At 46.4% G+C, this 125,100-nt stretch overlaps 2 protein-coding genes across 2 annotated transcripts; one reads left to right on the plus strand and one right to left on the minus strand.

Annotated features, from left to right (window-relative positions):
* The first annotated feature begins 1,547 nt into the window (after positions 1 to 1,547).
* On the plus strand, positions 1,548 to 79,570 carry ahi1 (Abelson helper integration site 1). The gene is made up of 28 exons (XM_084310486.1): positions 1,548 to 1,987; positions 3,725 to 3,852; positions 4,589 to 4,975; positions 5,414 to 5,563; positions 6,892 to 7,049; positions 10,704 to 10,789; positions 15,763 to 15,952; positions 24,371 to 24,566; positions 26,573 to 26,668; positions 27,632 to 27,835; positions 32,237 to 32,389; positions 32,938 to 33,070; positions 39,480 to 39,603; positions 40,145 to 40,374; positions 43,125 to 43,231; positions 45,288 to 45,406; positions 50,385 to 50,515; positions 56,963 to 57,103; positions 58,965 to 59,131; positions 59,388 to 59,433; positions 60,895 to 60,947; positions 61,741 to 61,858; positions 62,214 to 62,272; positions 66,979 to 67,038; positions 72,501 to 72,663; positions 73,404 to 73,495; positions 76,065 to 76,144; positions 78,874 to 79,570. Exons 1-28 carry the CDS (start codon positions 1,975 to 1,977, stop codon positions 79,028 to 79,030), a joined length of 3,741 nt encoding a protein of 1,246 aa, XP_084166612.1. The 5' UTR covers positions 1,548 to 1,974; the 3' UTR covers positions 79,031 to 79,570.
* A 6,818-nt stretch (positions 79,571 to 86,388) lies between these two features.
* slc18b1 (solute carrier family 18 member B1) lies at positions 86,389 to 109,026 on the minus strand. The gene is made up of 14 exons (XM_084309536.1): positions 108,886 to 109,026; positions 107,687 to 107,817; positions 105,179 to 105,274; positions 102,093 to 102,166; positions 100,325 to 100,472; positions 99,921 to 100,077; positions 98,491 to 98,627; positions 96,910 to 97,011; positions 96,482 to 96,573; positions 92,339 to 92,434; positions 92,159 to 92,233; positions 89,902 to 89,995; positions 87,188 to 87,237; positions 86,389 to 86,764 (listed from the first exon to the last, which is right to left on the minus strand). The coding sequence occupies exons 1-14, from the start codon at positions 108,908 to 108,910 to the stop codon at positions 86,686 to 86,688; spliced, it is 1,356 nt and encodes a 451-aa protein (XP_084165662.1). The 5' UTR covers positions 108,911 to 109,026; the 3' UTR covers positions 86,389 to 86,685.
* Between the last annotated feature and the right edge of the window lie 16,074 nt (positions 109,027 to 125,100).

Genomic DNA, 125,100 nt, shown 5'->3' on the forward strand with positions numbered 1-125,100 from the left:
ACATTCTAGACCATTTGTGATGTCACAGTATGATGTTATAATCAAACATTCTAGAACACTTGTGTATTCAACAATTCTCTCAGAAGATCTCATTGTGCATCTTGAGACAGGACTGAACAGATAGACTAAACAACATATAGATTGAAGCCTGCATTTCTCAACCAAGGTGACAATATTGTCACAAGGAAAGAAGAAATTACCTACCTGGGTTCCATCCTAGAGGCTAATCTTTCCTGTGACAAAATGGCATCCAATGTAATAAAAAAAGTCAACCAACGAACTCGATTCTTGTACCGGATCTCCTCTCTGGTAAACAAGAATACCCTGAAGACTCTAGCAGGAGCACTCATTCAAGGGTACTACGACTATGCTTGCACCTCATGGTACCAACGCACCTCAAAGGCGCTAAAAACAAAATTACAAACATCTCAAAACAAACTGGTCAGACTACTGCTTGACCTTACTCCTAGAACCCACCTCACCCCTGCCCACTTTGACAACCTAGGATGGCTTAGAGTAGACGACAGAGTACAGCAACTTGCAATGGGCCTGGTCTACGAGATACACTACACGACCAAGGTACCCATGTACATGTCAAAATACTTCCCAAAGGTCAGTGAATACCATGATCACAACACCAGAGGGAGCTCCACAAATCATGTTAAACCCAGATTGGGCTCAAACAAGGGACTAAACACGTTTCGCAATTATGCCACATCAATGTGGAACGCCCTACCCAAAGCTGTAAAGGAATGTGAATCACTACCCACTTTCAAAAACACTCTCAAAGAACACCTACGGGAGGCTGCAATTCGAAACTGGCCCCTGTAAATGTCCTAACACAACCCCTTCCAATGTACAGTAAATTACCAAGTATGGTTTTGTCAATATTCCAATGTACAGTTTTGCTTGTACAGTTGTACAGTGCCCCCCCCCCACCCAACCTCCCCCCCACCTACCCAACCTCCTCCAATGTACAGTTTCTAGTCAAATGTATATACTCTCTTTTATGGACTCTTTTCGTATCACAAACTACTCTATTTGCAAATCTGGTCATAAATGTATAGATGTAGCAGTACTGTCTATCTGTATGTCAAGTATGTCATGATGAATTGAAAATGGGGGACCCTGATGGAAACAAGACAAACGTCTTTCTCTGGTCTGCATCCCCTTAACAATTGTATGTATTGAGCTGTACTGTACCCATTTTGCAATCTGTTAATAAAGTTTTCAATCAATCAATCAAGGTGCCTTGCCGACCGTTTTGCTGTGGAAAGAGACAATACAGAGACAATACAGACCCTAATTTCCCCGCGCGTAATTGTCTCGTTTTTTATTATTATTTATTTTCAATTTATGTTCGAAATAAATAAACGCATTCATTCAACATATCATGGCCTCGCGCGGATCTCACAGCTGTGCCCGCACAGTGCAATACTCCAATTCAGCCACTGGGTGGGTGGCGCTGCTGAGCGGCCCTGAGAGAGAGCGCCGCTGGCTCTGCGGCTCTGCAGCTGCATGCTGGTGGACGCTGCAGTGGACTATCCCTTTAATCACTGCGAGCTATACAGCTCTATTCAGCTTCCCCACGGTATCAGGCTGGTGCTACACCTTTAGTTTTAGTTGTCGAGACCGTTCGTTAACCCGTCGGATCGACCAACACGTTACCGCACGCAAACGTAGCGCACTGTTGGACAAACAAACGAACCTAGCCCGGTTGCTAACAGGAGCTAGCTAAAGGAGCTAACGGTAGCTTAGCGTCGCAGCTAAAGGTTGTTTACCTCACGGTGTGGTTCCACTGCGGTGGTCCCCCCCCCTTGCTGATGACCTAACCCTAACCCTAACTAGCTCTATGGACTGATGGGTTATTATTTCCCATAACAATAACATCAAGCCGGCTAAGTGTGAGGCGTGTTTGTGTTTCCACGTCGGTGTCCCTTGTTACTGTACACACTGTACACACAATGACCGAGGATGAGGCCAGCAGGTGAGAGCAGCTCGTTATCTACACTATTGATTGATTGATTGATTGATTGATTGATTGATTGAAAAGTTTATTAACAGATTGAAGAATGGGTACAGTACAGTACAGCTCAATACACACAATTGTTAAGGGGATGCAGACCAGAGAAAGACTTTCGTCTAGTTTACATCAGCGTCCCCCATTTTACATTCATCATAACATACACGACATACATATAGACAATACTGCTACATCTATACATTCATGACATACCAGATTTGCAAATACAGTAGCAGTACTGTTTGTGATACTAAAAAAATCCAGAAAGAGTGTATATACATTTGACATAGAAACTGTACATTGGAGGAGGTTGGGTAGGTGGGGTGGGGCGGGGCTGTACATTGGAGGTGGGTGGGGCTGTACATTGGAATACTAACAAGGCCATACTTGGTCTTTACTGTACAACTGGGTTAGGACATTTGTAGGGGCCAGTTTCGAATTGCAGTCTCCCGTAGGTGTTCTTTGAGAGTGTTTTTGAAAGTGGGTAGTGATTCACATTCCTTTACAGCTTTGGGTAGGGCGTTCCACATTAATGTGGCATAATTGCGAAACGTGTTTAGTCCCTTGTTTGAGCCGAATCTGGGTTTTACATGATTTGTGGAGCTCCCTCTGGTGTTGTGATCGTGGTATTCACTGACCTTTGGGAAGTATTTTGACATGTACATGGGTACATTGGTTGTGTAGTGTATCTTGTAGACCAGGCCCATTGCAAGTTGCTGTACTCTGTCGTCTACTCTAACATTTGACAGTGTCGGAGGCCTTTTGTAGGTCCAGCATGACCATGCCGCAGTATTTGCCCGCGTCCACCTCTTGCTTGATGTGGTCGTTCAAATAGAGGAGGCATGTGTCAGTGGAGTGGGATGTTCTGAAACCAGATTGGAATTCGTAGATTAGACTTTTTTCCGCGAGGTACTTTTCGACCTGTTCGTATACTATTTTTTCCATGACTTTCGAGATGGATGTACTGGATGTACTACTACTAACCCTAACCCTTTCACTACCACACTACAGAAGGTTAACCCTTTCACTACCACACTGCAGAAGGTTAACTCTTTCACTACCACACTGCAGAAGGTTAACCTAAACTAGACTAAACACGTTTCGCAATTATGCCACATCAATGTGGAACGCTCTACCCAAAGCTGTAAAGGAATGCGAATCACTACCCACTTTCAAAAAACACTCTGAAAGAACACCTACGGGTGACTGCAATTCAAAACTGGCCCCTACAAATGTCCTAACCCAGTTGTACAATAAATGACCAAGTATGGCTTTGTCAGTATTCCAATGTACAGTGTACAGAAGGTTAACCCTTTCACTACCACACTACAGAAGGTTAACCTTTCACTACCACACTACAGAAGGTTAACCTTTCACTACCACACTACAGAAGGTTAACCCTTTCACTACCACACTACAGAAACCGTAGAAGGGCCGTTCAAGGGGGGATCTCCCTTAGATGTCGGTGATTGTAGTGTTGCTATAAAACAGGCGAGACAGTTGATAAGTATGTACATGTAATAAAACACAAATATGTACATGCAGTAGCAACTGGGGTACATAAGAACATACACATATTCAATACTCGCAAATACAATTATTATGACTGCAGAACGTCCTTTTGGATATAACTTGATGACGTCATTAACCCTGTCAGCCCACCTGCTGCTTATTGTGAGCTGATTGTGTGTCATTTCTCAGGTGAGAGTGAAGCCCGGGCGAAGACCAGGGACAAGTTCAACGCAGCCATCAAGAAACTCACGGACCCTCCGGCAGAGAAGAAGAAGCTGCGGAAGAAGAGGACCTCCGAGCCTCCAGAGAGCATTGTGGTGTGTTTAAAAAGAGAGAAGAAGAGAACCTCTGAGCCTCCAGAGAGCATTGTGGTGTGTTTAAAAAGAGAGAAGAAGAGAACCTCTGAGCCTCCAGAGAGCATTGTGGTGTGTTTAAAAAGAGAGAAGAAGAGAACCTCCGAGCCTCCAGAGAGCATTGTGGTGTGTTTAAAAAGAGAGAAGAAGAGAACCTCTGAGCCTCCAGAGAGCATTGTGGTGTGTTTAAAAAGAGAGAAGAAGAGAACCTCTGAGCCTCCAGAGAGCATTGTGGTGTGTTTAAAAAGAGAGAAGAAGAGAACCTCCGAGCCTCCAGAGAGCATTGTGGTGTGTTTAAAAAGAGAGAAGAAGAGGACCTCTGCTATCATACAGAGTTATATGGGTTATATGCAGGTATATAAATAGATCTATAAAAGGGATCATAATGCAGGTGTATGGTCAGGGATTCTTATCGGCCAAATGACCCGTCAGGAATGTAGATGTGAATGGCCTTCCTATCAAATCAGGTTCTACAGTCTTAACAACAGTATTCTGCATATTGATTGTTATTCAATAGTATCTACAGATATTTATGGTAATAGGAATCCTGTACCTAAACTGTACATTCTCTTCCAATCATGGCCATGTTGTGCCGTTGACAACAAACACCCCCCCCCCCCTCCAGGGATAATTATTTATGATTTTTTTTTTTTTTTTCTTATGTTTCCATCTCCCATGTTTTCCATGTCGCACCGATCAGCTTCAGACCCTCAACAAGGACCTGGAGAAAGACACTGAGGAGGATGAGACCGTCCTCCAGAACACGTACCACCCAGAGCGGGGGGGCAGCCCCGTCCTCCAGAACACGTACCACCCAGAGCGGGGCGGCAGCCCCGTCCTCCAGAACACGTACCACCCAGAGCGGGGGGGCAGCCCGCGCTTCACCAAGAACAAGCGGAGGGAGAGGGAAGTAACCCAGAAGGTCAACAACACCAGCAGCGATGGCGCCCCGGCGGAGAGACGGCCGCACCGAGGCAAGAGGGCGCTTCCCGCGCCGCCCCCCGTCGCCGGGGACGACACGAGCTCCGCCCACACCGACGACGCGGAGGACGCCAAGGTGTGCCATCAGGACGCTCGACGACACGATGTAACAACCCATCATCATCACATCATCATCATCATCATCACACTCGCTGCACACACATCCACATGTACACACTCACTTTAACAAACACTCACTTTACTCACTTTAGACACTTTAACACACTTTATATTGATCTATTATTAAAGAGATTTGCACCACATTCAGACCTCATTTGCACCCTACCCTTAGTTTTGTACCTCATCTCATTTCTGCATTGTACCTCACTGTTACTCATTTTACTCTGTATTGTATTGTATATTATGTATATTGACTTTACTTACCGGTACTTTTACTTGCTTCTTACTTACTTTTTTATTTTTACTTACTTTTTTTTACTGTATGTAGCACACTCTCAGGGGCTCTTTCAGAAATAAGCATTTCATCATAAAGTATTCTGTATTTTGTTGTTGTGACAAATAATAAACCAGCTTGACCTTGAAGGCCCTCGGGTCACAGGTCTCCGTGGAGCCGGACGAGGGGCCGGGGGCCGGACAGGCGAGGGGCCGGAGGAGGAGCAGGAAGGCGGAGGCCCGGGCGGTGGACACCGAGGACCAGCTGCTGAGAGAGTACCAGAGGGCTACCGTGGACAGGGTGAGCAGCTTCAAGTACCTGGGGGTCCACATCTCAGAGGACCTGACATGGTCAACACACATAGACTCAGTCGTAAAGAAGGCGAAGCAGCGCCTCTACCACCTGAGACAGTTAAGGAAGTTCAGCCGAGCGTACTACGGGTATTGCACTACCACCCCTGCAGGTCCTATATAACAAGAGGTGCAAATCCAGAGCCTGCAGAATCATGAAAGACCCTCACCACCCCAATAACAGCCTGTTCATGCTGCTGAGGTCAGGCAAACGCCTGCGAACCCCAGCTACTAGGACAGAGAGGCTTCGGCTCAGCTTCTTCCCCCAGGCCATCAGAGCCTTGAACACTGAACTCTCCACACACAAGCACACATGAGCACACACACTGTATACGCTCACACACTAGCAGCCACTTTAGCATGAACACACACAACACACACACTACACGCTCACACACTAACAGTCACTTTAGCATGAACACACACAACACACACTCACACACTAGCAGTCACTTTAGCATGAACACACACACACACATGCTGCACACGCTCACACTCAACGGTCACTTTACACAATGAAAAGGTCACTTTAAAAAAAGAACAGGAGTGGTTCTTGTATAGTAAATAGATGGATATAGCGAGATAGCATAAGGATATATAGTATAACTTAGGGCTGGACGGTATGGTCTAAAATGTATATCACGGTATAATTTGAAGCATAGACGGTAACGGTATATATCGCGGTATATTAATTTATCTTAAAATGGCTAACGTTAGCCCGTTGCTGCGCTAAAGCAAGTCTCCTCTTAGCCAAATTGAAATGCCCAAACTATATGACAAGGTCCGTGAGCAAGTGTATAAAAACTTGGTACAATTAAACACTATGCAACGACCACTGCAACCGTTGAGTGAATCGTCAAGTAACGTTAACGTCATTGCTACTGCTGTGACTAGCTGCTCTAGTCTACCGGTCACAAGGTATGAAGGTATAATCAAAATCCATACCGTAGCGCAAATTCATACCGTTTATACCGTATACCGTTTATACCGCCCACCCCTAGTATAACTGTATATCGTATAGCATTGTATAGTAGTGTACATAAGACCCAGTGCCTCATCCGTAGCTAACATGGTATTGCACTATCGCAGGACCTTAGCATGTCTTTACCATGCTTTTTGTAAAATGTATGTACATTATACCTGTTATGTCTCATTCTATGTCTTATTCTTATTTTTATTACTTGTATTATTGCACAATCGCTGCGGGCATGACCACCCGCATTTCACTGTATGTTTGTATGCCGTGACAAATAAAACTCTTGACTTGACTTGAGGCAGATCGCCCAGGAGGAGGAGGGAGGGGCCGCTCCGGAAGAGGAGGGCCGGGCCGCGCAGAAGAAGAACGCCGCCGCCTCTCAGGAAGTCGCGTTGAATAACGACGTCGGGAAGAAGAAGAAGAAGAAGCTGAAGTCGTTGGACACGGAGGCGGACGTGAGGTTCGTCGACCTTGTTCACGTTGTATTAGTTAGTTTGTTTAAGGACTCTGGAGTTGCATTGCATGTATTATATTATTATTATAGCTGACGCTTTTATCCAAAGCGACTTACAAGTTCTGTACGACAAGTCATCAGGAAGGGCACATCTCTATCAGCTGAGTAACAATGTTCATCAAAGTGTTGAGTGTTACAGTGTAGGTTAGTTTATTAGGACAAGTGCATGACAGTAAGGTTAGTCAGGGTTAGATTTTTTTTGTCTTTTTTCTTTTTAATTCAGATAATGGTTGAAGAAGTGCGTCTTTAGTCGACGGCGAAAGATTGGACGGGTTTCGGCTGTCCTAACTGGGGTGGGTAGTTCATTCCACCATTGTGGGGAAAGGACTGAGAATAGGCGACTTCTCTTTGATGACCCTCCGGGAGCTTGGATAGGAGTGGGTCTGAGGCGGCCAGAAGATGCAGAGCGTAGGGGTCTTGAGGGTGTGTAGTTAGAGACCATTGACCGGAGGTAGGCGGGAGCGGTTCCCTTTGCCGCACGGTATGCCAGGTCGAGGGAGGAGGATCTGACGGTAGACTGTGTCGAAGGCTGCAGATAGATCTAGGAGAATCGGGACAGATGAGAGGCCTTTCGCTTTTGCTAAGTGAAGTGCCTCTGTGACCGCAATGACAGGGCTGTACAGTGCAACCATATTGCTCGCATTTGCCCCTAGAAATATGTGTGTGCGAACCGGAAAAATCAATTACTCGCACGGTGTGCGAGTGAAGATTACAGCCTCAGTCGTGCTTTTTTCTCTCCGCTGATAATCATTCAAAAACTACAAGTCCCACATTGCACTCAAGCCAACGGTCCAATCACAGTAGAGTGACGGGACTGTTTTCAAAAAAAGAAAAAAAGGAAATGACCAATCGGAAGCTCTCATTTGCTTTTTTACTTCCTGAAAGTCCGCCATTGCGATATGCGAGAGTTTTCCGAGACAGTAACTTATTCTAGTCTTACCTTACCAATAGCAATAGATTTTAGAACACCTAGATTTATCGATAGCAATAGTAATATAACGTTAATACAACAAAACGAATGCCTTGTTTTGTTAATCATAACGTTGATGCAGTAGCGTATGTCGTTGTGTTGGCTGTAATGGACATGAGAATAGCATAACACTGTGTACACATTAAAATTGCGATAATCGATTCTAACATTTTCAAATCGATGCAGTTGAATTTTCCCCTTAGGATCGATGCATTGTTACACCCCTACACCAAAGTCACTGGCCCACTGTGCGTGTGTGTATGTGTCATAATGTGTGTGTGCTAACTTGGCTAGCGGTGTGACGTAATTGGCAGAATCGACTGTCAGTCAATGGTCTACCTGACACGCAAACTCATAAACAATGTTTCTGTACTGGAGGTGTACAGTATTTCAATAGGCAACCCTGAAAGGATTATTTTTCTAGAAGAGCAACACTAGCCAAAACATAGGCATTGTATGCATAAAAGGGGCAAAAGCTAAAGTTAAGTGACTGTTACTTTTGTAGCAGTAGTTTGATTTGATAGTTTATTAGTTTAGTACAAAATACAAAATGTAAACATGCAGGGTTGTAGCAAGAGCTAATTTACACCAGGAGACAGCAAAACTCTTTCAATAAATAAATAGCCTGCTTAGGGTAGAAGAATGGTGACAATCAATGATAAAAACAACAATAAAAACAAGAAACAAGTTACATAAACTAAATCAGATTAAAAATGATCACAGTTCTGGTTTGCCTTAAGATGCAGTTTAAGATGGGTCTTGAACATGGAGTATGTGGGGCACTCTCTAATCACAACTGGTAGGCTATTCCAGTAATTACCACCTTTAACAGAACAGTTTTAGCAAAGGTAGTATACCGAAAAGGCACCTTACAGTCCCCTCTACTGATGGCCCTGGTGGTAATGCCAGTGTCTCCTTTTTGTTCAATGTCACTGCCTTTTTTATTAGGCCTAGTTGTTGGCTACAACTTTGCCACAGTAGGCATTAATCACTTAATAGTTCAAATGTCTGTGTCCCATTCCCGTTTGCACACGCAGATACACACACACACACACACGCACACACACGCACACAGTGGGCCAGTGACTTTGGTGGTATGTGCTATTGCACAGATGTGTGTCCCGTTCCCGTTTGCACATGCACGCACAGTACAAATATACATTTATCTTTGAAAAAAAAACTTGAAATATTTTCACTGTGCTCCTAAATATTTTTGGGTGCTCCTAAATTTCTTTGTGTGCTCCTAAATTATTTCATTTAGGAGCACATGTGCTCCTTGGGGAAAAGGTTAGCGTAGAGCCCTTAATGAGGGCCGTTTCTGTGGAGTGGCCAGTCCGGAAGCCAGACTGATTGGGGTCTAGGAGGTCATTCTGTAAGAGATAAGCAGTAAGTTGGTTGGATACAGCACGTTCAAGTGTTTTAGAAAGGAAGGAGAGAAGAGAGACAGGACGGTAGTTTCCTATGACTGTAGGGTTCAGGTTTTTTTTTATGAGGGGCGTGACTCTGGCTTGTTTTAGGGAGGTGGGGACCACCCCCGAGTTGAGTGAGGAGTTGATGGTTGCAGTTAGGAATGGGAGGATGTCTGGTGCTATGGTCTGGAGGAGTGGGGAGGGTAGCCGGTCCAGCTGGCATGTACGTTTTATATGTGTTGTTCATGCATTATAATCACTTTAGAAAATGACATGCATTATAATCAGGGGTGCGTTGGTCATGGGATGGGGTGGCACGCCGAGCAGCCGGCCCTGTGATCACAAACACGCACGGATGTGCACACAGGAATGCGCTGCACTCGGCTGATGCGCCAACTGGCCAAGTACCCACCTGGCTACTTTGCATAACAATAGCTCAGGTCGTCAGGTGTGTTCAAATACGTCCTCGGATACATTCACACAAAACTTGTGAATGAAATGTGTTACATTCCATTCCTAGAGGCAATTGGGCATCGTCTTTAGTCTGTGCGCACGGGAGGGCACATTTATGCGCATGCGCGTGGCGTCATTAAAACACAGTGCAACCAGGTATGAAATCACCAACGCACCACTGATTATAATGCATATTGGTACATTGTGGTAATACATCTGGTATCATAAGACAGATCTCATGAGAAAATGTAAATAAAGTTAATTGACCACAGGAAAAAGGGTACATAATGTGTGGTTGATATGTACTTTATTTACATATTTTAAGCGAGGCTAGGTATTACCATGTTATGAGAGATAGTTATTACTTGTCTATACTGAACATTGTGACCTCATTTTCTACTTCTAATTTACATGCTATACTATGTTATTTGATACTATCTTGTCTAGCACAGTCTCTGGAGCGTAACAGTAAGAAGCATTTTGTATAAAAGTATTCTGTACTTCTGTATGACAACTATTAAAGAAACTTGAACTTGAAACTTATACAGCGGCCCCAGGCAGTATTCAACTCCTCTTCTACAGTTTTTGCACATTGTGTGTATTTTAACATTATGTTTGTTTTATAGGAGTTTATGATGCTCTCTTGGTGCCTCGTAACGCTGATCACTCTTTACTATTGTGTCGTGCTCTTCAGCGTGTAGAGGTCGTGTAGAGGTCGTGTAGAGGTCGTGCCCAATATGAATATGAATGACTTGTCTCCGTCGGCAGGGAGCCAGATGAACCCACAGGGCCGGACGTGGAGACGGAGGACAAACCCCAGTCCAAAGGAAGAAAGAAGAAGAGAAAGAAACAAGGTGATTGATCACAACATTTATTTTTACAGTAATCGTCACAAAAATATTCAACCTGGGTTAATAAAAGAATAAGGCTATGTTCACACTGCAAGCCTTAGTGCTCCATTCTGATTTATTGCTCAGATCAGATATCTTTGTTTTGCTGTTCACATTATTATATATATATATATACCGTAATTCCTCTAATAGTAACCCCGGCTTGTATTTGTTTCAACTGTAGCGGGTACCAGGCTTGTATTAGGAGGAGGCCTGTATAAGAGGGAGGCCTATATTTCAAATTTTCAAACGGATCATAATGAATAAATCAACATTTTGTGTCAGTTTGAACCCAGTAAAATGTACTGGGTTCATTTATTGAAACCAAGTACTGTATGAAATAGTAAACAGTGCAATTACAGGTGGTCACTGGTCATTTCAACGTTTTCAAAGTGAAATCAAGTAACTAGCTCAGTATGCAGCTCAGTATATTAGTAACCCGGCTTGTATCAGGAGGTCGGCTTATAATTGCTTAGCTCAAGAGCGCACCCGGCCATTAATAGAGACCCGGCTTGTATTTGAGACCCGGTTACTATTAGAGGAATTACGGTATACTGGTCACTGCTCCTGAACTGACCCACATGATCAAATGAACAATAAAGAAGATGGATGTAAACATGGAGGACACTGACGTCACAGTTTATGGTTTAGTTGCTGTGGAGGCCAGATGATTTGTGAGCAGATGATAATGGGGGCGAGGAGGAGGAGGTGAAAGAGCCATTTACATTTACATTTAGTCATTTAGTCATTTAGCTGACGCTTTCATCCAAAGCGACTTACAAGTTTTGTACGACAAGTCAATTTCTTCTTTCAATTATGCTTTCAAACACAGGCCGGTTATGAGACATCCCCTCAACTTTAGCTTGTACAGAAGTATCGCTCCGAATACTAACACCTCACTGTCCCTCCACTGACCGCCTGCATCACAGCTGTTTGTTCACAGAGTGACTCTCGCCAGCACAGGATTGTGATGAATGTCAGTCTAGAGCAGGGGTCAGGGGTCGGCAACCTGCGGCTCCGGAGCCGCATGCAGCTCTTTAGCCAATCAGCTGCGGCTCCCTGGCAAAAATAAAAAAATAAAATCTTTTTTATTATTTTTTAACTTTTTTTTTAATTTTTTTAATTTGTTCTCTTATTTTGGAGATCGATGTCATACTGTGACACTGAAATGAAAAAATATTTCATCAACAAAAATATTTCATCAACTAAAATATACAGTACGTCACACCCCGCGCCTCTCCCTGCCGTCTGCAAGTGGCTATTCTTGAGTTTCCGACCCCCCAGTAAGATAACCATGGATACATCCAAAAAAAGGAAAGTCTGAGGAAAATAGAGGGTTGCTTTCACGACTAACGATGCAGGCTTGCTTACCTGTATGCCTGATATGTGGTGCGAAATTTGCGAACAACGAAAAATTTACTTTTTATTTTATATATTTTCCACAAATAATGGAAGGACTCAAATAGAGCTGCATAGTTCAGGGTTTTATTTCAGTCGGTCTACAGACACCAGTGTTTTTTGTCTCCTCTTCTGTGTTTTATTTAAAAGTAGGTCTACACAGCCAGTCTTTTGTCTCCTCTTCATAAGAGTTTGAGGTTTCCCTTTGTTATAACAGGTAAACACAGCAATAAAAAGTCAACATTTTTATTTTTGTTGCTTTATAATTCCATTAATGCAACAAACTGTGTGCTATAAGTATAAAGTATAATAAATCGCAAATTACTTTGGGTATGCAATTGTCAGGCGTTTTATGCTAAATGTGGGGTATGCTTGGGGATATATAAAACGTTATATACTGTGTTATCTTAATTTTAAGGGTAAATAGGTTGTGCGGCTCCCCAAGCATTTTATTTTGTGGGAGGGGGGAAAAGTGGCTCTTTTGATAGTAAAGGTTGCTGACCCCTGGTCTAGAGTGATGTAAAAGTCCCAATATTTCTGACATGGAAGTGGCCCAAATCAGAATGGAAAAGAACAGATTCTATGTAATTTGTCCGCTCTCGCCTGCAGTGTGAACGTAGCCAAAGTTTGCTGTTACTCTGGACTTTTAATCTAATTTCTTGTCTCTTTTATATTGCAACTTGCTCTTGTTTTCTTAATTGTACAATACCCTTTTCTGTAATTTTAGTGTATTTTTACTTATTGCTGTGCATTGTATGTGAACTTTTTATCATGTACCTGTGAATCCAGGCATTAAAGCGTTCCGTCTCCAGACGGATTTCCGTCAATTTGATTCGGAGTCTGACGGAAGTGGCTACCTGGTATAATATGATTTGTAGATGCATACAGATTGAAACTAAATTGAGCCAATCAGAGGCGCCAAATATCATGAAAAAGGGCTTTTGGCGAGCTGCGGAGCAATAATGGCAGGACTCAGCGACTCGAGACACAGGATTACGCTGCTCGCTCCGCGGTTGCAGCTGGAGGCTATTGGGCGAGTGACATTTGCGAGGTCTGAGAGGTCTGTCCGCCACATAGGTAACAAAATAGTAATGTAAAATAATTTAAACTGCGGTGTGTTTTGGTTTTGGGTAGGCGGGGCGGGGGGTAATTGTACATTGGATTATCGACAACCTTACTTGGTCCCAAGAAGAGGGTCTCGTGTATTAAATAAAGTTTTTATTCACTCTGGATCTGGTAAATCCAGTAGCAATACACACGATTGTTAAGGGGATGCAGACCAGAGAAAGGCATTTGTCTTGTTTACATCATCAGGGTCCCCCATTTTCAATTCATAGTGACATTTATGACATACACAACATACATGACATTATGACATTTATGACATAGGGACATACATGACTTACAGGTATATAGTACTGTTACATTTGTCACATATACGATATGCAAATAATACAGTACTTGTAACTGAGGGGTACAATTCCCTGACTGTATTAATCAAGTATTGGTATCATTAAACCACTACCGTGTGTGTACATTACTGGCCTTACTGTACACAAGTATATGATGAGAACTTCTCCACAATGAAACGGTTTCCACACAAATACTCGTTTAGAATATTTATTACATCAAAGGTGGGATATTACATTACTTGAATGCGCTTATAAGGCAAATAGAATGTGCATAGGCAAGTCAATAATGAATGTTAGGAATTATCTATGGTACTCAGAGTTACTACCGGTTGTAAGCCAGCAGGGGGAGGCAATGCTCTATGCAAGTCAATGGCTCCACGGAGGCGATATCACCCCTGTGTCAGCGGGGAAAGCAGCAGCTGTAATCCTAGGGTGCGCGCCGCAGATGAAGCCGTGGAGTCTCTGCTCCGACAGAGACGGGCTCGAGTGATGTCCTCACGGGCATGGGTAGATCTCACAGCAGTGGGGTAGACGGTTCTCTGCTCCAGCAGCTTGGTGAAGAATGAAGAATAATAATCCTGCCTGGTGGCTCTGCAATCACCGGTGTAGGTATCCTCCGTGGTGCGCGGTAGTTCACAGTTGAACTTGACGTTACTATCCTTATTAGCACGCGGCAATAAGTGCTCTATGTAGACGCACAATTACTCACTTCACGTGGTCTTTGACTCGTAATGAAGGCTTACTCGTAGATAACGAACGATACGTTTAACAAACGTAGTAGGATAAACACGACTCTATTTGAGGCAATACGAGCCCTACTCTGCCCACGTTGCGTAGTGGGGAGAGACGTCACTTGGATAACTGGAACTGAACGAGACTGAACGGGACAAGGGACTAAGAGGAATTCTACATTTCTTGCGCCCTATTTATATGCACGGTGAACAAATAGTACCATTCGTATTTCGGTAGCCGTATTCCTACGCGGAACCGGGGCTAGTTGGGACATGTTCGTCGGCACTATTGAACTTGACTCAAGGGGCCTGTCTGCTGGCGCCAGGTTCTTGTCCAATGAGAGAATGAACTATTATGGGCTGTAGGCTAAAGGGATATTCCGTGCATATGTACAAAGAATATACAAGGGATATCAAACGACATACAAATACTATTCAATATATATCCATAAATAAATATATATATTCGGTTTAATCTGACCCTTTGTAACAGTACTGTTACCCAGAGATCCTAACAGTAAATATATACAGGACTCCCTGGAAGAAGAGATCTTGTATCTCAATGGGACATTCCTGGATAAATAAAGGATAAATAAAATATACATATGATGAGGAGGAGACTACATTAGGAGGGGGTGGGTGGGCGGTAAAAAAATATATACAAACGGTGGGGAGGAGACTGTCCATTGTTGTTGTGGCATAATTGCGAAACGTGTTTAGTCCCTTGTTTGTATGATAACAAGCCGTTTAGTTCATGGTTCAAAGTAATGGGAAAAGGGTGCTAGCTCGCCATCAATCAGAAGCTAGCCACAAGACTTGCATTCACGCTCTCCAGCACACAGCCTCCCTGCCTGGCACAACAACCACAACAGTAGGGTCTATAGTCACAGTCAGGACAGTAGGCGCTACAAGTAGGCTCCCTTAAAACGCTAACGCTATTAAAAAAAAAATACAGTGGAGGTTCAAATAAGAATATGACTTGGCCTGAAAAAAAGTTCAGTCAGGAGAATTTCTTTTTGCTTTAATGAAGCACTTTGGTTTGGTTTTAGTGATTTCTAAATGTGCTATAAAAATAAAGTTGCCTTGCCTTTAAAAGGCTACCCTCTCCTAGCTGATTAAACGATTCATCGGTTAGTTTTGATCTCAGTCAACCAAGACTTTAGGTTAGTCGATTAGCCAATTTTGATGTGTCCCATACTGAATGAGAAAAATTAAAAATGATAAGCAGCACGTCTCTGATACGTACAGGATTTAAAGAGGTACTTTTGGGAATCTCAGCTTTTTACAGATGTATCAACTAAATCATTTAATCGATTACTCAGTTAAGTCCTTGGGGGCGACTAAGAATCTCTTCAGTCGAGGTCAGCCCTAAAAGATATTGTTTCCCTGGTTCTAGTGGTCCAGGATGACAGTGAGACGGAGATGGATGTGCCTCATAATGGACCGGTCTTCGACGACAGCCTGGTGCTGGGGGTCTACATCCACCGGACGGACCGCCTGAAGACCGACCTGCTGGTCTCACACCCCATGGTGAAGGTCCACGTCATCGATGAGGTCTCTGGGCAGTACGTGAAGAAGGAGGACAGGTGAGAAGAACGGAGGGGCAGGATAGATGAGGCCTCTGGGCAGTACGTGAAGAAGGAGGACAGGTGAGAAGAACGGAGGGGCAGGATAGATGAGGTCTCTGGGCAGTACGTGAAGAAGGAGGACAGGTGAGAAGAACGGAGGGGCAGGATAGATGAGGTCTCTGGGCAGTACGTGAAGAAGGAGGAGGACAGGTGAGAACGGAGGAGCAGATAGATGAGGTCTCTGGGCAGTACGTGAAGAAGGAGGACAGGTGAGAAGAACGGAGGGGCAGGATAGATGAGGTCTCTGGGCAGTATGTGAAGAAGGAGGACAGGTGAGAACGGAGGAGCAGGATAGATGAGGTCTCTGGGCAGTATGTGAAGAAGGAGGACAGGTGAGAACGGAGGAGCAGATAGATGAGGTCTCTGGGCAGTACGTGAAGAAGGAGGAGGACAGGTGAGAAGAACGGAGGGGCAGGATAGATGAGGTCTCTGGGCAGTACGTGAAGAAGGAGGAGGACAGGTGAGAACGGAGCAGCAGGATAGATGAGGTCTCTGGGCAGTACGTGAAGAAGGAGGAGGACAGGTGAGAACGGAGGAGCAGATAGATGAGGTCTCTGGGCAGTACGTGAAGAAGGAGGACGGGTGAGAACGGAGGAGCAGGATAGATGAGGCCTCTGGGCAGTACGTGAAGAAGGAGGAGGACAGGTGAGAACGGAGGAGCAGATAGATGAGGTCTCTGGGCAGTACGTGAAGAAGGAGGAGGACAGGTGAGAACGGAGGAGCAGATAGATGAGGCCTCTGGGCAGTACGTGAAGAAGGAGGAGGACAGGTGAGAACGGAGGAGCAGATAGATGAGGCCTCTGGGCAGTACGTGAAGAAGGAGGAGGACAGGTGAGAACGGAGGAGCAGGATAGATGAGGCCTCTGGGCAGTACGTGAAGAAGGAGGAGGACAGGTGAGAACGGAGGAGCAGATAGATGAGGTCTCTGGGCAGTACGTGAAGAAGGAGGAGGAGGGGTGAGAAGAACGGAGGAGCAGATAGATGAGGCCTCTGGGCAGTACGTGAAGAAGGAGGACAGGTGAGAACGGAGGAGCAGATAGATGAGGCCTCTGGGCAGTACGTGAAGAAGGAGGACAGGTGAGAACGGAGGAGCAGATAGATGAGGCCTCTGGGCAGTACGTGAAGAAGGAGGAGGACAGGTGAGAACGGAGGAGCAGGATAGATGAGGCCTCTGGGCAGTACGTGAAGAAGGAGGAGGACAGGTGAGAACGGAGGAGCAGATAGATGAGGCCTCTGGGCAGTACGTGAAGAAGGAGGACAGGTGAGAACGGAGGAGCAGATAGATGAGGTCTCTGGGCAGTATGTGAAGAAGGAGGAGGACGGGTGAGAACGGAGCAGCAGGATAGATGAGGTCTCTGGGCAGTACGTGAAGAAGGAGGACAGGGGAGAACGGAGGAGCAGGATAGATGAGGTCTCTGGGCAGTACGTGAAGAAGGAGGACGGGTGAGAACGGAGGAGCAGATAGATGAGGTCTCTGGGCAGTACGTGAAGAAGGAGGACAGGTGAGAAGAACGGAGGAGCAGATAGATGAGGCCTCTGGGCAGTACGTGAAGAAGGAGGACAGGTGAGAACGGAGGAGCAGATAGATGAGGCCTCTGGGCAGTACGTGAAGAAGGAGGACAGGTGAGAACGGAGGAGCAGATAGATGAGGCCTCTGGGCAGTACGTGAAGAAGGAGGAGGACAGGTGAGAACGGAGGAGCAGGATAGATGAGGCCTCTGGGCAGTACGTGAAGAAGGAGGAGGACAGGTGAGAACGGAGGAGCAGATAGATGAGGTCTCTGGGCAGTACGTGAAGAAGGAGGAGGACGGGTGAGAACGGAGGAGCAGATAGATGAGGTCTCTGGGCAGTACGTGAAGAAGGAGGAGGACGGGTGAGAACGGAGGAGCAGATAGATGAGGTCTCTGGGCAGTACGTGAAGAAGGAGGACAGGTGAGAACGGAGGAGCAGGATAGATGAGGTCTCTGGGCAGTACGTGAAGAAGGAGGACGGGTGAGAACGGAGGAGCAGATAGATGAGGCCTCTGGGCAGTACGTGAAGAAGGAGGACAGGTGAGAAGAACGGAGCAGCAGGATAGATGAGGTCTCTGGGCAGTACGTGAAGAAGGAGGACAGGTGAGAACGGAGGAGCAGATAGATGAGGCCTCTGGGCAGTACGTGAAGAAGGAGGACGGGTGAGAACGGAGGAGCAGATAGATGAGGTCTCTGGGCAGTACGTGAAGAAGGAGGACAGGTGAGAAGAATGGAGCAGCAGGATAGATGAGGCCTCTGGGCAGTACGTGAAGAAGGAGGACAGGTGAGAACGGAGGAGCAGATAGATGAGGTCTCTGGGCAGTATGTGAAGAAGGAGGAGGACGGGTGAGAACGGAGCAGCAGGATAGATGAGGTCTCTGGGCAGTACGTGAAGAAGGAGGACAGGGGAGAACGGAGGAGCAGATAGATGAGGCCTCTGGGCAGTACGTGAAGAAGGAGGAGGACAGGTGAGAACGGAGGAGCAGGATAGATGAGGTCTCTGGGCAGTACGTGAAGGAGGACAGGTGAGAACGGAGGAGCAGGATAGATGAGGTCTCTGGGCAGTACGTGAAGAAGGAGGACAGGGGAGAACGGAGGAGCAGGATAGATGAGGTCTCTGGGCAGTACGTGAAGAAGGAGGAGGACAGGTGAGAAGAACGGAGCAGCAGGATAGATGAGGTCTCTGGGCAGTACGTGAAGAAGGAGGAGGACGGGTGAGAAGAACGGAGGAGCAGAGACTTTAGTTTTAGTTTTAGTTCGTTCTTTTTTTTTCTTTTTTTTTGTGCGTTCGTTTTTTTTTGCGTTCGTTTTCGTTTCATCGTTTTTGTTTTAGTTCGTTAGTTTTTTTTTTTTTTTGCATTCGTTTTTTTTGCGTTCATTTTTGTTTTCGTTCATTTTCGTTTTAGTTCGTTTTCGTTTTAGTTCGTTCTTTTTTTTTTGTGCGTTCGTTTTTTTTGCGTTCGTTTTCGTTTCATCGTTTGTTTTTGTTTTATTTTGTTATTTTTTTTTATTTTGTTTGCATTCGTTTTTTTTGCGTTCATTTTTGTTTTCGTTCATTTTAGTTTTAGTTCGTTCTTTTTTGAATTTTTTTTTGTGCGTTCGTTTTTTTGCGTTCATTTCATCGTTTTCGTTTTCGTTTTCGTTCGTTTGCGTTCGTTTTCGTTTTAGTTCGTTCTTTTTTTTTGTGCGTTCGTTTTCGTTTCATCGTTTTCGTTTTCGTTTTAGTTCGTTCTTTTTTTTTGTGCGTTCGATTTTTTTGCGTTCGTTTAATCGTTTTCGTTTTAGTTCGTTTTAGTTTTAGTTCGTTCGTTTTTTTTTTTTTTCGTTTTTCGTTCGTTTTCGTTCGTTTTCGTTTTTGTTTTTTTTTTTTTTTTTTTTCGTTCGTTTTTTTTTTTTTGTTTTTGTTCGGTTGCGTTCGTTTTCGTTTTAGTTCGTTCTTTTTTTTTGTGCGTTTGTTTTTTTTGCATGTTTTCGTTTTTGTTTCATCGTTTTCATTTTAGTTCGTTTTCGTTTTAGTTCGTTAGTTTTTTTTCTTTTTGTTGCGTTCGTTTTTTTTGCGTTCGTTTTTGTTTTCGTTGAGTTTCGTTTTCGTTTTCACTGCCACGCGACAGAAGGTTAACCCTTTACTATCACACAACCGACGGCGTCGGTTGTGTGATAGTAAAGGGCTAACCTTCTGTATTGTCACCGGCTGTCGTATGGCAGTGAAAGGGTTAAACAGAGAGTGTCCAGGAGGGTGACACCAGGAGAGACGGTAGTACGTGAAGAAGGAGGACAGGGGAGAACGGAGGAGCAGGATAGATGAGGTCTCTGGGCAGTACGTGAAGAAGGAGGAGGACGGGTGAGAACGGAGGAGCAGGATAGATGAGGTCTCTGGGCAGTACGTGAAGAAGGAGGACGGGTGAGAACGGAGCAGCAGGATAGATGAGGTCTCTGGGCAGTACGTGAAGAAGGAGGACAGGTGAGAACGGAGGAGCAGGATAGATGAGGCCTCTGGGCAGTACGTGAAGAAGGAGGAGGACGGGTGAGAAGAACGGAGGAGCAGAGACTTTAGTTTTAGTTTTAGTTCGTTCTTTTTTTTCTTATTTTTTTGTGCGTTCGTTTTTTTTGCGTTCGTTTTCGTTTCATCGTTTTTGTTTTTGTTTTAGTTCGTTAGTTTTTTTTTTTTTTTGCATTCGTTTTTTTTGCGTTCATTTTTGTTTTCGTTCATTTTCGTTTTAGTTCGTTTTCGTTTTAGTTCGTTCTTTTTTTTTTGTGCGTTCGTTTTTTTTGCGTTCGTTTTCGTTTCATCGTTTGTTTTTGTTTTAGTTCGTTATTTATTTTTTATTTTTTTTGCATTCGTTTTTTGCGTTCATTTTTGTTTTCGTTCATTTTAGTTTTAGTTCGCTCTTTTTAAAAAAAATTTGTGCGTTCGTTTTTTTGCGTTCATTTCATCGTTTTCGTTTTCATTTTAGTTCGTTTGCGTTCGTTTTCGTTTTAGTTCGTTCTTTTTTTTGTGCGTTCGTTTTCGTTTCATCGTTTTCGTTTTCGTTCGTTTTCGTTTTAGTTCGTTCTTTTTTTTTTGTGCGTTCGATTTTTTTGCGTTCGTTTAATCGTTTTCGTTTTAGTTCGTTTTCGTTTTAGTTCGTTCGTTTTTTTTTGTGTTCGTTTTTCGTTCGTTGTCGTTCGTTTTCGTTTTCGTTTTTTTTTTTTTTGCGTTCGTTTTTATTTTTTGTTTTTGTTCGGTTGCGTTCGTTTTCGTTTTAGTTCGTTCTTTTTTTTTCTTTTTTTTGTGCGTTTGTTTTTTTTGCATGTTTTCGTTTTTGTTTCATCGTTTTCATTTTAGTTCGTTTTCGTTTTAGTTCGTTAGTTTTTTTTCTTTTTGTTGCGTTCGTTTTTTTTGCGTTCGTTTTTGTTTTCGTTGAGTTTCGTTTTCGTTTTCACTGCCACGCGACAGAAGGTTAACCCTTTACTATCACACAACCGACGGCGTCGGTTGTGTGATAGTAAAGGGCTAACCTTCTGTATTGTCACCGGCTGTCGTATGGCAGTGAAAGGGTTAAACAGAGAGTGTCCAGGAGGGTGACACCAGGAGAGACGGTAGTACGTGAAGAAGGAGGACAGGGGAGAACGGAGGAGCAGGATAGATGAGGTCTCTGGGCAGTACGTGAAGAAGGAGGACAGGTGAGAACGGAGGAGCAGGATAGATGAGGTCTCTGGGCAGTACGTGAAGAAGGAGGACAGGTGAGAACGGAGGAGCAGATAGATGAGGCCTCTGGGCAGTACGTGAAGAAGGAGGACAGGTGAGAACGGAGGAGCAGGATAGATGAGGTCTCTGGGCAGTACGTGAAGAAGGAGGAGGACAGGTGAGAAGAACGGAGCAGCAGGATAGATGAGGTCTCTGGGCAGTACGTGAAGAAGGAGGACAGGGGAGAACGGAGGAGCAGATAGATGAGGTCTCTGGGCAGTACGTGAAGAAGGAGGAGGGGTGAGAAGAACGGAGGAGCAGGATAGATGAGGCCTCTGGGCAGTACGTGAAGAAGGAGGACCGGTGAGAACGGAGGAGCAGGATAGATGAGGCCTCTGGGCAGTACGTGAAGGAGGAGGACGGGTGAGAACGGAGCAGGGCTCGGAATGAATGATTTTTTAGAATTTTTTTTATTATGTTTTTGGTAGGTTTTTATTGGTTTTTGCTACCGGGCAGTACGGTAGAGAGAGAGAGAGGGAGGAAGAATGGGAGATAGACGGGGGAAGACATTCGGCAAAGGTCGCCGGTTCCGGGAGTCGAACCCACGGGACGGCCGTGTTTTGCGACGCAGCGCAGTACGTGGTGCGCCACTCGGGAGCCCAGAATTAAAGATGTTCAATCACAAGATTTTCTTTCAGGGTTTCGCACAAGGTCCTTGAAGTGCTTAAAAACAAACAAAAAGAAAACTCAAGGCCTGGAATTCCTTGAAAACAGCACATTTTTTAACAATGTGCTTAAAAAGTCCTTGGAATTCAAATCAACCATTCGCATTGAATGTTTTGTTCATCCATGATCAAATTGTTCTGAATCGAGAAATCTTTTTTTTTCTGTTTTTTTTATAAAATCGCTGTCTCGCACACGCCAACTGCTTTTCCTCATTTCTTCTTCGCTCGTGATGCTCTACGCTCACTCTAGCTGGCAGGCAGGCCAAGAAGATGCTTTAAAAAAACTGCATTTAAAAGTGAATTGTATCCTTCGAGTGAAAATGAAAAATAGTGCTTGGAAAAGTACTTAAAAGTCCTTGAATTTCATTTTGCAATGTCTGTGGGAACCCTGTTCTTTGTTTAAACTTTGCTCCAAAACACATCTTGACGTGGGCACGCTGGGTCTACTGTGAGAGTGGGCACGCTGGGTCTGCTGTGAGAGTGGGCACGCTGGGTCTGCTGTGAGAGTGGGCACGCTGGGTCTGCTGTGAGAGTGGGCACGCTGGGTCTGCTGTGAGAGTGGGCACGCTGGGTCTACTGTGAGAGTGGGCACGCTGGGTCTGCTGTGAGAGTGGGCACGCTGGGTCTGCTGTGAGAGTGGGCACGCTGGGTCTACTGTGAGAGTGGGCACGCTGGGTCTACTGTGAGAGTGGGCACGCTGGGTCTACTGTGAGAGTGGGCACGCTGGGTCTACTGTGAGAGTGGGCACGCTGGGTCTGCTGTGAGAGTGGGCACGCTGGGTCTACTGTGAGAGTGGGCACGCTGGGTCTGCTGTGAGAGTGGGCACGCTGGGTCTACTGTGAGAGTGGGCACGCTGGGTCTACTGTGAGAGTGGGCACGCTGGGTCTGCTGTGAGAGTGGGCACGCTGGGTCTACTGTGAGAGTGGGCACGCTGGGTCTACTGTGAGAGTGGGCACGCTGGGTCTACTGTGAGAGTGGGCACGCTGGGTCTGCTGTGAGAGTGGGCACGCTGGGTCTGCTGTGAGAGTGGGCACGCTGGGTCTACTGTGAGAGTGGGCACGCTGGGTCTGCTGTGAGCGTGTGAGTGAGTTTCGTTGACCAGTGTAGCGGCAGCAGGGCAGAGATATTCCACCCTAAAGTTTCACAGCGGTCGGAGATCCTACTTTTAAATGCAGCAAGAGAAGGAAGAACCTTCAGCTTCAGTCGGAGGGCGTTCCAGGTGTTGGAACCATCGAAGGAAAAAGCAGTTCTTCCTAGTTCAGAGCAAAGTGGAGGAACCCTGAGAACCAGCCGGTCATTTGAACGTGTCGAAGACTATAGGTTCCAAGATCCCATTCCAACAGTGTTGTGTTTATCTTTAGAAGAATGGAGCGTGGCATGTAAAGAGGCACAGAGTCAGACAGTCAGTAGCAACCTAAAACTTATACAATATAAATGGCTGATGCGTACATATATAACTCCTGTTAAATTGCATAAGTTTAATGATAATATTCCAGATACTTGTATTAAGTGTAGTGAGGAAAGGGGGACACTGTTCCACTGCATATGGGAATGTGTGAAAGTGAAAACCTTCTGGCAAGATGTTATTGATCTGATCGATCAAATCTTATCAAAGAAGTTGCCATTGAATCCCAAGCTTTTTATTCTTGGTTTATATCCTACCACCCCACATCTACAACGCAAAGAGTTTAGATTTATAGATATGTGCATATTACAAGCAAAACGTGTAATAGCTCTTAATTGGAAAAATGTTGATGGACCAAGAATTGGTATGTGGATTAAAGAAATGGCTTCAAATATGTCAATGGAAAAGATGGTGTATATTGTTAGACGTAAACAAAACATTTTTGATAATGCCTGGGGACCATTTGTGTACTTCTTAAAGCATAATACGAATGTTGGGAACTTGCTTCAACAAGAACGGGATTAGGGGGAGTACTGTGGGACAACTCTTATCATTGTGTAAAAACGACAAGAAACACCCTTTACTTAATGTGTAAAACATTTTGGTTGTATTATTATTTATTTATGTTTATTTTTTATTTAAATCTGTATCCTTCCTATGTGAACCTGTTTTTGAAGTTAATTATTATTTTGTGGGGTGGGGTTAGGGGAGGGAGAACGGGGTGAAAATGTTTGCTGAATACTGCTCTGCTGATATACATGTTGTAATTTGCAAACTAAAACCCAATAAATATATTGTTAAAAAAAAAAAAAAAACAGTGTTGTGTTTGTAAGGGGGAAGTTTACCAATTGGTTGGGTAAACTTTGGCTACTTTGATGTATCTACAGCCACATTTTCAGAATTTGAGACAGTTCTTCAGTTCAGGACAAAGAAACCTGTGAGCGATATGGGACGGTTGTGGAAACCGATCTGGAAACATCACCATGCTTTGTTAGGGTCGTATGAGATGCCTGTAACCCCCGTTGGCAGATAAAAAAATGTGCGCTCTTGTCATCCTCCCGTCTCTCAGCCATCGACCGGTCTCCTCGTTCTACGAGCAGCACAGTGTGGACCACGTCCTGCCCATCATGACGCAGCCCTTCGACTTCAGGAAGAACAAGTCCACCGTCCCCGACTGGGACGAGCAGATCATCTTCAACGAGCGCTTCGGCTACTTCCTGCAGGACCACGAGGAGGAGGGGCCCCGGGTCATCCTGTTCTTCGAGGTTTAACCCGTTCACTACCACACTACAGACGGTTAACCTTTCACTACCACATTACAGACGGTTAACCTTTCACTACCACACTACAGACGGTTAACCCGTTCACTACTGCACTACAGACGGTTAACCCGTTCACTACCACACTACAGAAGGTTAACCTTTCACTACCACACTACAGCAGGTTAACCTTTCACTACCACACTACAGACGGTTAACCTTTCACTACCACACTACAGATGGTTAACCCGTTCACTACCACACTACAGACGGTTAACCTTTCACTACCACACTACAGACGGTTAACACTTTCACTACCACACTACAGACGGTTAACCTTTCACTACCACACTACAGAAGGTTAACCTTTCACTACCACACTACAGACGGTTAACCCTTTCACTACCACACTACAGACAGTTAACCTTTCACTACCACACTACAGAAGGTTAACCCTTTCACTACCACACTACAGACGGTTAACCTTTCACTACCACACTACAGACGGTTAACCCTTTCACTACCACACTACAGACGGTTAACCTTTCACTATCACACTACAGACGGTTAACCTTTCACTACCACACTACAGACTGTTAACCCTTTCACTACCACACTACAGACGGTTAACCTTTCACTACCACACTACAGAAGGTTAACCCTTTCACTACCACACTACAGACGGTTAACCTTTCACTACCACACTACAGACGGTTAACCCTTTCACTACCACACTACAGACGGTTAACCTTTCACTACCACACTACAGACGGTTAACCTTTCACTACCACACTACAAAAGGTTAACCTTTCACTACCACACTACAGACGGTTAACCCTTTCACTACCACACTACAGAAGGTTAACCCTTTCACTACCACACTACAGACGGTTAACCTTTCACTACCACACTACAGACGGTTAACCCTTTCACTACCACACTACAGACGGTTAACCTTTCACTACCACACTACAGAAGGTTAACCCTTTCACTACCACACTACAGAAGGTTAACCCTTTCACTACCACACTACAGACGGTTCCCTTTCACTACCACACTACAGACGGTTAACCTTTCACTACCACACTACAGAAGGTTAACCTTTCACTACCACACTACAGCAGGTTAACCTTTCACTACCACACTACAGACGGGTAACCTTTCACTACCACACTACAGAAAGTTAACATTTCACTACCACACTATAGAAGGTTAACCCTTTCACTACCACACTATAGAAGGTTAACCCTTTCACTACCACACTACAGAAGGTTAACCTTTCACTACCACACTACAGCCGGTTAAAGTGAAAGGGTTAACCTGGTGTGGCGTGGTCGTGAAAGGGTTAAGTGTCAAATAAGGCATTATGAAATTATGTTTTTCTAGGCGGCTGGGTGGCGCAGCGGACTAAGCGCTCGTCACCAACGCGAGAGACACTGGTATCGAATCCGGCTGTCAGCGTTGCCTCCGGCTTGGGCCGGCCGTCATACTGACTCAATTGGCAGAGTCAGCGGGAGGGAAGCCGGTGGGTGGTAATCTGGTCGTTTGTAAACAGCGACTCCTACAGGTCGGTCAGGGCGCCTGCACAGCAAGGAAGGGAGATGGTGAGGGTAGTGTGAGCCTCCCACACGTTACACCTCGCCAATGAGAGTCCGCTCTGGCAGGTGAAAAGAAGTGGCTGGCTGTCTCCTATGTCTCGGAGGAAGCATCTGATAGACTTCAGGGCTCCCTAGACCGACCAGTGGGGGGGCACATGCGAGCAACGACCAGGAAGGGGAGGAGGGAATTGGCATAACGACTAAATTGGGATGGGAGAAAAACACAGAAAAACAGGAGGAGAAAAAGTGAATAATAAAAAAAAATAAATAAAAAGAAAATTCTTTATGAACAGCTTTAGCTTTAACCCTGACCCCTGGTCTGACCTGAGCTGTGTTCCAGGTGCTGGAGGAGGCCCGCGCCCCCCCACCCTAACCCTGACCCTGACCCCTGGTCTGACCTGAGCTGTGTTCCAGGTGCTGGACTTCCTGACCATGGAGGAGGCCCGCGCCCACGTTCACGTTGACAAAGCGGAGCGAGGATTCAGAAAGATCGCCTGGGCGTTCCTTAAGGTAAACAGCACAGGTGCAGGATAAGATAAGATAAGATATTCCTTTATTGATCCCCTTGGGGGAAATGCGGGCCTCATAGCAGCATGGGGGAGGGGGGAGGGCAGGTACAGGTATTGGCAAGGTAATAGTCATAAATATAGGCAATTACAGCTCAATGAAATGATGTAGATGAAGAAATAACAATACCTTATACTACCATATCATTTTATTGATCTGTAATGAACACAACACAAGGATTCAATGTCTCCAATGACATCACTGGCGGTCATATTCAAACTCATTTACTCTCAATAACTGCAAAACTGGATGAATGTGTGCAAAACTGTTTAGAGTTTTTGGATGTGTGTGAGATCATGTGGTGAAGTGCTCCTTTAGTGTATGGAGATTTGCACTGTATGTACAAACACCCACTGTATTATTTCTATCATTATTTTCATTATTTTGCGCTATATTTATATTATCATGAATTACCTGTATTATTAATATTAGGGATGTCCGATATTATCGGCCGATATCGGCATTAAAATGTGATATCGGAAAATATCGGTATCGGTTTTAAAATATATATATATATTTTCTTTTTACATTTCTTTAACCTTTATTTACACAGGCAAGCAAGTAAGAACAAATTCTGATTTTATTTATTGTCAAAAGTATGCATAATGTTGTGTTAATTCCACAACAAGAGATATGTAATGTTAATTACCTGAAATTATTCAATTTTTTGGGGGGGGGACCCTGCATATATCGGTATCGGTTGATATCGGTATCGGAAATTAAGAGTTGGACAATATCGGTATATCGGTATCGGTAAAAAAGCCAATATCGAGCATCCCTAATTAATATTGTTGTTGTTGGAAGCGCATTGAGGTTCCTTTTGTACAAATACAATAAATTGGACAATGGAGACCCAGACTAAATGGACTCTCGTCATGCCCCCCCACCCCCCCGCTCCTCCTCCAGCCCGTCGGTGCCAACGGGGTGCTGAACATGGACAGCAAGCTCCGCCTGCAGCTGTACTGCCCCCCCCCGCGCGCCAAGCGGGCGCAGCAGAAGCAGCAGCAGCCCAGAGCCGTGGAGGTGGTGGACTGGTGGAGGAACCACCCGCGCCACAGATACGCATCCACCCTCTACGTCACCGTGAAGGGCATCAAGCTCCCCGACCATGTAGGTCTGCTGCTGCCGGACGCGTCTGCTTCTACTGTTGTTATTACTGCTGCTGACCTGACGGGGGCGTCTGCTTCTACTGTTGTTATTACTGCTGCTGACGGGGGCGTCTGCTTCTACTGTTGTTATTACTGCTGCTGACGGGGCGTCTGCTTCTACTGTTGTTATTACTGCTGCTGACGGGGGCGTCTGCTTCTACTGTTGTTATTACTGCTGCTGACGGGGGCGTCTGCTTCTACTGTTGTTATTACTGCTGCTGACGGGGGCGTCTGCTTCTACTGTTGTTATTACTGCTGCTGACGGGGGCGTCTGCTTCTACTGTTGTTATTACTGCTGCTGACGGGGCGTCTGCTTCTACTGTTGTTATTACTGCTGCTGACGGGGGCGTCTGCTTCTACTGTTGTTATTACTGCTGCTGACGGGGGCGTCTGCTTCTACTGTTGTTATTACTGCTGCTGCCGGACACGTCTGCTTCTACTGTTGTTATTACTGCTGCTGACGGGGCGTCTGCTTCTACTGTTGTTATTACTGCTGCTGACGGGGGCGTCTGCTTCTACTGTTGTTATTACTGCTGCTGACGGGGCGTCACAGGAGGTCGAGCGGTCGTCTGGTCATCTGAAGGTTCCCCTGGGTTCGATGTCCCGCTCCTCCCGGGCAGCGTGTCGAAGTGTCCTTGAGCAAAACACGGCAGCTGGCGACTCCACATGTATAGTCTACACCCTCCCCAGACTGACAGTAGGGCAGCATGTGGTAGTCTACACCCTCCCCAGACCGACAGTAGGGCAGCATGTGGTAGTCTACACCCTCCCCAGACTGACAGTAGGGCAGCATGTGGTAGTCTACACCCTCCCCAGACTGACAGTAGGGCAGCATGTGGTAGTCTACACCCTCCCCAGACTGACAGTAGGGCAGCATGTGGTAGTCTACACCCTCCCCAGACCGACAGTAGGGCAGCATGTGGTAGTCTACACCCTAACCCAGACTGACAGTAGGGCAGCATGTGGTAGTCTACACCCTCCCCAGACCGACAGTATGGCAGCATGTGGTAGTCTACACCCTCCCCAGACTGACAGTAGGGTAGCATGTGGTAGTCTACACCCTCCCCAGACCTACAGCAGGGCAGCATGTGGTAGTCTACACCCTCCCCAGACCTACAGTAGGGCAGCATGTGGTAGTCTACACCCTCCCCAGACCGACAGTAAGGCAGCATGTGGTAGTCTACACCCTCCCCAGACCGACAGTAGGGCAGCATGTGGTAGTCTACACCCTCCCCAGACTGACAGTAGGGCAGCATGTGGTAGTCTACACCCTCCCCAGACCGACAGTAGAGCAGCATGTGGTAGTCTACACCCTCCCCAGACCGACAGTAGGGCAGCATGTGGTAGTTCTACACCCTCCCCAGACTGACAGTAGGGCAGCATGTGGTAGTCTACACCCTCCCCAGACCGACAGTAGGGCAGCATGTGGTAGTCTACACCCTCCCCAGACCGACAGTAGGGCAGCATGTGGTTAGTCTACACCCTCCCCAGACCGACAGCAGGGCAGCATGTGGTAGTCTACACCCTCCCCAGACTGACAGTAGGGCAGCATGTGGTAGTCTACACCCTCCCCAGACTGACAGTAGGGCAGCATGTGGTAGTCTACACCCTCCCCAGACTGACAGTAGGGCAGCATGTGGTAGTCTACACCCTCCCCAGACCGACAGTAGGGCAGCATGTGGTAGTCTACACCCTAACCCAGACTGACAGTAGGGCAGCATGTGGTAGTCTACACCCTCCCCAGACCGACAGTATGGCAGCATGTGGTAGTCTACACCCTCCCCAGACTGACAGTAGGGCAGCATGTGGTAGTCTACACCCTCCCCAGACCTACAGCAGGGCAGCATGTGGTAGTCTACACCCTCCCCAGACCGACAGTAGGGCAGCATGTGGTAGTCTACACCCTCCCCAGACTGACAGTAGGGCAGCATGTGGTAGTCTACACCCTCCCCAGACTGACAGTAGGGCAGCATGTGGTAGTCTACACCCTCCCCAGACTGACAATAGGGCAGCATGTGGTAGTCTACACCCTCCCCAGACTGACAGTAGGGCAGCATGTGGTAGTCTACACCCTCCCCAGACTGACAGTAGGGCAGCATGTGGTAGTCTACACCCTCCCCAGACTGACAGTAGGGCAGCATGTGGTAGTCTACACCCTCCCCAGACCGACAGTAGGGCAGCATGTGGTAGTCTACACCCTCCCCAGACCGACAGTAGGGCAGCATGTGGTAGTCTACACCGTCCTCAGACTGACAGTAGGGCAGCATGTGGTAGTCTACACCCTCCCCAGACCGACAGTAGGGCAGCATGTGGTAGTCTACACCCTCCCCAGACCGACAGTAGGGCAGCATGTGGTAGTCTACACCCTCCCCAGACTGACAGTAGGGCAGCATGTGGTAGTCTACACCCTCCCCAGACCGACAGTAGAGCAGCATGTGGTAGTCTACACCCTCCCCAGACCGACAGTAGGGCAGCATGTGGTAGTTCTACACCCTCCCCAGACTGACAGTAGGGCAGCATGTGGTAGTCTACACCCTCCCCAGACCGACAGTAGGGCAGCATGTGGTAGTCTACACCCTCCCCAGACCGACAGTAGGGCAGCATGTGGTTAGTCTACACCCTCCCCAGACCGACAGCAGGGCAGCATGTGGTAGTCTACACCCTCCCCAGACTGACAGTAGGGCAGCATGTGGTAGTCTACACCCTCCCCAGACCGACAGTAGGGCAGCATGTGGTAGTCTACACCCTAACCAGACCAACAGTAGGGCAGCATGTGGTAGTCTACACCCTCCCCAGACCGACAGTAGGGCAGCATGTGGTTAGTTGACCTGGGGGCTTGTGTTCTGCAGGTGTACTAGTTGACCTGGGGGCTTGTGTTCTGCAGGTGTACTAGTTGACCTGGGGGCTTGTGTTCTGCAGGTGTACTAGTTGACCTGGGGGGCTTGTGTTCTGCAGGTGTACTAGTTGACCTGGGGGGCTTGTGTTCTGCAGGTGTACTAGTTGACCTGGGGGCTTGTGTTCTGCAGGTGTACTAGTTGACCTGGGGGGCTTGTGTTCTGCAGGTGTACTAGTTGACCTGGGGGGCTTGTGTTCTGCAGGTGTACTAGTTGACCTGGGGGGCTTGTGTTCTGCAGGTGTACTAGTTGACCTGGGGGCTTGTGTACTGCAGGTGTACTAGTTGACCTGGGGGCTTGTGTTCTGCAGGTGTACTAGTTGACCTGGGGGCTTGTGTTCTGCAGGTGTACTAGTTGACCGGGGGGCTTGTGTTCTGCAGGTGTACTAGTTGACCTGGGGGGCTTGTGTTCTGCAGGTGTACTAGTTGACCTGGGGGCTTGTGTTCTGCAGGTGTACTAGTTGACCCGGGGGCTTGTGTTCTGCAGGTGTACTAGTTGACCCGGGGCTTGTGTTCTGCAGGTGTATTAGTTGACCTGGGGGGCTTGTGTTCTGCAGGTGTACTAGTTGACCTGGGGGCTTGTGTTCTGCAGGTGTACTAGTTGACCTGGGGGGCTTGTGTTCTGCAGGTGTACTAGTTGACCTGGGGGGCTTGTGTTCTCCAGGTGTACTAGTTGACCTGGGGGGCTTGTGTTCTGCAGGTGTACTAGTTGACCTGGGGGGCTTGTGTTCTGCAGGTGTACTAGTTGACCTGGGGGGCTTGTGTTCTGCAGGTGTACTAGTTGACCTGGGGGGCTTGTGTTCTGCAGGTGTACTAGTTGACCTGGGGGGCTTGTGTTCTGCAGGTGTACTAGTTGACCTGGGGGGCTTGTGTTCTGCAGGTGTACTAGTTGACCTGGGGGGGGGGGCTTGTGTTCTGCAGGTGTACTAGTTGACCTGGGGGGCTTGTGTTCTGCAGGTGTACTAGTTGACCTGGGGGCTTGTGTTCTGCAGGTGTACTAGTTGACCCGGGGCTTGTGTTCTGCAGGTGTACTAGTTGACCTGGGGGCTTGTGTTCTGCAGGTGTACTAGTTGACCTGGGGGGCTTGTGTTCTGCAGGTGTACTAGTTGACCTGGGGGCTTGTGTTCTGCAGGTGTACTAGTTGACCTGGGGGCTTGTGTTCTGCAGGTGTACTAGTTGACCCGGGGGGGGGGGGGCTTGTGTTCTGTAGGTGTACTAGTTGACCCGGGGCTTGTGTTCTGCAGGTGTACTAGTTGACCCGGGGGGGGGGCTTGTGTTCTGCAGGTGTACTAGTTGACCTGGGGGGCTTGTGTTCTGCAGGTGTACTAGTTGACCTGGGGGGCTTGTGTTCTGCAGGTGTACTAGTTGACCTGAGGGGGGGCTTGTGTTCTGCAGGTGTACTAGTTGACCTGGGGGCTTGTGTTCTGCAGGTGTACTAGTTGACCCGGGGGGGGGGCTTGTGTTCTGCAGGTGGACCCGGGGGTCCGCTCCATGATGGCGCTGCAGGAGGAGCGGGGCAGCACGTCCTACAGCGAGCTGCAGAGCGAGGTCACCCGGAGGACCCTGGCGCTGCCCGCGGCCGACACGCCCCCCGTCCTCAGGTGGAGCAGGATACCTGGGCAGGTTGGTACAACGGAGAGGGCATCAAACCAGTAGATCCTTTAGACCCGGAGTTCTCAGAGGTTTGATGACCGAGGGGCCGATGTATAGGGGCCCAGCGTTGTGTTGTTTATCTTTATTTAAATCTTGAACCTTAATTTAACCAGGCAGGACGATTAAGAACACGTTCTCATTTACAGCGACGGCCTGACGAGAGGACAGAAGGGTTAGGGTTAGAGGACAGGAGGACCCCTAGAAGGGTAACGGGGAAAAGGGACACAAAATAAATAGAAATAGAAAAGCCTGCAATTACATAATCGATACATTTTACAAAGTACAAAGAAGAGAAAGAAATACAAATTAATAGCACTGTACTAATAAATAGAAAAACAGAATCCTTTAAAACACTGAAACACAATTGAACAACTATTTTTCAGTTGTCCTGCCTATACTCTACTATACTCGTATAAATATCCTTATGAACTAACGATAACAAGGAATGTTTTTTTTTTTTTATTTTTACCAGAAAACGCCTTTACTTCGGAAATCTTAACCGGACTTTTATTTTGAAGGTCTGTCGGATCCCCAACAAGTCCGTGCTGTCGTTCCGCGGCGGTCAGATGGGCTGCTTCACGGTGCGCTTCTCCCACGCCGGGACCATGCTGGCGGCTGCCTGCGCAGACAGAGACGCCTTCCCCGTCGTAGGTAAGAGCCAGCACCTCGTCAGAGACACCTTCCCCGTCGTAGGTAAGAGCCAGCACCTCGTCAGAGACACCTTCCCCGTCGTAGGTAAGAACCAGCACCTCGTCAGAGACGCTGCCTTCCCTGTCGTACGTAAGAACCAGCACCTCGTCAGAGACGCTGCCTTCCCTGTCGTACGTAAGAGCCAGCACCTCGTTAGAGACACCTTCCCTGTCGTACGTAAAAGCCAGCACCTCGTCAGAGACACCTTCCCTGTCGTACGTAAGAGCCAGCACCTCGTTAGAGACACCGTCCCTGTCGTACGTAAGAGCCAGCACCTCGTTAGAGACACCTTCCCTGTCGTACGTAAGAGCCAGCACCTCGTTAGAGACACCTTCCCTGTCGTACGTAAGAACCAGCACCTCGTCAGAGACACCTTCCCTGTCGTACGTAAGAGCCAGCACCTCGTTAGAGACACCTTCCCTGTCGTACGTAAGAGCCAGCACCTCGTTAGAGACGCTGCCTTCCCTGTCGTACGTAAGAGCCAGCACCTCGTTAGAGACACCTTCCCTGTCGTACGTAAGAGCCAGCACCTCGTTAGAGACACCTTCCCTGTCGTACGTAAGAGCCAGCACCTCGTTAGAGACACCTTCCCTGTCGTACGTAAGAGCCAGCACCTCGTCAGAGACACCTTCCCTGTCGTACGTAAGAGCCAGCACCTCGTTAGAGACACCTTCCCTGTCGTACGTAAGAGCCAGCACCTCGTTAGAGACACCTTCCCTGTCGTACGTAAGAGCCAGCACCTCGTTAGAGACACCTTCCCTGTCGTACGTAAGAGCCAGCACCTCGTTAGAGACACCTTCCCTGTCGTACGTAAGAGCCAGCACCTCGTTAGAGACACCTTCCCTGTCGTACGTAAGAGCCAGCACCTCGTTAGGACACACAGGCTCACTGTTACTCCCGCTAACGATCACACACCTGATCTACCTCTTTATATCACATCATTATTGCAATGGGTCCTGGGGGCGTGAATATTTTAGGCAACCAACTTGTGTTTAGCGTTTCTCTGATTGGCCACTACGCCCATGTGACCGCGGCAGCGCGAGAGAGCTGCAGCGCGGAAATAGGCTGTCTATTGCCATTCTCTAAGACAAACTCTAACCTTAACCAGCTCCTTAACAGCGCCTAAACTTAACCCTTCTAACCTTAACCAACTCCGAAACAATGCCTAACCTTAACCTTAACCTTAACCAACTCCGAAACAATGCCTAACCTTAACCTTAACCTTAACCAACTCCGAAACAATGCCTAACCTTAACCTTAACCTTAACCAACTCCGGGCGGCTAGGTGGTGTAGTGGGCAAGGCACTCGCCACCAATGTGGAGACGCTGGGTTCGCGTGTTCGAATCCAGCTCTCCACATTGTTTTCAGTTTGGCTGGTCGTCCGTACTAATACAATTGGCAGTATTAGAGGGTGGGAAACTGATGGGTGGGGATCGGGCGTTGTGGACAGCGACTCCTACAGGTCGGTTGGTGCGCCTGCGCAGTAGAATCAGGAAGTGTCGGGGGCAGCGTGAGCCTCCCACGCGTTACTCCTCACCACTCAGAGATCGAGCTGCGCAGGTGAAAAGATGCGACTGCTGTTACCTCAAGTACCGGAGGGGACTTGTGCTATGTATGACTTAGTCCACATTGCAGCCGGCTTGTGGGAGGCAAGAAACAGCGTCCGTGACAGGGGAGGGTTGAATTGGATGACAGGAAATTGGGATGGGAGAAAATATAGAAAATGGGAGAAAAAGTGGATAAAAAAAAAAACCTTAACCAACTCCGAAAGAATATTGCCATTCTCTAAGACAAACTCTAACCTTAACCAGCTCCTTAACAGCGCTTAAACTTAACCCTTCTAACCTTAACCAACTCCGAAACAATGCCTAACCTTAACCTTAACCAACTCCGAAACAATGCTTAAAGTTAACATGCCTAAACATAACCGGCGAAAGAATGCATGTTAAAAAAAAAAAAAAAAAAACAACGGACCGCAGGATCCACAGCAAGGCGGCGCTACCAGTTGAGCTAGTTGTCGATGTTAAAAGAGGGGGGATTACTGCTACATAATGCTGCCGCGACAGAGCTCCGCGGCAGAGCTCTGCTCTGCTGCTGCCGCGTCGCCGCGGGGCGTGGCTAGACGCAAGTTGGGCGTGGCTAGACACAAGTTGGTTGCCTTTAATATTTAGGCGTCCTGGGGGACCCAGAGTTGCTCGGAACAGGGTACCTTGTGTATACTGCACCTTGAGTATACTGCACCTTGTGTATACTGCACCTTGAGTTTACTGCACCTTGAGTTTACTGCACCTTGAGTATACTGCACCTTGAGTTTACTGCACCTTGAGTATACTGCACCTTGTGTGTACTGCACCTTGAGTTTACTGCACCTTGAGTATACTGCACCTTGTGTATACTGCACCTTGAGTATACTGCACCTTGTGTATACTGCACCTTGAGTTTACTGCACCTTGAGTATACTGCACCTTGAGTTTACTGCACCTTGAGTATACTGCACCTTGTGTGTACTGCACCTTGAGTTTACTGCACCTTGAGTATACTGCACCTTGTGTATACTGCACCTTGAGTTTACTGCACCTTGAGTATACTGCACCTTGAGTTTACTGCACCTTGAGTATACTGCACCTTGTGTATACTGCACCTTGAGTATACTGCACCTTGTGTATACTGCACCTTGAGTTTACTGCACCTTGAGTATACTGCACCTTGAGTTTACTGCACCTTGAGTATACTGCACCTTGTGTGTACTGCACCTTGTGTGTACTGCACCTTGTGTGTACTGCACCTTGAGTATACTGCACCTTGAGTATACTGCACCTTGTGTATACTGCACCTTGAGTATACTGCACCTTGAGTATACTGCACCTTGAGTATACTGCACCTTGAGTATACTGCACCTTGAGTATACTGCACCTTGTGTATACTGCACCTTGAGTATACTGCACCTTGAGTGTACTGCACCTTGAGTATACTGCACCTTGAGTATACTGCACCTTGTGTATACTGCACCTTGAGTATACTGCACCTTGTGTATACTGCACCTTGAGTTTACTGCACCTTGAGTATACTGCACCTTGAGTTTACTGCACCTTGAGTATACTGCACCTTGTGTGTACTGCACCTTGTGTGTACTGCACCTTGTGTGTACTGCACCTTGAGTATACTGCACCTTGAGTATACTGCACCTTGTGTATACTGCACCTTGAGTATACTGCACCTTGAGTATACTGCACCTTGAGTATACTGCACCTTGAGTTTACTGCACCTTGAGTTTACTGCACCTTGTGTATACTGCACCTTGAGTTTACTGCACCTTGTGTATACTGCACCTTGTGTATACTGCACCTTGTGTATACTGCACCTTGTGTGTACTGCACCTTGAGTATACTGCACCTTGAGTATACTGCACCTTGAGTTTACTGCACCTTGAGTATACTGCACCTTGAGTTTACTGCACCTTGAGTATACTGCACCTTGAGTATACTGCACCTTGAGTTTACTGCACCTTGAGTATACTGCACCTTGTGTATACTGCACCTTGAGTTTACTGCACCTTGAGTTTACTGCACCTTGAGTGTACTGCACCTTGAGTATACTGCACCTTGAGTATACTGCACCTTGAGTTTACTGCACCTTGAGTTTACTGCACCTTGAGTATACTGCACCTTGTGTGTACTGCACCTTGAGTTTACTGCACCTTGAGTTTACTGCACCTTGTGTGTACTGCACCTTGTGTGTACTGCACCTTGAGTTTACTGCACCTTGAGTTTACTGCACCTTGTGTATACTGCACCTTGAGTTTACTGCACCTTGAGTTTACTGCACCTTGAGTTTACTGCACCTTGTGTGTACTGCACCTTGAGTTTACTGCACCTTGAGTTTACTGCACCTTGTGTATACTGCACCTTGAGTTTACTGCACCTTGTGTGTACTGCACCTTGAGTATACTGCACCTTGAGTTTACTGCACCTTGAGTTTACTGCACCTTGAGTATACTGCACCTTGAGTATACTGCACCTTGTGTATACTGCACCTTGTGTGTACTGCACCTTGAGTTTACTGCACCTTGAGTTTACTGCACCTTGTGTATACTGCACCTTGAGTTTACTGCACCTTGAGTTTACTGCACCTTGAGTTTACTGCACCTTGAGTTTACTGCACCTTGAGTATACTGCACCTTGAGTTTACTGCACCTTGAGTATACTGCACCTTGTGTTTACTGCACCTTGTGTATACTGCACCTTGTGTGTACTGCACCTTGTGTGTACTGCACCTTGTGTATACTGCACCTTGAGTATACTGCACCTTGAGTATACTGCACCTTGTGTGTACTGCACCTTGAGTATACTGCACCTTGAGTTTACTGCACCTTGTGTGTACTGCACCTTGTGTATACTGCACCTTGAGTGTACTGCACCTTGTGTATACTGCACCTTGTGTGTACTGCACCTTGAGTATACTGCACCTTGAGTGTACTGCACCTTGTGTATACTGCACCTTGTGTGTACTGCACCTTGAGTATACTGCACCTTGAGTTTACTGCACCTTGTGTATACTGCACCTTGAGTATACTGCACCTTGTGTGTACTGCACCTTGAGTTTACTGCACCTTGAGTTTACTGCACCTTGTGTGTACTGCACCTTGAGTTTACTGCACCTTGTGTGTACTGCACCTTGTGTATACTGCACCTTGTGTATACTGCACCTTGTGTATACTGCACCTTGAGTATACTGCACCTTGAGTATACTGCACCTTGAGTATACTGCACCTTGAGTATACTGCACCTTGAGTATACTGCACCTTGTGTGTACTGCACCTTGAGTATACTGCACCTTGAGTATACTGCACCTTGTGTGTACTGCACCTTGTGTATACTGCACCTTGAGTATACTGCACCTTGAGTATACTGCACCTTGTGTATACTGCACCTTGTGTATACTGCACCTTGTGTGTACTGCACCTTGAGTATACTGCACCTTGTGTATACTGCACCTTGAGTATACTGCACCTTGAGTATACTGCACCTTGTGTATACTGCACCTTGTGTGTACTGCACCTTGTGTATACTGCACCTTGTGTTTACTGTACCTTGTGTATACTGCACCTAGTGTATACTGTACCTTGTGTATACTGCACCTTGTGTTTACTGCACCTTGTGTGTACTGCACCTTGAGTATACTGCACCTTGTGTATACTGCACCTTGTGTTTACTGCACCTTGTGTGTACTGCACCTTGAGTATACTGCACCTTGAGTATACTGCACCTTGTGTATACTGCACCTTGTGTGTACTGCACCTTGTGTATACTGCACCTTGTGTATACTGCACCTTGTGTGTACTGCACCTTGAGTATACTGCACCTTGTGTATACTGCACCTTGTGTTTACTGCACCTTGTGTGTACTGCACCTTGAGTATACTGCACCTTGAGTATACTGCACCTTGTGTATACTGCACCTTGTGTGTACTGCACCTTGTGTATACTGCACCTTGAGTTTACTGCACCTTGTGTGTACTGCACCTTGAGTATACTTATATTGCCTATATTTATTGTGACATATAACATAACCGATAGGGTGTACAGACCCTCATCTGCACCTTTGTTTACATATTCCTTTATTGATCCCTTGGGGAAATTCGGGCATCATAGTAGCAGGGGGGGGGGGGGGGGTACAGGTATGGGCAGGGTAATAGTAGAAAGACATAAATATAGGCAATAAAATTGTATCTGAATATAAAAATATGAAGAAATATACAGTGTAAATAATATAATTAACTGAATATAAAAATATGTGTTTCTGTGACAAGACTATAATAAACATTAATAAATAAATGTAACATAAATTCTTACATTTAGTAATTTAGCTGATGCTTTTATCCAAACGTTGTCTTTCTTTAAAGGTCACAATCAGGCAGGTGGGGGGGGCTAGCCTCGCTCTCAGGTGATCAATACATCGAACTCCAAATTCTCTCAATTGGTTTTCCTTTTCTGAGGCTTTCACGAGATGTTTTCATATGATCTTCCTCTTCCTCTTCCTCAGTGTACCAGATCCCCTCCGGTAACGTTCTGAGATGTATGTTTGTTATATGATCTTCCTCTTCCTCTTCCTCTTCCTCAGTGTACCAGATCCCCTCCGGTAACGTTCTGAGATGTATGTTTGTTATATGATCTTCCTCTTCCTCTTCCTCTTCCTCAGTGTACCAGATCCCCTCCGGTAACGTTCTGAGATGTATGTTTTCATATGATCTTCCTCTTCCTCTTCCTCTTCCTCAGTGTACCAGATCCCCTCCGGTAACGTTCTGAGATGTATGTTTGTTATATGATCTTCCTCTTCCTCTTCCTCTTCCTCTTCCTCTTCCTCTCCTCAGTGTACCAGATCCCCTCCGGTCACGCCCTGGCCGCCTTTAACGGACACCTCAGCATCGTGTACGACCTCTGCTGGTCCCCAGACGACCGCAGCCTGCTGTCTGCCTCCTCCGACGGCACCGTCAGGTAAACAGTGGTGCACGATATATATCGGCCCATATGGTCATTTCTTTACACATCGGTATCGTTCCGATGTCAAAATATAATATCGGCCGACGATATAATACCAATACGTTTGGCTTTGGCCATTTAAGGCCTATAGCTACTACTGTACTTTAACGTGTTGAACTGTTGTACAATGTTCACAGAATACAGTGGCTTGGTCTCAAGTGAGTTAGATGTCTATTGAGACTCAGGGTTGGCTTATCCATAGTGTCAATTCAGGACTTGTATCCTTTATAAAAATGTATTTTTAATTTAAATATTTATTTTAATTTAACATGTTTTGGTCTTTTGTTTCAAAATATCGGTCATTTCTGAAAATAAATTACAAAAGTAAAAAAAAAAAAATGCGTTTTGGAAAATAGCTCTTTATTTGATTATCATAAAAAAGTGTTTTCTATACAGAGATATCGACATCGGTAAATATCTCTCTCCCCCCTCCCCCCCCTCTCCCCCCACCCCCTCTCTCTCTCTCTCCCCCCCCCCCCACTCTCTCCCCCCCCAGACTGTGGAACGTGGAGCAGCTCCAGCCCGTGGCCCTCAAGGTGCTCCCCCACCCCTCGTTTGTGTACTGCTCCCGGTTCCACCCCGCGGCCCCCGGCCTGGTGGTGACGGGGGGCTTCGACTCGCTGCTGCGCGTCTGGAAGGTGGACGTGAGCGACGTCAACGGCCAGCTGCTGCAGGAGCTCGAGGGACACCGGAGCTTCATCAACACCGCCTGCTTCGACTCGGAAGGTAACCCTAACACACCCCCCCTAACACACCCCCCCCCCCCCCCCAACCCTAACCAGCTGCTGCAGGAGCTCGAGGGCCACCGGAGCTTCATCAACACCGCCTGCTTCGACTCGGAAGGTAACCCTAACACACCCCCCCTAACCCTAACACACCCCCTAACCCTAACACACCCCCCCTAACCCTAACCCTAACACACCCCCCCTAACCCTAACACACCCCCTAACCCTAACACACCCACCCTAACCCTAACACACCCCCCCTAACCCTAACACACCCCCTAACCCTAACACACCCCCCCTAACCCTAACACACCCCCCCTAACCCTAACCCTAACAAACATACATATAATACACATACATAAAAAAAATCAATAATTAAACATAAATACAGATGTGACAGAAAAAACGACACAAAAAGAAATGAACACTTTGGTCGCCAAAAACGCCTAAACTCGTCATTCCCCGCCATGCTCATTCTGCCAAAGACGCCGTACCACGTCATTGAGATCAATATTTCAAAAATATGTGATCGCAATCATATTTCTCCCCCGGAGACTTGAGATCTACCATCTCAACTCTCCAACGGTTCAAGAGCGCCATCTGGTGGCCGATCGGCGGATTGCCCAAACCGGAAACGGAAGCTGGTGCTCATTCCAATTCGGTCCGATCACTCGGTAATAGTCCCAGGACTCGAGCTAGACACAATGGATAGCAATCCGTTACCAATAACTCGATAAACAACATGATTTGGACGTATATACTATTATACAACCTGGAGATGGATCGCATAATTCAACATCCCATAATAGGAATATTTTTGCTCATCGCCCAACGCTACGAGGAAGCTACGGTGAGTTTCAGCGTTTTTTTTTACCGTGTTCGATATAAACTGCTCTAATGATCATATCACCCACACTAGATGAATCATCTAACGTTGGCCATAAACGACCCCCCCCCCCCCCATCCGGTCAACATCAGATGATAAGTAGTAACTTCTAGAAGCACGTCCATTTGAAATTTTTTATCTCGCGCAGATTGCTATCAAACTGTATTTGATCATCAATATAATGCATTTGGGGCTATAAATCAAGTTCTGGAGAAAGCTGCAGAAAACGATAAAAACATACTTATACTTTAGACCGTATTTTAGTATGAATATGTGAATGAAAAAGTATAACGTTGCTACACCCTGAACAATAGATACTTGATGTTGAATGGGCCATAGTAATGTCAATTTAGCAATACAATTTAAAAAGTTATAGCCCTGCAAAGAAGGGGAATTTCTCCATGTTAAATAGAGCTGGCGTGGGATTGTAAATTATGGATTTAAGCCTGGCGAAGAAAGTGTTAAGTAAAATTAAAAGAAATAATAAGAAAAGAAAAAAAACAGTAATATATAATATATGTAATACTCTCCATTCTGGTAGCATTTTTTCCAGATAGTTATAAAAAAAAAGGTAAATGTAACCCCCTCAGGTTCCCAAAGTCGGGGTCGCGACCCAAAGGTGGGCCGCGAGCAGCCACGGATGGGCCGCGAGATGATAATTTTTTTTTTTTTTTTTTTTTTTTTTTTTTGTCAGGCCACTGAACTTAGAAGCAGGCCAGGACAGTGTTTCTAGTTGTATTCTAAAATTCTATTCTATTGTATTCTAAAATGTGACTATATGGTTTTATATTAACTTAATAAATAAACAAAAACGAAAAATCTACTTATTTCAACGAACATTTCAAACTAAATAACAGATTATGCACATAAAACGCTGAAAACAACCGAAGCAACAATAGTATTTTAATGAGGCTATTATTATTATCATTATTATTTTGCAACAAGTTAGCCCTCTCATAAATAGCACATATAAATGAATAACTAACTTGAACTAACTTAATAGGATTGAAGTGATATTTGGCTTAAAAAATCGGTCGCCTGGCAAAAAAAAAAAAAAGACGATGTGCATTGGGCCGCGGCTCTCTGACGCCTTATTTTCTGGGCCCCGGCCTGAAAAGTTTGGGAACCCCCACCACAGTGCCATCTCCCAGCCACACCTGGTCCAGCCGTGTCCGACAGGTAGCTGGGGGGAGGAGGGGGGTCATGGGGTCCGAAGTTTGGACGGAGGAGGGACTTGGGTCATATGGGTTTTGAAGTGAAGTAGGAAGGGCTGCCATGTTTTGTGGAAAGTATCTGTGTGGCCTTGTGTTGTGAATCTGATTTATATATTTAACCGTCATTTAACCTTCCTTTAACCGGGTGGGTTTTCTTATTTACGATGCCGGCCTGGCGACGGAGCAGGACGCTGGTCATCAGGTAGCATGAAGAGGGAGACACAAGTAGATCCTCTGGACCAGGACTTCTGGTTTGATGACCGAGGGCCCATGTAGGGACCCAACGTTGGATTGTTTATTTTCATCTTTATTTATTTAACCAGACGGGTCAATTAAGAACAACAAGGACACTTATTCAATGTAGGTAACATATGCTTGGTGATTGAATAGTTCAGCTTAAAGAAAAATAAATTGCCTACATCACAGCTTAATAGTTTTAATAAAGAATAATTACAAAAAAGGATCTGATCCGGCTTCATATACCTAATACCGATCAATACCGATCAATTAAAATACACCGTTGTCGGCTCCGATTCCTATCTGTCCGACCCGATCAGGACGTCCCTATTGTTCATTGTTACATAAAAATGACACAGTGCATGATGTTCTGATCTCAGATCTGTATAGAGATGTGATTGTTATCTCCTTCAGGAAAGAGGATGTTTACCGCAGACAACGCTGGTCTGATCCTCGTGTGGAGAACCACTCTGAGCGAACGCAAGCAGCAGCAACTGTGTCATCACTGGTGCATCGAGAAGGTATGACCCCTGACCCATCGAGAAGGTATGACCCTAACCCTTAGAGAAGGTATGACCCCTAACCCTTAGAGAAGGTATGAGAGAACTGTGTCGTCACTCTTGTCCCTCTCTCTCTCTCTCTCTCTCTCTCTCTCTCTCTCTCTCTCTCTCTCTCTCTCTCTCTCTCTCTCTCTCTCTCTCTCTCTCTCTCTCTCTCTCTCTCTCTCTCTCTCTCTCTCTCTCTCTCTCTCTCTCTCTCTCTCTCTCCATCTCTCTCTCTCCATCTCTCTCTCTCCCTCTCTCTCTCGCTCGCTCGTTCTCTGCCTTCACGCAGGGATGGGGCTTCTCCCTGGGAGCACTCGCATATCGCTGTCAAAATATCTTTGACTCCCACGCGCGCGCCCGTATTCCGATCTGTGCAATAATATTCACAGGGGTATATATTGTCATTTGAAACAAGTTACCAATGCATTGCCCCGTGGGATTATGCCCCCCGCGGCAAAATGAATTATTATCCCCCTCAATCTCTCTATATCTCTCTCTCTCTCTGCCAGTGCAGACTGTGGGTGACTGTCACTCAAAGCGCGTATGGGCGGAGCCCAGCCCAAAACAGCTTGAAATCTTGAAGTGGAAAAATTTTGCTTTTGAGTTCTTGATTAGAAATACAAAACAATGATTTTTTTGTTTCATAGACTCACAGGAATTGTGTAAAGTTGCCCAAATAGGGTTTCCCATTAATTACCTAGACTGTGGCGGCCCGCGGTCTAATTAGTCCAGCCACAGTTGTATAATGAACCAAAAAATAAATGTAAAACAAAATTAAATTTTTTTTTTATTTTTATTTTTATTTTTTACTATTTTTTTATATATAAAGTTTGCCAATAGGGATGTATCAGTAGTATTGGCAGTGGTAGTAGTCGTAATACTAATCCACTATATTTTTTTATTTTCTAAAAAATAAACCAGTTCAACACAGGTAACCGCTTTTCATTTCTTTGATGGCTCAAATGTCTGCTCTAGTCCAGTAGTTCCCAAACCTCTCCTCGAGACACCCCAGCCGGTCCATCATGTATTTGTTCAATTCCACCACCAGCACACCTGATTCAACTAATAAAGGGCTAACGGAACGTAGGCCAAGTGCGTCCACATTTTTATAGGATTCTATCACATTTTCATAACACCCTGCGCCGTTTTCATTGAGGTTTCTTACAAATTAACGATGCTTTATCTTGTCCTTTATATGCCGATTATCATTAGAATCTTAAATTGTACCATATGTCCCCCTTTAGACAACATATGTAATGCTACCAGCGCACTTTTGTTAAGATAATTAGTTGGCCATTCGCGGTCGCTATACCGAAGTTGCAGTAATAGTTTAACGCTGTTCAGATCACGTCGGAGAATATAGACCCATCCCAGTGACCTGCGACCTGTGCTAACGCTCTTGGGAAATGCAGTGTTGTAGTTCTCAACATTTTCAGCATTTAATTTTAAACCAATGCTGCCATCTACTGACAACAAAAAAGTGTTGTCTAATAGTCACCTTGAGAGCTACTTCCGTATACAGCGCCGCCCCAAACCCATTCTAGAGATTCCCACTTTTTGCTGGGAGTGGGGCGTGGCCGTATTTGGTCCCAGACAATAAGAGTGGCTGCAATTGGTCACCGTGACGTTAGTTAAGTTGAATCAGGTGTGCTGGTGGTGGAATTTAACAAATACATTGAACGGCTGGGGTGCTTCGAGGAGAGGATTGGGAAGCACTAGTCTAGTCGATTTTGTGTTTTGAGCACAAAGTTCATCATAGATCTAGCCTCTTTATTTTGCTCTCAAAGTGCACCAGATTGATGCATTTAACTTTAAAATGTACAACAACAAAAAAAGTTTCGGGGGGGCATGCCCCCGGACCCCCCTAGAGGGTCAGAGGTTCACCCCCCATAGTCTCTGAAAATCCTGTGGGAAACACTGAAAGGAATAGCAAGACATGTCCCCTTTAAGTTCTACATGATATCTCTAAGTTCTACATGATATCTCAAACCTCTACATGATATCTCTAACCTCTACATGATATCTCTTGCAGAGGATAGATGAGAGTGACCTGGCTGGCGTCCCCATCAACATGTTGGAGGTCCACCCAAACGGGCGTCGCCTGCTCATCCACGCCAAGGACAGCCTGCTGAGGGTGATGGACCTGAGGATGTAAATACCTTCTGCCTTTTCTCTCTCTACTACAATTCTCTGATTTTGTTCTGACTTAGACTCTAATCTTTTATTGAAAGAAACATGGGGTACATTCATTCACATATATTCTTAAAGAGATTGTTTTGTAGGTAAGAAAAATAAGATTGTTGGAACTTAACCCTCATATAAACCAAAATATACTTGGAGGGATTTACCCATTCACTCACACATTCACACACCGACGGCGGAGGCGACCATGCAAGGTGCCAACCTGCTCATCGGGAGCAATTAGGGGGTTAAGTGTCTTGCTCAAGGACACATCGACACGCTGCCCGGGAGGAGCGGGAATCAAACCGAGAACCTCCGGATTGCCAGACGACTGCCCTGAAGAAGTCCACTATTATCCCTGTACCCAAAAAATCCAAGCCTGCTTGCCTCAACGACTACCGCCCTGTAGCTCTCACCTCCATAGCCATGAAGTGCTTTGAGAAGCTAGTAAAGGGCTACATCTGCTCCTCCCTCCCCATCAACATGGACCCCCTGCAATTTGCATACCGCCCCAACAGGTCCACGGAGGACGCCATATCCCATGTGCTGCACACAGCAGCATCACACCTGGACAAGAGGCAGGGGAACTATGTGAGAATGCTATTCATCGACTACAGCTCGGCATTCAATACCATAGTCCCCTCCATACTCATAGCCAAGCTCAGGGACCTGGGCTTGGGCTATGACCTCTGCCAGTGGGTCTTGGACTTCCTGACTGGCAGACCCCAGGTGGTGAGAGCAGGCAACTGCACCTCCTCATCCATCACCCTCAACATAGGGGCCCCCCAGGGCTGTGTTCTGAGTCCCCTCCTCTACTCCCTGTACACACACGACTGTGTGGCTCAGCGGAGTAGCAATACAATCGTCAAATTTGCTGACGACACAGTGGTGGTGGGCCTGATCTCTGCCAACGACGAGAGGGCCTACCTGGAAGAGGTCAAGGTCCTGGCGGGATGGTGCCAGGAAAACAGCCTCTCCCTGAACGTCAGCAAAACAAAGGAGATGATTGTGGACTTCAGGAGGTCGGGGGTCAAGGACTACAGCCCCCTCAGCATCGACGGGGCACCGGTTGAGAGAGTCAACAGCTTCAAGTACCTCGGAGCCCACATATCCGAGGACTTGAAATGGACCATACACATTAACAGTGTGGTGAAGAAGGCACGACAACGCCTCTACTTCCTCAGGCGCCTAAGGAAGTTCCAAGTCAGCCAGAAGATCCTTAAGAACTTCTACTCATGTACAATAGAGAGCATCTTGACCGGCAACATCACCTCCTGGTTTGGGAATAGCACTGCAAAAGACCAAAGCAGACTACAAAGAGTGACACGTTCAGCCGAACGCACAATCGGAGGGGGGCTCCCCACCCTCCAGAACATTTACTACAAGCGTTGCAAGGGGAAGGCTAAGAGAATTATTAAGGACTCGAGCCACCCGAACAACTGCCTCTTTGAACTGCTGCCGTCAGGCAAGCGATACAGGAGTCTCAAGGCGAGCACAGAAAGACTCAGAAGTAGCTTCTATCCCCAGGCCATCAGGCTGCTAAACGAACAATGAATGAACACTACACAACAACAACCACCAAACACACATAGCACACACATCCACACGCACACACTCACTTTAAACAAACACACTGTAGCACCCACTACACACACTTTATAGCACACACCCACTTTAAACAAACACACTGTAGCACCCACTCCCCACACTTTATATTTATGGATGAAGGATTGCACTACAACTCGTACACCTTACTGTAAATTGTACCTAAAATTGTACCTCATCCCATTTCTGCTTTGCACTAGATAGTACTGTACATTAGTACACTGCATAGTTGTGTATTGTATATTATATGGTAACTCAGAACATTGTACATATGTCTATACCGAACAACTGTGACCTCATTTTCTTCTTCTAAATTCATGCTATATTATGTTATTATGTTATTTGATACTATCTTGTCTAGCACAGTCTCTGGAGCGTAACAGTAAGAAGCATTTTGTATGAAAGTATTCTGTACTTCTGTATGACAACTATTAAAGAACTTGAACTTGAACTCTACCTCCTGAGCCACTGTCGCCCCGCATTAAATATGTCATACCAGCAAACAAGTTAAATGTAGACAATAAGGGTCTTAACACATTGTCCGCCGTGCATTGTACCCATCATTGGGTCCAGTCTGCCACCACTGTAACCCTATGGAGATGTTTACCTTCTTTGCAGGGCTATAACTTTTTAAATATTATAGCTATATCGATATTACTATGGCCCATTCAACATCGGGTATCTATCGTTCAGGATGTGGGAACGTTATATTTTTTCATTCATACATTGTCGTGTTAATACCGTTGTGAATATAAGTATGTTTTTAAGGTTTTCTGCAGTAATTCCTAAAACGCGAGTTATAGGCCCTGACGCATATGATAGATTATCTGTTGTGAAGGATCAGATTAAACCGAATATATATATTTATTTATGGATATATATTTAATAGTATTTGTATATCGTTTGATATCCCCTGTATATTCCTTGTACAATATACACTGAATATCCCTTTAGTCTACTAACAGCCCATAATAGTTTCATTCTACCATTGGACGAGAACCTGGCGCCAGCAGCCAAGCCCCTTGGTTCAAGTTCAATCGTGCCGACGAACATGTCGTTACAAGCCCGGTTCCGCGTAGGAATACGTCTGGCGAAATACGAATGGTACTATTTGTTCACAGCGCATATATATATGGCGCAAGTAAAGTAGAACTTTCTTTTAGTCCATTAGTCCTTTACCCTCCAACCTAGTAACAGACGTGAAGCCTCACCCACGACGCACGTGTGGTGCAGTATGGCCTACTTGGCCTCAGAATAGGCATTGAGACATCGTGTGGATTAATAGTTGAATTGTCATAGTTTGGCACCATACCGTCGAGTGGGACGTATTTCTATTAAGTTAATAATAGTCTATTATGTATGGTGCATCGTTCGGTTAGAGTTATAAAGTGAGCAGTACCCCCATCGTTCCTGACGTTATCTGGAGTCTTAACCAGGCTGGGCAGACCACGTGTGGTGCTTGCATCCGAGGAGCTCCGGGCCAGGACGAGTGGACCTGTACATTGGATTACTTTACCCGGACGACGGCGAGCCTTCCACGGCTTGGATTATCTACGTGCTTTGGGTGCTTTGATTATTCCATGGATAACGGCCAACACTGCTGAGTGTTGGAACTACCCCCCGAGAGGAGTCCAGGTGAGACGGCGCTCTACCCCGAGTGAGGTCGCCTCACGTCTCTTCGTTGTGGACCGGCAGCGACCGTCTACCAGAGGGCCCAGCTGTATTCATCTGTGGACCGAGGTTCTGTGGGCACCGTGTTCAGCACTCTGAATTCTCCCAAGAAATCGTCGGCCAGATGGGATACCGCCAGCGGCTCTCCTAACCCCCCCCCTACTGTCTTACAACCAGCGGGACCCCCCTTTAGTGTATCCAGCTATAATCATTTAAGTACCATTGCTATAGTTCCCTAAAGAACCAGGTTGTATACTTGCTCCCTGCGTAACCAGAGATTGGACATTCAATGTTGATTTACCTACGAATACTCATTTGCCTTACAAGTGCATTTCAAATCATAAATGTCATTAAGTGAACGTTGTATATACCCTTTGCTATATAAAATATTCGATTTATACATTTGTGTGGACTTCGTTTCATCAGGTGGGAAAGTGTTCATCATATCTATATCATGTACTGGATGGCCAGAAGTTAAAGTACAAGCGGTAGTGGTTTAATGATACCATACTTATCAATACAGTCAGGGAATTGTACCCCTCAGTTACATTATCGATTGGCGTTTCTTTCCTAATCCTATACACGCTATATTAAAAAATTCAAATGTATATGATCGGTATACATTATGCTTCATCATGCGTGAAGGAAGGGGGGGGGGGTCGTTTATAATTCCTTGATCGTCAGTAATGTCTTTTTTTTTTTTTTTTTACTATGGGTTGATACGTTGATCAGATGGATTGCCGTGAAATAAATAAACAATCAGGCTGAAAATAACGTTAGATTCCTCTTACCGTTCACGGTTGAGACGTGAGGAAAAATATTCCAATTATTTGATGTCGATCTGCTAGATCCATTTCCTGTTTGTATGACGCAATAAACGCCGAAATCATATTGATTATTGCGTTTCGAAAGCGATCCCAATGCACTCAAGTGTGTATCTAGATCCACGCTACAAGATATTACTGCCGGAGGATTCTCCCAGATGCACCGAGCGCCACTTCCGGTTTGGCTTGGAGTGTAACTCGCCCGAAATCCACCAGGGGCCGGAATTGAGGCGTTGCAATATCAGACCAGGGTCCAGCTGCGTCCCCGGAGGTAGGCTGGGTGAATTATGAATGCCATGGCGAAAAAAATGAAATATTGCTCTCAAAAACGAGTTAACTCGTTTCTGGCGCACAACGCATGGCGGGCAATAGCGAGTATACTCGTTTTTGGCGCACAATGTGTTAATGTTGATTTAATAGCATGTTATTGTATCGATTAATATATTCAATGTATTAGTATTGTCAGATAATTGTCAGATAAATTATACATGACCTAGGATGCAGATAAAGCTGTCTTTTCTTGCCATTGACGGTGGGCCGGTTAGCCTTTTGGACAATAGGCAGCCTAGACATTGTCCAACTAACACCTCTCCTGAAGGCTAACCGGCACTGTCCGCTTCCATTCATTGTGCTAAGCTAGGCTAACGTGCAGCCAGATAGCTTTCTACTGAACACACAGAGAGGAAACTGGTATCCATCTTCTTGTCTCTCTCTGGAGAAGACGGTAAGCTAATCTCCCAAAATGTTGGCGTGTTCCTTTAAGGGGCAGGTTAACATCGGTAGAAAACCAAACCGACGCCGTGTTGGGATCACAGTGATTGACGTGTGTAACTCTTCCTGTCTGGCAGCCTGGCGGTGAAGAAGTTCACTGGAGTCACTAACTACAGAGAGCGGATCCACAGCACCTTCTCGCCCTGCGGCAGCTTCCTGTTCTCCGGCAGCGAGGACGGCCTGGCCTACGTGTGGAACGCAGAGACCGGTGCGTACCCTAACCCTAACCCTAACGCAGAGACCGGTGCGTACCCTAACCCTAACCCTAACGCAGAGACCGGTGCGTACCCTAACCCTAACCCTAACCCAGAGACCGGTGCGTACCCTAACCCTAACCCTAACCCAGAGACCGGTGCGTACCCTAACCCTAACCCTAACCCAGAGACCGGTGCGTACCCTAACCCTAACCCTAACGCAGAGACCGGTGCGTACCCTAACCCTAACCCTAACCCAGAGACCGGTGCGTACCCTAACCCTAACCCAGAGACCGGTGCGTACCCTAACCCTAACCCAGAGACCGGTGCGTACCCTAACCCTAACCCTAACGCAGAGACCGGTGCGTACCCTAACCCTAACCCTAACGCAGAGACCGGTGCGTACCCTAACCCTAACCCTAACGCAGAGACCGGTGCGTACCCTAACCCTAACCCTAACCCAGAGACCGGTGCGTACCCTAACCCTAACCCTAACCCAGAGACCGGTGCGTACCCTAACCCTAACCCTAACCCAGAGACCGGTGCGTACCCTAACCCTAACCCTAACGCAGAGACCGGTGCGTACCCTAACCCTAACCCTAACCCAGAGACCGGTGCGTACCCTAACCCTAACCCAGAGACCGGTGCGTACCCTAACCCTAACCCAGAGACCGGTGCGTACCCTAACCCTAACCCTAACGCAGAGACCGGTGCGTACCCTAACCCTAACCCTAACGCAGAGACCGGTGCGTACCCTAACCCTAACCCTAACCCAGAGACCGGTGCGTACCCTAACCCTAACCCTAACCCAGAGACCGGTGCGTACCCTAACCCTAACCCTAACCCAGAGACCGGTGCGTACCCTAACCCTAACCCTAACGCAGAGACCGGTGCGTACCCTAACCCTAACCCTAACCCAGAGACCGGTGCGTACCCTAACCCTAACCCAGAGACCGGTGCGTACCCTAACCCTAACCCAGAGACCGGTGCGTACCCTAACCCTAACCCTAACGCAGAGACCGGTGCGTACCCTAACCCTAACCCTAACGCAGAGACCGGTGCGTACCCTAACCCTAACCCTAACCCAGAGACCGGTGCGTACCGTCCAGCAGGGTTCATTATTTTTTTTATTTTTTTTACCTTTATTTGACCAGGTAGTCACTTGAGATCAAAGATCTCTTTTTCGAGCAAGACCAGGCAAAAATGGCAGCAAAAACAAAAACAAACATACAATACACAGACACAGACACAGACAGAGACATAAAAGGCAAAGTGGGGCAAGGGGATACATTTGAGCTGCAGCAAATTAGATTGAATGGGATTGGGGGAATAATAATGAATTTTATTTAAAGGCGCCTTTCTGAGCACCCAAGGTCGCCGTACAGGGTTAAAAACAAATACAATTACACGCAGTAAAAACACAGTGTTACATAGTTACATAGGGAGCAGTTATAATAAACTTAAAATTAAAGTGAATATGCCAGAATGAACAGTTGTAGTATTAATATGTACAGTGATACAGGTATAAAGACACTATGGTAGTAAGTCATACTGGCCAGCAGTGTAACTAGTAAGAGTAGGTAAGGGATATGTACAGATATAGATAAAGTATCTACAGATATGTAAAAAGGATTATATGCAGATATGTACAGACATAATATATACTGTTAATTATTAATCATATATAAAAATTTGAGCTATTTAGTATGAATACATTTTCACGCATATAAAATCGGAGTCCTATTGAACCTGAAAGTGTGTGTGGGTATCGCGGGTGTGTACCCCTAATACAGTAGATTAGAAAGGTCCTTTCCTATAGTTTCTCATGGTGGAGTCCCTCGGTTCACCACAAGGTGGCGCCTTCAGTGCAGACCCCGCAGACAGTTGGAATGTTGAATGAATGAATGAATGAATGAATGAATGAATGAATGAATGAATGAATGAATGAATGAAAACTTTATTTAACAGATTACAGAATGGGTACAATACAGTACGGCTCAATACACACAATTGTTAAGGGGATGCAGACCAGAGAAAGACGTTTGTCTTGTTTCCATCAGGGTCCCCCATTTTCAATTCATATCGACATTTATGACATACACAACATACATGACATTTATGGCATAGTGACATACAGGTATTTAGTACTGATACATTTGTGACATAAACGGTATTCAAATATACAGCACTGTTACCCATAGATCCTGACAGAGTATATACATATGATGGGGAGGGGACTGTACATTAGGAGGGGGTGGGTGGGTGGGAGAGAAATATACATATGGCGGGGAGGGAATATATACATGCGGTGGGGAGGAGACTGTCTATTAGGAGGTGGTGGGGGTTTTGGGCATTTACGGTGGCCAGTTTCGAATTGCAGCCTCCCGTAGGTGGTCTTTTAGAGCGGTTTTGAATGTGGGGAGGGATTCACATTCCTTTACAGCTTTGGGTAGGGCGTTCCACATTGATGTGGCATAATTGCGAAACGTGTTTAGTCCCTTGTTTGAGCCAAATCTGGGTTTAACATGATTTGTTGAGCTTCCTCTGGTGTTGTGATTGTGGTATTCACTGACCTTTGGGAAGTATTTTGACATGTACATGGGTACCTTAGTCGTATAGTGTATCTTGTAGACCAGGCCCATTGCAAGTTGCTGTACTCTGTCGTCTACTCTAAGCCATCCTAGGTTGTCAAAGTGGGCAGGGGTGAGGTGGGTTCTAGGAGTCAGGTCAAGCAGTAGTCTGACCAGTTTGTTTTGTGATGTTTGTAATCTTGTTTTTAGTGCCTTTGAGGTGCTTTGGTACCATGAGGTGCAAGCATAGTCGTAGTACCCTTGAATGGGTGCTCCTGCCAGAGTCTTCAGGGTATTCTTGTTTACCAGAGAGGAGATCCGGTACAAGAATCGAGTTCGTTGGTTGACTTTTTTTATTACATTGGATGCCATTTTGTCACAGGAAAGATTTGCCTCCAAATGATTCCTTTGCCATGGCAACACAAGCCTCATGGCCTGCCCTAACCCAACACTGGTCTCCATGACAACATTATCCAAAGTTGTGCGTCAGCTATCTCAAGGTTTGTCCAAAAATACCCACACGCTGGTTTCTCCTTTTGTGTGATTCAGTCTTAGTTCATTCGTTAACCCTTTCACTACCACACTACCAAACGGTTAACCCTTTCACTGTGACAATACAGAAGGTTAACCCTTTCACTGCCACACGACAAATGGTTAACCCTTTCACTGCCACACTACAGAAGGTTAACTGTCTGTAGTGTGGTAGTGAAAGGGTTAACCTTCTGTAGCGTGGTAGTGAAAGGGTTAACGCTGTGAACACAAAAAAAGGATTATATGCAGGTATATACAGATGGATGTGGATACATATATATATACAGTAAATATAAATATATATTATTGTACATGCTATCACACAGAGTTATATGGGTTATATGCAGGTATATGAATAGATATATAACAGGGTTCGCACAAGGTCCTTGAAATGCTTAAAGTGCTTGATTTTTTACCAAAAAAAGTCAAGGCCTGGAATTCCTTGAAAACAGCCAATTTATTAACAAGGTGAAAAAAGTCCTTGAAATTCTAAATCAATTTCTATAAAAAACTGCATTTAAAAGGGAACTGTATCATTTTAAATGCCCTTTTAACATGTCAAATAGTGTTTAGGAAAGTAGTTGAAAGTCCTTGAATTTCATTTTGCAATGTCTTGTGGGAACCCTTATATAAACCGGATTATATGCAGGTATTTATGGTCAGGCATTCTTGCCAAATGACCCCTCAGGAATGTAGATGGGAATGGCCTTCCTATCAAATCAGGTTCTGCTGTTTTAACAACAGTATTCTGCATATTGATTGTTACCCTTCATGTCTCCACCAGGGGGCTGTGTACTCAGAGCTGTATTACCCCTCATGTCTCCACCAGGGGGCTGTGTACTCAGAGCTGTGTTACCCCTCATGTCTCCACCAGGTGGCTGTGTACTCAGAGCTGTGTTACCCCTCATGTCTCCACCAGGTGGCTGTGTACTCAGAGCTGTGTTACCCCTCATGTCTCCACCAGGTGGCTGTGTACTCAGAGCTGTGTTACCCCTCATGTCTCCACCAGGTGGCTGTGTACTCAGAGCTGTGTTACCCCTCATGTCTCCACCAGGTGGCTGTGTACTCAGCTGTGTTACCCCTCATGTCTCCACCAGGTGGCTGTGTACTCAGAGCTGTGTTACCCCTCATGTCTCCACCAGGTGGCTGTGTACTCAGAGCTGTGTTACCCCTCATGTCTCCACCAGGTGGCTGTGTACTCAGCTGTGTTACCCCTCATGTCTCCACCAGGTGGCTGTGTACTCAGAGCTGTGTTACCCCTCATGTCTCCACCAGGGGGCTGTGTACTCAGAGCTGTGTTACCCCTCATGTCTCCACCAGGTGGCTCTGTTACCCCTCATGTCTCCCAGGCGGCTGTGTACTCAGCTGTGTTACCCCTCATGTCTCCACCAGGGGGCTGTGTACTCAGAGCTGTGTTACCCCTCATGTCTCCACCAGGTGGCTGTGTACTCAGCTGTGTTACCCCTCATGTCTCCACCAGGTGGCTGTGTACTCAGAGCTGTGTTACCCCTCATGTCTCCACCAGGGGGCTGTGTACTCAGCTGTGTTACCCCTCATGTCTCCACCAGGTGGCTGTGTACTCAGAGCTGTGTTACCCCTCATGTCTCCACCAGGTGGCTGTGTACTCAGAGCTGTGTTACCCCTCATGTCTCCACCAGGTGGCTGTGTACTCAGAGCTGTGTTACCCCTCATGTCTCCACCAGGTGGCTGTGTACTCAGAGCTGTGTTACCCCTCATGTCTCCACCAGGTGGCTGTGTACTCAGAGCTGTGTTACCCCTCATGTCTCCACCAGGTGGCTGTGTACTCAGCTGTGTTACCCCTCATGTCTCCACCAGGTGGCTCTGTTACCCCTCATGTCTCCACCAGGTGGCTGTGTACTCAGAGCTGTGTTACCCCTCATGTCTCCACCAGGTGGCTGTGTACTCAGCTGTGTTACCCCTCATGTCTCCACCAGGTGGCTGTGTACTCAGCTGTGTTACCCCTCATGTCTCCACCAGGTGGCTGTGTACTCAGAGCTGTGTTACCCCTCATGTCTCCACCAGGTGGCTGTGTACTCAGAGCTGTGTTACCCCTCATGTCTCCACCAGGTGGCTGTGTACTCAGAGCTGTGTTACCCCTCATGTCTCCACCAGGTGGCTCTGTTACCCCTCATGTCTCCACCAGGTGGCTGTGTACTCAGAGCTGTGTTACCCCTCATGTCTCCACCAGGTGGCTGTGTACTCAGAGCTGTGTTACCCCTCATGTCTCCACCAGGTGGCTGTGTACTCAGAGCTGTGTTACCCCTCATGTCTCCACCAGGGGGCTGTGTACTCAGCTGTGTTACCCCTCATGTCTCCACCAGGTGGCTGTGTACTCAGCTGTGTTACCCCTCATGTCTCCACCAGGTGGCTGTGTACTCAGCTGTGTTACCCCTCATGTCTCCACCAGGTGGCTGTGTACTCAGAGCTCTGTTACCCCTCATGTCTCCACCAGGTGGCTGTGTACTCAGAGCTGTGTTACCCCTCATGTCTCCACCAGGTGGCTGTGTACTCAGCTGTGTTACCCCTCATGTCTCCACCAGGTGGCTGTGTACTCAGAGCTGTGTTACACCTCATGTCTCCACCAGGTGGCTGTGTACTCAGCTGTGTTACCCCTCATGTCTCCACCAGGTGGCTGTGTACTCAGCTGTGTTCCCCCTCATGTCTCCACCAGGTGGCTGTGTACTCAGCTGTGTTACATTTACATTTAGTCATTTAGCTGACGCTTTTATCCAAAGCGACTTACAAGTTCTGTGCGACAAGACAGCAAGAAGGGTATAACTCTATCAGCTGAGTAACAATGTTCATCAAAGTGTTGTGTGTTACAGTGTAGGTTAGTTTATTAGGACAAGTGCATGACAGTAAGGTTAGTCGGGGTTAGATTTTTTTTTTTTTTTTTTTATCATTTCAGATAATGGTTGAAGAAGTGAGTCTTTAGTCGACGGCGAAAGATTGGACGGGATTCGGCTGTCCTAACTGGGATGGGTAGTTCATTCCACCATTGTGGGGCAAGGACTGAGAATAGGCGGCTTCTCTTTGATGACCCTCCGGGAGCTTGGATAGGAGTAGATCTGAGGCGGCCAGAAGATGCAGAGCGTATGGGGTCTTGAGGGTGTGTAGTTAGAGACCATTGACCGGAGGTAGGCGGGAGCGGTTCCCTTTGCCGCACGGTATGCTAGGTTGAGGGCCTTGAAGCGGATACGTGCAGCAATGGGGAGCCAGTGCAGGTCCGTGTTACCCCTCATGTCTCCACCAGGTGGCTGTGTACTCAGCTGTGTTACCCCTCATGTCTCCACCAGGGGGCTGTGTACTCAGAGCTGTGTTACCCCTCATGTCTCTTAGGCGACCAGGTGGCTGTCTACTCGGAGCTCTGTTACCCTGCGGCGCTCCGCGGCGTCTCCTTCCACCCCCACGAGAACATGGTGGCGTTCTGTGCCTTCGGTCAGAGCCAGCCGGTCCACGTCTACCTGTACGACCGCAAAGGTGAGCCGCTCTTTTTGTTTTTATTTGTTGATTCTTTCATATTTTCGTGTCATGCAGACAAAGTGCCCGACCCTCATGGGTTCATAAGACACCAGAAATACTGTTGCAGTGTTCCATTACACATTACATAAATTCAGATTATAACTCATTTATCAACAATTCTTAGAAAGTGTTCTATTTTCGTACTTAAGCACAGAATTTAGAATGTGTGTACGCACAGAAATATCGGGATTTATCAACCGTGCGTACACGGGTCCTACGCACACTCCGTATTGATAAATACCATTCGTTCTTACCGTCAATGCTCGTGCATGATTATCCATTTATGGTAATGAAACACCCCCCATGGGATGTGAAATAATGGACTGACCCGAGCAAACTCTGAGAAACTCCACGAGCAAGATTATTCACGGAGGCTGTCGAACCAAGAAGACACAACCCGTGTTATGGTGGGATAAATAAAAGGCTGGCGGACTTGTACACGGTGATGTCAGATATCAACGACTCCCTAAGACCATTGCTGCAATTCTGCCTGGACAGCTCAAAATACTAATAAAGACCGTTAACCACTGTTTGGCGTTGGTGTGTCATTATAACCATGCTGGAATATGAATGCCTTTATTAGTTTTGTTCGATTGGCTACCGGGTATAATATGATTTGTAGAGGCATACAATCTATTTTGTTGTCGGTATTAGGTAGCCTATATGAATTACATATAATAGCAGCCATAGCCTACATTATGCAACAGTAACTTGCGCATATATAATATATCATATCATATTCCTATATGTCTCCCAGGAATCGTGGGGCTCTGGGGAATAAAGGTTGGGAACCCCTGGCCCATATCCTTTATAATGTTATAGGCTATTTTATTTACAGTTTACTCTATCAGCCTACCCAGCATGTAATACGTTCTTTGTTAGAACTCAACTCGTTATTATTTTGCGCATAGATTGCAGAAGTGCGGGTACGTTTTGATTTATGTTTGGAAGGCTTTGACATTGTGGGACGGGGTGGGTGGAGTTTTGAAGTTATGTAAGCAGAATACAAGTCATATCACCCACACTATATATGCTACCTGTATCCAGAGCATGTATGGTTTTCATTCATTTAAGACACATTTATTGCAAGGGTTTTGTAATACACATAAACTCAAATAACCTCTGTTCTCGTTGCAATGCGTTTTTAATTCTTTCTTATACAGTAGGAAGGGGGAAGAACGCTATATTGTGCGTGTTCGTGTGACTTGTATTCTGCTTACACCTTCGGGGTTCCACTTGTTTCGTTTGGCAGTGGCAAAGCCTTTTGAATGTGGTCGGGGCGTTCCCGTGTTTCTGCGGTCTGTGCGCAAAATAATAACGAGTTGAGTTAAGCGGAGCACAGTCAGTACACACCGTATATTCCGATAACGCTATATATAAACCATGCTGCATTCATTCAGAAGGAAAGACCTATTATTCCAAATGCTATTTATAGGGTTTTGACCATAATTACACTACTGTTGCTATTTTACAATGAACTATAATGAATTACGGGGGTCATACAGAACACGTCAGTCAAACTAATGAACGAAAGCTTATTTCCGCGTTGAAACTAATGCATGAAACTGATGAGAGCATATGCTGTCCGTCTGCAGTATCCATATTCTACCGCCGGGCGCCAGGTACGCATGCCCTGAGCTGTGCGTAAATATATGCACAAAGTCAAGCACACGTTCAAATTGATAAGTCACACACTTTTCTTAGAAATGATCGTACGCACGGTTACGCACATATCTGTGCGTACGCAACGTTGATAAATGAGGGCCCAGGGTTCTAACAGGGGTCTTGACCGGGGACCATGTGTCCGTGTTGTGTTCAGTGGCCCAGATGGAGGTGCAGAGCATGGCGGGAGCGAGCAGGTCGGCCTCCGCGGACCCGAGGTGCCTCCAGGACGCGGGGGCCTCCTCGGCCATGGACCAGTTCGCCCAGACGGCCCGGCTGACGGTGAAGATGCAGCGCGTCAAGGACAAGCTGGACTCGGTGCTCGTGAGTCGGCTCCGTTCTGCTCTCGCTGTTGAGGAACGCTTTCAAATCGTTATTTTCCATTATGTGCCGTCGAAAACCGACTTACAGGTTCAGGTTCTGTTAACTTGTCACAGGTACATTTTAGTGAAATGCTTGGTTCCGTATGACCCTCCTTAAACCGTGCTTCATACAGTAAAAAGTAAAAGAATAAAGACCAAAAACTATCCAAAATGTACAATATACAAAACTAAAATGTACACTTTTCTACCGTTTCTAGGAGCCACACCGGAGTTCCTCCACTCCGGGATACATGTACGAACAAGGTGGGTACTTTATCTACTCAGCGGGCGTTATGATGCAGTAAAGTAGTGTGTCAGTTCAAAACAGTAAAGTAGTGTGTCAGTTCAAAGCAGTAAAGTAGTGTGTCAGTTCAAAACAGTAAAGTAGTGTGTCAGTTCAAAGCAGTAAAGTAGTGTGTCAGTTCAAAGCAGTAAAGTAGTGTCAGTTCAAAACAGTAAAGTAGTGTGTCAGTTCAAAGCAGTAAAGTAGTGTCAGTTCAAAGCAGTAAAGTAGTGTCGGTTCAAAGCAGTAAAGTAGTATGTCAGTTCAAAGCAGTAAAGTAGTGTCAGTACAAAGCAGTAAAGTAGTGTGTCAGTTCAAAGCAGTAAAGTAGTGTGTCAGTTCAAAGCAGTAAAGTAGTGTCAGTACAAAGCAGTAAAGTAGTGTGTCAGTTCAAAGCAGTAAAGTAGTGTGTCAGTTCAAAGCAGTAAAGTAGTGTCAGTACAAAGCAGTAAAGTAGTGTGTCAGTTCAAAGCAGTAAAGTAGTGTGTCAGTTCAAAGCAGTAAAGTAGTGTGTCAGTTCAAAGCAGTAAAGTAGTGTGTCAGTTCAAAGCAGTAAAGTAGTGTCAGTTCAAAGCAGTAAAGTAGTCTGTCAGTTCAAAGCAGTAAAGTAGTGTGTCAGTTCAAAGCAGTAAAGTAGTATGTCAGTTCAAAGCAGTAAAGTAGTGTGTCAGTTCAAAGCAGTAAAGTAGTGTGTCAGTTCAAAGCAGTAAAGTAGTATGTCAGTTCAAAGCAGTAAAGTAGTGTGTCAGTTCAAAGCAGTAAAGTAGTGTGTCAGTTCAAAGCAGTAAAGTAGTGTGTCAGTTCAAAGCAGTAAAGTAGTGTCAGTTCAAAGCAGTAAAGTAGTGTGTCAGTTCAAAGCAGTAAAGTAGTGTCAGTTCAAAGCAGTAAAGTAGTGTGTCAGTTCAAAGCAGTAAAGTAGTGTGTCAGTTCAAAGCAGTAAAGTAGTGTCAGTTCAAAGCAGTAAAGTAGTGTGTCAGTTCAAAGCAGTAAAGTAGTGTGTCAGTTCAAAGCAGTATAAAATAGCACACAAGTTAGGGTACCTTGTGTACACTGCACTTTGTGTATACTGTTTACTTTTACTCAAATACTTTATTGCCTATATTTATTGTAACCTATAATATGACCGATAAGGCACACAGACCCTCATCTGCACCTTTGTTTACACTGTTTATTTTTCTCATATTTTCTATATTCTTTCTATATCTTTACTATAGTTTTATTGCCTATATTTATGTCTTCTACTATACCCTGCCTTTTCTCATATTTTTATATTCAGATCTAACTTTATTGCCTATATGTCTTTCTACTATTACCCTGCCCATACCTGTACCTCCCCTCCCCCATGCTGCTATGACCCCTAAGGGATCAATAAAGGAATATCTTCTTATGTCCTCCTTCCTTATAATCATACAAACGCACGTCTTGTTGTTTCTGGTCTGTAGACAAAGTGGGTGTGAGTCCGATGGGGAGGAGACCAACGCTGGACCCCGGCATGGTGAGTGGTGTCATGCTGACCTCTGCACACTGGTCAGTGGTCACTGGTCAGACTGTCTTAGTGGTCACTGGTCAGACTGTCTTAGTGGTCACTGGTCAGACTGTCTTAGTGGTCACTGGTCAGACTGTCTTAGTGGTCACTGGTCAGACTGTCTTAGTGGTCACTGGTCAGACTGTCTTAGTGGTCACTGGTCAGACTGTCTTAGTGGTCACTGGTCAGACTGTCTTAGTGGTCACTGGTCAGACTGTCTTAGTGGTCACTGGTCAGACTGTCTTAGTGGTCACTGGTCAGACTGTCTTAGTGGTCACTGGTCAGACTGTCTTAGTGGTCACTGGTCAGACTGTCTTAGTGGTCACTTAGTGGTATATAATGTAACACCCCTGCTCTCCAGATGGCCCTGGGCCCCTCGCTGCCCCCCCCCTCGCTGCTCTCTCTCTGTGTATATAATGTAACACCCCTGCTCTCCAGATGGCCCTGGGCCCCTCGCTGCCCCCCCCCCCTCGCTGCTCTCTCTCTGTGTATATAATGTAACATCCCTGCTCTCCAGATGGCCCTGGGCCCCTCGCTGCCCCCCCCCTCGCTGCCCCCCCCCTCGCTGCTCTCTCTCTGTGTATATAATGTAACATCCCTGCTCTCCAGATGGCCCTGGGCCCCTCGCTGCCCCCCCCCTCGCTGCTCTCTCTCTGTGTATATAATGTAACATCCCTGCTCTCCAGATGGCCCTGGGCCCCTCGCTGCCCCCCCCCTCGCTGCTCTCTCTCTGTGTATATAATGTAACATCCCTGCTCTCCAGATGGCCCTGGGCCCCTCGCTGCCCCCCCCCTCGCTGCTCTCTCCTCACTCCAAGCTGCAGCTGTCTGGCTCCCTGCTGGAGCAGCTCATCCCCCAGGCCGCCCTCAGCTCCCTGAACCGTGAGTGACTCTCTCCCCTTAATCACTCCTGAATTAATCCACTCTGTAATGAGGGAAGCGAGGCCAAGAATGCCTTTAAAGTCTCGACGAATGAGCTTAGGACCGGCCCCCCCCCCCGGGTGACATCACACTCCGGGGGAACTCGGTGACAACAGAGCGCCGCTGGGGTTTAACCGGACCGTCTCGTTGTGGATCTCAGGAAGCATGTACACTGTTCACAGGGAGGAGGACGGACCTCTGGTCATCTTTACTTGTGTCCGTAGGTGATGACAAACCAGCCTCAAACACGGCTTTTAGTTATACTCTTGACTTTCCTCTTCCTAATACTGTATATCTTCTTCTTCTGTGGTTTCAGGCGGCTTCAGCCCGGTGGGGCAGCGTGTGCGAGGCACGCCCTCTCTCCGCCTGCAGACGGTAAGTCTGTCGCCGTGTCGTTAGAGGAGATTAGAAAAGTTTTAACACTTTGAGTGCCAGCAGGGGGCGCCAGAAATAGCGCTCGAGTGCCAGCGCTGTAGTCAATGGGAGGGCGAGCACATTTGCGAGCGCATAAACTATATCTTAAATGATGGCTATGTGTCTAATACGCCCGTCGCTTATCAATGACTTGTTTGCAGTCAACATTGTCCAAACGGATTGTTTTTTAATCGGTATATTTCCGTTTTATACCATTTTGAAAAACGCTCGTTTTTTTTAAACGTCCAGAAAAAAAGGTGATTCTGCAGGACAAAACACGTTGTAATTTTTCGGCCTATTTATGAATTGTTTTCAAATAAACGCTAGATTATCTACAGTATATGTGTACTTATGCACGCTAGAGAAGCGGGGTGAAAAATCGATTATCTTATTTCCTGATCAGCACACACACAACAGCCACATACACATATAGGGGACACGTTGAGATATAGGTGAAAAAAACTCAGATTACCCCAAGACTGGTAAAATAGATTCCTTACCTCAGATCCGATGTTCTCCAAAAAGATTATTCCAATTCCTGATCGCCATTCCAAATATCGATCGCGTTTATTGATCCAACGCTGGGTACTGGAAACACATATTCCACGCTGTTCTGCGGCTCGGCAATGAATGGGGTCGTCTCCGGTTACTTGCCTGACAAGTAAAATGTGGATTCCGGACTCTTTTTTTCCCCCATCCATTTCATTCAGTCCAATCCAATGGGTGCAATACCATTCGGAGAGACGATAGGGGGCGGTATTTTCCCTGTTCGAGCTCAGATAGATCCCCACTGGTAACGTGAGGCTAGATTGATGAAAAATGAATGGAAATCGATAATTAAAAAAATAACGATTAAATAACGAGATTTCTCGTTCTTGGCACTCAACGCATGGCATGAACTAACGAGATTTCTCGTGGCTGGCACTCAAAGTGTTAAAGTACAGACAGGGAGGACTCCGGCACACTGTGTTCTCACTTCCGTAGACCTTCAGTTTTACTCTTACTCATATAGTATACATTCAGATTCTAATTCTTTATTGCCCTATTTATTGTAACGTAAGTTTATTTTTCCCCTCATTAATTAATTCATTATTTTGTTTACACTGTTTATTTGTCTCATATTTTTATATTGAACTCTAATCTAATCTATCTAGTCTTTATACTGTTACCATACCTGTACCCCCCCCCCCCTCCCCCATGCTGCTATGACACCTGAATGTCCCCAAGGGGATGAATAAAGGAATATCTTATCTTATCTTATGAAGGTCTAAGGATCAAAACTCTGTCTGTGGTCGTCAAAATCCTTTATTTCAAAGCAGTAAAGTAGTATGCCAGTTCAAAGCAGTATAAAATAGCACGCTAGTTAGGGTATCTATCTTGTGTATACTGTTTACTTTTACTCTTACTCATAGTATATTCAGATTCTAATTCTTTATTGCCTATATGTATTGTAGCGTATAATATAAAGGGTAAGGCACACAGACCCTCATCTGCAACTTTGATTACACTATTTATTTTTCTCGTATTCTTATATACAAAGTAAATTATATTGTTTACACTGTTTATCTTTTACTATAGTTTTATTGCCTATATTTATGTCTTCTACTATTACCCTGCCCATACCTGTACCTCCACCCCCCTTACCCTGCCCATACCTGTACCCCCCCTTACCCTGCCCATACCTGTACCCCCCCTTACCCTGCCCATACCTGTACCTCCCCTTACCCTGCCCATACCTGTACCCCCCCTTACCCTGCCCATACCTGTACCTCCCCTTACCCTGCCCATACCTGTACCCCCCCTTACCCTGCCCATACCTGTACCTCCCCGCCCCTTACCCTGCCCATACCTGTACCTCCCCCCCCCTTACCCTGCCTATACCTGTACCTCCCCACCCCTTACCCTGCCCATACCTGTACCTCCCCCCCCTTACCCTGCCCATACCTGTACCTCCCCTCCCCCCTGCTGCTATTACCCTGCCCATACCTGTACCTCCCCGCCCCTTACCCTGCCCATACCTGTACCTCCCCGCCCCTTACCCTGCCCATACCTGTACCTCCCCCCCCCTTACCCTGCCCATACCTGTACCTCCCCCCCCCCTTACCCTGCCCATACCTGTACCTCCCCTCCCCTTACCCTGCCCATACCTGTACCTCCCCACCCCTTACCCTGCCCATACCTGTACCTCCCCACCCCTTACCCTGCCCATACCTGTACCTCCCCTCCCCTTACCCTGCCCATACCTGTACCTCCCCTCCCCTTACCCTGCCCATACCTGTACCTCCCCACCCCTAACCCTGCCCATACCTGTACCTCCCCTCCCCTTACCCTGCCCATACCTGTACCTCCCCACCCCTTACCCTGCCCATACCTGTACCTCCCCTCCCCTTACCCTGCCCATACCTGTACCCCCCCCCCCTTACCCTGCCCATACCTGTACCTCCCCTCCCCTTACCCTGCCCATACCTGTACCTCCCCTCCCCTTACCCTGCCCATACCTGTACCTCCCCTCCCTTACCCTGCCCATACCTGTACCTCCCCGCCCCTTACCCTGCCCATACCTGTACCTCCCCTTACCCTGCCCATACCTGTACCTCCCCTCCCCTTACCCTGCCCATACCTGTACCTCCCCTTACCCTGCCCATACCTGTACCTCCCCTTACCCTGCCCATACCTGTACCTCCCCCCCTCCCCCTACCCTGCCCATACCTGTACCTCCCCTTACCCTGCCCATACCTGTACCTCCCCTTACCCTGCCCATACCTGTACCTCCCCTCCCCTTACCCTGCCCATACCTGTACCCCCCCCCCTTACCCTGCCCATACCTGTACCTCCCCTCCCTTACCCTGCCCATACCTGTACCTCCCCTCCCCTTACCCTGCCCATACCTGTACCTCCCCGCCCCTTACCCTGCCCATACCTGTACCTCCCCTTACCCTGCCCATACCTGTACCTCCCCTCCCCTTACCCTGCCCATACCTGTACCTCCCCTTACCCTGCCCATACCTGTACCTCCCCTTACCCTGCCCATACCTGTACCTCCCCTTACCCTGCCCATACCTGTACCTCCCCTTACCCTGCCCATACCTGTACCTCCCCCCCCCTTACCCTGCCCATACCTGTACCTCCCCCCCCCTTACCCTGCCCATACCTGTACCTCCCCCCCCCTTACCCTGCCCATACCTGTACCCCCCCCCCCTTACCCTGCCCATACCTGTACCTCCCCCCCCCTTACCCTGCCCATACCTGTACCTCCCCTTACCCTGCCCATACCTGTACCTCCCCGCCCCTTACCCTGCCCATACCTGTACCTCCCCCCCCTTACCCTGCCCATACCTGTACCTCCCCCCCCCTTACCCTGCCCATACCTGTACCTCCCCTTACCCTGCCCATACCTGTACCCCCCCCCCTTACCCTGCCCATACCTGTACCTCCCCTTACCCTGCCCATACCTGTACCTCCCCTCCCCTTACCCTGCCCATACCTGTACCTCCTCACCCCTTACCCTGCCCATACCTGTACCTCCCCCCCCTTACCCTGCCCATACCTGTACCTCCCCCCCCTTACCCTGCCCATACCTGTACCCCCCCCCCCTTACCCTGCCCATACCTGTACCTCCCCCCCTTACCCTGCCCATACCTGTACCTCCCCGCCCCTTACCCTGCCCATACCTGTACCCCCCCCCCCCTTACCCTGCCCATACCTGTACCTCCCCCCCCCTTACCCTGCCCATACCTGTACCTCCCCGCCCCTTACCCTGCCCATACCTGTACCCCCCCCCCTTACCCTGCCCATACCTGTACCTCCCCCCCCCTTACCCTGCCCATACCTGTACCTCCCCTTACCCTGCCCATACCTGTACCTCCTCACCCCTTACCCTGCCCATACCTGTACCCCCCCCCCTTACCCTGCCCATACCTGTACCTCCCCCCCCCTTACCCTGCCCATACCTGTACCTCCCCTTACCCTGCCCATACCTGTACCTCCCCCCCCCTTACCCTGCCCATACCTGTACCTCCCCTTACCCTGCCCATACCTGTACCTCCCCGCCCCTTACCCTGCCCATACCTGTACCTCCCCCTCCCCTTACCCTGCCCATACCTGTACCTCCCCACCCCTTACCCTGCCCATACCTGTACCTCCCCACCCCTTACCCTGCCCATACCTGTACCTCCCCTTACCCTGCCCATACCTGTACCTCCCCTTACCCTGCCCATACCTGTACCTCCCCTTACCCTGCCCATACCTGTACCTCCCCGCCCCTTACCCTGCCCATACCTGTACCTCCCCTCCCTTACCCTGCCCATACCTGTACCTCCCCTCCCTTACCCTGCCCATACCTGTACCTCCCCTCCCCTTACCCTGCCCATACCTGTACCTCCCCGCCCCTTACCCTGCCCATACCTGTACCTCCACCCCCCTTACCCTGCCCATACCTGTACCTCCCCGCCCCTTACCCTGCCCATACCTGTACCTCCCCGCCCCTTACCCTGCCCATACCTGTACCTCCCCGCCCCTTACCCTGCCCATACCTGTACCTCCCCTTACCCTGCCCATACCTGTACCTCCCCGCCCCTTACCCTGCCCATACCTGTACCTCCTTCGGTCACGTAAACACCTTCTCGTTGAGGAGATACGTTTATAAAATGTTCCTCGTCTCCCATCAGAGCCTCCCTGACCGCGATCCCAGCCGTGTAGACGCAGACTCCCCCCCGGGCCAGCACACCGTAAGTACCCCCCCCCCCCCCGGGCCAGCACACCGTAAGTACCCATGAGCTAGACAGCGCCCCCTAGGCTCCCCCCCGGGCCAGCACACCGTAAGTACCCATGAGCTAGACAGCGCCCCCTAGACTCCCCCCCGGGCCAGCACACCGTAAGTACCCATGAGCTAGACAGCGCCCCCTAGACCCCCCCCCCCCCGGGCCAGCACACCGTAAGTACCCATGAGCTAGACAGCGCCCCCTAGACTCCCCCCCGGGCCAGCACACCGTAAGTACCATGAGCTAGACAGCGCCCCCTAGGCTTCCCCCCGGGCCAGCACACCGTAAGTACCATGAGCTAGACAGCGCCCCCTAGGCTTCCCCCCGGGCCAGCACACCGTAAGTACCATGAGCTAGACAGCGCCCCCTAGGCTCCCCCCCGGGCCAGCACACCGTAAGTACCATGAGCTAGACAGTAAACCCAGTGCACCACAGAAGAAGAGCGAGCCAAGAGAAGCCAACGACGCCAAACAAGCCGCTCGGCGCTCGCTCCTGTTTTATACGACTTACACGAGTTAAAAAGCCGAAACTTCCCGCTCCTGGCGTGCGCAGGATTATACTGAGGATCGGACCGGATTACTCCGGCTCTCTGGCTGCCGCCCACCGTGTGTGTGTGTGTGTGTGTGTGTGTGTGTGTGTGTGTGTGTGTGTGTGTGTGTGTGTGTGTGTGTGTGTGTGTGTGTGTGTGTGTGTGTGTGTGTGTGTGTGTGTGTGTGTGTGTGTGTGTGTGTGTGTGTGTGTGTGTGTGTGTGTGTGTGTGTGTGTGTGTGTGTGTGTGTGTGTGTTGTGTGTGTGTGTGTGCCCTGTGTGTGTGTGTGTGTGTGTGTGTGTGTGTTGTGTGTGTGTGTGTGCCCTGTGTGTGTGTGTGTGTGTGTGTGTTGTGTGTGTGTGTGTGCCCTGTGTGTGTGTGTGTGTGTGTGTGTGTGTGTTGTGTGTGTGTGTGTGCCCTGTGTGTGTGTGTGTGTGTGACTGCCTAATGTTTGTCATTCACTACCTTCCTGTGACGACATGGTCTATATGTTTATTCTTCTGCATTACCAGTAAGCAGCTAATCAACGGGAGATGATGAATATTGAGCAGAAGTCAGTTCAGGTTGTCGTTGGTTCTGCCTCCAGCGTGGTCAGCGTGGGTCAGCCCGGTCAGCGTGGGTCAGCGTGGGTCAGCGTGGGTCAGCGTGGGTCAGCCCGGTCAGCGTGGGTCAGCGTGGGTCAGCCCGGTCAGCGTGGGTCAGCGTGGGTCAGCGTGGGTCAGCGTGTGGGTCAGCGTGGGTCAGCCCGGTCAGCGTGGGTCAGCGTGGGTCAGCGTGGGTCAGCGTGGTCAGCGTGGGTCAGCGTGGGTCAGCGTGGTCAGCGTGGGTCAGCGTGGTCAGCGTGGGTCAGTGTGGGTCAGCGTGGGTCAGCGTGGGTCAGCGTGGGTCAGCGTGGGTCAGCGTGGGTCAGCGTGGGTCAGCCCGGTCAGCGTGGGTCAGCGTGGGTCAGCGTGGGTCAGCGTGGGTCAGCGTGGTCAGCGTGGGTCAGCGTGGTCAGCGTGGGTCAGCGTGGTCAGCGTGGGTCAGCGTGGTCAGCGTGGTCAGCGTGGGTCAGCGTGGTCAGCCCGGTCAGTGTGGGTCAGTGTGGGTCAGCGTGGGTCAGCCCGGTCAGCGTGGGTCAGCCCGGTCAGCGTGGGTCAGCGTGGGTCAGCGCGGGTCAGCGTGGGTCAGCGTGGGTCAGCCCGGTCAGCGTGGGTCAGCGTGGGTCAGCGCGGGTCAGCGTGGGTCAGCGTGGGTCAGCGTGGGTCAGCGCGGGTCAGCGTGGGTCAGCTGGGTCAGCGTGGGTCAGCGTGGGTCAGCGTGAGTCAGCAGGGGTCAGCGTGGGTCAGCGTGGGTCAGCGCGGTCAGCGTGGGTCAGCGTGGGTCAGCGCGGTCAGCGTGGGTCAGCCCGGTCAGCGTGGGTCAGCGTGGGTCAGCGCGGTCAGCGTGGGTCAGCCCGGTCAGCGTGGTCAGCGTGGGTCAGCGTGGTCAGCGTGGGTCAGCGTGTGGGTCAGCCCAGTCAGCGTGGGTCAGCGCGGTCAGCGTGGGTCAGCGTGGGTCAGCGTGGGTCAGCCCGGTCAGCGTGGGTCAGCGTGGGTCAGCGTGGGTCAGCGTGGGTCAGCGTGGGTCAGCCCGGTCAGCGTGGGTCAGTGTGGGTCAGCGCGGTCAGCGTGGGTCAGCGTGGGTCAGCGTGGGTCAGCGTGTGGGTCAGCGCGGTCAGCGTGGGTCAGCGTGGGTCAGCGTGGGTCAGCGTGGGTCAGCCCGGTCAGCGTGGGTCAGTGTGGGTCAGCGCGGTCAGCGTGGGTCAGCGTGGGTCAGCGTGTGGGTCAGCGCGGTCAGCGTGGGTCAGCGTGGGTCAGCGTGGGTCAGCGTGGGTCAGCGTGTGGGTCAGCCCGGTCAGCGTGGGTCAGCGTGGGTCAGCCCGGTCAGCATGGGTCAGCAGGGGTCAGCGTGGGTCAGCAGGGGTCAGCGCGGGTCAGCGTGGGTCAGCGCGGGTCAGCGTGTGGGTCAGCCCGGTCAGCGTGGTCAGTGTGGGTCAGCCCGGTCAGCAGGGGTCAGCGTGGCCCCTCCCCCACCGCTGGTCTATATACTTCTATTGTTTCTCACATGTAAATAAAAGACAAATGAACGATCTGCTGCGGAGCGCCGACCTCTGGATCCATTCATCTGTTAATCATTTAGTTATTTTTTTCAAGCAATGAGAGACCATGTCGATCACCATACTGGAATCACAACGTTGTAATATCACGACAATGTGATATATTACCATTTATTACCCTTTTTTCAACTGCAAACGATGTCCCCAACAGAAGATTTCGCTCTATTTCACTTCAAACCTGTATTTAACCTCGAAAAGGCAACTGAGGTTTCCCTCATTTACAGTCACATCGAGTACAAACTGAAATGAACAATAGAGCATATAGAATCACACAGCATATAGAATCACACAGCATATAGAATCACACAGCATATAGAATCACACAGCATATAGAATCACACAGCATATAGAATCACACAGCATATAGAATCACACAGCATATAGAATCACACAGCATATAGAATCACACAGCATATAGAATCACAACAATACGACGAGGCAAAAAGCAAGGATAGCAAATAAATTAAAACACGTACAACTTGATTGACAAAGGTTGGAGATCAAGGTTTTAATCTCTGCCACAGAGAGGGGAGAATCTCAAGCTTTAAGGACCGTTGGAGTTCATTCTATGAGATAGAGGGGCATCATAGCAACATGTAGATGTACCCTGTTCAGAGCAAACTGGAATAATGATGTAGTATAAGGAGGTAGCTTACCAATAATGATGTAGTATAAGGAGGTAGATTACCAATAAGGATGTAGTATAAGGAGGTAGCTTACCAATAATGATGTAGTATAAGGAGGTAGCTTACCAATAATGATGTAGTATAAGGAGGTAGATTACCAATAAGGATGTAGTATAAGGAGGTAGCTTACCAATAATGATGTAGTATAAGGAGGTAGCTTACCAATGAGATTAAAAATGATTAAAATGAACAAATACGGGCGGCACTCGCCGACCACCACAGAGACTGGGTACGGATCCAGCTGTCAGCGGTACCTCCGGCTTGGTCAGTCATCCCTACAGTGTTTTGCGGGTCGGAAGCCGGTGGGGGATGTGTCCTGGTCGTTGCAAACAGCGACTCCTACTGGTCGGTCGGGAGATAGCGTGAACCTCTGCACACGTTACGTTCTCCCAGTGAAACTCCTCGCTGTCGGGTGAAAAGAAGCGGCTGGCGACTCCACATGTATCGGAGGAGGCGTGTGGTAGTTCTACACCCTCCTCAGGCCGACAGTAGGGCAACGACCAGGAAGGGAATTGGCATAACGACTAAATTGGAGGATGGGAGAAAAAGGTAGAAAGGCAAGAACAAATACCAGTGTTTGCTGCGCTTCTCTGTCAGAGACGGCCAACCAACCTTCTCATAAAGGACACGTGAGTGATGAGGAGTGTTGTATCTGTCATTAGTGGTTCTATGTAGGGATGCCCGATATTGGCATTAAAATGTAATATCGGGTGCGCCCTCGTGGCGCATACCATAGTGCCTCGCGCACCTACGCAGCCAACCCGGGTTCGATCCCAGCACCCGACGTTATTTGTCGCATGTCCTCCCCACCTCTCCTCCCGTTCGCCCTCTCCTCTGTCGGTCCTGCGTGACCAAGAAAAGCTGTAAAAAAGCTAAAAGAATTATTAAAAAAAATGTAATATCGGAAATTATCTGTATCTGTTTAAAAAAATTAAATGTTTACATTTATTTAACCTTTATTTACCCAGGCAAGCAAGTAAGAACACATTCTTATTTTATTTATTGTCAAAAGTATGCATAATGTTGTGTTAATTCCACGACAAGAGATATGTATGAGTTGGACAATATCGGTATATCGAACATCCCTAGTTCTATGTTTCTTTTGTTTCTTTGTTTTTTCTTTCTGCCTACTGTCAGCGACTTCGGGTTACTGACTAGCGCTCTATAAAATAAATGAATTATTATTATTATTATGTAAGGGATAATGTATAGCTACGAGGTCATTGTCGCAAAATAATTGACCGACACAGAGTTTAAAATACCGAGCCGCCTCGGCGAGGTGTTTTAAACGTCAGTGAAGGTCAATTATTTTGCGACAATGATCGAGTAAAGCTATACATTATCCCGCTTATTACATGGCTAACTTACTAACAATATACCTAATTCATTTTACATCGACTCGCAACACTGGTTCTGGCTGCGTTCTGGCTCCGCTCGTCGCTCCGCCCCCTGTCATCGCCGGCAGCAGAACACCGGCAGTGTCTAATTGCACTGAAACAGTGTGTGTCAGTGGGCTTGATTGCGAACAGCTGCGCACAGCGGTCATTATTGTCCCACAGCGGTCATTATTGTCTGATAATGACCGCTGTCGGGGGGCTATTGACCAATCACAAGCAAGCATTTCGGCGAATGTGAAAACGCCATGTAATAATAGTGATTAATCTGAGGGCAGAGTGATAGACAGAGTCCAAGGATTTAAGGGTTGAGGCCCGCAGCCTATAAATGACATCACCATGACTCCAGTGTCCTGTCTGTCTGTCTGTCTGTCTGTCTGTCTCTCTGTCTGTCTGTCTGTCTGTCTGTCTGTCTGTCTGTCTGTCTGTCTGTCTGTCTGTCTGTCTGTCTGTCTGTCTGTCTGTCTGTCTGTCTGTCTGTCTGTCTGTCTGTCTGTCTGTCTGTCTGTCTGTCTGTCTGTCTGTCTGTCTGTCTGTCTGTCTCTCTGTCTCTCTGTCTCTCTGTCTGTCTCTCTGTCTCTCTGTCTCTCTGTCTCTCTGTCTCTCTGTCTCTCTGTCTCTCTGTCTCTCTGTCTGTCTCTGTCTGTCTGCCTGTCTGTCTCTCTGTCTGTCCCTCCTCCCAGGTGGTCTCGCTCTACGACTACAGCGCCGAGCGGTCCGACGAGCTGACTGTGCAGCGCGGCGACGTCATCCACGTGTTGTATAAAGACAACGATAACTGGTGGTTCGGGCGCCTCGCCGACGGCCGGCAGGGATACTTCAAGGCTAACTACGTGGCGGAGGAGGGTACGTGTTAACCCTGTCACTACCACACTACAGAAGGTTAACCTTTCACTACCACACTACAGAAGGTTAACCCTTTCACTACCACACTACAGAAGGTTAACCTTTCACTGCCACACTACAGAAGGTTAACCCTTTCACTACCACACTACAGAAGGTTAACCCTTCACTACCACACTACAGAAGGTTAACCTTTCACTACCACACTACAGAAGGTTAACCTTTCACTACCACACTACAGAAGGTTAACCCTTTACTACCACACTACAGAAGGTTAACCTTTCACTACCACACTACAGAAGGTTAACCCTTTACTACCACACTACAGAAGGTTAACCCTTTCACTACCACACTACAGAAGGTTAACCCTTTCACTACCACACTACAGTGTACTTCCTCTCGTTGCAGGAGACCTCAGTGAGGAGGAGGTTAACCCTTTCACTACCACACTACAGTGTACTTCCTCTCGTTGCAGGAGACCTCAGTGAGGAGGAGGTTAACCCTTTCACTACCACACTACAGTGTACTTCCTCTCGTTGCAGGAGACCTCAGTGAGGAGGAGGCTAACCCTTTCACTACCACACTACAGTGTACTTCCTCTCGTTGCAGGAGACCTCAGTGAGGAGGAGGCTAACCCTTTCACTACCACACTACAGTGTACTTCCTCTCGTTGCAGGAGACCTCAGTGAGGAGGAGGTTAACCCTTTCACTACCACACTACAGTGTACTTCCTCTCGTTGCAGGAGACCTCAGTGAGGAGGAGGCCTCTCGCTCCCCAGAGACGCAGGCGGCCGTGTCTGAGACCGCGCTGGACACCAGCTCCACACCAACCAAGGTGAGACGGGGAGCGAGAGTTTTTATAAACATTTTTATGTTTACTTTATTTGTTCAAGGGGGACAGCGTACATTAACACATCCTGCGCCAAGAACGAGTTACGCTGTTTTTGGGATCAATATTAAATTTTTTCGCCATGGCATTCATAATTCATCCAGCCTCCCTCCGGACTCCAGCGGGACCCTGTATGAGATTGCAACGCCTCAATACCGCCGCCTGGTGGATGGTCGGGCGAGTTACACTCTCGCCAAAACCGGAAGTGCCGATCGGTGCGTCGAGGAAATCCCTCCGGCAGTGATGTCTTGTTACGTGGCTCCAGACAAACACTATCGTGGATTTGGATTGCTTTCTAAACTTAATAATCTATATGATTTCGGCGTTTATTGCGCCATACAAACCGGAAATGGATGTAGGAGATCGGCGTCAAATAATTGGGATCTTTTTCCTCCAGTCTCATCGGCGAACGGTAAGAGGACAGTAACGTTATTTTCAGCCCGATTGTTTATTCATTTCACTGCAAACCATCTGATCAATATATCAACCCATACTAAATAAAGCCGTTACTGACGATCAAGGAATTATAAACGACCCCCCCCCCCCCTTTCCTTCACACATGATGAAGCATAATGTATACCGATCATATACATTTGAATTGTTTAATATAGCATGTATAGGAAAGAAACGCCAATCGATCATCTATCATATGCGTCAGGGCCTAAAACTCCTTTTTGGAATTACTGCTATACTGTCTAAAAACATACTTATATTCTAGACGGTATTAACACAACAATGTATGAATGAAAAAATATAACGTTCCCACATCCGGAACGATAGATAATCGATGTTGAATGGGCCATAGTAATGTCAATATAGCTATAATATTTAAAAAGTTATAGCCCTGCAAAGAAGGTAAACATCTCCATAGGCTTTCAACGGTGGCAGAGAGGGTATATTGATGGATATAACTAGGGATGCTCGATATTGGCTTTTTTACATATACCGATATTGTCCAACTCTTAATTTCCGATACCGATATCACATTTTAATGCCGATATCGGCCGATAATATCGGACATCCCTAGATATAACCCATAGCGCCCAATGTGTTAATAAAACATTTAAAAAAAACGTAAATGCACCCAATTTTAGCCAAAAGGCTCATTTCCATTGGCAGTCCCCTGCCAGAAGGTACAGGCTAAAATCCTGTGTAAAAAAGGGTTAGCAATACAAACAGAATAAAATCAAGATAAATAACATTAGAATAAAAACACAAACAAAAGCACATAGAACATATGATAGGGAAACAGGGATACAGGGCACAATACAGTGACTTCCTGTCCAAATATGTTTTTATTTTTATTTATTTTTAATATTTTTGTATTCAAGTCATCGTTTTTTTTGGCGGGGCTACCGGGAGCTTGGTGTGTCTGGTGAGACCTTGTATGGAACACGCAAGAATTTAAATCTGTGCGCAAGTGTAGCTTAGTCCAGTTCAGTGTCACTATGCGTTGTTTTTTTGCTAGTATGGTTGTGAAATTGGTATACAATGTTGCTCTAAGTGGTATTAACACTTTCAGTGCCCAGCAGGGGGCGCACATTTAGTGCTTGAATGCCCACCATCCACTTCAATGTTAGCATTAATATCGCCTAATCTATGTTTTAAATTATGGCTATGTGTCTAATCTGCCCGTCGCTTATCAATGACTCATTGTCGAAGCGGATTGTTTTTTTATCGGTTAATTTCCGTTTTATAGCATTTTGAAAAGCCCTCGTTTTCAAGGGGGAAAAAAGAATCCGTGATAAAGGCCCTGTACTGTAATATTCTAGAACGTTGTAATTTTTTGGCCTATTTATGAATCTTTTTCAAATAAACGCTAGATTATCGATAGTATATGTGTACTTATGCACGCTGGTGCCGCGAGCTGAAAATCGATTCTCCTAGTTCCTGATCGCTCGCACAGTCAAACAGCCTGGGGGACACATAGGGGAAAAGCTTATATCTCCGTGAAAACAGGTCTGATTATCCTAAGACTGGTAACATAGATTCCTTACCTGAGATCAGATGGTATCCAAATGGATTATTCCAAATCGATCCTTTTATTGATCCAACGCGTATACTGTAAACACATATTACACGCTGTGGTGAGGGTCCACAATTAATCTGATCGGCTCCGGTTACATGCGTGAGAAGTAAAATGTGGATTCCGGAGTTTTTTTTTCTCATCCATTTTCATTGAGTCCAATCCAAAAGGGTGCATTACCATCTGGGAGACGATAGGGGGCGCTTTTTTCACATCTGAGCGCCTGGTGGAGCTGTTTTACCAACGGTAGACTCGGTTGATGAAATATGAATTCAGATCGCTAATAAAAAAAAATCACGAGAATTCTCGTGATGGGCATTCAGGGGGCGGGCTGATAACCCGAGATATCTCGTGATGGGCATTCAAAGTGTTAAGAAGTCTTAGAACTGGTTGAAACCTGAGACCGTGCCGCAGTACTACCTCACACCACCGTGATCCTGGATCTCCTTGTTCTTACTTCCTTTTTTTCTCTCTCCTTCATCCTCCAAGGTGTCTGCTGCCATCAGTGCCTCTGGTGAACTCAAGTTCCTCTCTGAGCAGGACACAGACCCTGAGTTACCTGATACCAAGTAGGTCCTGTCCCCCTCCTCCCCCCACTACAGTCTCTTGATTTAACATTCTGTTAAAGGTGCTGTAAGTGGTATTTCTTTGTGTTAAATAGCTCTACATTCCGACAGCCATCACTGATATATAGTGTCTGGTCAGTAACATGGGTCTCTCAGTCCCTCCACTCTGCAGTAAACAGACATCACTGATATAGAGTGTCTGGTCAGTAACATGGGTCTCCCAGTCCCTCCACTCTGCAGTAAACAGCCATCACTGATATAGAGTGTCTGGTCAGTAACATGGGTCTCTCAGTCCCTCCACTCTGCAGTAAACAGCCATCACTGATATATAGTGTCTGGTCAGTAACATGGGTCTCTCAGTCCCTCCACTCTGCAGTAAACAGCCATCACTGATATAGAGTGTCTGGTCAGTAACATGGGTCTCTCAGTCCCTCCACTCTGCAGTAAACAGCCATCACTGATACAGAGTGTCTGGTCAGTAACATGGGTCTCCCAGTCCCTCCTGCTCTGCAGTAAACAGCCATCACTGATATAGAGTGTCTGGTCAGTAACATGGGTCTCTCAGTCCCTCCACTCTGCAGTAAACAGCCATCACTGATATAGAGTGCCTGGTCAGTAACATGGGTCTCTCAGTCCCTCCACTCTGCAGTAAACAGCCATCACTGATATAGAGTGTCTGGTCAGTAACATGGGTCTCTCAGTCCCTCCACTCTGCAGTAAACAGCCATCACTGATATAGTGTCTGGTCAGTAACATGGGTCTCCCAGTCCCTCCACTCTGCAGTAAACAGCCATCACTGATATAGAGTGTCTGGTCAGTAACATGGGTCTCCCAGTCCCTCCACTCTGCAGTAAACAGCCATCACTGATATAGAGTGTCTGGTCAGTAACATGGGTCTCCCAGTCCCTCCACTCTGCAGTAAACAGACATCACTGATATAGAGTGTCTGGTCAGTAACATGGGTCTCCCAGTCCCTCCACTCTGCAGTAAACAGCCATCACTGATATAGAGTGTCTGGTCAGTAACATGGGTCTCTCAGTCCCTCCACTCTGCAGTAAACAGCCATCACTGATATATAGTGTCTGGTCAGTAACATGGGTCTCTCAGTCCCTCCACTCTGCAGTAAACAGCCATCACTGATATAGAGTGTCTGGTCAGTAACATGGGTCTCTCAGTCCCTCCACTCTGCAGTAAACAGCCATCACTGATACAGAGTGTCTGGTCAGTAACATGGGTCTCCCAGTCCCTCCTGCTCTGCAGTAAACAGCCATCACTGATATAGAGTGTCTGGTCAGTAACATGGGTCTCTCAGTCCCTCCACTCTGCAGTAAACAGCCATCACTGATATAGAGTGCCTGGTCAGTAACATGGGTCTCTCAGTCCCTCCACTCTGCAGTAAACAGCCATCACTGATATAGAGTGTCTGGTCAGTAACATGGGTCTCTCAGTCCCTCCACTCTGCAGTAAACAGCCATCACTGATATAGAGTGTCTGGTCAGTAACATGGGTCTCCCAGTCCCTCCACTCTGCAGTAAACAGCCATCACTGATATAGAGTGTCTGGTCAGTAACATGGGTCTCCCAGTCCCTCCGCTCTGCAGTAAACAGCCATCACTGATATAGAGTGTCTGGTCAGTAACATGGGTCTCCCAGTCCCTCCACTCTGCAGTAAACAGCCATCACTGATATAGAGTGTCTGGTCAGTAACATGGGTCTCCCAGTCCCTCCACTCTGCAGTAAACAGTCATCACTGATATAGAGTGTCTGGTCAGTAACATGGGTCTCCCAGTCCCTCCGCTCTGCAGTAAACAGCCATCACTGATATAGAGTGTCTGGTCAGTAACATGGGTCTCCCAGTCCCTCCACTCTGCAGTAAACAGCCATCACTGATATAGAGTGTCTGGTCAGTAACATGGGTCTCCCAGTCCCTCCACTCTGCAGTAAACAGTCATCACTGATATAGAGTGTCTGGTCAGTAACATGGGTCTCCCAGTCCCTCCTAAAAAAGTTAAAGTACTTTCCACCACTGGAAAACGCCCTTAAAACCAGAGCGACTTACAACACATGCAACAGAAGAGTCGCCTCATGTCGCCAACATAGCAAGTATCCAGACAGAGAAGCATGCGGTCAGGGCTCAGTCTAGTGTGAGAATAAGAAGCTTAAAGGCCCCATGTTGTAGTCTTTGATGAATCCTAAACATGTCTTTGAAGTCTTTTGTTGAAAAGACCACTCGGATTATGCATTCTAGCAGCCTCTGTACCCCTCTGTTCTTATGCCCCTGTTCTCAACGGGTCGTTTCTGCGTCTGTAGCGAGTGAGGCACTTTTATCGTACAAATACGATACTTATCGTACATCTAGCAGTGGCGCGTGAGCCTGTACCATTCAAACGAAATTCTGATCAAACTGTCAAACTAGATGTTGCAGATCAAATATCACTCAACATCCAGCGATATTATATCAAAGTCACTGTTAAAAATGTTGTCCGAAACATATTTAGGTTCAACTTTAAGTAGAAAAGAGAAGGTTTTTACGAGCTAGTTGCCATTTTGGACACATGCATTTTTCCAAGATCTTGTCACATGCACATGTGAGGTGGTGGTCGTGAAATTGGTATAACATTGTGCTCCTCATTAAAAAGGTCTTAGAAAGCCTTAGATGTAACTTGTTGAACCTGCAGATACCCCGACTAGGACTCTAACATGTGTTTACCGTGTGTTTGTCTGTGTATGAAGAGTGAAGAAGAAGAAGAAGAAGGTGAAGAGGCTGGACGTGCCCTCGTCCTCCGAGGCGCCCGGGTCCAGCAGCCGGAGGGCAGCCGTGGGCAGACCTCTACCCAAACCACCGGCGGGCGCGGGCAAGGCCAACGGTGCCTACCAGCCAGACGCCTAGACTCACAGGCCGGGTCAGAGAAGGCTCAGGGGCCTAGACTCACAGGCCGGGTCAGAGAAGGCCAAGGGGCCGCGTCCACAGCCAGCTCCTTTCTGTCATTAAGTTCTCTGCTACAGACGCGACAGGCGCGCTCCTTTTCCCAGCGCCTCGCGTTTTAGCACTCTCGGCGGCTAGCGTTTTTGGGCGGAGCGCTCCCAGCGCCTAAAGTTGAAAATAGTTCAACTTTTGGAGAGGAGCGGCGCTCATCAAGGTAACTTTTTTTCGACCGACCAATCAAAATCGAGCAAGTGGGTGGAGCCGCGGGACTAAAGCAGATTGAGGTCCGGAGTTCTGCAAACGCTCTGAGCATATTTTAGATTTTCAAAGCGGTCCGCCTTGAAAAAAACGTTGTCTGTGGACACGAGCCCTAACGCTGCCTACGGGCCTGACGCCTGGACTCACAGGCAGGGAACCCACTGTCCTCGAGGGCTAACGCTGCCTACGGGCCTGACGCCTGGACTCACAGGCAGGGAACCCACTGTCCTCGAGGGCTAACGCTGCCTACGGGCCTGACGCCTGGACTCACAGGCAGGGAACCCACTGTCCTCGAGGGCTAACGCTGCCTACGGGCCTGACGCCTGGACTCACAGGCAGGGAACCCACTGTCCTCGAGGGCTAACGCTGCCTACGGGCCTGACGCCTGGACTCACAGGCAGGGAACCCACTGTCCTCGAGGGCTAACGCTGCCTACGGGCCTGACGCCTGGACTCACAGGCAGGGAACCCACTGTCCTCGAGGGCTAACGCTGCCTACGGGCCTGACGCCTGGACTCACAGGCAGGGAACCCACTGTCCTCGAGGGCTAACGCTGCCTACGGGCCTGACGCCTGGACTCACAGGCAGGGAACCCACCGTCCTCGAGGGCTAACGCTGCCTACGGGCCTGACGCCTGGACTCACAGGCAGGGAACCCACTGTCCTCGAGGGCTAACGCTGCCTACGGGCCTGACGCCTGGACTCACAGGCAGGGAACCCACTGTCCTCGAGGGCTAACGCTGCCTACGGGCCTGACGCCTGGACTCACAGGCAGGGAACCCACTGTCCTCGAGGGCTAACGCTGCCTACGGGCCTGACGCCTGGACTCACAGGCAGGGAACCCACTGTCCTCGAGGGCTAACGCTGCCTACGGGCCTGACGCCTGGACTCACAGGCAGGGAACCCACTGTCCTCGAGGGCTAACGCTGCCTACGGGCCTGACGCCTGGACTCACAGGCAGGGAACCCACTGTCCTCGAGGGCTAACGCTGCCTACGGGCCTGACGCCTGGACTCACAGGCAGGGAACCCACTGTCCTCGAGGGCTAACGCTGCCTACGGGCCTGACGCCTGGACTCACAGGCAGGGAACCCACTGTCCTCGAGGGCTAACGCTGCCTACGGGCCTGACGCCTGGACTCACAGGCAGGGAACCCACCGTCCTGGAAGGCTAACGCTGCCTACGGGCCTGACGCCTGGACTCACAGGCAGGGAACCCACTGTCCTCGAGGGCTAACGCTGCCTACGGGCCTGACGCCTGGACTCACAGGCAGGGAACCCACTGTCCTGGAAGGCTAACGCTGCCTACGGGCCTGACGCCTGGACTCACAGGCAGGGAACCCACTGTCCTCGAGGGCTAACGCTGCCTACGGGCCTGACGCCTGGACTCACAGGCAGGGAACCCACTGTCCTCGAGGGCTAACGCTGCCTACGGGCCTGACGCCTGGACTCACAGGCAGGGAACCCACTGTCCTCGAGGGCTAACGCTGCCTACGGGCCTGACGCCTGGACTCACAGGCAGGGAACCCACTGTCCTCGAGGGCTAACGCTGCCTACGGGCCTGACGCCTGGACTCACAGGCAGGGAACCCACTGTCCTCGAGGGCTAACGCTGCCTACGGGCCTGACGCCTGGACTCACAGGCAGGGAACCCACTGTCCTCGAAGGCTAACGCTGCCTACGGGCCTGACGCCTGGACTCACAGGCAGGGAACCCACTGTCCTGGAAGGCTAACGGAGGTAGCTTCACACCCCCCTCGAGTCAAAAAAGAAAAAAGGGTATTTTTGTAAAGATGTTTATTTTGTTAGGACTTTTTAGATGTTTTTATATTAAAAGGAGAAAAAGTCTGCAACTCTTGGAGGCCAATGGATGTTCTAAAAATAATATACAATTAAAAAGAAATGAATAAAAACTTTTTTTTATTGTATGAATAAAGAGCATTATTTTTTGAACATCCATCGGCCTCCAAACATTTGCTGAGTTCTTCTCCTTTGATTTCAGATCAGGCACCGTGATTTCAGATCAGGCACTGTGATTTCAGATCAGGCACTGTGATTTCAGATCAGGCACCGTGATTTCAGATCAGGCACCGTGGCTGAAGGACGAAGTTGTGACCGATGTTTTGATTCTCTTTTAGATGTTTTTATATGGAATATTGCCTCTTTAAGATTATATTCAGTGTGTTTTTGTACTTTATACAGAATGGATCTATGAATCGTATGTAAAGAGCTTCCCTGACCACGGTGTTATACAGTCTTGGGGATTGTATTTTTCTACGTTTTATATTTTATTGTTATTTATTGTGAACATACTGTATCTGTTGTAGTTTATTTTTCCTTTGTTTTTTTTTTATACTATGGATGAAAAACATTTATCTGAAACAATGGTCATATTTCTTTTTAGCCTGCAAGAGATTGAGAACGTTTATGGATTCACATTTCTCACCACTATACTGTATATAGGCGTAGTTTCCAGCAGTACAGTACATCTGTCACAATAAACACAGTCCACTGTCTATTGGAAAAGTATTACAAGTACAACTGCAGTCTGCAGAAATGGTAGTACATACAGGTGCATCCCTATAAATTAGAATATCCAGGAAAAGTTCATTTATTTCAGTAATTCAATTCAAAACATGTAAAGTTAAACCATATATTATATAAATTCTTTACGCAGAGAGTGAAATATTTCAAGCGTTTACATTTAGTCATTTAGCTGAACGCTTTGATCCAAAGCGACTTACAAGTTCTGTATAACAGGTCATCAGGAAGGGCACAACTCTTATCAGCTGAGTAACCATGTTCATCAAACAGTGCTGACCCCTGGGTGCTGCCGTGTTGAGTGCAGAGCAGTAGAGACACAGTAGGTACTGTAGTAGTATAGGCAAGGAAGACTATTTAGTGGGAAGACCGTACGAACGTTATTTTTATTTCTCAGATATTGAGACATAACTTTATTTCTTGTTTCAAAATTGGCCGGGTTTTGGCTGTTTGTTCCAACTGTGGCGGGAGCCCGGGGTGTCTGTAGCAGCGCCTCCTAAAAGACCGCGTGTGCGTTCATCTACTCTTTTCATTGCTGTTGTGAAATACGACCTTGTTTACGGTGCTTGACCTGTGACACTGACTGCACAATATCCTCGAACACCCGGGACCAGAGCGTGGCGGCGATGGCCTTTAACACACATAGATTAATGAGCCTTCTGTGAAACGAGACTTGGGGGCATTCTAGGACAAACGGTGCAGAGAGAGACGGGTAGCAAATCATAAACAGCCTTGACGTTTATCTTGTTCAGAGAGGTGGGGAGCTGGTGGAGTAACGGTCACCTGAAGTATGGAGTTTGGAGATGGGTACGAGGCGTCCGAGGCAGAGGGGGGGGGGGGGGGGGGGTGGCGTATGGCGTAGATGACGTCCTGGTACATCACCAGCAGAGAGTAGGACGTAGGGGTGGAGGTGTGGCCTGGAGGCGAGGCGTGGCCTGGAGGCGTGGCGTGGCGTGGAGGCAGCCAGTATATTTCCTCAATATTCTAATTGATTGAGATGCACCTGTATGCCACTGGGCTTTACTGTAGCTTTACATGTATATCAGATACAGTTGCTGATAGATAGACCTTGACTTAACGCAAATGTTTTTCCACTTAAATTTTTTTTATATCAAAATTAATGTATTTAGGATTTTTCAACATTTTCTCAATCCAATGCACTGTTTTTATTTCAAACTGGGAAGCAGAATCTGACAATTTTGGCTAAATCGCCTCAGGGGTATTCATGCATTATCACTTAGTATCTTTATTAATGTTTTTGTTTTCCTTAAAAAATATATAGATATGTCTTAATAGTTAATAAGGCTAAATAAATCATCTGGACAATACATCTACTATGCATGGAGGAATGTGAGGCAACATTTACACATACAACTTAAAGTTTTTTAGGTTATTAATTTTTTTATTTAATAAAAATCAATGTACAGTATAACTTAAGATTCAGATATATGCATATAAATGGAAAACAAGGTAACTAAGGCACATATTGGACAAATATCAGCTATTGTACAATGTGTCATAGACTCCTAGGTAGAGACATCGTAGCTTACGTACTGTAGTAGCTCTTAGGGGTGTAACCATAGTAACAATCGCAATACACAATTGAATATATATAAAAAAAAATAATTACATGAATCAAAATGAATCAAGAAATCAAAAAAATTTACATGAACCTTATATATAACATATATAATTAAAGCTGCGGTATGAATACATTTTAACACAAAGAATAGATCTGAAAATGTGTGTATCGTTTGCACCCCTGGTAGCAATAATGGATAATAATGTTAACCGTTGGTAGTGTGATAGTAAAGGGTTAACCTTCTGTGGTGTGGCAGTGAAAGGGTTAACCTTCTGTGTATTGTCGCAGTGAAAGGGTTAACCGTTTGGTAGTGCGGCAGTGAAAGGGTTAACACATTATTCCAGAAGGGTCCAGACGAGGCCGGCGGTCAGATATTTCCTGTAGCGTTGAGGTCGGTCAGCTGCTCATAAAGACATGTAGCCTAATAATCCGAGTGGTGTGATGTAGAGAGTGAGAGGCATTACAGCAGCAGTAGTAGTAATACCGATCAATACAGCAGCAGCAGTAGTAGTAATACCGATCAATAGACGTCAGCAGCAGTAGTAATACCGATCAATAGACGTCGTTCACACTGGGAATCTGACATGTGACGCCCCTTTGAGTTTCACACTTTAACTGCCACACTACAGAATGTTAACCTTTCACTACCACACTTGTTGAAAGTCTCTTAACTTAACCGTCTGTAGTGTGGTAGTGAACGGGTTAACCTTCTGTAGTGAAAGGGTTAACCTGCTGCCGTGTGGCAGTGAAAGGGTTAACCGTCTGTAGTGTGGAAGTGTCTGTAGTGTGGTTGTGAAAGGGGCTAACCCTTTGTCGTGTGGCAGTGAAAGGGTTAACCTCATGTATTGTCGCAGTGAAAGGGTTAACCCTTTGGTAGTGTGGTGGTAGTGAAAGGGTTAAATGTACACAGAACCCACAGGTCTGTGACCTTCAGATGACCTTCAGATGACCTTCAGATGTTCCTTTTCTTGCATCATCTGCGATGATGAAAACACACCTGCTAATAAAACCAATCTGCTTCATGGTTGTTCTTATTCAAGTATCATTGCTCAAGGGAAATAAATAACAACTTTTGCGTGACAAAAAATCACGGTAATCGCTACGCAATTACCAAAGAAAATAATGTATGAGATTTGACATTACATGCTCTATTTTGAATAAAGATTTAAATGGATAGTCCAATATTTTTAAAGGAACACTCCCAAAATTTTGGGAAATTAGCTTATTTGCCATCTACCCTGGAGTTAGACAAGAAGACACATACCTTTTTCTTCTCTGTGCGTGCAGTAGGAGTAGGAAGACGCGCACCGTTAGCCTAGCTTAGCGTCAGTCACTGGAAGTAGGTTCCTCCATTAGCCTAGTTCCCAACGTCTTCCTACTCCTACAAGCCTAGCTTGTTTGTCACAGACTGAGTTCTTTCTGGCTATTGAAAAAGCTATCCTTGAGCCCCGCCCCTCTTTTCTTAACCCTCCAATCACAATCATCGCCACAATAAGATTTGTTTATTAACACTTTGAATGCCCATCACAAGATATCTCGGGTTATCAGCCCGCCCCTGAATGCCCATCACGAGAATTCTCGTTTTATTTTTTTTATTAGCGATCTGAATTCATATTTCATCAACCGAGTCTCCCGTTGGTAAACCAGCCCCACCAGGCGCTCAGATGTGAAAAAGCGCCCCCTATCGTCTCCCAGATGGTAATGCATCCTTTTGGAATGGACTCAATGAAAATGGATGAGAAAAAAAAACTCCGGAATCCACATTTTACTTCTCACGCATGTAACCGGAGCCGATCAGATTCATTGTGGACCCTCAGCACAGCGTGTAATATGTGTTTTACAGTATACGCGTTGGATCGATAAAAGGATCGATTTTTGGAATGGCGATCATGAATTGGAATAATCCATTTGGATACCATCTGATCTCAGGTAAGGAATCTATGTTACCAGTCTTAGGATAATCAGACCCGTTTTCACGGAGATATAAGCTTTTCCCCTATGTGTCCCCCAGGCTGTTTGACTGTGCGAGCGGTCAGGAACTAGGAGAATCGATTTTCAGCTCGCGGCACGAGCGTGCATGCGTACACATATACTATCGATAATCTAGCGTTTATTTGAAAACGATTCATAAATAGGCCGAAAAATGACAACGTTCTAGAATATTACAGTACAGGGCGTTTATCACAGAATAATTTTTTCTCCTTGAAAACGAGGGCTTTTCAAAATCCTATAAAACGGAAATTAACCGATAAAAAAACAATCCGCTTCGACAATGTTGACTGGAAATGAGTCATTGATAAGCGACGGCAGATTAGACACATAGCCATAATTTAAAACAGATTAGGCGATATTAACGTTAACATTAAAGTGGATGGTGGGCATTCAACCACTAAATGTGCGCCCCCTGCTGGGCACTGAAAGTGTTAAGGACAATGCAAATTAATGAACATCATTTACATGAGTGTATGCGTAACATCACAGCATGATAAGGACGTAAATATGCCGGGAATAGCACAGGGCTAATTTCCACCCGTAGTGGGGATTAAGGGGGCGGAGCTTGCCAGTGTTCTTTTTTTGAGATATCTGAAGCAGAAAATGTTTGCATTTGTTAGCAATGCTAGTGGAAGTCAATGGGTGTGCGATGATGGATGTCTCTGGAAAGTCACGCTTCACGCCCCCCTTGACTGCACCCGGCTCTGGTAACATACTGTACTACCAACTCAATATCTCAAACAATAGTGGAAGTGTCTTTCTTTGGAGACCCAGTTATTAATTAGCAGGGTATTAAAAAGTCTTAAATTCTAAAATGTAAATTTAAGGCCTTAAAAGGTATTAAAAAGGTATAAAATTCAATTTTCACAGTTATTACATCGTGGGGGGGGGGGGGCATCCCGGCTTTCGGGAGATTAAATAATATAAAATATTTTTTTTATTCAAGTCGTTTTTTTGCGGGGCAACCGGGAGCTTGTATGGAACGCACAAACATTTAATTGGCGCTCAAGTGCAGCCGCCAGTTCAGTGTCGCTATGTGTTTATTTATTTTTTGCTAGTATGCTTGTGAAATTGGTATTACATTTTGCTCTAAGTAGTACTAAAAGGTTTATAAATTGAACTTGTTGAAACCTGCAGATACCCATTAGACAGGCCTCTTAAAAATGTGGGCTATCCCTTTAACCATCCCTTTAGATACAGGCAGATGAACACTTCGTGTCAGAGACCTGCAGCCGACATGTTAAGGTTTGGTTTCACAGAAGGGGCGTCCTCTCCTCTGAGTGTCCAGGTCCATTTTCCTCTAAGTGTCCAGTTCCATTTTCCTGAACAGACCTTATTAAAAAGAAAAGAAAGGAAAAAGAAAATCAAACTTGTATTCATCTAATTTCATTATTTGGTGCATATTATTGTAAACGGTGTTAATTGTTACATCCAGTCTGTTAATGTCTGTCCGCTAATGTCGCACCGAAAACCACCAAAGCTAATTCCTTGTCTGTGAAAACTACTTGGCAATAAAGACCTTTCTGATTCTGATCGAGCACATTCTTAGATTCAGACAAGGGGAAATATATATAAATATATATCACAGGTACAGAACATATATAAATATATATCACAGGTACAGAACATATATAAATATATATCACAGGTACAGAACATATATAAATATATATCACAGGTAAATATCCATCAAATGTACAGAACATATATATACAGTATATGATAAATGTATCTTGATTCAAGTATAATGATTACCTTGGTTGTCGGGTTCTTTGACAGAGATAATATAAACCAAGAAGAATCGCCTGTCGAGAGGATAAGACGTCTGATTATTCAACAAACAAAAAAAATTTGTACTTCAAAATGTTTTAGCCAGGCAAGTTGATAAGGAACACATTGTTATTCACAGAAAGGGGGGCCCGGGGATACACACATACTCATTTACGCTGAATATAAAAATGTGAGAAAAATAAACAGTGTAAACAATATAATTTAGGGTCTGTGTGCCCTATCGGTTTTATTATACGTTACAATAAATATAGGCAATAAAGAATTTGAATCTGAATGTACACTATGAGTAAGTAAAAGTAGACACAAGGTACCCTAACTGGCATGATATATGTCATACGTATGTTTCTATGTATGCTCTTTTAGCGTTAATCAGTTAAACATAATGTTGACTTGTCTTCAGGTGAGTTACAGGGTAGCTCCGCCTCCTTGCCTGTGTTTGAACAGAGGGAATACAGGTATGATCCATTTACCAGGCGCACACAATAGTCCTCCTGAGGTAGGTGAAGTTACACAACATTCTAGTGGAAAAAGGACTATTGATTGTCTCTTGATTGATTGAAAATGTTATTAACAGATTGCAGAATGGGTACAATACAGTACGGCTCAATACACACAATTGGGGGATGCAGACCAGAGAAAGGCTTTTGTCTTGTTTACATCAGGGTCCCCCATTTTCAATTCATCGTAAAATGAATTCTCTGCTGTCAGACTTCGGTGACCTTCCCTTAAAGGGACACTAAACAGTTTTGTGCATTTAGTTTGACAGTTATTGAGAGTAGATTGAGAGTTTGAATATGGCCACCGTCATCAGGGACATTGAATCATTGTGTTGTGTTAGTTACAGCTCAATGAAATTATAAGGTATCAGTCCCTGTAAAACGAGGTGTTGCTATTCCTTCATCTACATTTCACGGAGCTGTGATTAACACAACACAAGGATTCAGTGTCCCCCATGACATCACCGGTGGTCCTAATCAAACTCATTTACTCTCAATAATTGTCCAAGTAAGGGCTTGGATCCACCTGCCGCATATTTCTGGGCGCAAGCGTCTTTTGTCAATTGTTCCCAATGAGGACGGAGCGTATGCGGCCGCATGCTGCTGCCTATAGGAAATGCGCTGCAGTCGGCTTTTTTTTTCAGCGCCTTTCAGTTTTTTTGTGCGGCCAGCATTTAAAGTTGAACACTTCTGAACTTTTCAGAGCGATGCGCTGAGCGCATTTCAGACAACCAATCACAGCCAGTCATATCTACCACTCTGTAACCTGACACCGGAGCTGCCTGCCTGTCTACCCACAAGAGACGGGAGCAGTATGAGGGCACGAATACACTAATAAAAAGCTAATAAAAAGCAAAGGGCGAACTGTGGTGTCAGGCAATAACTATATATATAATTAATATACAATAAAGTATTAAAATATGCTATGTGCAAAACCGCTGCAGTAAAATACGATAAAAAGATGGCTGTCGCTAGATTTCTTTCTCTCTGTCATCTCGCTACAAGATGCGCTTCATCCCAAAACTACCGGCGCACTGCCAGCGTTTTTCAGCTGGAAATGTGAGCTAGGTGGACGCATGCCCTAAGTGAATATGTGCAAAACTGTATAGAGTTTTATCATTTGTGTGAGATTATGTTCAAAATAAATCACCATTGTTTTTTGGTGAAGTGCCCCTTTAATACTAAATAATAAAAAATCTAAATAAAACAGTGTTTTCCTCAAGTTCAAGTTTCTTTATTAGTTGTCATACAGAATACTTTCATACAAAATGCTTCTTTCTGTTACGCTCCAGAGACTGTGCTAGACAAAAACAGATATCTCCTCCGACTCCAGTCAGATCCAGACCATCGTGGCTCCTTCTGACCAGGAAGCGTCGGTCGGTCGAAAGGAGCGGACCTGATATTGAAGCTATATTAGCTACAGTTGTGTTTACCCATCTATGACATCATGTCAACATGTCTGCTGTGGAAAGGTGCCTCTAGTGTACTTACAGCCAGAAGCCCCTCCTCTAGTGTACTTACAGCCAGAAGCCCCTCCTCTAGTGTACTTACAGCCAGAAGCCCCTCCTCTAGTGTACTTACAGCCAGAAGCCCCTCCTCTAGTGTACTTACAGCCAGAAGCCCCTCCTCTAGTGTACTTACAGCCAGAAGCCCCTCCTATAGTGTACTTACAGCCAGACGCCCCACCTCTAGTGTACTTACAGCCAGAAGCCCCTCCTCTAGTGTACTTACAGCCAGAAGCCCCTCCTCTAGTGTACTTACAGCCAGAAGCCCCTCCTCTAGTGTACTTACAGCCAGAAGCCCCTCCTCTAGTGTACTTACAGCCAGAAGCCCCTCCTCTAGTGTACTTACAGCCAGAAGCCCCTCCTCTAGTGTACTTACAGCCAGAAGCCCCTCCTCTAGTGTACTTACAGCCAGAAGCCCCTCCTCTAGTGTACTTACAGCCAGAAGCCCCTCCTCTAGTGTACTTACAGCCAGAAGCCCCTCCTCTAGTGTACTTACAGCCAGAAGCCCCTCCTCTAGTGTACTTACAGCCAGAAGCCCCTCCTCTAGTGTACTTACAGCCAGAAGCCCCTCCTCTAGTGTACTTACCGCCAGAAGCCCCTCCTCTAGTGTACTTACCGCCAGAAGCCCCTCCTCTAGTGTACTTACAGCCAGAAGCCCCTCCTCTAGTGTACTTACAGCCAGAAGCCCCACCCCTCCTTGGATGGTCGCCGCCCACTCGAAGTTCAGGTACTGCGTGATGAGTCCTCCCACCGTCGGGCCGTAAAACATCCTGAACAAAACACATTTCCCGTTCAGAATCCCTCTGAGGCTGCGTTCACACTGTGACCTCTGTGGCTGCGTTCACACTGTGACCTCTGAGGCTGCGTTCACACTGTGACCTCTGAGGCTGCGTTCACACTGTGACCTCTGTGGCTGCGTTCACACTGTGACCTCTGAGGCTGCGTTCACACTGTGACCTCTGAGGCTGCGTTCACACTGTGACCTCTGAGGCTGCGTTCACACTGTGACCTCTGTGGCTGCGTTCACACTGTGACCTCTGAGGCTGCGTTCACACTGTGACCTCTGAGGCTGCGTTCACACTGTGACCTCTGAGGCTGCGTTCACACTGTGACCTCTGAGGCTGCGTTCACACTGTGACCTCTGAGGCTGCGTTCACACTGCAAGCCTCGGTGCTCCCTTCTGATTTATCGCTCAGATCAGATTTATTTTATTTGGCTGTTTTTTAACCCTTTCACTGCCACACTACAGAAGGTTAACCCTTTACTATCACACTACCGACAGGTAATCCTAAAGGGTTCACCTGCTGTCGCGTGGCAGTGAAAGGGTTAACTGTCTGTGTATTGTCGCAGTGAAAGGGCCTTCTGTCGCGTGGCAGTGAAAGGGTTAACTGTCTGTGTATTGTCGCAGTGAAAGGGCCTTCTGTAGTGTGGCAGTGAAGGGGTTAAATGTGGCAAATATCAGATTCCAGTGTGAACTGGTCATGCGCTCCTGAACTGACATATAATAATAACTCATAATTATGAGTAATATGGACCTAGAGTCTGGAATAAAGTCTTCATCATCATCACAGGATTATGACAAATGTCCATTTAGAGTGAAAAATTTAGTGAAAGTCACATGACCGTTCAGACTGAGGTCACATGACCGTTCAGACTGAGGTCACATGACCGTTCAGACTGAGGTCACATGACCGTTCAGACTGAGGTCACATTGCAAAAAAAAAGGAAAATCAAACTTGTATCTGATTTAGGAACCACGTTATGAAAGTGGGCCAAATCAGAATTGAAAAGATCAAATTCCATGTGATCTGTGCTGTTCACACTGTCATGAAGGAAACATATTTTAGTCACATTATGAGCAAAGAAATACGATTTGGGCCACTGTCACCTGTAGTGTGAACGTAGCCTAAAACGGCTCGTTCCAACCGCCTCCAGCCAAGTCTAGCAAAGGTTCGGCAAAGAATATCTCGAGTATATATCGGCTTAGAAAACGAAAATGTCAAAAAGGAAAAAAAATATTCTCCACGTGGTAAATACACAGGTCACAACATGTTTACAGGAACGTTTTGGAGTTGTATTTTGTGACTGTTGGGAACTAGGCTAGGCTACACTGGCACACCTACTTCCAGTGAATGACGCTAAGCTAGGCTAACGGTGCGGCTGTTCCCTAAACCTAATGAATGCACAGAGAAGAAGAGGGTTTGTATCTGCTCGTCTAACTCCAGGGCAGATGGCAAATAAGCTAATTTCCAAAAAAGTTGGCGTGTTCCTTTGTGCCAGCCAGTCACTAGAACGGGTTCCATAGGTTCCAAAATTCCATTCCAATAATGATGTAGTATAAGGAGGTAGCTTACCAATAATGATGTAGTATAAGGAGGTAGTTTACCAATAATGATGTAGTATAAGGAGGTAGCTTACCAGTAAGGCCATAAAGATGAACAATGTAGGGGGACACAATGGCTGGATTCCAATCTAGATCAGGAGGGGCTAGCTAGGACTTACTAGGACTTAGCTAGGATTTACTAACAAAGGACAGCATTTCTCCTTCACTCACTGTGACTAGTTGGTCGTCAGGACGATGTCCACTTCCATTCATTGTGCTAAGCTAGGCTAACTGGTCATGTCCACTTCTATTCATTCTGCTAAGCTAGGCTAACGTGCAGCCAGATAGCCTTCTACTGAACACACAGAGAGGAAACTGGTATCTATCTTCTTGTCTCTCTCTCTGGAGAAGACGGTAAGGTTTCCCAAAATGTTGGCGTGTTACTTTAACCCCTAATTGCTCCCAATGTGCAGGTTGGCACCTGCCGTCGGTGTGTGAATGTGTGTGAAAAATGTGAGGAGCAAATATTGTAAAGCGCTTCGGATATTATTACCATTTTACCTAATATATAAAACAAACAAACAAACACACCTCGATGGCGAGGACTCACCCCAGTGACCAGACCGCCCCGAACAGCCCCGACACCATCCCCAGCGTGCTGAGTCCCTCCTCGAAGCCCTGCTCGCTGTATGTCATACGAGATGGACAGAGATATCGATTACCTCGCCGAACATCCAACCAGAGAGAGAGCGGGTAGAGAGACAACAGTACGTACAGTGGGGTCACTCACTATGCACACGCCAGGATCTCTGGGAAGGTGGGGATTGTGGTCATGCCGAGAGAAAACCCAATGACGCCGAGCATCACCACCATCAGCCACAGGTTACTACAGACAGAGACATAACCACAGATTACTACAGACGGAGAGACATAACCACAGATTACTACAGACACAGAGACATAACCACAGATTACTACAGACACAGAGACATAACCACAGATTACTACAGACACACAGAGACATAACCACAGATTACTACAGACACAGAGACATAACCACAGATTACTACAGACGGAGAGACATAACCACAGATTACTACAGACACACAGAGACATAACCACAGATTACTACAGACACAGAGACATAACCACAGATTACTACAGACACACACAGAGACATAACCACAGGTTACTACAGACACACAGAGAGACATAACCACAGATTACTACAGACACAGAGACATAACCACAGATTACTACAGACAGAGACATAACCACAGATTACTACAGAGACACAGAGAGACATAACCACAGATTACTACAGACACAGAGACATAACCACAGATTACTACAGACACAGAGACATAACCACAGATTACTACAGACACAGAGACATAACCACAGATTACTACAGACACACACAGAGACATAACCACAGATTACTACAGACACAGAGACATAACCACAGATTACTACAGACACAGAGACATAACCACAGATTACTACAGACACACACAGAGACATAACCACAGATTACTACAGACACAGAGACATAACCACAGATTACTACAGACACAGAGACATAACCACAGATTACTACAGACAAAGACATAACCACAGATTACTACAGACACAGAGACATAACCACAGATTACTACAGACACAGAGACATAACCACAGATTACTACAGACACAGAGACATAACCACAGATTACTACAGACGCAGAGACATAACCACAGATTACTACAGACAGACATAACCACAGATTACTACAGACACACAGAGACATAACCACAGATTACTACAGACAGAGAGACAGTACAGACACAGAGAGACATAACCACAGATTACTACAGACACAGAGACATAACCACAGATTACTACAGACAGAGACAACCACAGATTACTACAGACACACAGAGACATAACCACAGATTACTACAGACACACAGAGACATAACCACAGATTACTACAGACACAGAGAGAACCACAGATTACTACAGACACACAGAGACATAACCACAGATTACTACAGACAGAGACATAACCACAGATTACTACAGACACAGAGAGACATAACCACAGATTACTACAGACACAGAGAGAACCACAGATTACTACAGACACAGAGACATAACCACAGATTACTACAGACAGAGACATAACCACAGATTACTACAGACACAGAGACATAACCACAGATTACTACAGACACACAGAGACATAACCACAGATTACTACAGACACACAGAGACATAACCACAGATTACTACAGACACACAGAGACATAACCACAGATTACTAGACACACGGAGACATAACCACAGATTACTACAGACAGAGACATAACCACAGATTACTACAGACACACAGAGACATAACCACAGATTACTACAGACACAGAGACATAACCACAGATTACTACAGACGGAGACATAACCACAGATTACTACAGACACACAGAGACATAACCACAGATTACTACAGACACACACAGAGACATAACCACAGATTACTACAGACAGACATAACCACAGATTACTACAGACACACAGAGACATAACCACAGATTACTACAGACAGACATAACCACAGATTACTACAGACACACAGAGACATAACCACAGATTACTACAGACAGAGAGACAGTACAGACACAGAGAGACATAACCACAGATTACTACAGACACAGAGACATAACCACAGATTACTACAGACACACAGAGACATAACCACAGATTACTACAGACACACAGAGACATAACCACAGATTACTACAGACACAGAGAGAACCACAGATTACTACAGACACAGAGAGACATAACCACAGATTACTACAGACACACAGAGACATAACCACAGATTACTACAGACACAGAGACATAACCACAGATTACTACAGACACACAGAGACATAACCACAGATTACTACAGACACACAGAGACATAACCACAGATTACTACAGACACAGAGACATAACCACAGATTACTACAGACACACAGAGACATAACCACAGATTACTACAGACACAGAGACATAACCACAGATTACTACAGACACACAGAGACATAACCACAGGTTACTACAGACACACAGAGACATAACCACAGATTACTACAGACACACAGAGACATAACCACAGATTACTACAGACACACAGAGACATAACCACAGATTACTACAGACACACAGAGACATAACCACAGATTACTACAGACACACAGAGACATAACCACAGATTACTACAGACACAGAGACATAACCACAGATTACTACAGACAGAGACATAACCACAGATTACTACAGACACACAGAGACATAACCACAGATTACTACAGACACACAGACATAACCACAGATTACTACAGACAGAGACATAACCACAGATTACTACAGACACACAGAGACATAACCACAGATTACTACAGACACAGAGAGAACCACAGATTACTACAGACACACAGAGACATAACCACAGATTACTACAGACACACAGAGACATAACCACAGATTACTACAGACAGAGACATAACCACAGATTACTACAGACAGAGAGACATAACCACAGATTACTACAGACACAGAGAGACATAACCACAGATTACTACAGACAGAGACATAACCACAGATTACTACAGACACACGGAGACATAACCACAGATTACTACAGACACAGAGAGACATAACCACAGATTACTACAGACACAGAGACATAACCACAGATTACTACAGACACAGAGACATAACCACAGATTACTACAGACGGAGACATAACCACAGATTACTACAGACACACATAGACATAACCACAGATTACTACAGACACAGAGACATAACCACAGATTACTACAGACACACACAGAGACATAACCACAGATTACTACAGACAGACATAACCACAGATTACTACAGACACAGAGACATAACCACAGATTACTACAGACAGAGAGACAGTACAGACACAGAGAGACATAACCACAGATTACTACAGACACAGAGACATAACCACAGATTACTACAGACACAGAGACATAACCACAGATTACTACAGACACACAGAGACATAACCACAGATTACTACAGACACAGAGACATAACCACAGATTACTACAGACACAGAGACATAACCACAGATTACTACAGACACACAGAGACATAACCACAGATTACTACAGACACACAGAGACATAACCACAGATTACTACAGACACACAGAGACATAACCACAGATTACTACAGACACAGAGACATAACCACAGATTACTACAGACACACACAGAGACATAACCACAGATTACTACAGACACAGAGACATAACCACAGATTACTACAGACACAGAGACATAACCACAGATTACTACAGACACAGAGACATAACCACAGATTACTACAGACACACAGAGACATAACCACAGATTACTACAGACACAGAGACATAACCACAGATTACTACAGACACACAGAGACATAACCACAGATTACTACAGACACAGAGACATAACCACAGATTACTACAGACACACACAGAGACATAACCACAGATTACTACAGACACAGAGACATAACCACAGATTACTACAGACACACAGAGACATAACCACAGATTACTACACACACAGAGACATAACCACAGATTACTACAGACACAGAGACATAACCACAGATTACTACAGACACACAGAGACATAACCACAGATTACTACAGAGACATAACCACAGATTACTACAGACACAGAGACATAACCACAGATTACTACAGACACACAGAGACATAACCACAGATTACTACACACAGAGAAACCAAGAAACACAGCCCTCGTCACAACATCAAGACACTACCAATCCTAGAGTTTTATGATTTTTTTATTGACTGTAGCTGTTGATTCTATGGATCTGAAAGTAACACTCCATGTATCACTGCATGCTCACCTCTGCACCTGCAGGACAGGCGTGGGGCCGAGGAAACAGAAGCCCGCTGCCGTGGTGAGACCTCCCAGCACCATGAACCAGCTCCTGGTGGCCTAGTGGGCACAGACACAGACATTACAGGCTACTGGAGGGTTCGAAACTCCCTCGGGGCATCAAAGTTTAAGGTGACGATATGACAACCGTTACATTATATATATATAATTTTGTTCTCATTCGACTAAGAGGTTGGCAGTCGACTACGGCTCCTTTCGATCGATTAGTCGACTAATCGGGGTCAGCCTTTTTTCGTGATTGCCCAATCACAACTGTTGCTTCCCTCAGTTGTCATTAAAAAAAGTAAGGGGCGGGGCTTCATATAGGTAAACTATTGACCAAATATCAAGCGATTGACTGAATAAGAGGGTCAGCCCTGTTCAGTTGATACTCACAGGACACTTATCGGTGATGAAGCCGATGAGCGGCGACGCCACACAGTAAGGCAGCGACAGGCCCAGGAGGATGAGGCCCACATAGCCTGTGGAGAGGCCGAACTGGAGAGAGAGAGAGAGAGAGTGAGTGAGAGAGAGAGGGGAGGGAGAGGTGAGGGAGAGTGAGAGGGAGAGAGAGAGAGCCCAGCAGGATGAGGCCCACATAGCCTGTGGAGAGGCCGAACTGGAGAGAGAGAGAGAGAGAGAGAGAGAGAGAGAGAGAGAGAGAGGGAGAGGGAGAGGTGAGGGAGAGTGAGAGGGAGTGAGAGAGAGCCCAGCAGGATGAGGCCCACATAGCCTGTGGAGAGGCCGAACTGGAGAGAGAGAGAGAGAGAGAGAGTGAGAGAGAGAGGGAGAGGGAGAGGTGAGGGAGAGTGAGAGGGAGTGAGAGAGAGCCCAGCAGGATGAGGCCCACATAGCCTGTGGAGAGGCCGAACTGGAGAGAGAGAGAGAGAGAGAGGGAGAGAGAGAGACCAGCAGGATGAGGCCCACATAGCCTGTGGAGAGGCCGAACTGGAGAGGCAAGGGTTAACAGACACAAGCATTAACCCTAACCCAGCAGGATGAGGCCCACATAGCCTGTGGAGAGGCCGAACTGGAGAGAGAGAGGAGAGAGGGGAGGTGAGGAGAGGTGAGGAGAGGAGAGGGAGAGGGAGAGAGGGAGAGAGAGCCCAGCAGGATGAGGCCCACATAGCCTGTGGAGAGGCCGAACTGGAGAGGCAAGCGGTCAAGCTCAAGGCCAAGTGTGTTTATTATTTGTCACAACAAAATACAGAATACTTTATGATGAAATGCTTGTTTCTGTATGAGCCCCTGAGAGTGTGCTACATACTGTAAAGAGAAAAGAGTAAAGTCAAAAGTAAGTAAAGTCAGTAATATACATAATATACAATACAGAGTAAAATGAGTAACAGTGAGGTACAATGCAGAAATGAGATGAGGTACAAAACTAAGGTTAGGGTGCAAATGAGGTCTGAATGTGGTGCAAATCTCTTTAATAATAGATCAATATAAAGTGTGTTAAAGTGTCTAAAGTGAGTAAAGTGAGTGGTAAGGTGAGTGTTTGTTTAAAGTGAGTGTGTACATGTGGATGTGCGTGCGTGCGTGCGTGCGTGCGTGCGTGCGTGCGTGTGTGTGTGTGTGTGTGTGTGTACATGTGGATGTGCGTGCGTGCGTGCGTGTGTGTGTGTACATGTGGATGTGCGTGCGTGCGTGCGTGCGTGCGTGCGAGTGAGTGAGTGAGTGAGTGAGTGAGTGAGTGAGTGAGTGAGTGAGTGAGTGAGTGAGTGAGTGAGTGAGTGAGTGAGTGAGTGAGTGAGTGAGTGAGTGAGTGAGTGAGTGAGTGAGTGAGTGAGTGAGTGAGTGTGTGTGTGTGTGTGTGTGTGTGTGTGTGTGTGTGTGTGTGTGCGCGTGCGTGTGTGTGCGCGTGCGTGTGTGTGTGTGTGTGTGTGTGTGTGTGCGCGTGCGTGTGTGTGTGTGCGTGTGTGTGTGTGTGTGTGTGTGTGTGTGTGTGTGTGTGTGTGTGTGTGTGCCCCTAATTACCCTCTCGATGGCGAAGATGGACAGCGTGGCGTCCAGGAAGCCCAGCCCGGCGCTGAGGGTGAAGATGACGAAGCAGATGAGCAGTATTTTGGGCCGAGTGAGGAGCCGGACGAAGGAGTCCTCAGAGGGCTCGGCGTCTGCACACATCGATTGATTGATTGTTTGATTGATTGATTGATTGATTGAAAACTTTATTAACAGATTGCAGAATGGGTACAATACAGTACGGCTCAATACACACAATTGTTAAGGGGATGCAGACCAGAGAAAGACTTTCGTCTTGTTTACATCAGGGTCCCCCATTTTCAATTCATCATAACATATATGACATACAGATATACAGTACTGTTTATTTACAGAGTTTCTAAAAGAGAATATATACATTTGAGGGGGAGGAAACTGTACATTGGGGGGGGTTGGGTGGGGGGAGGGAGGGGGGTTTGGATATTTATATCCCTGGAGGAGACGGGTTCATCTGCATGATGCCATTTAGCATTCTTTAGCATTTCGCCTACATTGATATATTTGCAGACAGTCCACCGCGATATCAAACAGTGTTGTAGTCGAGTCACTAAATCTCGAGTCCGAGTCGAGTCTCGAGTCCCCAGTGTTCAAGTCCGAGTCCGGGTCACCAAAGAAGAGCCCTAGTCCGAGTCCCCGTTACCCTCTAGTCCGAGTCCAAGTCCTCCAGGTTGACTCCACTCTGGCCGTCAAAGAGCCGACATACAAATAACAAAAAATTCTACATTTAAACATAAATGACACAGCGGTCACCGTTTCAAAGGGACTTTATTTACTTTGTGACACAATAGCCAAACAAATGCACCAGCCATCAATATCTTATGCCAACTGATTAGGGCCTATTACAAAAAATATATGAAATAAATAACTTTATCAATGAACAAGTCCGAGTCCTCGTCTGCACCTTCCGAGTCCGAATGCAGTCGAGGCTCGAGTTCAAGTCCGAGTCACGAGTCCTGAACATCAGTGGAGGACGTGGACCTGAGTCCTACATCACTGGATATCAAACACCATGACAGCTACAGTGTGTTCCATTCAAAACAATTGAATGAGTCAATTCTAGCGCTGAGATGTACTTCTGGTAATGATGATAATGATGTAATGATGATAATGATGTTAATGATGTAACGACCACCTTTAAGTAGAAAGGCCTAACCAGGGACAGGGGCTGCAAATTAGCCTCGGCTAGAAATCCTACATGCAATGCATCTGTATCTGGTTATTATAACTTGCTACAATGTTTCCTTGTCAAGTCAAGTCAAGAGTTTTATTTGTCACGGCATACACGCATACAGTGAAATGCGGGTGGTTTTGCATGGTCCCTGACAAAAAAACAATAAAACAAATAAATGAATGAATTAATACATTTAATAAATTAAATGAATAAATAATAATGTCCAAATTCTTACCAAAGTTTGGTAAGATGTACATGTTGAAAGGCACCATGATTAAAAGGAAACACCCGAGAGCCATAAAGGGGACCTCGTATCCAAATGATTGATAGAGCCATCCTCCAATAGGAGGCCCCATAATGAGACCGAGCCCGGCGAAGATCTCCAAACTCCCCTAAAGACAAGAAAACAATTCATTCAGATATAAACATAATAAACAACGCTGTGGGAGAAGGGTCCAAACCTGTGTGTCAGCGTTTTACACAAACCAGCGACGTTGCGTATGTCTGGTCTGCGGTTCTATCTTCCACAGTCGCCGGTCAAAACAACTCAAACTATAATGCTTTTTTTGTCTTTGCCCCGTGGGTCTAATGGCTAAACGACATGCCAGGCGGGACGAGGGCTCGACTGCACTCACTCACCAGAACAGTTGCTATATTGTTGGGGAACACTTTCGCTGACACGGCGAAAGAGGAGGTCATGGCGGCGGCGAACCCTACGGCGTCGACGGACCTGATTATGAAGCAGAGTGTGATGAAGGGGACTCCTGACGGCACCTTGTCGAGGATGCTGCAGGGAGGACGGGAGAAACCATCGTAGTTTAGCAGTGATCAGTGTTTTTTTTATTTTTTTTATTATTGGTCTTTTTCCCCCTCCATTTTCCTCCGATTTTCTCCCATCCCAATGTTAGTCGTATGCCAATTCCCAGTCCCTTCCTGGTCGCTGCGCACTTACCCCCCACAGTCAGATCATCTGGGAGAGTGGAGGCTATCACGTGCTTCCTCCGACACACGTCCAGCCAATCACCGCTTCTTTTCACCTGGCAGCGCGGATTCTCATCGAGAGGGCGTAGCGTGTGGGAGGATCACACTATCCCACTCAAGTCCTATCCGCGCTTAGCAGGCGCCCCGACCGAACTGTAGGAGTCGCTGTTTACAACGACCCGGACCCACCCCGCCAGCTTCTCCCACCCTCTGATACAGCCAATTGTATCAGTGCAGACGGCCAGCCAAGCTGGTGACAACCCCGGAGCTGTGAGCTGGATTCGAACAGGCAAATCGAGCTCACAGCTCCGGGGCTGGTGACGAACGCAATCTCCGCTCGGCCACCTAACCGCCTACAGCAGTGATCAGTGTTTTACCAATATACCAGTTTTCATAACTTTTATTAAAGGTGCTATGGATAACATTTTTACGTAGACTAATAATAATAAAAAATATTATAAATAAACAAAATCTCTGAAAGAGGAATTGCTCAAATCATATCTCTAAATAGAATCCATACTATTATACATATTATTTGTCTGTATTTATGTTATATGTTTTGTTTGCCTCTGTTTGTGTTCAGGCTCCCTCCACAAGCTTTAAGTAGCTTCTTGGGAGACCTGGCACTCGCACACAATCTCGACGATGATGTTCTCACCATGAAGATATGTATATTATATCGTGTGTTAAATTAATTCATTCATTCAGAGCTTTTAGAAAGGTGCGGAATAAAAGTATTGCTGTTCCCCCCCAGAAATGATTGACTTATGAATTAATAAATTGTCTTTAAGTTGGCGGGTCCAAAATGAATGTTGTTATGTACATGTTGTATGTATCTCCGCCACCCTACTGCCCATGTCTCCACGTGGAAGCCACCTGATTGGATAAACGTGCTGCTAGTCGAGAGGTACTCGTTTCTCTACCTAAAATGTGTTTCTGACAACTAGTGTAAATTAGTTTGACAGTTTGATCTGAACTTAGTTTGATGGTACAGCGTACAACAATTATGTAAGCACACCATTATTTTTGTCTGACATGCTGGTGCTCTAGTGCGACATCTAGTGGCTGAATGTTATCTATAGCATCTTTAACTTTTGATCATAATAAAATATCAACACATAATGATAGTTTATCATTTATCTGATCAATCCACTGTCTTTTAATGTCATCATGCACAAGCTTTTCCATGTATTTGAAGCGTATAGGACCCTAAAGCACCCACATCTGTAGAAGCCATAAGATGCTAGCACCAAGTTATTTCATGACCATCCCTATGGTTTAGGAGTTATTAACACGTTATTCTAGGTGGAACAAACTAGGCGGAATTTCAAGATCAGAGGTCAAGATGGGCGTTCCTTAAAAGACAGTTAATGTCATATGAGCGAGATTTGGCTAAGATAATCATTATTCTCTCACACACACATACCCGAAAAGAATGGTACAGCCTGCTGACACAAATAAACCCGTGACTAGCATGAACTTCGCTCCAATCTGGACAATCTGGGGGGGGAGGGAGAGACAGAGGAGGTGTCGGTGTAAAAACAAGTCATGCTACACATGAGATAAATGGTGCATTTATATAGCTCATTTATCCAAATCACTTTACAATTTGTTCCTCACATTTTACCCAAAAAAAGCAGTTGGGGGTTAAGTGTCTTGCTCAAGGACACTTCGACACGCTGCCCGGGAGGAGTGGGAATCGAACCGGGAACCTCCGGATTACCTCCTGAGCCACTGTCGCCCCCGACATATGCCTTGTCTCCACTAGCCAGGGTTCAGCCGTGCTGTGGCCTTGTCTCCACTAGCCAGGGTTCAGCCGTGCTGTGGCCTCGTCTCCACTAGCCAGGGTTTAGCCGTGCTGTGGCCTTGTCTCCACTAGCCAGGGTTTAGCCGTGCTGTGGCCTCGTCTCCACTAGCCAGGGTTTAGCCATGCTGTGGCCTCGTCTCCACTAGCCAGGGTTTAGCCGTGCTGTGGCCTGGTCTCCACTAGCCAGGGTTTAGCCGTGCTGTGGCCTTGTCTCCACTAGCCAGGGTTCAGCCGTGCTGTGGCCTCGTCTCCACTAGCCAGGGTTTAGCCGTGCTGTGGCCTTGTCTCCACTAGCCAGGGTTCAGCCGTGCTGTGGCCTCGTCTCCACTAGCCAGGGTTTAGCCGTGCTGTGGCCTTGTCTCCACTAGCCAGGGTTCAGCCGTGCTGTGGCCTCGTCTCCACTAGCCAGGGTTTAGCCGTGCTGTGGCCTCGTCTCCACTAGCCAGGGTTTAGCCATGCTGTGGCCTCGTCTCCACTAGCCAGGGTTTAGCCGTGCTGTGGCCTGGTCTCCACTAGCCAGGGTTTAGCCGTGCTGTGGCCTTGTCTCCACTAGCCAGGGTTCAGCCGTGCTGTGGCCTGGTCTCCACTAGCCAGGGTTTAGCCGTGCTGTGGCCTTGTCTCCACTAGCCAGGGTTTAGCTGTGGCCTTGTCTCCACTAGCCAGGGTTTAGCTGTGGCCTTGTCTCCACTAGCCAGGGTTTAGCCGTGCTGTGGCCTCGTCTCCACTAGCCAGGGTTTAGCCGTGCTGTGGCCTCGTCTCCACTAGCCAGGGTTTAGCCGTGCTGTGGCCTTGTCTCCACTAGCCAGGGTTTAGCCGTGCTGTGGCCTTGTCTCCACTAGCCAGGGTTTAGCCGTGCTGTGGCCTCGTCTCCACTAGCCAGGGTTTAGCGGTGCTGTGGCCTGGTCTCCACTAGCCAGGGTTTAGCCGTGCTGTGGCCTTGTCTCCACTAGCCAGGGTTCAGCCGTGCTGTGGCCTCGTCTCCACTAGCCAGGGTTTAGCTGTGGCTGTGGCCTCGTCTCCACTAGCCAGGGTTCAGCCGTGCTGTGGCCTCGTCGCCACTAGCCAGGGTTCAGCCGTGCTGTGGCCTTGTCTCCACTAGCCAGGGTTTAGCCGTGTTGTGGCCTCATCTCCACTAGCCAGGGTTTAGCTGTGCTGTGGCCTCGTCTCCACTAGCCAGGGTTTAGCCGTGCTGTGGCCTCGTCTCCACTAGCCAGGGTTTAGCCGTGCTGTGGCCTCGTCTCCACTAGCCAGGGTTTAGCCGTGCTGTGGCCTCGTCTCCACTAGCCAGGGTTTAGCCGTGCTGTGGCCTCGTCTCCACTAGCCAGGGTTTAGCCGTGCTGTGGCCTCGTCTCCACTAGCCAGGGTTTAGCCGTGCTGTGGCCTCGTCTCCACTAGCCAGGGTTTAGCCGTGCTGTGGCCTCGTCTCCACTAGCCAGGGTTTAGCCGTGCTGTGGCCTCGTCTCCACTAGCCAGGGTTTAGCCGTGCTGTGGCCTCGTCTCCACTAGCCAGGGTTTAGCTGTGGCCTCGTCTCCACTAGCCAGGGTTTAGCTGTGGCCTCGTCTCCACTAGCCAGGGTTCAGCCGTCATGGAAGCTAAACAGAATGGAGGCTCATACAGAACGAAGCGTTTCACTGTAATGAACATGAATATGTGACAAAAAAATAAAAAGAACTGTGGCCTGTCTGAGCGTCTCCGTTGTCTTCAGAACCTGGTCAAACCTGGTTTAACTTGTGTGCCACTGTTGTTGGTGTCAATTTTGAAAGGTTGCCTAGCAACCGGAGAGTTTATAAGAAACACAATGGAGGGCGGCTGGGTAGCGCAGTGGACTAAGCGCTCGCCTACCACCGCAGAGACTCTGGGATCGAATCCAGCTGTCAGCGGTACCTCCGGCTTGGTCAGTCGTCCCTACAATTGGCGGTGTTAGCGGGTGGGAAGCCGGTGGGGTATGAGTCGTGGTAAACAGCGACTCCTACTGGTAGGTCGGGGCGCCTGTTCAGCAGGGAGGGGATCTGGGGGAGATAGTGTGATCCTCCCACGCGTTACACTCCCCCAGTGAGACTCCTCGCTGTCAGTTGAAAAGAGGCAGCTGGCTGACTCCACATGTGGTAGTCTTCTCCCTCCCCAGGCCGACAGTAGGGGGCAAAAGCGTGCAACGACCAGGGAATTGGCATAACGACTAAATTGGGATGGGAGAAAAATACGGAAAAAAGGAGAAAAAAAAAAGGGAAAAAGGGAAACACAATGGAGATGCAAAACCAACCATACCATACCATACCATACCATACCATACCATACCATACCATACCATACTAGACCATGGCTAGCCCCAGCCAGGCTGAACATACCATACTAGACCTGGCCATGGCTAGCCCGCGTCTATACTTTCCGTAGCCGCATTTCTGGCAGACGCTCTCTGATTGGCCGACGACAGTTTCTACACTGGTTAAGCTTAGGCACTCTTCGAAGTTGGTTAAGGTTAGAGTTTGTCTTAGAGCATGGCGATAGAACGGCAGGTAGTTTGCAGGCTGTTTGACGTGGAAATGGGCAAAGACACAGCTCGTCACGCTATTGGGCGCACATGTCACATGACCAGAAACGTCTGCCAGAAATGCGGCTACGGAAAGTATAGAAGCGGCTAGCCCCAGCCGGGCTGAACATAGCTAATGGAGACAAGGCTGATTCGGAAGTAATGCAACAGACTCACGTATCGCCCCAGGATCAATGAACTGATCAGGTTGCAAATGGCGTAGCAGCCAAATATGAGACCGATGACGGTAAGGCTGGCTCCTTTATTCAACGCCTGTGTGGAAACAATACAGGAGTAAACAAACCAGTAAATACAGTACTATGAACATAATCAGAAACAAACCAGTGCATACAGTACTATGAACATATACAGGAGTAAACAAACCAGTAAATACAGTACTATGAACATATACAGGAGTAAACAAACCAGTAAATACAGTACTATGAACATAATCAGAAACAAACCAGTACATACAGTACTATGAACATATACAGAAACAAACAGTACATACCAGTACTATGAACTAAGGCTGTCAAAGTTAACGCGTTAAAACGTCAATACTATGTTTGTTTCTGACTCAAAGTGTGTGTGTGTGTGTGTGTGTGTGTGTGAGTGAGTGAGTGAGTGTGTGAGAGAGAGTGAGAGAGAGAGAGAGAGGGGGGGGGCGGGGGGTGTGAGTCCTCAGCCCTTGTGTGGGTGAATGTAACAAGTTCCTAACGTTTTCTTTTCCCTATTATTTCATGCACACTTTATTCATTGTTTTAAATAATTATTTTCTTTTAAGTTATTTTGTGCATCACTGTTTTGAATTTGATACAAATTTGCAATGCATAATTTGCGATTAATCGCGAGTTAACTATGGACAATCATGCGATTAATCAGATTAATATTTCAATAGATTGACAGCCTTAATACATATATACACATGTGTGTGCGTGCATGTTTTTTCTATTTGATTGTGTTTGATGTTTGTGTACATTATTAAATCAGCTACTGTATTGATGTGGGATAGTTTGACTACTCTATATAGTGTTGTAGTAGATAGTGTTGTTTACTCTTAAGTGTCTTCATGGACCTCCTCTGAACCTAATCATCCCAGCTGCTTGTAGCTCTCGTTAGCCAACAGTCCAGTACAGGGTGTCTGTGTGCTGCTCTTCACTGAGCCCTGAAGAAAGCATGTAGCCTCCTGACTCACATGAATACATTAGAATACATTTAAATAGTGGGATAGTGTGATCCTCCCACACGCTACGCCCTCTCAGGGAGGATCCGCGCTGCCAGGTGAAAAGAAGCGGTGATTGGCTGGACGTGTGTCGGAGGAAGCACGTGATAGCCTCCACTCTCCCAGATGATCTGACTGTGGGGGGTAAGTGCGCAGCGACCAGGAAGGGGATTGGGAATTGGCATAACGACTAACATTGGGATGGGAGAAAATCGGAGGAAAATGGAGGAGGGAAAAAGATCAAAAAATAAATAAAAATACATTTAAATACCTGTCAATGATATAAATGGACTGGGTTAAAAAAAACAATTGATATCAATCCAACACCAGTCAATTAACACCTTTACCACGACATCCACCTGTTTTCATTAATCAACTAATTAGACAAAGAGAAAGATGATTGGCTGTCAAACCTGCGGAGCACCTGAACTTAAGAGGCCTGTGAGCTCAGACAGTTCAGTGTGGGTTTGCTGAAAGTGGACAAGGATCTCTGTAGCTTTTGGAATAGATGCAAACTATGGCTAAAGCTGATGACTTGTTCTAAGGTAAAGTGTTGATCCATTGTGTTGGAATGTTGTGATTCTGATATGTAATATTTAATCTAAATAAACTTGTTTTTTTTAGAGTGGTGCTGTTGTCTTCGCTGACTGGAACATTTCTGTTTTTAGTTTCCAGCCTTGTGATATGGTCTCAACGTCCTCATGATCTTTGAACAGTCAGTAGGTTGCTAAATCCTACACAGGCTGCCAAGATTAGCCTCGCAGAAGGAGCCACACACAATGTACAGGCTTTGTAACACCAAGGTGGATGGAAGAATCTAGAATCTATAAACTTGCCTATTGTGGTGACTCACTTCTCACTCACAATGGCGCAGACATTCACTGGACTTTAGGAGCAGCGTGAGGGCTCCTTTAAATACTCGGGATTCTGGGAAACGGGGGGGGGGGGGGGGGGGGATTTGTTTACATATATCAGCAGTGACTTCTATGTCGAACGTCTATCTACTCAATGTATTGTAAAGGAAAGAACTCGACCACCGTCTGTTGTCTCATCCTTCCTGCACTCCCACACAACAACAATAATAATAATACATCCGACTTATATCGTGCTTTTCAAAGATACTTTACATGACGTAGGATAATAAAACGAGCAAAAAATACAAAACACATTCATAAACATTAATCAAGTCCTAAACTAGTATTACTATTGTTACTATTCTTTTTGCTCTTTTCCTCTGGTGTAGAGGCCAAATGTTTATGTTCCAAACAGTCTAACTGACTTGTCTCAAGGGAGGTGGGAGGGAGGGTGGGGGGGGGGGGGGGGGGGGGGGATTATTTATCAATGAAAGATTTCTGTAAATTGAGAAGTGCAAATAAAAAAATATATATATATATAAAAAAAATAAACATTAATCAAGAACAGTCTCATTCTCCAACTAATTATTGGATAATAACGTAGCTCACCTCGGTGGGGAAAAACGGTCCTAATATTGAATAGCAGATCATTGAACTGAAGTTGACGGATGCCATTGATATCAAGGTGAGGATCTGCCGGCGTGACATCCGCGGGGGCGGGTCATCTGGGACGTCGCCGTCTGTCAATCATTCATAAAGGGAGATAAACCGAGAGCGAGTGAGGCCTACGATGAGACACACATTATATTGTTTTTATTATAAAGCAATGAAAACAGCCAATGGCCTAGGTTGGGCCTTATAAGGTGAGATAAGATGAGATATTCCTTTATTTGTCCCCTTCAGGCGTCATAGCAGCATGGGGGAGGGGGGGTACAGGTATGGGCAGGGTAACAGTAGAAAGAAATATGAGAGAAATAAACTGTGCAAACAATATAATTAACTCTGAATATAAATAAAATATGAGAAATTAAATAGTGTAAACAAAGGTGCAGATGAGGGTCTGTGTGCCATATCGGTTATATTATACGTTACAATACATATAGGCAATAAAGAATTTGAATCTGAATATATACTGTGAGTAAGAGTAAAGGTAAACAGTGTACACAAGGTACCCTAAAAGTCAGACACACTACTAGTGGTCCCATGAGCACTGTCTGCATGGCTGGTCAGCCCTTTGATAACCCAACCACCTCCATGTACACCCACCCAACCCCACCCCACCCACCCAACCCCACCCCACCTACCCACCCAACCCCACCCCACCTACCCAACCTCCTCCCATGTACAGTTTCTACATCAAATGTATATACTCTCTTTTCTAGACTATTTTTGTATCACAAACAGTACTGTATCTGGTATGTCATAAATGTATAGATGTATCTGTATGTCATGTATGTTATGATGAATTGAAAATGGGGGACCCTGATGTAAACAAGACGAAAGTCTTTCTCTGGTCTGCATCCCCTTAACAATTGTGTGTATTGAGCTGTACTGTATTGTACCCATTCTGCAATCTGTTAAATAAAGTTTTCATTCATTCATTCATTCATTCATTCATTCATTCATTCATTCATTCATTCATTCATTCATTCATTCATCAAGACGGTGGGGTTATTTAAGAGACGGTTAAAGTTACTAGGCTTATTCTGTGATCTAAATGCACTTATGAATGGAGCTCTAACACTGACAGTATTCTTTATTAGGCTACATCGGTGTATTGTACTGTAATAATAATACATGTCACCCACCTGTTTGCTGAACCTCATTATCCATTTGCAATGTTTACGAGTCGATGATGTTGACGAATGCTGAAACGGGCCACGATGCGCAGCTTAACGTCTCCAAATCACAATAGAGCGGTTTAATTGAGATGGAAAGCTTCTCTTGGCAGCGGGTATACGAAGCGGAATCAACCCTGCGAGCGTCGGGAGGATTTCCTCGTACACGTTTGTGCGACTGCGCACAGAAAACACGCTCTCTCTGGTCTGGTGAGAAGCATGCAGCTGCAGAGCCGCAGAGCAGCGCTCTCAGGACCAATAGCATGCAGCTGCAGAGCCGCAGAGCAGCGCTCTCAGGACAAATAGTATGCAGCTGCAGAGCCGCAGAGCAGCGCTCTCAGGACTATTTGGTTGAATGGGGGTGGCCATGATGTACGGGAAGTGTATTAGATTATTTAGATTCAAATCTATTGTCATTACAATGTAATTTTAATGGCACAACTATAGTGCAAGGAAAATACATTTAAAAAAATGATTATTGCATTAATTCAATAACAAATAAAAGTTCAGCCTGGTTTCTCCTTATTATAACGACACAAGATTTCGATATAATGAGATACAGATCTGGAGAAATCTATACATTGTTTCAAGTTTTGTTTTTATTTGTCACATATAAAGTACATTACAGTGAAATGCTTGGTTCTGTATGAGCCCACTGAGATTGTGCATCATACAGTAAAAAGTCAAAAGAATAAAGGCCAAACATATACAAAATATAAAATATACAGTAGTAAAGTACAAAGTGAAGCACAAAATGCAAACAATAAAGTACAAATGCAAGCTTTTTAAAATGCAAGAATGAGGTAGGGATGTCGTGCAAATCTTTTTGTAATAAATAGATACAAATATGGTGTTGTGTTTAAAGTTCAGCTCAGCTCAGAACTCTGTAGAATCTGCACCTGGCTCGCTGATAACAAACTATCATTACACATGGGTAAAACAGAGTCCATTCTCTTCGGTTCAAATAACAAACTCAGCAAGACCGACGGCTTCTCAGTTACAGTGGGTGACAATATTGTCACAAGGAAAGATGAAATTACCTACCTGGGTTCCATCCTATTTCATGTGACAAAATGGCATCCAATGTAATCAAAAAAGTCAACCAACGAACAAGATTCTTGTACCGGATATCCTCTCTGGTAACAAGAATACCCTGAAGACTCTAACAGGAGCACATATTCAAGGGTACTACGACTATGCTTGCACCTCATGGTACCAAAGCACCTCAAAGGCTGTTCAAACAAGGCTACAGGACTTCCGGTTTGAGATGTTCGGGTAAGCGAACATAGAAAAGAGCTCCCGGTCAAAGAATATCGAAAAAAGGAAGTAAAACTATCTAAAACAAAATAAAAAGTGACAATTCAAGGATATAAGAGAAAAGGTAGGATGAATTGATTGATTGATTGATTGATTGATTGATTGATTGAATTGATTGATTGAAAAGTGTATTAACAGATTGCAGAATGGGTACAGTACAGTACAGCTCAATACATACAATTGTTAAGGGGATGCAGACCAGAGAAAGACTTTCGTCTTGTTTACATCAGGGTCCCCCATTTTCAATTCATCATATGACACACACGACATACAGATAGTCAGTACTGCTACATCTATACATTTATGACATACCAGATTTGCAAATACAGTACTGTTTGTGATACAAAAAGTGTCCAGAAAAAGAGTGTATATACATTTGACATAGAAACAGTACATTGGAGGAGGTTGGGTAGGTGGGGGGGGACACTGTACACTGCACATTGGAATACTGACAAAGCCATACTTGGTTTTTACTGTACAACTGGGGTAGGACATTTGTAGGGGCCAGTTTCGAATTGCAGTCTCCCGTAGGTGTTCTTTGAGAGTGTTTTTGAAAGTGGGTAGTGTTTCACATTCCTTTACAGCTTTGGGTAGGGCGTTCCACATTGATGTGGCATAATTGCGAAACGTGTTTAGTCCCTTGTTTGAGCCGAATCTGGGTTTAACATGATTTGTGGAGCTCCCTCTGGTGTTGTGATCGTGGTATTCACTGACCTTTGGGAAGTATTTTGACATGTACATGGGTACCTTGGTTGTGTAGTGTATCTTGTAGACCAGGCCCATTGCAAGTTGCTGTACTCTGTCGTCTACTCTAAGCCATCCTAGGTTGGCAAAGTGGGCAGGGGTGAGGTGGGTTCTAGGAGTCAGGTCAAGCAGTAGTCTGACCAGTTTGTTTTGAGATGTTTGTAATTTGGTTTTTAGTGCCTTTGATGTGCTTTGGTACCATGAGGTGCAAGCATAGTCGTAGTACCCTTGAATGAGTGCTCCTGCCAGAGTCTTCAGGGTATTCTTGTTTACCAGAGAGGAGATCCGGTACAAGAATTGAGTTCGTTGGTTGACTTTTTTTATTACATTGGATGCCATTTTGTCACAGGAAAGATTAGCCTCTAGGATGGAACCCAGGTAGGTAATTTCATCTTTTCTTGTGACAATATTGTCACCCACTGTAACTGAGAAGCCGTCGGTCTTGCTGAGTTTGTTATTTGAACCGAAGAGAATGGACTCTGTTTTGCCCATGTGTAATGATAGTTTGTTGTCGGCGAGCCATATGCAGATTTTGCCTAGTTCCGAGCTGAGGGTTTTTTCAACCTGCAACTTGCTTTTAGCTTGTCAATCAGAATGGAGTGATTGACAGTGTCGAAGGCCTTTTGTAGGTCCAGCATGACCATGCCGCAGTATTTGCCCGCATCCACCTCTTGTTTGATGTGGTCGTTCAAATAGAGAAGGCATGTGTCAGTGGAGTGGGACGTTCTGAAGCCAGATTGGAATTCGTAGATTAGATTTTTTTCCGCCAGGTACTTTTCGATCTGTTTGTAGACTATTTTCTCCATGACTTTCGAGATGGAGGTAAGAATAGAAACAGAGCGGTAGTTGCCTGGGTCTAATTTGCTGCCCTTTTTGTGCAGAGGGGTCACTCTCGCAATTTTGAAGTCCTTGGGGACGTGTCCCTGTTTTATAGAGAGGTTTATTATGTGTGTGATGACTGGGGTGATGGCGGCTGCTGAGTCTCTGAGGAATTTGGAAACTATACCCACAACCGATAGCGGCAGGAGAAGAGGAGATGGAGACATAAAAATCTGGGCTGGGGAAGTGAATTAATAACTCTCTCCCATACCCTTAACACCAATGCTGAAGTGCCCTTGAGCAAGGCACTTAACCCCCAACTGCTCCAGTGGAGTTGCTCAGTGGCCAACGGTGTCAGACTGTGGTTGTACTGGGCAGCTCCCAGGTGTCAGACTGTGGTTGTACTGGGCAGCTCCCAGGTGTCAGACTGTGGTTGTACTGGGCAGCTCCCAGGTGTCAGACTGTGGTTGTACTGGGCAGCTCCCAGGTGTCAGACTGTGGTTGTACTGGGCAGCTCCCAGGTGTCAGACTGTGGTTGTACTGGGCAGCAGCTCCCAGGTGTCAGACTGTGGTTGTACTGGGCAGCTCCCAGGTGTCAGACTGTGGTTGTACTGGGCAGCTCCCAGGTGTCAGACTGTGGTTGTACTGGGCAGCTCCCAGGTGTCAGACTGTGGTTGTACTGGGCAGCTCCCAGGTGTCAGACTGTGGTTGTACTGGGCAGCTCCCAGGTGTCAGACTGTGGTTGTACTGGGCAGCTCCCAGGTGTCAGACTGTGGTTGTACTGGACAGCTCCCAGGTGTCAGACTGTGGTTGTACTGGGCAGCTCCCATGTGTGAATGGAACTGTGTGAATGTGAAGCAGGGCGTAGCTGAAAAAGAGCATCCGTGCTCAGAGAACCTACCCTGGGTAAATAAAGGTAAAAAATTAAATAAAATCACTGCTAGACTTGGCTGCTTTGGGTGAAAACACACCATTAGGAGGAGGAAGAGTAGGTTTTCTTAAAAAAAATGCCCTATCTTTTTCTCCCATCCCCCAATTTAGTCGCAATGCCAATTCCCTTCCTGGTCATTGTGTGCATTGCCCCACCGTCGGTCTGGGGAGGGTGTAGAACTATCGCCAGCCGCCAGCCCCCAGTTTGTCCTCACTGGACAAAATGTACTTTTGTCAAATGATGAGACGGATGTAAACGGCAGGTAAACGGCTCCTCGCTGGACGGGGAAGGGTTAACGGTTGGACTTCTGTAAATTGAGAAGTGCAAATAAAAAAATATATATATATAAAAAAAAAAAACATTAATCAAGAACAGTCTCATTCTCCAACTAATTATTGGATAATAACGTAGCTCACCTCGGTGGGGAAAAACGGTCCTAATATTGAATAGCAGATCATTGAACTGAAGTTGACGGATGCCATTGATATCAAGGTGAGGATCTGCCGGCGTGACATCCGCGGGGGCGGGTCATCTGGGACGTCGCCGTCTGTCAATCATTCATAAAGGGAGATAAACCGAGAGCGAGTGAGGCCTACGATGAGACACACATTATATTGTTTTTATTATAAAGCAATGAAAACAGCCAATGGCCTAGGTTGGGCCTTATAAGGTGAGATAAGATGAGATATTCCTTTATTTGTCCCCTTCAGGCGTCATAGCAGCATGGGGGAGGGGGGGTACAGGTATGGGCAGGGTAACAGTAGAAAGAAATATGAGAGAAATAAACTGTGCAAACAATATAATTAACTCTGAATATAAATAAAATATGAGAAATTAAATAGTGTAAACAAAGGTGCAGATGAGGGTCTGTGTGCCATATCGGTTATATTATACGTTACAATACATATAGGCAATAAAGAATTTGAATCTGAATATATACTGTGAGTAAGAGTAAAGGTAAACAGTGTACACAAGGTACCCTAAAAGTCAGACACACTACTAGTGGTCCCATGAGCACTGTCTGCATGGCTGGTCAGCCCTTTGATAACCCAACCACCTCCATGTACACCCACCCAACCCCACCCCACCCACCCAACCCCACCCCACCTACCCACCCAACCCCACCCCACCTACCCAACCTCCTCCCATGTACAGTTTCTACATCAAATGTATATACTCTCTTTTCTAGACTATTTTTGTATCACAAACAGTACTGTATCTGGTATGTCATAAATGTATAGATGTATCTGTATGTCATGTATGTTATGATGAATTGAAAATGGGGGACCCTGATGTAAACAAGACGAAAGTCTTTCTCTGGTCTGCATCCCCTTAACAATTGTGTGTATTGAGCTGTACTGTATTGTACCCATTCTGCAATCTGTTAAATAAAGTTTTCATTCATTCATTCATTCATTCATTCATTCATTCATTCATTCATTCATTCATTCATTCATTCATTCATCAAGACGGTGGGGTTATTTAAGAGACGGTTAAAGTTACTAGGCTTATTCTGTGATCTAAATGCACTTATGAATGGAGCTCTAACACTGACAGTATTCTTTATTAGGCTACATCGGTGTATTGTACTGTAATAATAATACATGTCACCCACCTGTTTGCTGAACCTCATTATCCATTTGCAATGTTTACGAGTCGATGATGTTGACGAATGCTGAAACGGGCCACGATGCGCAGCTTAACGTCTCCAAATCACAATAGAGCGGTTTAATTGAGATGGAAAGCTTCTCTTGGCAGCGGGTATACGAAGCGGAATCAACCCTGCGAGCGTCGGGAGGATTTCCTCGTACACGTTTGTGCGACTGCGCACAGAAAACACGCTCTCTCTGGTCTGGTGAGAAGCATGCAGCTGCAGAGCCGCAGAGCAGCGCTCTCAGGACCAATAGCATGCAGCTGCAGAGCCGCAGAGCAGCGCTCTCAGGACAAATAGTATGCAGCTGCAGAGCCGCAGAGCAGCGCTCTCAGGACTATTTGGTTGAATGGGGGTGGCCATGATGTACGGGAAGTGTATTAGATTATTTAGATTCAAATCTATTGTCATTACAATGTAATTTTAATGGCACAACTATAGTGCAAGGAAAATACATTTAAAAAAATGATTATTGCATTAATTCAATAACAAATAAAAGTTCAGCCTGGTTTCTCCTTATTATAACGACACAAGATTTCGATATAATGAGATACAGATCTGGAGAAATCTATACATTGTTTCAAGTTTTGTTTTTATTTGTCACATATAAAGTACATTACAGTGAAATGCTTGGTTCTGTATGAGCCCACTGAGATTGTGCATCATACAGTAAAAAGTCAAAAGAATAAAGGCCAAACATATACAAAATATAAAATATACAGTAGTAAAGTACAAAGTGAAGCACAAAATGCAAACAATAAAGTACAAATGCAAGCTTTTTAAAATGCAAGAATGAGGTAGGGATGTCGTGCAAATCTTTTTGTAATAAATAGATACAAATATGGTGTTGTGTTTTAAAGTTCAGCTCAGCTCAGAACTCTGTAGAATCTGCACCTGGCTCGCTGATAACAAACTATCATTACACATGGGTAAAACAGAGTCCATTCTCTTCGGTTCAAATAACAAACTCAGCAAGACCGACGGCTTCTCAGTTACAGTGGGTGACAATATTGTCACAAGGAAAGATGAAATTACCTACCTGGGTTCCATCCTATTTCATGTGACAAAATGGCATCCAATGTAATCAAAAAAGTCAACCAACGAACAAGATTCTTGTACCGGATATCCTCTCTGGTAACAAGAATACCCTGAAGACTCTAACAGGAGCACATATTCAAGGGTACTACGACTATGCTTGCACCTCATGGTACCAAAGCACCTCAAAGGCTGTTCAAACAAGGCTACAGGACTTCCGGTTTGAGATGTTCGGGTAAGCGAACATAGAAAAGAGCTCCCGGTCAAAGAATATCGAAAAAAGGAAGTAAAACTATCTAAAACAAAATAAAAAGTGACAATTCAAGGATATAAGAGAAAAGGTAGGATGAATTGATTGATTGATTGATTGATTGATTGATTGAATTGATTGATTGAAAAGTGTATTAACAGATTGCAGAATGGGTACAGTACAGTACAGCTCAATACATACAATTGTTAAGGGGATGCAGACCAGAGAAAGACTTTCGTCTTGTTTACATCAGGGTCCCCCATTTTCAATTCATCATATGACACACACGACATACAGATAGTCAGTACTGCTACATCTATACATTTATGACATACCAGATTTGCAAATACAGTACTGTTTGTGATACAAAAAGTGTCCAGAAAAAGAGTGTATATACATTTGACATAGAAACAGTACATTGGAGGAGGTTGGGTAGGTGGGGGGGGACACTGTACACTGCACATTGGAATACTGACAAAGCCATACTTGGTTTTTACTGTACAACTGGGGTAGGACATTTGTAGGGGCCAGTTTCGAATTGCAGTCTCCCGTAGGTGTTCTTTGAGAGTGTTTTTGAAAGTGGGTAGTGTTTCACATTCCTTTACAGCTTTGGGTAGGGCGTTCCACATTGATGTGGCATAATTGCGAAACGTGTTTAGTCCCTTGTTTGAGCCGAATCTGGGTTTAACATGATTTGTGGAGCTCCCTCTGGTGTTGTGATCGTGGTATTCACTGACCTTTGGGAAGTATTTTGACATGTACATGGGTACCTTGGTTGTGTAGTGTATCTTGTAGACCAGGCCCATTGCAAGTTGCTGTACTCTGTCGTCTACTCTAAGCCATCCTAGGTTGGCAAAGTGGGCAGGGGTGAGGTGGGTTCTAGGAGTCAGGTCAAGCAGTAGTCTGACCAGTTTGTTTTGAGATGTTTGTAATTTGGTTTTTAGTGCCTTTGATGTGCTTTGGTACCATGAGGTGCAAGCATAGTCGTAGTACCCTTGAATGAGTGCTCCTGCCAGAGTCTTCAGGGTATTCTTGTTTACCAGAGAGGAGATCCGGTACAAGAATCGAGTTCGTTGGTTGACTTTTTTTATTACATTGGATGCCATTTTGTCACAGGAAAGATTAGCCTCTAGGATGGAACCCAGGTAGGTAATTTCATCTTTTCTTGTGACAATATTGTCACCCACTGTAACTGAGAAGCCGTCGGTCTTGCTGAGTTTGTTATTTGAACCGAAGAGAATGGACTCTGTTTTGCCCATGTGTAATGATAGTTTGTTGTCGGCGAGCCATATGCAGATTTTGCCTAGTTCCGAGCTGAGGGTTTTTTCAACCTGCAACTTGCTTTTAGCTTGTCAATCAGAATGGAGTGATTGACAGTGTCGAAGGCCTTTTGTAGGTCCAGCATGACCATGCCGCAGTATTTGCCCGCATCCACCTCTTGTTTGATGTGGTCGTTCAAATAGAGAAGGCATGTGTCAGTGGAGTGGGACGTTCTGAAGCCAGATTGGAATTCGTAGATTAGATTTTTTTCCGCCAGGTACTTTTCGATCTGTTTGTAGACTATTTTCTCCATGACTTTCGAGATGGAGGTAAGAATAGAAACAGAGCGGTAGTTGCCTGGGTCTAATTTGCTGCCCTTTTTGTGCAGAGGGGTCACTCTCGCAATTTTGAAGTCCTTGGGGACGTGTCCCTGTTTTATAGAGAGGTTTATTATGTGTGTGATGACTGGGGTGATGGCGGCTGCTGAGTCTCTGAGGAATTTGGAAACTATACACACAACCGATAGCGGCAGGAGAAGAGGAGATGGAGACATAAAAATCTGGGCTGGGGAAGTGAATTAATAACTCTCTCCCATACCCTTAACACCAATGCTGAAGTGCCCTTGAGCAAGGCACTTAACCCCCAACTGCTCCAGTGGAGTTGCTCAGTGGCCAACGGTGTCAGACTGTGGTTGTACTGGGCAGCTCCCAGGTGTCAGACTGTGGTTGTACTGGGCAGCTCCCAGGTGTCAGACTGTGGTTGTACTGGGCAGCTCCCAGGTGTCAGACTGTGGTTGTACTGGGCAGCTCCCAGGTGTCAGACTGTGGTTGTACTGGGCAGCTCCCAGGTGTCAGACTGTGGTTGTACTGGGCAGCAGCTCCCAGGTGTCAGACTGTGGTTGTACTGGGCAGCTCCCAGGTGTCAGACTGTGGTTGTACTGGGCAGCTCCCAGGTGTCAGACTGTGGTTGTACTGGGCAGCTCCCAGGTGTCAGACTGTGGTTGTACTGGGCAGCTCCCAGGTGTCAGACTGTGGTTGTACTGGGCAGCTCCCAGGTGTCAGACTGTGGTTGTACTGGGCAGCTCCCAGGTGTCAGACTGTGGTTGTACTGGGCAGCTCCCAGGTGTCAGACTGTGGTTGTACTGGACAGCTCCCAGGTGTCAGACTGTGGTTGTACTGGGCAGCTCCCATGTGTGAATGGAACTGTGTGAATGTGAAGCAGGGCGTAGCTGAAAAAGAGCATCCGTGCTCAGAGAACCTACCCTGGGTAAATAAAGGTAAAAAATTAAATAAAATCACTGCTAGACTTGGCTGCTTTGGGTGAAAACACACCATTAGGAGGAGGAAGAGTAGGTTTTCTTAAAAAAAATGCCCTATCTTTTTCTCCCATCCCCCAATTTAGTCGCAATGCCAATTCCCTTCCTGGTCATTGTGTGCATTGCCCCACCGTCGGTCTGGGGAGGGTGTAGAACTATCGCCAGCCGCCAGCCCCCAGTTTGTCCTCACTGGACAAAATGTACTTTTGTCAAATGATGAGACGGATGTAAACGGCAGGTAAACGGCTCCTCGCTGGACGGGGAAGGGTTAACGGTTGGACACCAGATCTGTCCCTATAGCAACATGATGGAAATGATAACACAACATTTGAAATTAAATATTTTATTTGTTTTGGGGCAGCGTGGATCATACGACCGTACAGGTATGTTCATATCATATTGTTTATTTTACAAAAAAAATGATATTCAGGCAACCAGATCATTCATTAGGCAGTAATGCTGATAGGCTCACTGACACACTGTGGGTAATAAAGTCTCTATTTTACTTTGAAAATTCTCTCCATTGAATCACTTGTATCATGAAATAATTTCTCCAAATACTTTCAAAAAACAAACTTCAAAACAGCACTGCACGAGTGTCAATAACTGAATATGTTCACAAATGTATTATCAATCTCACTTCTAGTAACAATGTATTCATAAATTGTAGATAATTATAACTTTTTTTTCTTCGCTTTGCAATACGTTTAGTTGAGCAGTTCTAGCTTTCTTTTTTTTTCCACAAGTATAACATCCAAAACCCTTTCAGCTCCATCAAGCAACGGCAAATTACTGATTTACTGAAATTAGCGACACATCCACACTATTCTCAAAAAGGATGTGTTGAAACAGCGCTTTTGTCCTTAAAGGGGAATACCACACGTTTTAAGAATTCACATAATGTGCCCCGGGACAGTTCAGTCAGTATTTCTGAACACACACCACTCTCTCCTAAAGCTAGAGATCAGAGAGAGAGAGCCCTCCAACAGGTGACTGGGATGTGGTGAGCTCTCGCACCCAAACAGGGTTTATGTTCTAGCAACGCGAGACGGTCCGAGCCGTCATTAAAGAGCTCCCGGTCTATGGCCTTGTGAAGTCAGAGCCCCATTCATTGTCTACGGAGCAGCAGCCCCAGGATGTACATCCCAGTGACATCATCACAGGAGGGTTCACTCTCTGACGTCTAGCTTTAGGCGCTTAGTGGTGTGTGTTCGCAAATACTGAGCCCAACTGTCCCGAGGGCACAGGAAGGAATGAAGGAATGAATGAATGAATGAATGAATGAATGGAGTTTATTTTTCGGTCTTGTTTACAGACAAATCAAACACACCGTGTGGACTTACAAAAGGAAAAGAAAAAAGAAAATAAATCACAAATGTACATTATTCAAGACAAGCTCACACACAAAATCCAAAATCAACGACCGAAAGAAAGGAATAGGCTGAAGCACATGCTTATTTTTGCCTATCCTTTACAAATTCTTAAAAACTAAATATATTAGAAGAACATATGAATTCTTAAAATCAGTGGTATTCCCCTTTAAATAAAGACATTTAACATGTGTTGTTTAACCAATGCAGCCATAATAACACAGCAGTTGCATACGTGTTAAAGACGTGCACCAAGGGCGCTATGTGTAATGGCTATACTCTGCCCATATTTGGACTTCCGCTTCCAGGCGCACCTGCAGCTATAGTAGGTCATCAAGACCATAGATATATATAGAACACTAGATAGCTTGCCCGCGCTGCCGGCCAATGGAGAGCGACGTCACTGAACCGCCGCCATCTTGGGAGAGTCAGCCTTGAGTGAGAGTGAGTGAGCTGCACAGACAAAAATACTCATAACTCGCTGAAATATTGACGGATTTACAAACGGGTTGGTTTATTACAAGCATTATTAACGTGGCGGTTTGTAAAAAAAAAAACATATTTAAAAAGTTCTTTTTTTATAAGTATGCAGTATCATAACTACATCTTTGATGTTTATAGCAAACCAACCCGTTTGTAAATCCGTCAATATTTCAGCGAGTTATGAGTATTTTTGTCTGTGCAGCTCACTCACTCTCACTCAAGGCTGACTCTTCCAAGATGGCGGCGGTTCAGTGACGCTGGTGACTCCGCCTTAAGCTATCTAGTGTTCTATATATATCTATGATCAAGACCAGCTAGCCAATCACAGCTGGATGGGCTTTTTGAGGAAAGTGAGGAAATAGGGGGGCAAGGAACACACACACACACACACACACACACACACACTCTCTCACATCAGGAGAGAAGAGACACACTAGGAGAGAGGAGACACTAGGAGAGAGGAGACACACCAGGAGAGAGGAGAAGAGACACACTAGGAGAGAGGAGAAGAGACACACTAGGAGAGAGGAGAAGAGACACACTAGGAGAGAGGAGACACACTAGGAGAGAGGAGAGGAGACACTAGGAGAGAGGAGACACACTAGGAGAGAGGACACACACTAGGAGAGAGGAGAAGAGACACGCTAGGAGAGAGGAGACACACTAGAAGAGAGGAGAAGAGACACACTAGGAGAGAGGAGAGGAGACACACTAGGAGAGGAGACACACTAGGAGAGAGGAGAGGAGACACACTAGGAGAGAAGAGACACTAGGAGAGAGGAGACACACTAGGAGAGAGGAGACACACTAGGAGAGAGGAGACACACTAGGAGAGAGGACACTCACTAGGAGAGGGGAGAGGAGACACTAGGAGAGAGGAGACACACTAGGAGAGAGGACACACACTAGGAGAGAGGAGAAGAGACACGCTAGGAGAGAGGAGACACACTAGAAGAGAGGAGAAGAGACACACTAGGAGAGAGGAGAGGAGACACACTAGGAGAGGAGACACACTAGGAGAGAGGAGAGGAGACACACTAGGAGAGAAGAGACACTAGGAGAGAGGAGACACACTAGGAGAGAGGAGACACACTAGGAGAGAGGACACACACTAGGAGAGAGGACACACACTAGGAGAGAGGGAGGAGAAGTCGCCCGGTAGAGAGTGTGGTTTGAGTTGAGTAAGTGAGTTAAATGAGGACAGTGTAGTATTTGTGTTTGGTTTAAAAAATAAAAGGAAACTATTATTCTTTTGCCTTGTGTCCTTTCAACACGTCCTCTTTGAGAGCGTGTCCACATGGTGTTAAGCTATATTACTTAATAGACAAAGTGCAAGCAGCTTCATGTTATCATTTGCGAGTGCGACCGTAATAAGGTCGCATTATTGCAGACAAGCTCTATGTAAAAGCAGCGTGAAACTCCAAAGAGGCAAAGCACTTCACATTCAAATGATGCAATTCTTCAAGTAGCGTCATAATAAACACTCACTGTAACGGCGACGACAGAACCAAGCTTAGAGGAAAAGAAAGAGAAAGAAAGCGGAGAGAATCTCTCGGTCTTGAGTCCGGGGTGTGAGTCCGTGGGGTGCAGGAGAGAAATCGATCCCGTTGTTGTGCCTCGTGCCCTGATCCATGCTTTCGATCAGGTCTCGGGGTCACAGGTTTGACCCCTACAGTGCTGGACGTCCGCTTGAAATGTCACGTTTCAGATGTTGAGTTTTGAAAAGTAACCGGACAGACGGAATCCCGTAGTAGCGTCGGTTATTTCCGCGCTCTCGGTTATCGGTGTTCATCTGTTGAAGGTGGTTCGCAACCTTTTTGAGGCATGAAAACCCCTTTTCACACCCCCTCCCCACACGGTCAGGCGTGGACAGAGTGGTGAATCTAGACACCAAATAATGATAATTAGTCCCCCCGTTCAGGTGTTTCACTTGATTAATGGGCTTTAGACGTCCAATATTCCTTATTTAACATCTAAAAAAACATGATGGTGTATTCGTTTGCCTTTTTTCACGACCCCTCAAAATCATTTTGCGACCGGTCTCTTTGTGGGGTCCCGACCCCCAGCTTGAGAACCGGTGATCCTTATGCCCACAGTACATGCAGTGGAGACTCTGATTGGTTTACCGTAGCCCCAGGTGACAGTGAGAAGGCGACACCTTCACTGGACCGCTTCATAGAAGTAACGTATGATAAACTCTTGATGGTGAACTCTACTCAACCCTTCATGTTGTATTCCCACAATCAATATGGTCTTTCATTGCACATTAAAGGGGCAATTCACCCCCCCCCCGCCAAAAAAAGAAAACAGAGTGCTATCTATCCATTTAGAATGTTTTGCTGTAATTTGCGTACACTGTAAAAAAAATTATGTTTTTTCACAGGAAATTCACTGTATTATTTTACAGATTACTTTTGTTTTTCTAAGTGTAAATGCCATACAAATACAGTAAATTACCTTTGATCAGAATATTAACCATTAAATAAAGGTTGTAATCTGTAAATGTATTTGATTTTACTGTAATTTGATAGTAAGTATTTGGCAACCATTGATGCCAGACATTTACCGTTTTCTTGCAGCTTTTTTTCTTACAGTGTAGAGCTATCTGCAGTAGAGCTATCTGCAGTAGAGCTATCTGCAGTAGAGCTATCTGCAGTAGAGATATCTGCAGTAGAGCTATCTGCAGTAGAGATATCTGCAGTAGAGCTATCTGCAGTAGAGCTATCTGCAGTAGAGCTATCTACAGTAGAGCTATCTGCAGTAGAGATATCTGCAGTAGAGCTATCTACAGTAGAGCTATCTGCAGTAGAGCTATCTGCAGTAGAGATATCTGCAGTAGAGCTATCTGCAGTAGAGCTATCTACAGTAGAGCTATCTGCAGTAGAGATATCTACAGTAGAGCTATCTGCAGTAGAGCTATCTACAGTAGAGCTATCTACAGTAGAGATATCTGCAGTAGAGCTATCTGCAGTAGAGATATCTGCAGTAGAGCTATCTGCAGTAGAGATATCTACAGTAGAGCTATCTGCAGTAGAGATATCTACAGTAGAGCTATCTACAGTAGAGATATCTACAGTAGAGATATCTGCAGTAGAGCTATCTGCAGTAGAGATATCTACAGTAGAGCTATCTACAGTAGAGATATCTACAGTAGAGATATCTGCAGTAGAGCTATCTGCAGTAGAGCTATCTGAGAGCTATCTGCAGTAGAGCTATCTGCAGTAGAGATATCTGCAGTAGAGCTATCTACAGTAGAGCTATCTGCAGTAGAGCTATCTGCAGTAGAGATATCTGCAGTAGAGCTATCTGCAGTAGAGCTATCTGCAGTAGAGATATCTGCAGTAGAGCTATCTGCAGTAGAGATATCTGCAGTAGAGATATCTACAGTAGAGATATCTGCAGTAGAGCTATCTGCAGTAGAGATATCTGCAGTAGAGCTATCTGCAGTAGAGCTATCTGCAGTAGAGCTATCTGCAGTAGAGATATCTGCAGTAGAGATATCTGCAGTAGAGATATCTGCAGTAGAGATATCTGCAGTAGAGCTATCTACAGTAGAGATATCTGCAGTAGAGATATCTACAGTAGAGATATCTGCAGTAGAGATATCTGCAGTAGAGCTATCTGCAGTAGAGCTATCTGCAGTAGAGCTATCTGCAGTAGAGCTATCTGCAGTAGAGCTATCTGCAGTAGAGCTATCTGAGAGCTATCTGCAGTAGAGCTATCTGCAGTAGAGCTATCTGCAGTAGAGATATCTGCAGTAGAGCTATCTGCAGTAGAGATATCTGCAGTAGAGCTATCTGCAGTAGAGCTATCTGAGAGCTATCTGCAGTAGAGCTATCTGCAGTAGAGCTATCTGCAGTAGAGATATCTGAGAGCTATCTGCAGTAGAGCTATCTGCAGTAGAGCTATCTGCAGTAGAGCTATCTGCAGTAGAGATATCTGCAGTAGAGCTATCTGCAGTAGAGCTATCTGAGAGCTATCTGCAGTAGAGCTATCTGCAGTAGAGCTATCTGCAGTAGAGATATCTGCAGTAGAGCTATCTGCAGTAGAGATATCTGCAGTAGAGATATCTGCAGTAGAGATATCTGCAGTAGAGCTATCTGAGAGCTATCTGCAGTAGAGCTATCTGCAGTAGAGCTATCTGCAGTAGAGATATCTGCAGTAGAGCTATCTGCAGTAGAGCTATCTGCAGTAGAGCTATCTGAGAGCTATCTGCAGTAGAGCTATCTGCAGTAGAGATATCTGCAGTAGAGATATCTGCAGTAGAGCTATCTGCAGTAGAGATATCTGCAGTAGAGCTATCTGCTGTCACTCCAATGCAACAGAGCTGAATGGCACTCTGCTTGTGACGCTCAAAGCACCAAAACGTACTTTTGAAAAATTCAAAAGCAACATCCCTTTCCAGAAATGACCCGGTTACTCGTAACACAGACCTTGTTTGTTGTCCTACGTGTGTTTCATGTAGGAACCACTGTATGTAACTCTTCACAACAAGATATGTGGCGGGTTCTCTTGAGTCATGGCGTCATGGCTTTTGGAAAGAGGCATTGCTTTTTAGTAAAAAAAAAAAAGAAGAAATTTGAACTATGAGCATCACATTCAGCTCCATTGTATTGGAGTGACAGCGGATATCTCCATAACTAAGCGAATCACAACCAAAACAATCTGGATGGATAGAGAGCACTCCAAGTCAGAGGGAAAACATTTTTGTGGGGATTTTGAGTGAACTGCCCCTTTAAGCGTTTTGAACAGGAAACATAGAAACGATTTAAAAAGATAATAATAATAATAAAAGCTCTGCCCTTGAGCAATCTGTTTGATACTGTATAATAAGGTTGTTATTGGTAAAAAGAAGAAGAAATGACCTAATGAATAATTAATGGTGACTTAACAGAAATAAAAGCCCCTATCGAGAATTGTCTTTTTTTGTTTTTCTTATTTCTGTTGTTGAGTATATCAATTATGGGTATGATGAATGTATGATGAATACAGGGTATGGTATACCGATGG

The sequence above is a fragment of the Notolepis coatsorum genome, assembly GCF_963971535.1.
Source record: "Notolepis coatsorum genome assembly, chromosome: 3".
Taxonomy (NCBI): Eukaryota; Metazoa; Chordata; class Actinopteri; order Aulopiformes; family Paralepididae; genus Notolepis; species Notolepis coatsorum.

What these genes read in the sequence shown, in the direction of transcription:
- ahi1 (XM_084310486.1), top strand. An exon ending in GGGATACATGTACGAACAAG is followed by an intron (nt 59,434 to 60,894) that starts GTGGGTACTTTA and finishes TCTGGTCTGTAG; the next exon opens with ACAAAGTGGGTGTGAGTCCG. An exon ending in TAACTACGTGGCGGAGGAGG is followed by an intron (nt 72,664 to 73,403) that starts GTACGTGTTAAC and finishes CTCTCGTTGCAG; the next exon opens with GAGACCTCAGTGAGGAGGAG.
- slc18b1 (XM_084309536.1), bottom strand. Translation starts at nt 108,910, where the DNA reads ATGGATAATGAGGTTCAGCAAACAG. An exon ending in GACCGTTTTTCCCCACCGAG is followed by an intron (nt 105,275 to 107,686) that starts GTGAGCTACGTT and finishes GTTTCCACACAG; the next exon opens with GCGTTGAATAAAGGAGCCAG. An exon ending in GTACATCTTACCAAACTTTG is followed by an intron (nt 98,628 to 99,920) that starts GTAAGAATTTGG and finishes CGATGTGTGCAG; the next exon opens with ACGCCGAGCCCTCTGAGGAC.